This window comes from Nannobrachium achirus (assembly GCF_963921795.1).
Source record: "Nannobrachium achirus genome assembly, chromosome: 10".
In the NCBI taxonomy this organism is placed as follows: Eukaryota; Metazoa; Chordata; class Actinopteri; order Myctophiformes; family Myctophidae; genus Nannobrachium; species Nannobrachium achirus.
Window position 1 is genome coordinate 978,039 of NC_137819.1, and position 144,179 is coordinate 1,122,217.

Genomic DNA, 144,179 nt, shown 5'->3' on the forward strand with positions numbered 1-144,179 from the left:
CTTACCTTTGCGACGTTATAGTAGATAGACAGACAGACATTTATTTATTTATTTTTATTTTTTTGGGTTGTGCAATAGTGCACTTTGGTCTGCCAGGCAGCAGAGGGCGGCGTCATACGAGAATGAATGTGAATTGTCCTGCTATGTGTTGCCGTACATTCAGAGCAGTCACTGGCTACAGAGCCTTACAGCCAGAGGAAATCAACAAGGAAGTGAATTGTTCTCCGTTGATCTAACGCATAATGGATTTTTTACACCATCACCGCGGAAAATGTGTTTACAGTAGACGGCCGCGCGACCCCTCATCAGCTTACAGTCATCAGACGAACGAACCGAACGAGCGCCGTATTGGCGGAGAGGTCTTGCGCAATCGGGCGAACGTGAACGTTCGAAGCGGTGGGAGAGTTAATATTGATGACAATATTGGATCTCCATATATGGGCATAAAACATATGTTAAAAGTCAAGCAGGGCCATGGCGAGTTAGGGCCTGGGTTTGATGTCTGGGGATCCCCATATATGGGCATGAGGGGATACCCTAACAGGGCATCAAAAAGGTAGCACATCCAAAACTTTAAATCAGTGGAGAATAAAGTACTCACGTTTCCACTTTTTTATTGGCACAAACCAACAAGAACGCTTAAGCGTTTCGGCTATGAGCCTTCATCAGAGCGTTCTGGGTGTGTCTGTCAGCTCTGTTGTCTCTGATGATGAGGGGCTCCCTGCAAAAGGGGCTGGTGGTGAAGAGATCCCAGACCTCGATCTAGATTGAGGAGGCTGGTGTTACATGTGGAGTCAATTGAACCCATTATAACTAAACCTATCCATAACCCTAACGTCAGGATTATGAGCGGACCCCATAGAGTTGTCGTAGTCTCCTTTGCATTAATGCTATACTACACCCTAAACATTCAAGCACTGGGGATGAAGGAGATCTGGCTGCAGAATGGCACTAGGGGTGCACTATGGCACATGCTTCCACTGCATCAAGCAGTGTCTCATCTTGGAGCACCACTAGCCAAGACTGGAGATGACTGCATGAGCCAGGTGGGGACTAAGTATGCAGCTATGGCTTCTGACCGAGTATAGTACAATATCTTAAAAAACTTTGGAGAAGCAAAGACCTTGACAGAACATGGTAGCAGAGAAGTACAGTACAACTGCTGAGACCAACAGGGCACCTTCCTAGTGCATTTCTTGCCACCTGCATGCAACAGCCAAGGAATCCGAGGAAAGACTAGAACCAATGGAACATCGATGGATGGAAGGAACACTTTGACTTCAGTACACTCCCATGTCTGAAGCGTGACACTCGTCGATATGGTTGCTGGGCTGGTGGAATTCTGTGCATCATATTTTGCCATGGAACAATAGCAAATCCATCCTGTAAAAACACATCATACTAACTTGCATCATAATACACAATCACAATATGGTGCACTTTGAGGGAAATTATTATTTAATTTTGTGTGTGATTTTGTTATGTGATCTTATTTGTCACTTTTATTCATAAATAGCCTTGCTCATTTAAACACCCATTTTAAGTCCCCCTTTAAAGTTAAATGGGGGTGTGTACTTCTATTTATACTAGTATGTCTTTTGTTATAAACAAAACAAACTATTATGAAAAAAATAAAATTAAAGTGCTAGTAAAGACAAAATCGTCTTTGAAAAATGGCATTGATATTGATATTTCAAAGACAAGATGATCCTTAATGGTCAAAACAATACCAGAAATGAATTATACATTGAATTAGTTGATTTAGACCTACAGCACCTGTTTTTACTCCTAACAATGGCCAAGTTGTGGCCATGGTCTTCGGAATTACAAAATGACCTTGACCATGACCTTTCAAGGTCCAAATCACCCAAAATGGTCAAAACAATATCAGAAATGAATTCCCCGCACCCAAATTAGTCAGAATGAAGGTATTGCTTGTGCATATACACAAAAGTTGGATTTTCATTATAGCCGATGGCGGCCATATTTGATTTGGCCATTGCGCCATTCGTGCCACTATGGCGGACGAGCACCTCTGTGATTTTTCATGTCTAGGGACCCACTGACTCAGTTCAGGTGAGAAACTCCCCTCACACCAAATTGCGAACAGGAGTATAGGCCAGATACTGTATTAACTGGTCCCATCACAACATTTTCTCTCCTACACCGTGTCCCTCTCAGCTTTCCTATGGTCTGTCTCCTACACCGTCTCAGCTCGTAGCTTTCCTATTCCTACTGTCTGTCTCTCCTACACTTTCTCCCTACAAAACATTGCTATATATATTTGTGGGTCACAAACACATTTTTATGGGTCCCTTCCTTTTTTCCCCCTACATGTTGTTTTCAGTTATTTCAAAACATTTCCAAAAAACATTCCCCAAAAAAGTATTTTTTCCCCCCATGTATTTAAAACAACATTTTTGTTTCAATAATTTCATGAAGATTTTATAATTAAATTTGGCAGTTTATTTATTTTTTGGTTAAAAAAAAGGAGCACAGATCATGTAAATATAAGACAACATTTTTATAAAAAAAAAAAAACGAAACAAAAGAATCACAGTGGGATGTTGAAGACTCAAAACATTGAGACTGCCTCATCATCATCATCAAGTAGCCATTGAGCCCGATTGGTGCTTTGTGGAGAGCTTGGATGTCACAGGGGTGAAGTACCTGTCCACAACAACATGGAGTCTAGGCCAGGGGTCTTCAACAGGGGGCCTGGGACCCCTAGGGGGTCCTCAGAGTTACTACATGCCAGGGGGTCCTCCAAATCTTGTGTGATAGAAACTTTTTTCTTTAATATTAACCATTTGAACCCTAGTGTCCATATTCTGAGAACGTTTGCCAAAAAAGCTACAAGCTGCTTGTAGATCTGCTATTTTTGGCAGCAAGGTTTAGTATAGAGGGGAAAAAGAGCAGACTAAGTACAGAGTGAAAGGTCAAGTTTGTTAAGTGATGGTTCAAATGGTTAAATATCTGAAAATTGTCATGAATCCAAAATACACTGATGATTGTGCTGTCAAACAATGAAACTATATGGAATCTATGATAAGATTGTGGGGGTCCCTGCTTCATCTCTCTCTCAACTAAGGGGTCCTTGGCCTGAAAAGGTTGAAGACCCCTGGTCTAGGGGTTTGAATCCAACGCATCTGGTTTGGCTGCACGTCTGTACCAGTGTTTCTCAAACGTCTTTGTTTCGGGTCACCCCTGTAATTTACTTTTTCATCCACGGCATGCCTGAATTAGATTATTTTATAGACTAGACCAGGGGTCTTCAACGTTTTCGGGCCAAGGACCCCTTATAGTTGAGAGAGATGAAGCAGGGACCCCCACTACCTGTTCATAGATTCCACATAGTTTCATTGTTTGACAGCACAACCATCAGTGTATTTTGGATTCATGTCAATTTGTGTATTCAGATATTTAACCACTTGAACCGTCAATACTTAATAAACTTGACCTTTCACTCTGTACTTAGTCTGCTCTTTTTTCCCCACTACACCAAACCTCTTTGCCGAAAATAGCTGATCTACAAGCTCACAACGCCTCGCGCTAGATCTGCTATTTTTGTTCTCAGAATATGGACACTACGGTTCAAGTGGTTAATATAAAAAAGGACAAAAGTTTCTATCACTTAATGATTTGGAGGACCCCCTGTAGTAACTCTGGGGACCGCCTAGGGGTCCCGGACCCCCTGTTGAAGACCCCTGGACAAGAGGATCATTCATGTTGTCTCTAATGGGGATCCTTTGATAAACACAAACATATCACCTTAACATTTATGTCATATTATTACGGTACATAAATAAAATACGAAGGCTAAAACTCCCCTCCTATAGGATACAGCATGTCAATTCCACTTGAACCCCAGTATCCACATTCGCCAAAAACAGCCGATCCACAAGCTCACAACGTGTCGCAAACGCGACACATTGTGAACTTGTAGATCTGCTATTTTTGGCGTAAACATTCGGTGCAGGTCGAAAAAAAAAGGAACACACCAAATACAGTGCAACTCAGGTTCGTTTTTAGGGTTAAACTGAAGTGATGTTGTCGATCAACTCCAAAATGTCATCAAAGTATTCTGCATGGGGTACCTTCTGGAATTGCGTCAAGGCACCCTTGGGTGCCACAGCGCCCGCTTTGAAGAAGCCCTGGTCTATACGGAGCCAGGCGGGGGAGCGGAGGGCGATCTTTGTCACTGCACGCATTCCATTGGGCTGGCTGGGGGGCGGGGCCTGTCCGTGGAGGTGGTCAGTGTCGAGCAGGAGGAGTACAGGACGAAGGCGATATGTCCTCCCGGTGGGGGCTCCTCACTGGCAACGTGAACCAGCAGAGCAGGGGTCTTTAACGTTTTCAGGCCAAGGACCCCTTAGTTGAGAGAGAGATGAAGCAGGGACCCCCACAACCTTATCAGAGATTCCATAGTTTAATTGTTTGACAGCACGGTCATGTATTTTGGATTCATGTCAATTTGTGTTTTCAGATATTTAACCACTTGAACCGTCAATAGTTAATAAACTTGACCTTTCACTCTGTACTTAGTCTGCTCTTTTTCCCCTCTACAGCAAAACCTCTATTTTTTTACTTAAGTTCTCAGAATATGGACACAAGTGGGTCAAGTGGTTAATAATAAAAAAGAAGAAAGGTTTCTATCAAGATTTGGAGGACCCCCTGTAGTAACCCCTAGGGGTCCCGGACCCCCTGTTGTCAGGCTAGGTGGGTCTGCATCGTTTAAAGATTTTCATATTTGATATAGCCTGTTTCTGGAGAAGATTTAGTTAACCCATTTAGGCCTAGAATTATTGAATTGTTTAACTACCAAAAAATTGCAGATATACAACTGCGAGCTTGTAGATCTGCCATTTTTGAAAAAGTCGTGAAAATGTATGCAAATCTTTGAATATATGTATTTTTAAAGCATCTGCTATTTTTGGCTCAAGTTCTCCGAATATGGACGCTAGGGTTCAAGTGGTTAATATAAAAAAGGAGAAAAAAAGGTTTCTATCACTCAAAGATTTGAAGGACCCCCTGTAGTAACTCTGGGGACCCCCTAGGGGTCCTGGACCACCTGTTGAAGACCCCTGCCATGAACAATGAACCCAGGGGTATAGCGCCCGGTTAGCGGCACCGCAGCAGTGACATCAGACTTCGCCGGCGTTCCGCTGTCGCAATGACAATCAAACTACGATAAAAGACAACACAAAACTAAGAAAAGTCATTTCCTCCTCCAGTCACCACCACCACGTTTGTGCACCCTCTGCTGGCCGATGAGCGTAGTGCACGTAGTCACACAGGTAACAAAAATCTCCAACAAATATCAGGTAGAAAAAAAAAAGAAAAAGACAACAAAACAGTGAGCAGTCAAAGGTTCCTAAACACTGGCAAATAAATAGGAGGGGAGAAGGAGGGGAGGAGGGGTGTCGTTGGATCCTTTGTTTTTCAGTCTTTAGCCAGTGTGTTTGTGACGCTTTTCCTCAATCGTCCAGGAACTCATCGATGAACTCCACCACCTCCCCCTGTGGACGACACACACACACACACACACACACACACACACACACACACACACACACACACACACACACACACACACACACACACACACACACACACACACACACACACACACACACACACACACACACACACACACACACACACACACACAAAATGCATTACAGATTTGCGAGCCAATTATGCAACCAGTGACTGTGCACATTTCCCTTCCATCATCACTGATAAAGCTCAAAGTGCTTCATCATGGTAATGCCTTGACTGAAATCTTGGCGTCACGCTGCCATCGAGTGGCCAATTGCGGTAATGCGGCCTCTGAGCCAATGGAAGCAAGAGCTTTACCACAGTAAGCAGGGTAAAGCACAGACATATAAAGCTAGACGCCTCCTTCGGCTAGGGGGCGTATGCATTGAGCAACCAAGGGAATCTTCGTCGCTTCCGTGTTCATTGCTTCTGCGTGCGTCACACATACGGAAGACGGTAAGCCAATCAGAGGCAGGTAGGGGCTGGTCTTTACGTATGCAGCCTATAAGAACAGCTGAGCAGTGCAACATCGGAACTGGCTCTGTTGAATTGAATTGTGGTCCTTGGATAAGTCACGGAAAAGACACACTGTGATTGGCCAGTAGTCACTTTGACTGACAGCGTTCCCTTGGTTTTTTCAGGAAGTCCGGGCTAGAAATCGCTCCAATTAACTGCAGAGGCGAACGAGGCATCTAGCTTTTTATATCTGTGAGGTGATGCAACCGTATCGTATGCATAGAAAAAATAGTAATCTAGGACATGGGTCTTCAACAGGGGGTCCTCAGAGTTACTACAGGGGGTCCTCCAAATCTTTGAACGATAAATACTTTTTTTTCTCTTTTTTTATAATAACCACTTGAATGAGTCCATATTCTGAGACCTTTAGCCAAAAATAGCCGATCTACAAGCTCACAACGCCTCGCGCTGAGCTTGTAGATCTGCTATTTTTGGCAAAGAGCTTTGGTGTCGAGGGGAAAAAGAGCAGACTAAGTACAGAGTGAAAGTTCAAGTTAATAAACTTGACCTTTCATTATTGACGGTTCAAGTGGTTAAATATAGATCTGCTATTTTAGAATTTTGACCCGATTCTATAAATGTCTTTTGAATCCTTCTAAGGTTTTTTGAAAAACCTATGTTTCTATTTAAGTGGTTCTCAAACCTTTTCATGTGAAGGACCCCCAAAATTATATGTATTTGGCCACGGACCCCCCATCTCAAAATATTTAGTTCCAGGGACCACCCAGAAGCAAAATTTGAGTTACAAACGTTCGCTTTAAAAATACAGTACATAAATATATTCAAAGATTTCCACACATTTTCACGACTTTTTCCAAAAATAGCAGATCTACAAGCTCGCAGCGCGGCACTCGGTGCCGCGATGTGAGCTTGTAGATCTGCTATTTTTCAATAGCTACAGCATTCAATAATTCTAGGCCTAAACGGGTTAATGTCCTTAACTCCAGACAGAGCAGAGGTCATGAGAACAAACTGAGACTGTCACACTCTTACAGGAAGCAGGCAGCAGCACCGTTTAGATTCAGCTGATAACATGATAACATTCAGGAAGCATCTTGTGACATACACACCGAAATATTTCAACACGGATTTATAGGCCTGGGGCGGAATGGACATTTTGTTACCGTGATTACCGTCTTCCCATTTACCGCCGGTACTGCGGTAATTACCGCACCCCCGTATCTATTAATTAAGGTTCGGCGATAAGCCAAAATATTGCAATCATCTTCCCAAAAGTCGCCTCTCCACAGTGGAGAGGCGACACAGCCTGACTGCCCGAGTTATACTTCTCTGTACAGCACAGTCTGGCTTTCAAAGGAGCAGATCTACAAGCTCACAACACATCGCATCCGCGACGCGTTCTGAGCTTTTAGATCTGCACTGTCGGGTTACCATAGTAACGTAGGCTAGCTACTTGGGCTTTTCAGACACAAACAGCTGTGTGAACAAACCAGAAGAGGAAGGGTAGTCAGATCGTGTACAGTGATTCTGTAAACTCACGTCACGTCTCAACTCTCAAATCGCAGTGATTGAGTGCTGCTATATACAGGTTTTAGTTACAAGACTTGACAGAAAAGGTTATAAAATCGCCGACGCGCCGCTGGACGGGGCACAACGTGCGACGCGGTGGAAAAAGTAAAATAGTTTCATTTTCGGCTTTAGTCCACGCGGCCCGCGCTCCGCCAGTGATCCGTATGAATAAAAAAAGATATGCCACAACACAAGGTATGTATTAACATCCTTGTGTCGAGTGGATTACAGAGAAAGTTTATGCTACTCCGTCATAGAGTTGTGCTCCGTACTCTACTGTCCTGCACTGTGTGCAGGTCTGTTGAGTGACGTATGTGGCTTCCAACGTGTGGTACACGGCCCAGAGCAGAGCGGCATGGAGCGCATGCGGTCCTCGCTTCTCCCCCGTTTTAAAACTCGCTTGTTTTCCAATAAAAAATAGACCTTTTTTTTGTCTTTTTACCGCGGTAAGCACAATGACACCGCGGTAGACCTCGGTATACCGCGGTACGGCGGTACGGCGGTTACCGCCTCCAACCCTACACGGATACCAGGGCTGGGTATCGCCTATAACCTCACGATAGATAAGCATCACGATACAGAGGCCACGTTACGACATGTAGCTATAGCTATAGAGGGTATCTGCACATTTCTAGAGTGACAATTTAAGGACTTTTTAATACCTCTAAAATGTCAAATTAAACATTGGCCAAATTGTCAAATATTAGAGGCAGAAATTGTGAAAATAGCCGATCTACATGCTCACAGCGCCTTGAATACGAATAAAATATCAAAACATTTTTAGTCTTAAGCCTCGATCAGAGTCGGTACCGCGGTGGTAAGCTATCCACCGCGGTGTAGTGTGGTGTAGTCTTTTTGAGTCATAAAACTACAACGTTAATGCTCAAAAAGACTACACCGCACTATACCGCGGTGGATAGCTTACCACCGCGGTACCGACTAGTCTTTTGGGATTACCGTAGTCTTTTAGTCTTTGTCTTTTAGGATAGGTTTTTTAGGCTAAATATAACCACTGAACTACTGCCTGTTACTTGGTCAACATAAACCATACATAAAAGATGTATTTGGCTTTAATTTCATTGCAGTTACATACCAGTGTTAATTTGTACAACCATTAGTCTTAGGGCCGATTGCACCAAGAGGGATTAAATAAATCTTAGTTTAGGGTTAATCAAGGATTTGTTGATCTAGGATTCATTTTAATTTGAGTTGTGTTGCACCACTTACATTTAAGCATTGCTTAACAAATCTGTGATTAAACCCTTAACTTGTGATTAAAACTATAACCTCTGATTAATTCATGGATTAAATGTTTTTGAGTGTCCTCCATCTTGGATTTGCGATGTAAACAAACTGGAATAAACTATTCTCTTGAGCCTAATATAATTAGCGTTACTTTTTTATTTACTTCTGGGAGAATGTGGGCAGGTCTATGTTAAGACGGTCATAAGACGCTGACGCTCGCTAAAACAACAGATACACAAGCTCACAACGCGTCACTCCGTGGTGCGTAGTGGGGCACTGTGGTGGTGTTATAGATTTGCTCCCCTCGCACTACGTCGCTCATTCCTGGTTTCCCAAACAAGCAGAGAAGATTTTGCGGTGGCGGCGTGCACTTCTCACAGGAAGGAACCCCCTTTCATGTCAATGGCATGTTTACATTTAAACCACCTCACCTGCAGGTTTAATTAACACTGGCCTCTCGGTACGATACGATTATCTTCAAGGAATACAATGCGATTATTACCACATGGATCAATTGAGCACAGCCCCAACTGACACCTACCTCATCACAGCCCCAACTGACACCTAGGATCACGATTATGACATTTTACATGACGATTAACTGTCCCTCAAATAATTGCGATTAACGATCTAATTGCGTTTTTGTCGTTGACAATTACATTCCTGTTTGGCTTTTAGGCTTTGAAGTTGAACATGGTAACCTAAATATACAAAGAAATTCCTGACATATTTGACAACTTTATACTTAAAAAATAAAATTGATAGTGGAAATAGACAAATCTACAAGCTCACAGGAGCTTGTAGATCTGCTATTTCCACTATTTTCGAGTTTCTTTTTAAATATATGAACATTTGTCAACATGGAAACGATTATGCCGACTATGAAAAATAATCGCGATTATGTCAAATAATTGCGATTAGACGATTGCGTAATAATTGTGACAGGCCTACTGACACCTACCTCATCGTCGCTCACTAGGCGTTGTCTGGAGAACTCTAGCATCTCTAACTGCATGGTGGTCTGGTTGAAGTACCGCACTGCTTCCTGGAACGCCATTCATGTCCACAGAGAGGAGAGCACACAAGGACACACATATTATAGGTGCAGTTTAAGGTTACATTCATTCACAAAATCCTGTCATAGGTCTTCATGACACAATAAGCAATTCATGCCGTACTCTATACAGGGGTTTTCAAAATGGGTGACGGGGCACCCTGGGGTGACGGGGCACCCTGGGGTGCCGCGACGGCAGTCCAGGGGTGCCGCGAGATCATTTGATAATATTTGGAATTTATTTGGACACTTGAAAAAATATTTAGTATCATTTTAAACTTGAAGTACAAAGTTATTCTCAGCCATTTCTAACCAAAATGGCTATTATCTTATTGTTTTCCTCTCAATATAATCACTAAAATATCATCACTGTCAAGCAGAAACCTCTGTCGCACAAAACTAGTGAAAACAGCTGATCTACAAGCACACAACGCCTTGCGATGCGAGGCGTTGTTTTATAGATGATAAATACAAAACAAACGGTTTTGGACGTACAAGGTTTCCACCCGACAACGACGATATGCTATAAATAGGTGCTGGGAGTGAAAATTATATTAAAAAATTGAAAACATATTTATGGGGTGCCCTGAAACAAAAGTTTGTGAACCCCTGCTCAATGGGTATAAGTAATAGCCCCATATAGAACCTTCTGCTGCATACTGTTGTGCTCCGAGATGAGGTCCTACGGGAGTATCCCGTGCCTCCACGCCGAGGAATGCCTCCACGCCGAGGTTGTATCCAAAAAGTAACGGTAGTTCCACGCTCCCAGAGTATGATTTTCCATCCCACGGGACATAAAACATGCACTACGGCATGAAACAACCACTTAAATCGCTAGTTTTGTCTGTTTTCCCATGTTTTCCCATTCAACCGGAACTCCCAGTTCCCAGTTCCCAGTACTGCTTCTTAGACCTGATTTACACTGCCACCCAAATCTAGCCTGAATCAGATCTGTGTCACATCAAAAGTGGAATCCGATTTTTTTTTAAATAGTCTAAATGCAGACAGGTCACTTGCAGGTCACATGAAATCCGATTTTGAAAAACCACATCCAGAGGTGGTTTCAAATCCGATTCAAATCAGATTTCAGGACATCTGTCTCAGTCTGAAAGCAGTAACCACATCCACCCCATAGAGTTATACGCAAGTCACATGCAAGTCACATCAAACTGTCCAAATGTCACTTGCTGCGCGACCCAACCACGGTAACCAAAGCAGATTATGTCGCCGCAGGGCGGCTTTGGGCTGATGCTGTTAAAATCAGTCAGAACGCACAGATCCAATCTGGTCACTTGCAAATGCAGTGTGAAAAGTCGGGCCAAATGATCAGATTTGAGAACCAAATCGGTTTTGGGCTGGATTTGACTGCAGTGTAAATCCAGCCTTATTCTGCTACAAAGGGAAGGGAGCAGTACTGGCACCTGCCGCGGGGGGCTTTTCCAAATTTAATGAGACTAAATAAGCAATTTAAACCGTTTCCCAACGCCGTAGTGCATGTTTTATGTACCGTGGGATGGAAAATCCTACTCTGGGAGCACGGAACTACCTTTACTTTTTGGATACATTTTCTTGAAAAGGGTGATCTACCTCAGCGTGGAGGCATTCTACTCTAGCCCGGTGATATCCCTGTAGGACCTCATCTCGGAGCACAACAGTATGCAGCGGAGGGTGAGGTTCTATGGGGCTACCAAATAATTAAAAAAAAAATATAGTCTTCACTTATAATATCCCAGCTCTGAGATGGGATGTACAAGTGGTTGGTATTTAATAACCTTGGTCATAAAGGCTTCCTCTATGCTAATGTCAAAGGTGCAAGCTATCTCTAATACAGACACTTCTCTGAACATCATGTGGTGTATTGGCTGTGGAAGATTTAAAAATGTCTGGGTTATCACAGATATGTTTGTACACAGACTACAAACACAAACACACACACGTTTGTATCTGTGTTCCTGGAATTGTGGGGAACAAAACATGGCTAGGAAATTCTATCCATATTCACACACGACAGTCATTTTGATCTTATGTCAGACTCTGGGGGGGAGAAACCCCTCTGTAGTAAAAGGTGTGTCTAAAGCCCTTTTTCCACTGACATGGCCCAACACCACCCACTTGTGCCAGGTTTTCCACTACAAGGACCTGGGTAGAGAGGTGTGAAAGTGGTACAAACGGGGCCAAACAGGGCCAAACACTTCATAATGACTGATCACTCACTGACTTTTCATTTAGACCACCAGGATATAGTTGCAATACATGATAATAGATTATATTGTGTTATATTAATACATTCATACTTTATAGTGTATTACAATCACAGTTATAATCCATTAGAGTGTAATTTATAATTAGGATAGTTGTAATACAAATGTATATTGTGTTATAATCACAGTTAAAAGGGTCAATTTGTTTCTTACCAATAGGGATACTGGAATGGTGCGGTGTGGTGTTGTGTAGTGTGGTGCTAAGGCTGCAGTCATAAAGGGGCTTAACTGACCGCTCTGGGGAAGAAGTCTTGGTCCGTCAGTCCCCACTTCTCCCTGTGGAAGCGGTAGTACTGCACGTTGTTCTTCATCACCTCGTCGTTGGGGTCAAACAGCATGTAGCTGGCCACGCACGGCACGGCGTTCTTCAGGTCATCCACTGACGATCAGACACAAACCATGACAACATTGTCATTTATAAATGACGATTAGACACAAACCATGACAACATTGTCATTTATAAATGACGATTAGACACAAACCATGACAACATTGTCATTTATAAATGACGATTAGACACAAACCATGACAACATTGTCATTTATAAATGACGATTAGACACAAACCATGACAACATTGTCATTTATAAATGACGATTAGACACAAACCATGACAACATTGTCATTTATAAATGACGATTAGACACAAACCATGACAACATTGTCATTTATAAATGACGATCAGACACAAACCATGACAACATTGTCATTTATAAATGACGATCAGACACAAACCATGACAACATTGTCATTTATAAATGACGATCAGACACAAACCATGACAACATTGTCATTTATAAATGACGATCAGACACAAACCATGACAACATTGTCATTTATAAATGACGATCAGACACAAACCATGACAACATTGTCATTTATAAATGACGGGACCGTGCCAGTAGGGCTGTCACCATTATGACATTTTACATAACGATTGTTACCCAAATAATTGCGATTAACGATTTAACACATTGAATGCCCCTAGATGGCGCCAGAGTCATCCCCTCTGGCTGCCCAGGTCCACCACCATTCTATTGCACACGGCCCTGCTGCTGCGTCAGTGCATGCGTAATGACGTCACTTGGTCACATGACCGTAGTCAGGATGTTTAGTTCTTCCACCTAGTATGGGCCAGTGTAGGATTTAGCTATGGTTTGCCGATCTAATTTGGTCATGTGTCCAGCCACGCCCGGAGTTTTAGCCATAAAAAGAAACATCAGAGATAAAGGGCTTTAAAGATGGGGAAATGCATTGGAGTATATGGAGAAAAACGGCCGTGCGATGCTCTCAGCGTCCAATGGATACAATGGATGATTGGGCTACATCCCGGCGTAGCCCCGACCTTACGGTGAGATTTAATGTTGTTACTGTAAATACAGTAAACGCGGCAAATGCGTCGTGGTCCTCCAGCGACATCAAAGAGTTTGACGCGTGGGCAACCGCTGAGTTAATTGTTTTTTTGTCGTTGACAATCACATTTCTGTTTGGCTTTTAGGCTTTGAAGTTGCACATGGCAGATATGACACATAACCTAAATACCCAAAGAAATTAAGGACATATTTGACAATTTTACACTTTAAAAAGAACATTGATAGTGAAAATAGCCGATCTACAAGCTCACAACGCATCGCGACACGGGGGGGGGGGGGGTAGGGGTCCTCCGAAAAAAAAAATGTGTTTTTTTTTCTTTTTTTCAAAAAGATTTTTTTTGCCCCAAAAAATGTAGTAGCCATGATCGCAATCGCGAAATTCCATGTTTAACCCCCATACCAACCCCATCTTTCAAACATGGCAGCCATGTTTGTTTACATTTCAAGAAAACATAATGGCTGCTAGTTCATGAATGCCTGAACGGATTTCCATTCGGATTTTTTTGTGTGAAAGCTGTGAACAGTGTGCACACACGTGGTGCATGATCTAGGCATGGGCGTGCATGATCCGTGCACTATGAATTACATGGAAGTCAATGGAGAGGGAGGTGGTGTGGAACTTGGAAGCCATTTTGAAAAGACCATGAATGAGTTAATTTAATGATGAAATTTTAAAGTATTGCAATCCAAATAAAGTGATATTTGTGTTTAGTTACAGTACATTTTGTTTTATTATGGTAATAACATTGAGCTTCTGCTCTGCTGGCCGCACTGCATGTAGCTACTCTGAAAGCTTAGTGCAGTCTAAAGCCCGCCCACTCTATGTATCCGGTACTTTCCACACACATAGGCTACACACATGCACACACACACCTCACTTCTGTATCCGCTTTAGACCCTTCCAATGAGCCAATGAGGATACACAGTCAGATTATGCACGGGCCGGTCCGGAGGTGAGGTCACGGTGTGGTCAGGTGGACCGGAGGTGGAATTTTTGCGCGCGCACGAGGGCCTCTTTATTTCTCCTTGGCCAGGGGCCTCATGTCATATAAATCCGGGCCTGCGTATCTAGGTATTGAAAACCTCAAGGGGTGCGTCCATGACGTGTGTAGCATGCGACCACCTAAACTTATGATTTCCAATGCTAGCACTTTTGACTCACAGATGAAGTATATTAAAGTATATTGTAGATAGTGTATCAAGATGACAGATACAACTCATGGGAAACTTTATTAGAACACAAAAAAAATGCTATGGCCTCAGTAGTCAACCACTGAAATTATGATATTTCACGATGCCTCTCACCACTTTATCCATGGCGCTTTAGAGATATTGTGCACACATTCACACACACATTCATACAACAAGAATCAAGAATGAAACACAGGCGTGTGAGGACCAGTGGTGGAAAAAGTACTCACATTTTGTACTTACACTGTAGATGTACTCGTTACAAGAATTCAAAATGTACTTGAGTAAAACTATGAAAGTATTGGCATCAAAATGTAAAAGTACAAAGTGTTTGAAAATAGCAGATCTACAAGCTCACAACGCTGCTATTTTCAAATAGCCTAGTATAAAATAGGGCTAAAGTGGTTTAAAGTATGTTTTATAATATATTCATTTATATCTGTAAAGTAACTAAAGTTTTCAAATAAATGTAGTGCAGTAAAAGAACAATATTTGCCTCTGAGATGTAGTGGAGTAGAAGCAAACGTACTGAAAACTGGAAATACTCAAGTAAAGTACAAATACCTCAACATAAGTACAGTACTTAAGTAAATGTACTTAGTTACTTTACACTCACTTTTGTAATAGGCGAACTGCAGGTAGTGGTACATGGTGGCCACAAACTTCTCCACCACGAAGCCTCCCACCACCGGGGTCAGGTCACTCTCACACCTCACCTTCCTCTCCAGCACCTCGATGTAGTGGTCTGCAGCGCACGGGGGACACACAGAACATGGGATAAAGCTGCTTCAAATCTCATGACTGAAACCTTTTATGTTTATTAGAATCATGTTTAACCCATTTAGGCCTAGAAGTATTGAATGCTTTAGCTATTGAAAAATAGCAGATATACAAGCTCACAGCGCGGCACCGCGCTGTGAGCTTGTAGATCTGCTATTTTTGAAAAAGTCGTGAAAATGTGTGCAAATCTTTGAATATATGTATTTTCAAAGCGAACGTTTTGTAACTCAAATTTTGCTTCTGGGGGGTCCCTGGAACTAAATATGTTGAATGGGGGTCCGTGGCCAAATAAATATCAGTTTGGGGGTCCTTCACATGAAAAAGTTTGAGAACCACTGACATAGTAGTCTCTCAAGAACAGACTAACTGAGCTCCAGTTAAGTGAAAAGGACCTTTTCTTTGACGATGGCTGGTCAGATTGCAGACATAGAAACATAGGTTTTTCAAAAGACACTTATAGAATCGGGTCAAAATTCTAATTTTCACAATTTTTCAAAAATAGCAGACCTACAAGCTCGCAGCGCGGCACTCAGTGCCGCGCTGTGAGCTTGTATATCTGCTATTTTTCAATAGTTAAAGCATAAAATAATGATACACAATATAGTGTACCCGTTCTGAATGGGTTGAAATCTCATGACTGAAACGTTTTATGTTTATTAGAATCATGTTTAAGTAATCGTCATTCCAAACTAAACCTATGTTTCCTGCTGTTCTACATGCATGCAACCAGTTGAAGAAGTCGATTTAAACTTTGCTTTTATGAAAATCTCCCGAGACCATTAGGGTTTTTATGGAAGATGTTTCTGTACATGTATTCTATACGCAGTGATGTTGCTAGGTTTTCAATGTAAGAGAGGGGTCTTTTGGATGGGTCCCACGGACATTTTACGAGTCCCACATAGTCATTATAAAATGTGTCATTTTTGACCAAGTGCAGCATTTAACTCGTGTTTCATCTTATATGGTTATTATTATGGTTATATGGTTATATTCATGTAGAAAGTGTGTCTGAACTGTTTTAAACCTTTACCTTGTTTTATATTACACAATACATACAAATAAAATTAACGAAACAATCTAAACAGACAATTTAGGCTTGCTATTTTCTGTTGCCCAGCAGCAAGCTTCAACATTGGTGGCATTTTACACCACTATAACAACAATCACAGTTTATTTTTGGAGCTGTGTGGAACACAAGCTACCCTATACGTGGCCGTGTGTGTAGGTATGTTTGTGTGTGGGTGGGTGTGTGGGTGGGTCTGTATGTAGCCTCAAGAATGTGGTGTAGTACCTTTTATGGCCACACATGTTAAGGGAGGGGCGCTGTTTTCAACTGCAATACACACACACACACACACACACACACACACACACACACACACACACACACACACACACACACACACACACACACACACACACACACACACACACACACACACACACACACACACACACACACACACACACACACACACACACACACAGCTCCACTTCGAACAGAGGTTCGATTTTAATTTAAAGGACAACTTTAGTTTTTTACAACAAGGGTTCATATTTTAGATTGTAATTAAATAATATAAAAGATGAGTGTTAAAATTATTTAATTTACTTCTTTCTATTGTTTTAGTCTGTCTTATTTCAGTGGTTTGGGGCATGCGTACAAGTGGCTAAATATGTCATTTTACACAGAATAAGCCCATTCCCAAGATACAACGCAACCTTTAATGGTTGGATGTGACTTATGATGGCTAGAAGTGTTACTGTAAATAGCTATAAAGAAACTGCTGGCTTATTGTGTCTAAAAAGACATATTTAGCCACTTGTAGGCATGCCCCCATGCGCACGCATGCCCCACATTTTAGCACAGTAAACGCGATAAAACAATAGAACAAAGCAAATGAAAACATTTTAACACTCACTTTTTCTTTTCTCTAATTACAATCTATGAACCCTTGTTGTAAAAAAACAAAGTTGTCCTTTAAGGAGACTGCGCTAGTTTCAGCACTCAAGTCGGGAATCGAACCGGCAACGCCGCCAGGCATCCATGCCTATGTGGCAATGCCTAAGTGGTATGCACCTGGACCAGTAGGCCAGCGGGAGCTCCTCTACACAGATTTTAATTTTAATAACGTAGGGTAAAGTAGGATACCTTCCCCAATGAACAATGGTGGTGTCTGTGGACTTTTTAAATGTTTTTACCGCGACGTGGCGCAAATTATTTTTAACTTGGACTTGGACGTGAATGTGTATCTGGTGACGTGAATGCGTATCTGACGCAGGACAAGGACCACCCAACATCACTGTATACGTGTATTCTATTCTGCCAACACTCTTTAATCTTAAAATAACATAACCAAAAATAGCCGATTTACAAGCTCACGACACGTCACAGCGTGACGTGTCGTGAGCTTGTAGATTGGCTATTTTGGGTGTGCGACATGCTTCCATAGAAGACATGCTGGGTTCCATGGAATCCAAACGACTCAATCAGTCGTGACGACTGAGAACTTTACACCACGAGTTGATCTCAGAGAAGACTTGTTTTTATTCCATCTTTTAGTGGACAAAAAGATGGGGACAGCAGACAGACTGACCGGCGATAGACGGGTAGAAGTCTTTGAAGTCCTTGACGTCCCGTGCGCCCTCCGAAGCGGCCAGACATTCGTCGTAAACTTTGAAGAAGTCTCGCAGTGCCAGCTCCATGTCGGCCACCGAGGTGCGGTAGTTACCTCCGTTGTACGCCCGCACCGAGCGCACAAACAGAGTCTGGAACACAACAACAGAAAAGGTTAAAGTCGATAACCTTTTTTTCCCCTTTAAGGGCATTCACGAATAGTGGTTTTTAGTATTCGAACTATTCAACCTCAAAGTATTCGAATAGTCGAATATTCGAAAGGACTGGCCAAACTGTCAAAAAAAGCAAGAGGCAAACATTGTGAAAATATCCGATCTACATGCTCACAACGCCTCGCAACGCGAGGCGTTGTGAGCATGTAGATCGGCTATTTTCACAGTATTTATCTGTGGAACATACCTACAATTCACCGTTTGTCAGCCTTCTGATTGGTCCCTGAGACTCCCTGACTGGCCAACCAGAAAAAATCATTCACTTTTTGCTATCGGGGGTGGAGTTTGTGCAGTGGAGAATGTTGCTTTAGGCTTTCAACAACGGTCCGCTCTGCGCGACACGGCGTGCGTGCAGTACGGCCGCGCGAGGTGATAGCGATTTCGCTCATTATAATGAATAAGCTTCAACAGACTAGTTCACATGGACCTTATCAATGTAACTAAAGGCCACTTTTAACCAAACAGATTCGTGGCCGAATCGGCGGCGGATAGCGGCGGAAAGCGTCTGTTGCCGACGGGAGCTCATCGGTAGGTTTTCGGCAGCGGGTCGGGAACGCTATCGACCAGTATCGACGGAAAACTGGAAGACTGGACTTGCTCAGTTTTGTAGAGTCGCCCCCTGGACGTCGGTGAATTGTAGCGAGTTGTAATGGACCATTAGTTTGCTACTGCTGCAGCAAAACCAAGCCTAAATAAGCCAGAGACATTTTCCCGTTGCACATTTTAACTAAATAGCATATTCACAATCTCAACTCTCAATTTCCTATACTAATCAACTTCAAGGCAACGCTAGTAATAGTGATGTGTGTTGTTTTGGTGTGAGGAGAAGTAAACAGCGGACAGGAAGCATCTCCGCTTCTGCACCCCGGTTGCCAGATTCTGTGAGTTAAACAAGCGACCAGGTCTATGAAAACAAGGCCTAAAGAAGCATCCAGTTTCAACTATTGAGCTCTATTACATTAGCTATTTTCTAAAAGAATGTTGAAAGCAAGGCCAAATAAGAAACTGCAATTCAGAAACATGCCCAAACAAAAGTAACCCACAACTAGCAACATTATAGGAAAACAGGATCAAAGTCGCTTGTAACGAGCCGATATGGCAACACAGTGCGCATGCGCAAAACTGTACAGTAATTACAGTCGGCATACAGTCGGCTGGAAAATTCAATGTGCTTAGTTTTTTGCAGTTATTTGCAGTTCTTTGCAGTCTGTGAACAGTTTGAACAAGTCTCCTGTAGTATTTTCGGTGTGGAGGCACCTTAAGAGTTACGATTGGGTACATATATTTTAAATGGGCAGAATTACGAAAGCCAGCCTATTATGTGAGTAGAACTATAATCTGGTTGTCATTTTCCTACCCAAGATGCACTGCGCTTTCTCTTTCTATTACTCTCCTCTCTCTGATCCAGAGGATTAAACTAATTAAAACATATTTTCGGGGGAAAACTACTGTTTTGCTATGCAACTACTGTACTTTTTTCTCCCCTTTTTATTAATATCACGTAGATGTGTTTTTTTTTGGTACTTTATATAGCTGTAATGAGGCTATGAACAATATTTTTTCCCCATCCACTTCCACTATAAAAGAATCTGCAATGGTGATTCTGTCCCACTGGGATTAAACAATTAAAACATATATTATTGTAATGTAACTACTGTACCTTTGTCTTCCCTTTTTATTAATATCACCTAGATGTTTTTCCTTTGGTACTTTAAATTGCAATAACTAGAGGTTCGCGGCCCTTCGGGCCGCTCACATCTAGAGATCGCACCTGCTTCGCAGGCGCTCACAGCTACGTTGCAGCAGTGATCCACCCACATCCATCCATCCATCCATCCATCCATCCACACACACATCCATCTATCCATCCATCCATCCACATCCATCCATCCATCCATCCACATCCATCCATCCACATCCATCCATCCATCCATCCACATCCATCCATCCATCCATCCACATCCATCCATCCATGCATCCATCCATCCATCCACATACATGCATCCATCCACATCCATCCATCCATCCACATCCATCCATCCATCCATCCATCCCTGCATCCATCCATCCATCCACATCCATCCATCCATCCATCCATCCATATCTATCCATCCATCCATCCATCCATCCATCCACATCCATCCATCCATCCATCCATCCATCCATCCACATCCATCCACCCATCCACATCCATCCATCCGTCCATCCACATCCATCCATCCATCCACATCCATCCATCCATCCATTCACATCCATCCATCCATCCATCCATCCATCCATCCACATCCATCCATCCATCCATCCATCCATCCACTTACTGTACTGTACTTTACTGTACTCTACTGTACCTTACTGTACTGTACTGTACTTTACTGTACTCTACTGTACCTTACTGTACTGTACTTTAAAGTACTCTACTGTACCTTACTATACTGTACTTTAATGTACTCTACTGTACCTTACTATACCTTACTGTACTGTACTTTAATGCACTCTACTGTACTCTACTTTACCTTACTGTACTGTACTTTAATGTACTCTACTTTACCTTACTCTACTGTACCTTACTATACCTTACTGTACTGTACTTTAATGTACTCTACTGTACTCTACTTTACCTTACTGTACTGTACTTTAATGTACTCTACTGTACTCTACTTTACCTTACTGTACTGTACTTTAATGTACTCTACTGTACTCTACTTTACCTTACTGTACTTTGCTGTACTCTACTGTACTCTACTTTACCTTACTGTACTTTGCTGTACTCTACTGTACCTGACTGTACCGTATTGTACTGTACTTTGCTGTACTCTACTGTACCTGACTGTACCGTATTGTACTGTACTCTACTTTACCTTACTGTACTTTGCTTTACTCTACTGTACCTGACTGTACCGTATTGTACTGTACTTTGCTGTACTCTACTGTACCTTGCTGTACCGTATTGTACTGTACTTTGCTGTACTCTACTGTACCTTGCTGTACCGTATTGTACTGTACTTTGCTGTACTCTACTGTACTTTGCTGTACCGTATTGTACTGTACTATGCTGTACCTTGCTGTACTGTATCTTACTGTACTACCTTACTGTACTGTACTTTAATGTACTCTACTGTACCTAACTGTACTGTACTTTAATGTACTCTACTGTACCTTACTGTACTGTACTTTAATGTACTCTACTGTACCTTACTGTACTGTACTTTAATGTACTCTACTGTACCTTACTGTACTGTACTTTAATGTACTCTACTGTACCTTACTATACCTTACTGTACTTTAATGTACTCTACTGTACCTTACTGTACTGTACTTTAATGTACTCTACTGTACTCTACTTTACCTTACTGTACTGTACTTTAATGTACTCTACTGTACTCTACTTTACCTGACTGTACTTTGCTGTACTCTACTGTACTCTACTTTACCTTACTGTACTTTGCTGTACTCTACTGTACCTGACTGTACCGTATTGTATCTTACTTCTCTCTCTCTCTTCTCTCTCTCTCCTCTCTCTCTCTCTCTCTAACCCCCCCCTTCCCTCTTGAAACCCGATACGTTTGTGATGAGGATGACAAATTCACTCTACAGAGGATTGCGCAATAGGTATTGCGAAATAAGCATACAAACACAAACTGTACGGTAAATATGCATTTTGAAAAGATGACACTAAGTGGATTACCTTCAGCATAGCATGCAGTATATATTTCTGTAATAATGGTGACTTCAAACACGACCGAATGTGGGGAACCGCAGAACAAAATCTGTCTTTGGCCGTTGTGAGTTGGTGTTGCTGAGATGAGGCAATGAAAATACCCTCTCCCCCCATTCACTGCCACTATAAAAACAATCCGCCCAGGGTCATCTGTACCACCATAGTAACAGGGCAGAATGGGGCGGGATTTGCAAATGAGAGAATTACAAGTGCTTTTCAGGGTGGGGGTCCCCTGTTCAAATATGTTTATTTTGGGGGTCACAGCCTAAAAAGGCTTGAGAACCCCTGGTATAGAGCATTAACAAATTCATCCACCAGGGGCACTGTCAACTCATTCTTATGACTTCCTATCTAGCCAAGTTTCGGTGAACAAAGTCGAATAGTTACTTTGATATTTGAATATTCGAATATTTGGTGAATGCCCTACAAGGCACCCATGTTGAGAAACCATGCTTTAGTTTTACCTCGTAGGACTTGGTCTCCAGGTCTTTCAGGTGGTCTTCAGCTCCAGGCAGACTCTTGTAGTAGGCCATGTTCCTCTGCATCATCTCATCGTCTGGGTGTTTGAGCAGGAAGGTGTGGGCCGCGGACACCGCCTTGGCCAGGTTGTCAGACTGGATGGATGGACACACATTCACATTATTATTGAAGTGAATCCTAAAGAGGGATTTAAAAGGATGGTAAAACAGTATATAACAATTTTTCATGAGCATGGATACTTAGGGTCGATCCATACCGTTATAAGGAGCCTAACTAAGTTCGGTTCGGCCCTAGGCGAACCCAAATATGGTTCGCATCCCCCGGTTCGGGGGGGCGTCAACCTACTAAATTCGGCTCTACGGTGCTGACGAAATGTTGTGACCTCCCGACTTCATTTCGGTACTCAGCGGTGTCTGCTCATTCATTCAGCCCGGCTTCACGTTCATATTCTCGGCTGTGAATCCAAGGAAACAGCGGTCGTTGGGAGGGAGACACGCCGACTTCCAAATGCTTGTGTGGCCGTCTTTTGGGCATCGCAGAGCGGACACAAGTCAGCCTGGCTCTGGCTGGAGACGAAGAGTGGTGGACTGGGAGGCGCGCGCGCGACACACACACACACACACACACACACACACACACACACACACACACACACACACACACACACACACACACACACACACACACACACACACACACACACACACACACACACACACACACACACACACACACACACACACACACACACACACACACACACACACACACACACACACACACACACGCCTTTGCTGCGTGTATCGCTGCTAACGCGTCGCCGACCGTTTTAAAGAGAAAAGAAGAGCTTAAACACAACTTTGCTAATTGCTAGTGTTCCGTGTTGATATGTTTTCCTTTTCCACGACGAGTTGTGACTGCGTGATGACATGCATGCAGCAAGGGACTGAAGGGAGGCGGCACGTCTATAATGTGAGCTTGTAGATTAAATGTTTTTTGACAGAGCTCGAGCCGAGCGTTTGTGAGTGTGAGTGAGAGAGAAAAGACCCGCTGGTGCAGCTGCCTGCTGGAGCTGCTACTCACTGGACCTCCAGTCATTCAGTGTGCAGCGCGAGGGAAGGCAAATATGTATCCGCCATGCAATGCTCATTCATCGGCCACAAACGTCGTCATGCCACGGACCTCCAATATTTACAAGCGACTTGGGCACTAACCGTTAAGAAAGTATGGATGAAATCACCCCCGAACCTAAATAATTTCGGGTCGGGGCGTCCTCCCGAACCGAAATTAGTCGGCTCCTTATAACGGTATGAAACGACCCTTAGTCTGCTGTTGCATTGTCTGCTTTGTTTCAGCTTTGTTCTGGGCAACTTGCAATTCCCTCATCTGATCTATAATTAGATATTATTAATAATAAAAAATAAAATAAAATAAAAAACCCTATCATGAAATTTACAAGGAATACTGTGAATTAATTTTCAAAATTGTACTTCTTAACTTTTGTAAGTGAACTATTGTCTGTCTTGTCATATCTGTTGTATTGTATGCTGTATGTTGTTGTACATGATGTGTGTACTGTACTGTATGTGATGACGGACCCCAGGAAGAATAGCCATGCTTAGGCAAGTGCTAATGGGGATCCATAATAAATTAAAGTACATCATCGTCAATACAAGATGACATAACCAAACAGTACAAATGCAGCGGTATTAAAAGTGGGTTCGGGGACCCCCAGAGTCAGGGGCCCTTGAAGTGAGGGGGTTTGTTCCCCAGCAAAATTAGCAGCAGTTTAGTTTCACTGGAATTCACTTCACCTGAAATTCTTACAACCCTTACACAAAAAAAGGACACTTAAGGTGTCTACACACCAAACAGCCTACAGGAGACTACTTCTGACTGTACACAGACTGCAAAGAACTGCAAAGAACTGCAAAAAACTAAGCACTTTTATTTTTTCAGACGACGCCGACTGTAGTTACTGTATGGCAGTGGTGCCAGGTCTGCTCGTTATAAGCAACGTTGATCCTGTTTTCCTATAATGTTGCTAGTTGTGAGTTGCTTTTGTTTGGGCTTGTTTCTGAAGTGTAGTTGCTTATTTGGCCTTGCTTTCAACATTATTTTATAAAATAACTAATGTAATAGAGCTCAGAGGTGAAACTGGTCGCTGCTTTTGGGCTTATTTTCATAGACCTGGTCGCTTATTTCACTCACAGAATCTGGCAACCATACCGGAGCCACTGTGTGTTCTCCGTGCAGAGGAGAAGGGGGAAAAAAAGAACAACAACAACACGGGGAGCTGCTGCACTATTTACTAGCTTTGCTTTGGATCAGATTGGAATAGGAACTGAGAGTTGTGATATGGTTGTGAATATGGTATTTAGTAAAAATATGCGACGGGAAAATGTCTCTGGCTTATTTTGGCTTGGTTTTGCAACAGTAGCAAACTATTCTACAACTCCCTCAATCTTACCGACGGCCAGGGGCAACTGTACAAAACTGAGCAAGTCCAGTTTTCCAGTTTTCGGTCGATAACGTTCCCGACCCGCTGCCGAAAACCTGACGATGAGCTCCCGTTCGGCAAACGACGCTATCCGCCGCCTTCCGCCGCCGAATCGTCGCCGAATCTGTGCGGTTAAAAGTGGCCTTTAGACTATTAGATTACATCCTAAACATATTTTGATATCAGGGTTCATCATAGGACATCATTATTTGAAATGCAAATTAATACAAGGCCGAGTGAAATGTGGGGAAAACACTTGTTTTGTCCTCAAATGACCCTCAGAAACAACGTTGAAAGGACAGGACAGCACAGGCCCCCCATTATGCATCCGTGGCATGTGGGTGATGACGTCATATCCCAGCCATAAAGTTACATTACTGAACAGTGATATATGCTTATTGCTTGCGACCCCAATGGAAACAAGCCTTAGTGATTGCTTGGGTTTAAATCCTCTTAGCAGATCGTTTATTGAACTGTATTGTAGGCTACTTTACTGTGCTTTTTTTTCTGCAAACTGCCAATAAAGTATTCAATCAATCAAAAACCCTTGTTGTACACACATAATCCATGAGGCAACATTTTCCCCTCACAATAACATGCAGGGACGTGCAGAGAATGTTAAAGGCAGGGGCTGAAATCTCTAAAACGGCCTTTTGGTGAAAACATTGAAAATAGCAGACCTCCAAGCTCACAACGTTGTGAGCTTGGAGGTCGGCTATTTTTCGGTACATGATACCACACTGAACGAAGCATAATCACGTGTATACTGCAGATGTGGCGAAACGGCATGGATTTCTACAAAGAGAGGGCAATTCTTTCAACATAAGATGCTGCGTTCAAGTTCGGGAGAGTTTGGACAAGGCAATTATCTTGAATGCCGCCTTCAGGTAGGGCATTTGCATTTCTTTTCACCATAGTATAAACTGCATTCATGGTCTGGAGAGGGCACTTTTTACAGACAGCTAAAAAGGGCAGGGGTTCAAGCCCCCTTTGATGTCTATATGTGCACATGCCTGATAACATGCATGTATGCATAAACAATTGAACAACAGTGTGGTGTCTCCTCTAGCTCTCACTTTGAAGTAGGCGTACTGCAGGAAGCGGTATGGCTCTCGCCTCTCGAACTCCTCCACGGTGTCCCTGGAGGGCAGGCTCTGCCTGAAGGCGGGCAGCCCCCCCTTGCAGCGCTTCAGGCACTGGGCGCGCTTCATCACGTTGCCGAACACCCGCAGCTCCGGGAACTCCTGGAACCTTAAGTCAGAGAGAGATCGGGAGATAAGCGACCGCCAGGTCGCATACACAAAGGTAGAAGGCAATGGTGGCCAATCAGGAGGGAATATGGGAAATGGGACAGAACTATGTTGATGACTTGACTCTAGAGATACTGTGTACCGCGGCGCCTTGTGTGATTTTAGGGCAAAATATGTAGGAGCAGTGTCCAAAATGTGTTTTGCAAGAATCTGCCTCATGGTTGCGCTAGAAGAGGGCCATGGGTTTGGCAGCCAAGGAGTGTGTTTGTGCAAAGTTTGGCATGGATAGGGGCAACGGTGGCGGAGATATGAGTAGGGCAAAAGTGTGATGAGACGTGATGGACAGACAGAATGACTGACTGACAGCCGGTGGAGGTTTTGATAGTAACTGCAAATTGACGGTTGCAATTAATAAAATCTGTGAAAAATTCCTTACCAAGAAATGTCTTCACCAATGTGTTTGTAAAGGTGTCTACTCGTAACACATTTAACAACAAGTTTGAAATTCAAAATCCCTAGGAGAATTTTTGACAGCTGTTGAAAGTTGGGGTCCCATTCACTTACTATACACTATACAGGAAAAAAATACACCCCAAAAATCTGCTTTAAGTAGGATGCGAGGGGTCAAACTAGTTTTTTTTTCATGATTCTGAATCGATTGCAAGCATTTGTTTTGCACAAAAAACATTCATTGGGCTAAAAACTAAAATTGGGCAAAAAGTTTTGTGGGACCATTTTAAGCCCAAGGATTTTATTTATTTATTTTTTTGTGCAAAAAAAAAAAAATGCTTGCAATGGATTCAGAATCATTAAAAACCCATAGTTTGACCGATCACATGTGTTACAAGACACCTTTACAAACACACTGGTGAAGACATTTCTTGGTATTGGAATGTATTCTCCCAGACTCGACATTATTCCGACACTATTCCCTGACTACCTCGGTACCTCTGCTCGTCGTCCAGGCGCAGCGAGCTGCAGTTGAGGTTGCAGAAGGCCTCCGAGTCCCGCAGCAGGCGGTAGAGGCGCAGGGACACCTCCAGGTACTCCACTGTCTCCTTCCACTTCTCGCCGGTGTACTGGTCCAGCGCGTACTTGTAGGCCGAGTCCAGCGGCATCAGCTCGTGCCTGGGGAAGCTGCGGAAGCTGTACTTCTCGTACTGGCCGCGGGCCGGGCCGGGGAACAGGCAGAGGAACGTTAACAACCCCGCTATGGAGGAGAGGAACCGCCGAGGAGATGTTGTGGTGGTGGCCATCTTTCTTCTTCTCGCCGTGGTGGCTAAAGTTAGAAAGCTACGTCCCCAACTTTGTGTGCGCGTCAGTGGCTGGTGGTGGGTCTCTCTCCTAAGCACCGCCTCAACTTGCACCACGTATCCGGACACATCACACCCTGCCCCCGGCTCACTGGGCTGGGGAGGGTCGGTGAGGGTGGGTGGGTCTGGTGGTGCTACTGGAGCTGCTGCTCCTCCAGTGGCGTCAGTTCAGAAAAAGGTAAGGTATGGCAACATGACTGGTGTCTTGCACGCGCGCCTTCAAGACACCAGTCATGTTGCCATACCTTTGCAACAGGAATGACACATTTATTTTAAGAAGTTCTATTTTCCCCCCCAAAAAATGCTATGGTTTCTTGGGCTGGATATGGCACAGTTGTTCAAGTGCGGCTAAACTTGGCATAATATAGTAAACGTGCCACAACAAATTTTGCACCTGTGCAGCTGGCGGAACCTGGGAATATACACTATTCTGTCAAGATGGGGAGAATAAAAGAAGAATAAAGAATATAATATTCTATTTGTCTGTCATTCAATGTTATATGAGATACTTCAATGGTTTCCAGTGGAAATAAGCTTAGTCTTTTCATGGATCTCCTTTTAGTAGACCTTGTACCAGTGAACTGTACCGTCATGAAACTGTACCTTTTCCTATGCAAACTTCTAATAAAGTCTTCAATCAATCAAAACCTTGTTAAAGTGACCATTTTGTTAAATTTTGCATTTGTAGTTATTTTAATGTAATTTAACAACAGACAGATAGAAAAAGAGACATTCATGGATTTATATTTTAAAGTAACTTCTCCCCCCTGGACCCAGGCTATGGCAGCTGCATACCCCATGCCACACCCAATTGACGCCCCTGTGCTCCTCCCACTGAAATCACTGTTGTTCTACTGCTGGCTCCTGGATGATGGGATGAAGCTGCAGTGTCATGTTACACTGTTCTACTGCTGTCTGTCTGGATGGGATGAGCTCAGTCTCATGTAACATGATCATGTTACACTGGCTGGAAGTGGAAATGATTCACCAGTTGTAGACAGAACATAGAAGGTAGTTTGAGTCCCCCCCCTCCCCTGATATTAGGATATTGAATGATTGAAGTATTTATTAGAAGTTCTTGCATAGGAAAGGGTACAGTTTCATGACAATACAACTGTATTGTCATGAAACTGTACCCTTTCACTGATACAAGCCAAGGTCAACTAAAAAGAAACTCCGATAAGGCAAGGCTTGTTTCCATTGAGATCCTTCTCTTTAACTCATATAGGCTTAACATTGAATGGCAGACGAATAGAACACAGTAGCCTACTAAGTATGCAGCAGATATTTATTAAACGGTAGGCCTATTTGTTTTCTCCCATCTCAATAAATAGGCTACAATTGATTGATTGATTGATTGATTGAATACTTTATAATAAATTTGCATGGGGAAAAAAGTAGGCTATATATGTGACAGGACAGTTCACTGATAAGGTCTACTAAAAGGATAACGACAACGATAAATTGGGGTCCCTTCGTACTCAATTCATACAACATTGAATGACAGACAAAAATAACACAGTAGGCTACTATGCAACAAAAATATGATGAACGGTCGGAAATCAAAATTAAAATGTAATAATAATAATAAACTATCTGTTTTGTTATTCGCCAAATATAGCCTACTTGTTTAGTAGGTCTAATGTTTTTTTTTGTAATTTTCTTCAATCTTGACATCTTCCCTGACCTGGTGACTGCCTGCCTGGTGACTAGAGTGAAGCGTCATAACACCATAACCCCCTCCCATTGCCACGTAGGAGACATTCCTCCCTGGGAAATAGAGGGGACCCCCCTCCTCTCCTCAAAAGTTTGTATATTAAACTCTACTACTAAACACTAAACTAAAATTTTAAGATCCTAAAGTGCAGTGCTATGCCTTCCCCTTGAGTTAACACAAACTTTAAACAGTGAGGAAGGAATGCACCGCTCTGGGGCAAAAAAAAAAGAAGAAAAAAAAAAGTTTGTCCGGTTTTAGAGGCGGGGTCCAGAGGGATCTTTAGGACAGCCCTACGCTACTACACTACACACTGAAACCCCGAGTGATCGTTTAACCTTAACCCCGGAGAGCACCACCAAACGGAACCAAGCGGACCATTAAAAACGGGCTCCGACTCAGGATTTCGCAGTGTACGTTACCACGTTTACACATCCGAAACGCCGAAGTGCGCATGAGCAATACGTGGTGCGCAAAGAAGTGAAAGAAGTGATCCCCATTCAATCCGGACGGAGAGGAGATCTACCAGGGCCGGGGGAGAAGATCCAGAGGCAGAGCCAAGGAACCGATCAACCTAACCGGGCCATACAGACAGACTGAAGCAGTGCCTTAGTTCTTTTGACGTCAATAGGCTACAGTGCCAGAGTAATGAACATGTCTCCGTGCGTGCACGGCATCATGCATCTGCTGTATCTGTCGGTTCTGGTGGCGTTCTGCGCCTGCGACGCGCCCCCGGTCCCGTTAGACGACATCGTCATCGAGAAGACCTTCGTGCCGGAGCAGTGCGTGCGCGCGGTCCAGGTCGGCGACTACGTCAGGTACCACTACAACGGCGTGTTCCCCGACGGCAAGAAGTTCGACTCCAGGTGAGTTTTAACTTTAACTGTGATACTACTAGACTAGCGAGAACTTTGTGTTTTGACCCAGTCTGCACTGCAGGCTATGGCTGCTTCTGTTCTCGAGGAGGAGGGAGGGAGGGGGGGTTGAATGGGTCGGTCCTGACTCCTGAGTCCTGCGTGTGAGCCACGCAGGCAGCAGCAGCCACAAGAAGACCACAGCTCTGGTTCTGATAGCACTCTGGTTCTGATAGCACTCTGGTTCTGATAGCACTCTGGTTCTGAGGACACGCTACAAGGATAATGTTCTGGGGACGCCAGGTTCTAGTTCTGAAGACATGAAGGGATCCTGTTCTTAGCAGACTGGGCTCTGGTTCTGAAGACAGAGTTCTGGTACTGAGAACACTGATACCACTGTGGTTCTGAGGACACGCTACAGGGCTCTGGTTCTGGACACAAGGTTCTAGTTCTGAAGACTGACGGCCTAGAGAGACAGGGCTCTTGTTCTTAGCAGACTGGGCTCTGGTTCTGAAGACAAGAGTTGTTCTGGTTCTTGTCAGATGTCAATAGCTGAAGTACGTCTGATGTAACGACTTGCATAATGTCAAAATGATGGCCTAGCTACCTAGAATATGATGGCGAATCAAAAGTACTAAAGATACTCAAAGTGTGCAAATATACACGAAATGCATTCCAGAGACCAGTTGCCAGCCTCCCTCTCTTGGACACATTCATTGTAGGTTTAGTACACGGCTAAATGTAACGCCAATGAGAATATATACATAAATTAAATTCTTGCTGAGCATTTAGCAGCGTAACACCAGGTGGACAAGTAAACTGCATTGTATGGAATGAATGGAATACTTTAAATGTCTTCCTCACAAATAAACGTGTGTGTGTGTGTGTGTGTTCGTTCCAGCTACGACCGTGGCAGCACCTACAATGTGTATGTGGGCAAGAAGCAGCTGATCGAGGGAATGGACAAAGCCCTGGTGGGGATGTGTGTCAATGAGAGGAGACTGGTCAAGATCCCCCCACAGCTGGCCTATGGAAAAGAGGGCTATGGTAAGTGTGTGTGTGTGTGTGTGTGTGTGTGTGTGTGTGTGTGTGTGTGTGTGTGTGTGTGTGTGTGTGTGTGTGTGTTTGTTTTCTTGTGTCTGTGATGGTCTGTTTGCCACATAAAGACATCCTTGATTGGGTATTTTTTTAATACAAGTATCAAACAAACCTTTTATCAGAAAGTTTGACTGTCTACTCCTCCAGCCTTCTGCCTCGGAAGTGTCCATGAGCAAGGCACTTAACTCATTTACTGCCAAAATCGACAACGGGAGGGTTCCCTGCCAAGCTATTCTATGATTTTCGTAACTTTTAACGTGGTTCCTTTCAACGATGCGCGCACCATCGCGGTTCGTGACCGATAACAAAAGTCGGCACTCGAATCCATCGTACTGTTCCAGAGATAGCAGCAGTGTAGCTAGCAGTGTTTAAAATGTAAGGAAACGGACTGGAACATCAGTAATATCTCGGGTCGTGGCTTCTCACCTGAGAAGTACACGGCTGTGTCAAATGCAGAAAAGAACCTGAGCAACACACTGGTTGATCTCTTGTTATTTACTGGAACAGAGGACATATGAAACAGAAACAGAACCAGCTCTGGTGCAACGCACAACTCAGTGGAACAATGGTGTGTGTTTGTGCATGCAGGAAGAGAGAGGATGCTTGTCTTGTTGGAGCCTCATATTGGACTACAATACAATATGTACAGCCAGACAGGAAGTGGTCATATTGGACTACAATACAATATGTACAGCCAGACAGGAAGTGGTCATATTGGACTACAATACAATATGTTAGTCTCGTGTAGCCAGACAACTATTCCACAATCTCTGAATGCTATATAGAGTCTGGAACTACACCTCCTGAACGGTGAGTAATGGAAACTGGCATTTCCGTTACTGGCATTTCTTTTCTTTTCTTTTTTTTTTTGTCAGGTCGCAAGTTACTATGAAAACCTCCACCGGCTGTCTGTCAGTCGGTCCCTCCGTCTGTCAGTCACGTCACACTTTTGGCCCTACTCTTATGTCCGGCACCGTTTCCCCTATCCATGCCAAACTTTACACACACTCCTTGGCTGGCAAACCACAACCTCCGCCCCTGATTTCTCACATGATGCCCCTCTTCTAGCGCCACCATAAGGTTGCTAAGGCCAATTTGTGTATACATGCCGATTAGGGAGTCTTACTGGTTTCTGCTAAGCAGCAAGCTAAATAGGATTTGATGATTTTTATTTATATTAGGATAAATGTGAGCGATGTGAGACGGAAATGGAAGTGAGGAGGAAGTTTCACTTCCCCTTTAAGAATGATGAGTACCCTGTTAAGCTTCCTCCTCACTTCCGTGTCCGTCTCACATCGTGCACATTTATCCTAATATAAATACAAATCATCTAAGCATATTTAGCTTGCTGCTTAGCAAGCTAAATATCTGCTGATCCCGATCACAGCGTCAAATCCATAAATTCTTCTATCTATTGTGTTACTGTGACAGCATTTATATATTTAATGATTCTTCTTACAAAACATTGACGTTGTAGGCTATATTAAGTTTAAACATTAGGACATTGCAGGCTGAGGTCTTAGTGAGGGGAAGTTAGCCGAGTGTTGGACCAATCTGGGGACTAAATGCTTTCCAATAGCTTTCTTCACAAATGTGTTCATAAAGGTGTCTACTATCACCTCTGAACTTTGTCAAACTCAACTCCCTTGACAAACATTTTGGGAGCCAATCAAAGTTGGGGGTATCCCGAGGGCCTGGGATTAAAGGGGGAAAACAATTAAAAATGGCCAATATGAGCGTATGAGGTGTGTAATTCACCGTTTGTCAGCCTTCTGATTGGTCCCTGAGACTCCCTGACTGGCCAACCAGAAAAATACATTCACTTTTTGCAAGCGGGGGTGGAGTTCTGCAGTCGGAGAAAGTGGGAGCCGTCTTTCACCGGCTGTCCGCACTGCGGAGCACGGCCAGGCCGCTCGCGACCATAGCGTTTGCGATCATTGTAATGAATAAGCTTCAACAGACTAGTTCACATGGACCTTATCAATGGTCTAACTTGTTACGTTTGGGTACATATATTTTAAATGGGCAGAATTACGAAAAGCCAGCCTATTATGTGAGGAGAACATGGAGGAGAACAGATTATAGTTCTCCTCTTCCTACCCAAGATGCAATGCGCGATTTCTATTCTCTCTCTGATCCAGAGGATTAAACTAATTAAAACATATATTTTCGGGGGAAAATTACTGTTTTGCTATGTAATTACTGTACCTTTTTCTTCCCTTTTTATTAATATCACGTAGATGTGTTTTTTTTGGTACTTTATATAGCTGTAATGAGGCTATGAAGGAAAAAAAAAATCCCATCCACTTCCACTATAAAAGAATCTGCAATAGTGATTCTGTCCCACTGGGATTAAACAAATTAAAACATATATTTTCGGGGAAACCCCCTGTTTTGCAATGTAACTACTGTACCTTTGTCTTCCCTTTTTATTAATATCACCTAGATGTTTTTCCTTTGGTACTTTATATAGCTGTAATGAGGCTATGAAAAATTAAAAAATACCATTCACTGCCACTATAAAAACAATCTGCCCAGGGAAAATGTCCCAGCCTAGTAACAGGGCAGAATGGGGCGGGATTTGCAAACTAGTGAATTAGGGTGTTTTTGGGCTGCTGAATCCAATTCAACCATTAGTTTTCAGTTAAAATTACTCATTGGCCATAAAATAGGCCACACATACTTTTGTGTGTCCATGAGACATTATAATAATACAATATATATAATAATATATATAATAATACAAAAATGGTTTGGTGAGAAAGGGTTTGAATTCCATGAAAACTATCAGGTGGGTAAGCACACAGACACACAGGATAACATGATGCAATCTGACAAGGAACACTCAAACACAGGGGTGACATGATTGGCTAAGCCTTAGCCAATTAGGCCTATTTTATGGCCAAGGAGTCATTTTAACTGAAAACTAATAGTTGGAATGGATTCAGCAGCCCAGAAATACCCTAATTACAGCCCTCGGGATACCCCCAACTTTGATTGGCTCCCACAAAGTTTGTCAAGGGAGTTGGGTTTGACAAAGTTCAGAGGTGACAGTAGACACCTTTATGAACACATCTGTGAAGAAAGCTATTGGAAAGCATTTAGTTCCCAGATTGGTCCACCACTCTGCTAACTTTCCCTCACTATCTTTTAGTATCCTATTCAACTTCTAGGAGTCTTGGATAAAGGCGCTTTATAAATGCACCGTTCACCATTTACAAAGCAACATGCGACTGGGGAGAAGTCATCAAGTGTCATCATGAGGATGCACAGCACGCTTCATTTGGAATCGCACTGCACTTCTAGGTGGACTCGCTCGTTTCTATTAACCATGACGGAGGCGCGCCGTCTCAGGCGACCTTGATCACAGAATCCATATATGGCCAAAACAGCCCATATCTGTTTGGCTGGTTGGCAGACAGGGATCTATCTCCATGTATGGGCATAAAAGGTTATGATGTCAGATGTCAAACATCATAGGACTTTCACATAACAAATAACTTTGGGCTCTCACATCATATCTCCATATACAGTGCATGGATCTCCATATATGGGTACCAGGGGACTCCATATATGGGTAACTGGTCCGATCACTGGCCCTTTTGGGCGAGGTCGCATGTCGCCCGGAGGCTTCTAGTATGTGTATTAGCATGTCTACAGGATACTGTAGACATGTAGACATACTGTAGAATTGTCGTGTGTGTGTGTGTGTGTGTGTGTGTGTGTGTGTGTGTGTGTGTGTGTGTGTGTGTGTGTGTGTGTGTGTGTGTGTGTGTGTGTGTGTGTGTGTGTGTGTGTGTGTGTGTGTGTGTGTGTGTGTGTGTGTGTGTGTGTGTGTGTGTGTGTGTGTGTGTGTGTGTGTGTGTGTGTGTGTGTGTGTGTGTGTGTGTGTGTGTGTGTGTGTGTGTGAGATAATTGGAGAAGACAAGAAAGGTTAAGGCTTGTGCAGACAGGTACAAGCTTTTTTTCCCTGCTATACTATGACAGAGAGAAAAGAAGGAACACAATGTGAAGGAAGAAAAGAGGACAGGAGGAGGCTCATTGAGTGTGTAGGGGTTCAGAGCACTGCCAGCTCACCAGTGTAGTCAGGGTTTAATCACTGCCCTCTTCCTCTTCTCTCTTCTCTCCGAGCCGCTGTTCAGTTCAAGACACAATTTCAATTCAATTCACAAGGAGCTTTATTGGCATGAGAAAACCAGTGGTGGAAAAAGTACTCAGACTTAAGTAAAAGTATCAATACTGCAATATAGACATACTCTGTTACAAGTATTGGGATCAAGATATACTTAAAGTACTTAAAGTACCAAATTAAGTACAACATGTTTGAAAATAGCAGATCTGCATCACACCCTTACAGATCGTCTATTTTCAAATAGCCACTGTATAAAATAGGGCAAAAGTGGATTAAAGTCTGTTTTATAATATAATCATTTATATCTGCAAAGTAACGAGTAACTAAAGTTTTCAAATAATTGTAGTGGAGTGAAATTAGCCTCTGAGATGAAGTGGAGTAGAAGTAAAAGTACTGAAAACTGGAACTAATCAAGTAAAGTGCAAATACCTCAAAACTGTACTTAATTACAGTACTTGTAAATGTACTTAGTTACTTTTACACCACTGGAGTGTCAAAATATAATGACATCTATGGTTTGTAGTTCCATTGGCTAACCTTCTTTTATCACAACAAATCTTGCTGCTGTTCACATGCACTTGGCCTGTTGGTAGATGCCAGAGTCTACCTCGCATGAGTGCACGATAGGGCATTCACCAAATATTCGAATATTCGAATATGAAAGTCACTATTTGACGTTGTTCACCGAAGTCGAATATTCGCTTTTTTATTATTATTGTTTTCTCTTTAAAATATATATTTAGTTTATAAAGCTTGGCAAGATAGGACGTCATAAGAATGAATTTGATAATGCTCTCTATACCAGGGGTTCTCAAACCTTGTTAGGCCGTGACCCCCAAAATGAACACTTTTGAACTGAGACCCCCACCCTGACAAGCACTTGGAATTGTAGGTATTAAATTTAATGCGACTCGGTTCCGCAGATAAAGTAGATTAATTCGAATACTAAAATTCACTATTCGTGAATGCCCTAAGGCATGGTTAAATGAACAATGACAAAATAAATACATTATTTTGCGGGACTACTGTGTGGCGTAGATCAGTGGTTCTACAGTCAGTGGGACTACTGTGTGGCGTAGATCAGTGGTTCTCAACCTTTTCAGGCTGTAATCATATTAGAACTGCATGGGGACCCCTCGCCCTGATAAGCACGTGGAATAGGTGTTGAGGCATTCAATTTAGTTTGACTCGGTTAGCGTTGCGAGGCATTGTGAGCTTTTCACAATCTTTGCCTCTTTCTTATTATATTATTTGGCCAAGGTTTGGCCAAGTTTTGTCCAATTTTTACTGTATAGTTTGTTGATTACTTTTGATGAAGTATTAATGGTCTTTTTTCATTTCATTTATTTATTTTTCCATTAATTCTATTTTCACTTTACTGTCAGTGGCTCAGGGGTAGAGTGGCTGAGGGGCCGGTAAAGCGGTTCGATCCTGGGCTCCCCAGAGTTAAGTGTCAAAGTGTCCTTGAGCAAGACTCTGAACCACTAACTGCTCCCGATGAGCAGGTTGGTGCCTTGCATGGTTTACTCTGCCATCGGTGTATGAATGTGGTGTGTGAATGTAGTGCACAATCATTGCAAAGCGCTTTGTATAAAAAGCGCAATATATAAATGCACCATTTATTTACCATTTATCTGGGGACCACCCCGAATTGGCCCAAAATCAAATGGCAGGACCGCCCTGGGTTGAGAACCACTGGCATAGATGAGAAACCGCTGTCCGGGTTTAGAGGGTATCCAGTAACATAATTATGATTTGTTTTGATCTTCATTCCATAATATTGTTTAAAAATCATTCTACATAATTGTTTTTCCTTTCCTTTTAATGTCTGTGTGAACCCAGGGGTCTGGTGAGGGGCTTAAGAAACGGCCTGAGATGTTTTTTGCAACCACAGGGGGCCGCCAGAGCAGAGGAAGAGACTTACTATTGCTAGCAGGCAAACTATAGACCAATTATTTGTTTACAAACATTGAGACTGAATGCACAGCTGACGGTATCATGTAATCAATTCCTAACAGATCCCCAAACCTGTTGTTTTGGGGAGCACTGGTTATTCAACCTCCTCTTGTGTGCTAGTGAGGTGCTCCCATGGGAGCGCCCTTATCGAGACATATATACTTCATTGCGCAACGGTGTTCCACGTCAAGAGTAGCTGATATACAAACTCACATCGCGTCACCCATGCAACCCTTCTGAGCTTGGAGGTCTGCGGCTCTGCGCGCGACACCGTCGCAGGACGGAGCATAATTAGGCTTCATGGACTGCAGCTGGGCGAGCAGTAGACGCTCTGGTGATCCAGTGGATCGGGTGGGTGATCATGAGGAGCGCTCCCTCTGTTCTGATGACGGTGAATAGAGGTGGGGTTTGAAGGACAACTGTTTTGAATCGCTATTATTGTTTACAATCAACAGAAACTAAGGATTATATATTTCAAGAGTGAGAATTTACAGTAAAAATCCTAAGCATTCTTCCTCCACACTGGGAGAAAAACGGCATCTGAAAGTTTGATGGAATGCATTTTTAAACACGAGTGCCATCCATTGCATCCTATGAACGGTGGGGTTCATTTGGTGCCGACCGGCGTGCGCATACTGGTTTATATCAATGTGACGTGGACCATTAAGGCATCTATAGACCAATTATTTGTTTACAAACATTGAGACTGAATGCACAGCTGACTGTATCATGTAATCAATTCCCAACAGATCCCCAAACCTGTTGTTTTGGGGAGCACTGGTTATTCAACCTCCTCTTGTGTGCTAGTGAGGTGCTCCCATGGGTGCGCCCTTATCGAGACATATATACTTCATTGCGCAACGGTGTTCCACGTCAAGAGTAGCTGATATACAAACTCACATCGCGTCACCAATGCAACCCTTCTGAGCTTGGAGGTCTGCGGCTCTGCGCGCAACACCGTCGCAGGACGGAGCATAATTAGGCTTCATGGACTGCAGCTGGGCGAGCAGTAGACGCTCTGGTGATCCAGTGGGGTGGGTGATCATGAGGAGCGCTCCCTCTGTTCTGATGACGGTGAATAGAGGTGGGGTTTGAAGGACAACTGTTTTGAATCGGTATTATTGTTTACAATCAACAGAAACTAAGGATTATATATTTCAAGAGTGAGAATTTACAGTAAAAATCCTAAGCATTCTTCCTCCACACTGGGAGAAAAACGGCATCTGAAAGTTTGATGGAATGCATTTTTAAACACGAGTGCCATCCATTGCACCCTATGAACGGTGGGGTTCATTTGGTGCCGACCGGCGTGCGCAATCTGCGCATACTGGTTTATATGAATGTGACGTGGACCATTAAGGCATCTATAGGGTATATGAGTACATTATTGATCACTGATGGACAGTCTGTACTGAAAAGATACACTTCTGTAAGTTATTGTGGGACTTTGTTAGAACTGTTTGCCCGTGCATAGTGATACAATGCAATGTATCTTGGCTCAAAAGCTAAAAAAAAAAAAAAAATCAAACCTCGTTCGAAGTGGAGCGGTGAATTTAAGCAGTTCCAGGTCTATGTTTTAGATTCTATGTGTTCTAGATATCTGAATTCTGTGTCTTAGATCTATATAACGCAGTATGTTGCAGTATCCCATCAGCCTCCATGCATCCGGGCGGAGGGGAACTCAATTCGATCGAAATGTTGTGTAACTGCTGTGCGCATGTGTGTGTGTGTGTGTGTGTGTGTGTGTGTGTGTGTGTGTGTGTGTGTGTGTTTGTGTGTGTGTGTGTATGTGTGTGTGGGTGGTAAAATCGCGCATGTGCAGATCCTCTTCAAACTGGACTGGACAGACTCGTACTAGTGAGGACAGACACACTCGTACTAGTGAGGACAGACACACATTACTGCCTATAGCGGAGCTGCTGTGTTACACACACCGCTCCAAAAAAAAGAGGTGTTCCCAAACTTTTTTTGTCTCAGGGCACCCCATAAATATTTATTTTTTTAATCCGAGGCACCCCTACATTATAATTTTCACTCCCAGCACCTTATATTTATAGCATATCGTCGTTGTCAGGTGGAAACCTTGTGTGTCCAAAACCGTTCGTTTTGTATTTATCCTCTTTAAAATGTACTAAACTAGTGAAAACACCAGATCTAAAGCAGTGTTGTGTGCTTATAGATCGTCTGTTTTCTCTAGATTTGTGCGACTGTCTTGTATGATGAAGCAGGGCTTTGCTTTACCAAAAAACGTACACATTTGAAACTTGGAGATACGAGGTTTCTGCCCGACAGTGCCGATATTTTAGTGATTATGTTGTGAGGAAAACGTTGAGATAATAGCCATTTTGGTTAGAACTGACTGAAAATAACTTTGTACTTAAAGTTTAAAATTATACTAAATATTTTTTCAAGTGTCTAAATAAATTCCAAATAATTATCAAGTTATCTCTCGGCACCCCTGGACTGCCGTCGCGGCACCCCAGGGTGCCCCGTCACCCACTTTGAAAACCCCTGTTCTAGAGGTGTTAAAGAGGTGGTGCCATGATTCCCCCCCCCCTATAAAACATGATTATCAGGTATTATGATTATACTAGGAGGAAGATTTTTCCAAAAAAGTATACAGAAAGAGTTAAAATTGGGTTTTTATGTGGCCACACCCCCAGTTCATTACGTATGCATGGATGGCATGGTGGGTGGTGACCCAGCTGATATAGCCACACCCCACAGTGTTGGGTGAATGGTAAATAGGGGAGGAGTTGATACTGTGACATACTTAGTATCTGTGTTTTTTAACTGACACTTTTCACCACAAGGTGGCAGCCTCCAAGAGAAACCAAACACATACTAAGAGAATACATCATTTCTAAAAAAAGAAAACACACCAGGGGGTCTAATGAAGTACTTTCAACCGCCTAGACACATGAAAAACAGAAAAAGTACAAAACTATGGCACCACCTCTTTAACGATTCATCGAAAATATGAATTTTGCACTCATTTTCCGTTTCGAACAGGAATGTTCCTTTTGGTAAAATCTGGAAAAAACGCTGATTATCAGTCAATCGATTAATCGATCGATAGGGTTATCAACCGTCAATTAACGAATGAATTAGGGCTGTCATGATTATGACATTTTACATGACAATTAATTGTCCCTCAAGTAATTGCGATTAACGATTTAATTGTATTTTTGTCATTGACAGTCACATTTCTGTTTGGCTTTTAGGCTTTGAAGTTGCACATGGTAGATATGACACATAACCTATACAAAGAAATTACTGAATACTGACATGTTTGACAACTTTATACACACCCGGGTGAACTGAGCCGTGGTCGTGGAGGCTGCGCAACAGTAGTGTGTGTGTGTGTGTGTGTGTGTGTGTGTGTGTGTGTGTGTGTGTGTGTGTGTGTGTGTGTGTGTGTGTGTGTGTGTGTGTGTGTGTGTGTGTGTGTGTGTGTGTGTGTGTGTGTGTGTGTGTGTGTGTGTGTGTGTGTGTGTGTGTGTGTGTGTGTGTGTGCGCGCGTGTGTGCACGTGCGTGCTCAGGTTAGACTCAACAGCACCCTCTCTGGTCACCCAATAGTACTCAGGCTACATACATGCGCGCGTGCGTGCTCGCTCAGGTTAGACTCAACAGCACCTCAACAGCACCCTCTCTGGTCACCCAATAGTACTCAGGCTACATACATGCGTGCGTGCGTGCTCGCTCAGGTTAGACTCAACAGCACCTCAACAGCACCCTCTCTGGTCACCCAATAGTACTCAGGCTACATACACACATACACGGATACATGGATACATACACGGATACATACATGGATACACACACGGCCATGCTATGGAGCAGTCTACCACTGTTCAAAAAGAACATTGGTAGTGGAAATAGCAGATCTACAAGCTCACAACGCGTCGCATTGCGACGCGCTGTGAGCTTGTAGATCTGCTATTTCCACATTTAAAAAAAAATATATTAACCTTTTTCAATATGACGATTATGACAATAATAATAATTGCGATTATGTCAAATAATTGTGATTAGACAATTATGTAATAATTGTGACGGGTCCTTTCTCAGGTGACCTCATTCCTGCCGACTCCGTCCTGCATTTTGACGTCCTGCTGTTGGACGTGTGGAACCCGGAGGACGGGGTGCAGTCCAACACCTACTACACCCCCCCTCTGTGCGTCAGGAAGGTGGAGGTGTCCGACTACGTCCGCTACCACTACAACGGAACGCTGCTGGACGGGACGCTGTTTGACTCCAGGTGAGATGAGGGTCTGGGATCCTTTAGGGCAGGGGTCTTCAAGGTTTTCAGGCCAAATAAATAATAATATAATGTAAATAATAAACAATATTATTATAGGGGTCTTCAACGTTTTCAGGCCAAGGACCCCATAGTTGAGAGAGATGAAGCAGGGACCCCCACAACCTTTTCATAGATTCCATATAGTTTCATTGTTTGACACCCTATGTTTCTATGTCAGCAATCTGGCTTAGCCATCGTCAAAGAAAAGGTCCTTTTCACTTAACTGGAGCTTAGTTCGTCTGTTCTTGAGAGACTACTATGTCAGTGGTTCTCAAACTTTTGCATGTGTAGGCCCCCCAAAATGATATTTATTTGGCCACGGACCCCCATCTCAAAATATCTAGTTCCAGGGACCACCCAGAAGCAAAATTTTGAGTTACAAACGTTCGCTTTGAAAATACATATATTCAAAGATTGTGCACACATTTTCACGACTTTTTCCGAAAATAGCAGATCTACAAGCTCGCAGCGGTGCCGCGCTGTGAGCTTGTATATCTGCTATTTTTTAATAGTTAAAGCATCCAATAATTTTAGGCCTAAATATTAAAGCAATACACCTTATGTCCCACTGAAACAGCACTGCGATAGATGCTCTTTGGGGAGCCTCTAAGACGCACCGACCAGCAGTACATGTCAATAACCAACTGCAATTTGGAAGGATATAATTCTCCTGTACTGCAACAGATGGAGTGTTGTTGTACACTGAAGATCACCTAACTATATTGGAGAGCGACACAAATGTCACGCAAAGCTTGGCCAATCCGTGAAGCTAATGGTTTGGGTTTGGCCACTCAGGGAAGCTGATGTATGTTGATTTAATTAAACCCCCTCCCCCTATGAAGAAGTGTGTATCCTGGTACCCAGGGCGGCTAGGGCCCAGAATTTGGTGTGACACCCCTGCCAAAAGGTGCTACCTGATATAAATAGCAAGTTGCTTATCATGGTTAAGGATGGGACCATATGAACATTTCATATCACTATTATTACTGTGACCAAAGAAATCGCGATTTACGATTATTATCGCGATAATCAAAGTATCCCCAACATCCGTTATCCTGGGGCGAAAAATGTGACGAAAAATAGCAGGTCTAAAAGCTCACAATCGGCTATTTTTTGGCAAAAAGATTTAGTAGCGAGTGGAAAAAAGGAAAAAAAATATGTATATTTTAAGTACGTTTTACCAATAGAGGGTTTAAATGGTATTGGATATGCAGCTCGGCAAATAAAAGATGGTTTGATCCCAGTGCATGACGGAGGACGATTTCACGATAAAGTAAATCTCCATGATACGATTATCCTTAGTGTTTTTTTATCACGTTAAGCGATATTATCGCTTATCGTGCCATATTATCGCTTATCGTGCCATTCCTAATCATGGTGGAGATTTAACATGTGAACGCACCTCATTCTCTTCTAGTCACACCCGCCTGCGTACCTACGACACCTACGTTGGCATCGGGTGGCTGATCGCTGGCATGGACAAGGGGCTGCTGGGAATGTGTGTGGGAGAGCGACGCATCATCACCATGCCTCCGTCCATGGGCTACGGCGAGAACGGAGACGGTGAGTTCACCCCCACATCTTATTGCTTCTTATTGTTTGTAACACATTTAGATAATACGCATTAGTGCGTATTATTATTTTATGCTTTAAAGCTATACTATGTAACTTTTTTAACTCATTCGTAGTTTACGGCCGTAAAGCCCGTTAATTTCTCTATGTCTTTCACTGCCGGCTTCTCCGAGTCCTACCTGTTAACGTGGGCGCTCGTCCAGTTCCCATCGTGCGTGATCGGACACTGCTCGTGTGTTCGCGTATTCCATCAGCTTCTCAAATCCGTTGAAACTTTTTCAATTGATCAATAAGTTCTCCATCTGTAAGCCGCGGAGTGTAGACAGTAAGCTGGGCCAAAATTAGAGTTCTCAAATTCGGCCCGAACCCGACCCTACCCGACCCGACGTTATCGGGCCGAGCCGGGCCCAAAAATTATAATAATTAGCCGGGCCGGGCTCCGGGCTCCGTCACTCAAGCAACAGAGAACAGGCGCATATCGCTCTCTGCCTGTCTTCAGCGCAGCACTGAAACCTGCCTAAGTTCCTAACCAATGGACCAAGGATAATCGGTGACGCATACGGAAGTATAGTCTATCAGTCTCATAGAGCAGTCTGGTTGTTGTGATGACGTCACAATCGAAACCTTTGGATATACGGAAGTCTGTCACAGGCAGCGAGTCAGCGTTAGCTCTGTGTGATCGAGCGGCTACGATGAAAGTTTGGAGCTGCATGTTAAATTAAAAGGCAGCAGGCAGTTTTACAAGTTTGTAATAAGTTATAAATCCAAGAAAAGTACATTCAAAGCGGAACCAACCTGGATATTATTGACAAGGACTTAAGAGGATTGTATTAACAACAACATCAACATGACCAACCTAAAGCACCATACGTTGACATCCTCTTACCTTAGAGACGATCATCTCGGCTGGTAAGATATTATTAATTCCATTATGCTTTCTGGTTAATCAAGTGTCCTTTGCTGCTGCTGTGTGCATTTATATTAAAGGGTTTACAGCCGCAGCGCGCCGCTTATTACGTGCCTAAGTTGTATATGTTTAAGCATGGTGATCAGGTGGTGTCGCGCACTAAACAACAGATCTGCAAGCCCAGAATGCAAGCCAGATGAACACGTTTTGGGTTTATAGATCTGCCGAGCCTGCGTTTGATGCGTGACCGTTGAAAGGACGAAACATAAATCACGCAGGCAGCGACAACGGCAGGGAGAGAGAGGATGAGAGCTGTATGATTGAGATTGACTGTTGACAACAACAGGGATTTAACGTTAGCACATTTTGTGCAGAACCTTGCATGTTTCATGAACAATTTAACATGTGAAGTTGCCATTTCGCCAACTATTATATGTCCGTTCTCTCACTGTTGTAATTTGAGGCACTGGCGCTGCCAGCTGCCTACTGGCGACGTTTTTTTTTCTCTCTCTCTCTCTCTCTCTCTCTCTCTCTCTCTCTCTCGGGCTTTCGGGTTTTCGGGCCGAAAATGATGATAATTGTTAGGGTCGGGCCGGGCTTCGGGTCGGCCCACTCGGGCCCAGTTAGGGCCGGGCCTTAATTTTCAGGCCCGTTGAGAACTCTAGCTAGTCCCCCCAGGAATCCGCGATTCCGCGATCACGGAAATTTTCGCGGAAATCGAAGCCCTCCGCGGATATCAGAGCCTCCCGCGGATATCATAGCAGTCCGCAGAATAGCACAAACGAGGTGCAGAATATTACATTTTACATGTAGTTTTCTTCCCGGCCGCTAGATGTCGCGGTGATATAGACGGACAAGACTCACAGCCTAGCCGGTCCTCGTTGCCGGATACGGAAACGGAAATGGCTTTGTTTGCCGTGGCATGTATTCATGTGCTGTGTCTCGTGTGTGGTGACGATACCAGAGCGGATGGTGCTGATTTTTTATGGAACTAGGCACATCGTCTGACTGTTTGACTCACAGTGAGAAAGACGCACATGGAGTAATGGAGCGATTTCTCCGACCTCCGGCTACGATGCCGGGTCCAAGCCCTCAGAGTGAGCAGGGATATGTTATGCTGAAAGAGCTAAATCATACACAGAATTACAGGAGGAGAATAAAGTTCTTGATTACCGCCGCAACTCAACAATCAAAGACCACTTGGCTGCTTTCATCAGAAGAAAAAACAAGCAACGCCCGCAGACACAGTCTTAAAAAGACAAAAAGCCATCACAACAACCACAATCGCCAGCAAAACCGTGGCTGCAGAGGAACGAGAGAAGGTATGCTATCGTTTTAGTAATGTATTCTTGACTTGTGCTCCAGTGGTTTTCAACCGGTGGTCCTTAAGAGTTGGTAACCAAATGAACGCTATATATTTAACTCTGAGAGGGTAAAATGAAACCCATAAGCGTCCATTTGGTTTAATTACGGGTCCATTTGTTTTCATTTTACGCTCTCAAGAGTTAAATTGTTGTTAAACATCTGCATTCATTAATTTACAATAGCCTAAGTACACAATTAGATAATGTATAAGAGTTGTTTTATCAACGTGTTGCCTGTTTATCTCTTCTATCTATGGCACCAACATCAAACAATACAGCATAGAATTGTGAACAAAATGTTATCCAAACAATAACAAAATATTCTATGTTTTGGGTCTGAGTGAGAAGCTAAATGTCATTAAATAATGAATAAATATTGGACCTTGATATGAAAAAAGTATGAATTAGTCAAGGTAGATAAATAAATCATTTTAGTTTAGCTCCAATGTATAATCATTTAACTCATTGAGTGCCAGCCTATCACCACTAGAGGGCGCCCAGTGACCAGAGAATAATAGAGATATGCTGGTAATGCATGCCCAAGCCCTGGAGCCATGACTTGCCTGAACACTTTCCTTTGTGCATGTACAGGAAGAGGATGAAGTTAGCTTGAAGTTAGCTATTGGCTACCAAGCATTTTAGAAGCCTTATTTTCGTCAACTTAGCCATGATTAAACCTTGCACACCTCATGCATGGGAAAAAAACAGAGAAGAATGAGCTCTAAAAAATCCAATGCAATCCTGGATTGCATTGGAGTGGATTTGTGCAGTTTGTTCACAGCTTTCAAACAAAAAAATCCGATTGGAAATCCGTTCAGGCATTCTTGAGATAATCGCCATTATGTTTTACATGTAATGTAAACAAAAATGGCTGCCCTGTATGTTAGATGGGGTTGTATGGGGGTGGAACATGCAAAATCGCGATTGAAATCATGTTCACCAGATTTGATGGGGTCAAAAATGGGGTTTTTTTTTTTTTTTTTTTTTAAAGCCGAACTTGTTCGGGATCGGCACTCTACGATACGCTAATAAAGCCGAACTAGTTAGGGATTGGCACTCAAAGAGTTAATTGTACTATTTGAAAAAAGTATCTATCAAAATGTGTACAATCAATGTATTGTGTTTTGTATTCTGTTTTGGTGGTACATCAACAAACACACCACTGTCCAGGTCTGATGAGAAGTTTCTTGCAAAACAGAGTAGTGAATGGGGGAGGGAGCCATCCCTGGCCATACACAACTGCAAGAGAGGTAAGAGAGGTTCCCTTTCTTGATGTACCTTGCTCTTTACTGTACTCTGTTCTTGTTTTTATTTTATTTTTTCTCTGTAACTTTGTAAATAACCTTACACTGCTGCAACTGAATTTCCCCCTTGGGATAATAAAGGTCTCTCTCTCTCTCTCTCTCTCTCTCTCTCTGATTCAGAAGGATGCTGCGTGCTCAACATAATGGTGTCTCCGCTCATCAATGATGAATCTGGTGAAATCTGCAGCTATCTGGTTGACACTGTTTTCTTAGACAAATGCAATCATTCAACAGTGGCAAATGCGGCAGTCAATGCTCTAAATGACTTTGGAGTGAAACAAGAGGATGTGATTTCTGTCTGCCCTCAAATCCCTGTTTCCCAATTCCATCCACGGGACATGCCTGGCACATATAAATAAATCTTCCCAAGAGGGACAAAGAGAATATTGATGTTGATTATTTGATAACCACAATGTTTCACAGTGTTTTGGTATTGCAATTCATTTCATAAGTTCATTTCTACTTCATTATTACATAAAAAATTATGTTTGCTTCATAACTGGTAATTTTACGTAGTTTTTTAATGCCCGCGGAATATTAACTTTCAAGCCGCGGAATCAAGAATTGCTCTCCGCAGAATCAGGATTGTTCACCGCGGAATCAGAACTTTTTCTCCGCGGATTCCTGGGTGGACTATCTAGCCAAAATAGAGGACGGACTTCCGGTTCAGGGACTCCAATGTTAAAGTAGTCCGCTCAATAATGTGTCCGTGTAGAAACCGATCACGGAGCATTAGTTCCGGCCTATTTTAGTTGCGCTTCGATAAAAAAATGTTTTTTAATTAATTTTTATTACATTTACGGGCTCTACGGGCATGGCAGAGAAGGGGTACAAAGGGGTATTTTGATGGCAGAGTTTGTGTTAATAAAACAAATCTTAAAATTGTCCTAATTATTAAATCTCTAAAGTTTTAGAACACCCACTCTGTTCATTTCAGCTCCCAAAGCCTTTTCTTTATATGTGTTCTAGTGACCGGGGCTGTTTTTCCCGTCAAAATTACGTCATATGCATCATTCTGTACACGTGTCTCCCTACCGGCCAATCAAAGCCCAGATCATACACTGCCGAGCTCTTCAGGAAATACACTGCAGTGTTTACAATGGGCTAGGAGTCTAGCATGTATCTCCCCAACCGAGGCTCGTAGAGGGACACGAAAGACCTCTATGGATAGGTCTCGGCGAGGCGAGGCGGACGCGGTGGTCTGAAGGCCCGGTCCGCGGCGAAAAACTTCCGAAAAACGTCCGAAAAAAGCAGACGTGACCGCGGTTTGCTATAACGCTACTGACCACTAGTTGAGCAACTTACACAGTATAGCTTTAACTTAATAAAAATAGCATATCTACAAGTTCACAGCACGGCACTTTTGTAGATCTGCTTTTTTTAATTTTTGTATCTTGAACATTTGAATTTTGACGTGATTCTGTCTTCTAAGTCCTAAGGTTTAAAAAAAAAAAAAAAAAAAAAACACATGTTTCTATGTCAAGGACCCCTAGAATTATATGTATTTGGCCACTGAACCCCATCTCAAAATAATTTTGTATCAGGGACCCCCCAGAAGCAAATATTTCAGTTACAAATGTTCACCAGATATTCAAATATTTGCACACATTTTCACGAAATTTTCACGAAAATAGCAGATCTACCAGCGAGCTTGTAGATCTGCTATTTTTCAATAGTTAAAGCAATCAATAATTCTGGATTAAATCTCTCAATGGTTTGGCTCCCTCCTGTGTTTCTGCCATGCATACGTGCCTACCAGAACCCTTGGCTTAGATGTAAGCAATTTACCCCGAGTGAGAGGACATTATGCTCTGATAATGTCCTGTGTTAGGGTGTTATCGGACGAGGCAAAGCCGAGTCCGATAACACCCTAACACAGGACATTATCAGAGCATAATGTCCGACCCCGAGTGGTAAATAGCTTTTCTACCACTTTTTCCCTTATACATGAAAGAAAACACAGTTGTAACTTGCAAGGATCTTAAGTTACAATCATTATTGCCTATAAAACTTCCGCGAGACAGCAGATAGTTCCACCAACAACATCTTCTACTCACCAACAGATGGCGCCAACTCCATACTAATCCATGCGTCTAGCTTACAGCTAAGCTAACGTCAGTTAGAAGTACCGTTCCAGCCGTAAATAGAGGCTGTTCGCTTCCAGAAAGGCATAGGTTCAGAGAAAAGGGGCTTTAAAGTTGGCGGATTGCATTGGATCCAAATAAATCGGCGACTATAGCATGCACGTTAGTGAACATAGGACCGTTGCCACGGTCATTTGTTGGTTGGGGGAAAGGTGTTCCGACTACCTCCTGAAGTCCCCGGATGTACACTGAGGCTCATTGATCTCGGACAAGTCCTCACAAAACTTTGCGGCAGTAGTTCTCTCATAACCTCCGGAATTTAGCCAATCAGAATCCAGTATTTTAACACGTGACTCGAAAAAGTGGTAGAACATCTGACACAGGTCCCCTCACTGCACGCGGGTGGCATTATAAATCGGGTTATGGTGCTTTCAGTCACTATGGTCCCGCTCTGTGGAATTCTATAGCAGCTGATCTAAGGTCTGTTACAACAGTGTCTTCTTTTAAAAGCAAACTAAAGACGTACCTACCTAATATTCTCACAAGCTTGCATTTTCTTGTAAGCACATTGAGTCTGCGCTTGTCGTATGAAATGTGCTATATAAATATATGTGACTTGACTTCTTCACACGTTAAGCTGTATACATGACTTTAGCTGAAGTCATATTTTCAGGCAAATGTTATACTTTATTGTACAGTGGTGTCGTGTGGCAAAAATAGCTGATCCAGCCTACTCTTAGATCTGATGTTTTGTGTTTTGAATTTGTTTTGACATAATGACATGCCCAACATAGAATTGGGTAAGCCCAGGCTGAAAGTCTATATATAGTTTGCCACTGTATTGGGAAATGAGAGCCCACAATGTACTGATATAGCAAATTAAGATTATTTGTAACCCAAAATAGTGAAAATAGCAGATCTGCAAGCTCACAACGTGTCGCTTTGCGCCGCATTGTGAGCTTGTAGATTGCTACTTTCACTACTTATTATAATTTTTTATTTATGGAATTTCTTAGATGTGTTTGTTTGTTATATAAATGTATGAAATTACGAAATTCTTTTAATTTTTTGGAGGTGAAAATCCTTTTAAACATTTTTAAAATAAATATAAAAATATTTATTTTTATTTAGGAAAAGGATTTTTACTCATGTTTTGACCCATAAAAATTGGTCCGTGAGTGACCCACAATTGGGTCCCAACCCACTGTTTGGGAACTAGGGCATTAACGACTTGAGTTTTTTGCAAGTCGACTCGACTCAGTAAAAAGTCGACTTTATCGTTTGATGACGTCATCACATCACACACGACCCCCCAATTATTTTGGGGGGTCCCCAGATGATTAACTTAATGTGCAACATTGTTTTCTCACTCAACTGTAAACAAACCAACCAACATAAAGTTTAAGTATATAGAGCATACATGGGCAACTGGCGGCCCGGGGGCCACATGCGGCCCCCATCTTCACTTAATGCGGCCCGCAGGGTAATATTGGAGTACTGATATATTATTGATTTCAGCTGCTACAATTCCAAATATGGAAAAAATTTCCGTCTTTAATTACTTCAGTCTATATTAGTAGCTAAATGACTAGTATTACAATGTTATTGAATTTTTTTATGTCCAATGTATTTGTATTTAAGTTCATAAAGTTAACATAAGAAAATATAAATATATTTTATATATATTGTATATACTGTACTTACTGATTGTATAGACCTACTGTTTTCTTTTTCTTTCTTTTTTTCTTTACATGTCTACTGCATAGTACTGTGTTCTATTTGTCTGTCATTCAATGTTATATGAGATACTTAAATGGTTTCCTGTTGAAATAAGCTTAGTCTTTTCATGGATCTCCTTTTAGTAGACCTTGTACCAGTGAACTGTACCGTCATGAATCTGTACATTTTCCTATGCAAACTTCTAATAAAGCCTTCAATCAATCAATATTTGGAATTTTAAAACAGAAGAAAAAAAAAGTTACTTTTCGGGATTTCAATTCAAAAATAGCAGACGCGTTTTGAGCTTGTAGATCGGCTATTTTTGCTATGTGTATGCATTGTGGCCCTCTGGAGTGAGTGTGAAAATATAGTGGCCCTCTCCATCATCAAAGTTGCCCACCCCTGATATAGAGGGTAGCTTCACATTTCTAAAGTGCCAATTTAAGGACTTTTTAATACCTCTAAAATGACAAATTAAACATTGTCCAAATTGTCAAATATATAGAGGCAGAAGTTGTGAAAATAGCCAATCTACATGCTCACAACGCCTCAATAGCCAATCTACATGCTCACAACGCCTCGCGACGCGAGGCGTTGTGAGCATGTAGATCTGCTATTTTCACAATAGAACCATGTGATACCAAATGTAGCACTGTAATATTGGATCATTCCGTCCTTGACAATAAGCAATCCTACTGTTTGAATGCTGTACGCACACATGGAGCAAAAATAATGATAGAAAAAAATACAAAAGATATTTATTTTTTTCAACTTCTTTCGACTTTCGACTTTCTCTGGTGGGAGTCGACTTGTGTAATGAAGTCGACTATTGGGAACCAATGCTCTCCTGGTTATTCCTCTTATCCTTGGTGTGTGTGTGTGTGTGTGTGTGTGTGTGTGTGTGTGTGTGTGTGTGTGTGTGTGTGTGTGTGTGTGTGTGTGTGTGTGTGTGTGTGTGTGTGTGTGTGTGTGTGTGTGTGTGTGTGTGTGTGTGTGTGTGTGTGTGTGTGTGTGTGTGTGTGTGTGTGTGTGTGTGTGTGTGTGTGCGCCCGTGCAGGAAGTGACATCCCGGGCCAGGCGTCTCTGGTGTTTGACGTGGTGCTGCTGGACCTCCACAACCCCAGAGACAGCATCACGGTGACCAACCAGCAGGTCCCACAGCCCTGCACCAGGAAGACCGTGGAAGGAGACTTTGTGCGTTACCACTACAACGGATCACTGCTCGATGGAACCTTCTTCGACTCCAGGTGTGTGTGTGTGTGTGTGTGTGTGTGTGTGTGTGTATATGCAGGGTTGTTAGGGTTACTTTTAAAAAGGAATCCCCTACAGTTACAAGTTACTTGCAAAGAAAATGTAGTCAGTAACATAATCTGATTATCACAATTTAAAAAGTAACTACTAGTTACTTTCAGTTACTTTTGGATTACTGTTTAGCAAAACTCTCGAATTAAATAAAACAAGTTTTACCGTTGATAACTAGACAAGAATATTGAGCCAATGAAATTAGGAAAAGGACAACAGAATCTTACTTAAGCGAAGTGTCAGTACTTTACGCTGATTCGACTTGATTATTTTATTGTTTGGCGCTATAACTTATTTGTAAAATTGATGAGGGCAAGGGGAGAATGTAATCCAGCATGTAACCCCCATCATTCAGATCCGTTACTGTAATCCAGATTACACATTTTAAAATGTAACCTGAGACTTTACAAGTTACCTGTTTTTTGTAATCTGATTACGTAATCCCGTTACATGTAATCCGTTACTTAACAACCCATATGTTAAACCCATTTAGACCGGGTACACATTATTGTGTATTATTATTTTACGCTTTAACTATTGAAAAATAGCAGATCTACAAGCTCGCGAGCTTGTAGATCTGCTATTTTTGAAGAAATCTGGAACATTTGAATTTTGACCTGATTCAGTATCTTTTGAATCCTTCTAAGGTATTTTGAAAAACCTGTGTTTCTATGTCAGTGGTTCTCAAACCTTTTCATGTGAAGGACCCCCAAAATGATATGCATTTGGCCACGGACCCCCCATCTCAAAATATCTAGTTCCAGGGACCCCCCAGAAGCAAAATTTGAGTTACAAATGTTCGCTTTAAAAATACATAGCCTACCGATATATTCAAAGATTTGCACACATTTTCACAACTTTTTTAAAAATAGCAGATCTACAAGCTCGCAGCTGTGAGCTTGTATATCTGCTATTTTTCAATAGTTAAAGCATTCAATAATCCTAGGCCCTAAATGAATTGAATGAGTTCTTATAGGAGACATAAGTATATTTCGTTGTACAACGGTGTCACACAAAACTAGTGAAAGTAGCCGATGCACAACTTGTTGACACAACTGAACTGTTATCTAGTCCTTTTAGCGTTGAAAAGACATGTTTGTCATAATAACGCATTGTGTTTCCACACTATATTGAACTTCACTGATCGTTATCCACTGTATTATTGTGTGCCTGCCCTGCTGTTACTCGCTTTGTCCACAGGGTGGCAGCAGGTCACTCGCATAAACCAACAGGGAGTGAATGGAGATCGGGACCCTTTCTTTATTGTCTGATGATGATGCAATCTATTTATTTATTTATAGATACCCTGTGTGTGACCGTTTTTTCTTTGCTGCAGCTGCAGTTAGAGAACTGAAACTTTTCAAAATGCCCAGAGTCAAGCCTTCTCAACGTTACTGTGTGAGAGGCCAGTTTATTCCAAATGTAAAACCATGGAATTCCAGTTCCTGTTTATTATGGTGTCAGAGTCAGTGTTGGGCAGTTCTCTCTCATTACTAAGTAATATATTACTGTCTGTAATATATATTGTTACCTCCCCAGTAAAGAGATTACAATTGCCAAAAACAGTAATTATAATCGTTTTTAATCCAGGTAACTGATTTTAACTTAATTTTAACCTATTACTCTTCAAGACGTATGTTGCTTAACACTGTTCAGAGCTGACAACATTCTTTGTTGAGACCATTATCATTTACCTCAGTGGTTCTCAACCTGTGGGTCCCCAAATTATTTTGGGTCCCCAGATGATTAACTTAATGTGCAACATTGTTTTCTCACTCAACTGTAAACAAACCAACATAAAGTTTAAGTGTATAGAGGGTATCTGCACATTCCTAAAGTGACAATTTAAGGACTTTTTAATACCTCTAAAATGACAAATTAAACATTGGCCAAATTGTCAAGTATTAGAGGCAGAAATTGCGAAAATAGCCAATCTACATGCTCACAACGCCTCACAACACGAGTAATGCCTCAACTCTTAGTGCTCGTCAGGGTGCGGGGGGTCCCCAGTTCAAATATGATTATTTTGAGGGGTCCTTGAGGGGGTTCCACGTGGTCCTCAGCTTAATGGAGAGTTGGTAACCAAATGGACGCTTATAGATCTTTTTGGTTTAACCCATTCAGCTCGGGTACACATTATTGTGTATCATTATTTTATGCTTTAACTATTGAAAAATAGCAGATATACAAGCTCACAGCGCGGCACCGAGTGCCGTGCTGCGAGCTTGTAGATCTGCTATTTTTGAATCGTGAAAATTAGAATTTTGACCCGATTCTATAAGTGTCTTTTGAATCCTTCTAAGATTTTTTGAAAAACCTAAGTTTCTATGTCAGCAATCGGCCAGCCATCGTCAAAGAAAAGGTCCTTTTCACTTAAATGGAGCTCAGTTAGTCTGTTCTCGAGAGACTACTATGTCAGTGGTTCTCAAACCTTTTCATGTCAAGGACCCCCAAAATGATATGCATTTGGCCACGGACCCGCATCTCAAAATATCTAGTTCCAGGGACCACCCAGAAGCAAAAGGTGAGTTACAAACGTTCGCTTTGAAAATACATATATTCAAAGATTTGCACACATTTTCACGACTTTTTCAAAAATAGCAGATCTACAAGCTCGCAGCGCGCTGTGAGCTTGTATATCTGCTATTTTTCACTGGTTAAAGCATTCAATAATTCTAGGCCTAAATGGGTTAATTTTACGCTCTCAAGAGTTCAATTATTGTTAAACATCTGCATTACTCAATTTACCATAGGTCTACAAGGGGACTGCCCCATCGGTCGAACTCCCGTTGGGTCGAACAGCGTCGGCAGGTTAGATAATGACCCGCGAGCGTCCGCAGGTTAGATAACCGCGTCACGGTTACTGAGGTTAGGTTTAGGGTTAGGGTTAGGCATAGTTTTACTGAGGTTAGGATTAGGGTTTGGGTTAGAGTTTGGTGGTCGATCCAAAGGGTGTTCGACCTAATGACATGTTTTTTTTCTTTTTTTTTTTGATCAACGTTTGCCTGTTATCTCTCCTATCCCTCAATACAGCATGGAATTGTGGACAAAATATTACGAAATATTCCAAAATATTCCAAAGTTTTGGATAAATCTCATCAAATGATGGTTCCGTGCCTCAAATGCTGAATAAATAATGGACCTTTAATATGAATTGAAAACGATTGAACACCACTGCTGTAAACCTTTAGGGCCGATTCATACTCCACTTTTAGATCCGAATTTATTTTTCGGTTCGGTTTGGTTCGGGGAGTCACAACATCTCGGTGGCACTGAAAGGCAGAACAAATGACGGTGCTCAGTTCTCAGAATATGGCCACTAGGGTTCAAGTGGTGAATATAATAAAGGAGGGAAAAAAAGCTTCTATCGCAAAGATTTGGAGGACCCCCTGTGGTAACTCTGAGGACCCCCTAGGGGTCCCGGACCCCCTGTTGAAGACCCATGTTTTAGTGCCCTGAATGTTCTCTCTCGTCGTGTGCACCCCTCCCATCCCCCCCTCCCTCACATTCTGAGGTTTCTGGCAGGCTTCAGGGTCACCCAGCTGCCAGATAAGGCTTAGAGGGGGCTAGAGGGGGCTTTAGCCTCCCTGGTGAAGGCTAAGCACCCCCACACACCCAATTGTGATGAAAAATATTTAAGGAACAAATAAATTAAATATATATGAATATGTGAAAGACAATTGACTGACTTCTATGTAAACCATACTATAAAACCGTACTTTTTTACTCCAGCCCTATTTGATCACCTACAGTACTTATATTTGGAGCTGAAAACTGCCAATGATCTGGTCTGTTCAGTTATCAATACTCTAAGCCAGAGAATCGCGTTTGTCGTATTAGTAGTATTCATTATTGTTTGTTACCAAAATTCATTGGCCCCTGTTCTAAAAAAGCCAGCTCCCCCATAGCCCCCCCACCAGGGACGTGCTGGGCCCCTGATTCAGCCCGGGAAAAAGAGTTGGAGAGGCCTTCATTGCGTGCTATAGAGAGAGATCTCTCTCTATAGCGCTGCTGATACTCAAAGATTTGCCATTTCAGATCATGACAAGTGACAAGCCAGTGGGCCAATTACTGTACATGAGTTATATTTCGTCGTTGTCGGGTGGACCTTGTATGTCCAGAACCGTTTGTTTTGTATTTATCATTTTAAAAATGATTTAAACTAGTGAAAACAGCCGATCTACAAGCACACAACGCCTCGCACCGCGAGGCGTTGTGTGCTTGTAGATTTGCTGTTTTTACTACTTTTGTGCAACGGCCTTATATGATGAAGCAGGGCTTTGCTTTGCGAAAAAATGTATACATTTGAAACTTGGAGATACGAGGTTTCTGCCCGACAGTGACGATTTACTTTGTTGGCCGCCCAGCCCCCAAAATGGAACGAAGGCTGACATTTTATTTTTATTTTTTTCCTAATGGCCGGCCTGGTCCCGAACGGCCGGGAGTGAACCGGCCGTTCGGGAGATGTCCCGCTTTTCCCAATGGCCAGCACGTCCCTGCCCCCCACTGCCCCAGTCACAATTCTCTGGAGCCGCCGCTGACAGCCAGACAGCTGATATCAGGGCCCTATCACCATCTCACACTGAGGTTACATCACAGCTTCCCGTTGGGCCAGTAAACAAGTCGTTTTTTAAGAGCAGATGTAATTGCGATTAACGATTTAATTGTGTATTTGTCGTTGACAATTACGTTTCTGTTTGGCTTTTAGGCTTTGAAGTTGCACATGGCAATCATGACACATAACTTAAATATTCAAAGAAATTACAGACATATTTGACAACTTTGTACTTAAGAAAGAACATTGATAGTGGAAATAGCAGATATACAAGCTTTGATAGTGGATAGTGGAAGCTTTGATAGTGGAAATAGCAGATCTACAAGCTCAACGCGTCGCATCGTGACGCATTGAATCTGCTATTTCCACTACATTACTACAGTGTTTGAAACTATATTAACATTTCTCAACATGGAAACGATTTGACTATGCAAAATAATTGCGATTACCTCAAATAATTACAATTAGACGATTATGTAATAATTGTGACAGCCCTACTTGCTGGTACTATTATTGCGACCGTAGGTCGCAAGTTTAGTATATGAACGGCCACAGCTTGCCCCTATGTATCACTGTCGGTCTGTCACGCCTGACACTGTGGTTCTATGGGTTTGTCGCTCTGACATCATGCTCTGACGTCACTGTGATGTCACACTAACATAATCTGTAACCCCAGTTAAAATAGGATCATTTTGGGGGTCGCGGCCTGAACAGGTTGAGAACCACTGCTATGGACGAGACAACAGCGTATAACTGACATTTGCTAATAAGCATGTTTGTTCATTTCACAGCTACTCTCGTAACCGCACCTACGACACGTACGTGGGGCGGGGCTACGTGATCGCCGGCATGGACGAAGGTCTGATCGGGGTCTGCATGGGAGAGAGACGCACCATCACCATCCCCCCCCACCTGGGATACGGAGAGGAGGGCACAGGTGTGTGTGTGTGTGGCCAAGATTTATCTACCTTGCAGAGCAGTGTTGATTTTGTCGACTAAAACTATGACGAAAAATGTTTGTCGACTGCGTTTTTTTCACTGACGAAAACTAAATAAAAACTACGCTGTGGTGACTAAAACTAAGACTAAATATATTGACACTTTCGTCAACAAAATAAAAACTAGACTAAAACGTTAGGGAGGGACTAGTGGAGGAGAAAGTAATTTTATGTTTGGTTGCTCTCAGGTGTTGCTTGCTGAAAATAGCATATCTAAAAGCTCACAACGCGTCGCGCTGTGACACGTTGTGCGCTTGTAGATCGGCTATTTTCAGCATGCAACCAAGAGTCAAGTCAGTCATTACGATGCCATCAAGGCCTGCCAAAATACATTTCAGTTGACTAAATCAACTGTAGATTTAGTCGCCTAAAATCTTATATTTAGTCGACTAAAATTAGACTAAAACTAAAACTTTTCAGGTGACTAAATTATGACTAAAACTAAATGCCATTTTATTCAAAAGACTATGACTAAAACTAAATCAAAATTTGCTGTCAAAAACAACACTGAGCCCTCATGTGTTTCTTTTGTTGTTACTTTTTAGCCTAGTTTTTCTTCACAATGTTAAGAATGTAATTTAGATAGCATGTTATTTAAACACTGTAGCACACACACACACACACTAACCCAGGGGTCTTCAACGTTTTCAGGCCAAGGACCCCTTAGTTGAGAGAGAGATGAAGCAGGGACCCCCACAACCTGTTCATAGATTCCACATAGTTTCATTGTTTGACAGCAACAATCATCAGTGTATTTTGGATTCATGTCGATTTGTGTTTTCAGATATTTAACCACTCGAACTGTCAATACTTAATAAACTTGACCTTTCACTCTGTACTTAGTCTGCTCTTTTTTCCCCTCTACACCAAAGCTCTTTGCCGAAGATAGCCGATCTGCAAGCTCACAACGCCTCGTGCTGCGAGGCGTTGTAAGCTTGTAGATCTGCTATTTTTGGCTAAAGTTCTCCGAATATTGACACTAGGGTTCAAGTGGTTCCGGACCCCTTGTTGAAGACAGATCTACAAGCTTGCAGTGCGGCACTCTGTGCCGCGCTGTGAGCTTGTATATCTGCAATTTTTCAATAGCTAAAGTATAAAATAATTAAGGCCCCTCCACCTTGGGCCCTGGTAACTCAGTCCCACTGTGTGCTGTGGATGAAAAAGCTATTTACAGGGGTGACCTGAGACAAAAAAGGTTTAGGAACCACTGGCTCTAGTCTATTGAAAAAAACATTACTTTATGTTCTTTTTTTTTTTTTTTTTCGCTAGGCACGAAGATCCCGGGTTCGGCCGTGCTGGTGTTTGACGTTCACATCATCGACTTCCACAACCCTTCGGACAGCGCGGTGACCGTCACCACGCACAAACCCGAGCCCTGCGACAAACTGACCAAGAAAGGAGACTTCATCAAGTACCACTACAACGCAACACTGATGGACGGCTCGCCCATCGACTCCACGTGAGTGTGAAGCCCTATGAATTCAGCAGCTTGTCCACAGCTCTGCGATAGATGCAGTTTGAATCTGACATCATCGTGTTTCGGGCACACACAGCTGCACGCACACCAGTGGCGTCAGTTCAGCAAAAGCTAGGGTATGGCAAAGATGGGAGTCCTCATGGAAAAGAAGCATTACATTTTGTATAACACAGTTCTATTGTGAAAATAGCCGATCTACATGCTCACAACGCCTCGCAGCGCGAGGCGAGAAATGAGTTTTGTCAGTTTTTTACACAGGTTTCTACAGTTTCTTGGGCTGGATATGGCAGCCTGGAATGGTTGTTCAAGTGCAGCTAAACTTGGCATGTTAGTAAATGTGCCACAATTAACAATAATGCATTGCACCTGTGCTGCTGACCTGCGGAACCTGGGAATATACCATTCTGTCCAGGAGAATACAAGTGTGGAGAATTATAATACCTTGTTAAAGTGATCATGTTGTAAAATGTTGCATTTGTAGTTATTTTACTGTAATTTAACAACATATTTACATATTTACAAGTAACTTTTATTCCCTCCTGGACCCCCTGCCATACCCAATTGACACCCCTGACGCACACGCAGCAGCAGACAGCGGCCACAATGTTGTTAAAGTGTTCCTCGTGTCGTCGTCAGGTTATCTTGGTCGGATGCGCTAGCATAGTCTAGGTAGGATAACTAGTTTGTGTCATGGAGGATGAAAGTTTGTTTCCAAAGCCACGTACAACCGCACCGCTGTGGTACGTGCGGTTTTAATCCCAACGATAAAGGAGAGTAATGTGGAGGAAGTGATCTGTACACTTTGCCATAAAAAAAGGTGCCAGTCAGAAGTGCTGCTAATACAACAAATCTACAGATCCACCACCCACAACAACAGCGGCCAGTCCAACAGCAGCTGGTCTAGCCTGTCAATGCGACGCGTTCTGAGCTTGTAGATCTGCTATTTTCAGAGCGCAACATCCGAGCGCAACTGGGTTGATCTCTTTTCCACTAGTCCCTCCATAACATGAGTCTTTCTTGATGTTCAAAAAGCAATTAAATTGCTCTTTTTCTTTCATTAAGGAGTACAGTATGTGGATTATCAAAGCTTATTACCCGGCTTGGTTGAATGCTTGATTCTGATTGGTCAAGTGCTGAAATCAGCGGTGAATTATGAGCGTATAATGACCGCTCCGCTCTATAATTCACCGCTGCCTAATCAAAGGCTCAGAGCAGCTGCTGTATTCAGGCTGCACTGCGTGGATTTCGTGCCGTATCCAACATGTCAGCCATGTAAACAAACACACAGCGACATTTACAACCAAACGTTGCTCTGAAGAATGTCTTTAAAAACATTTGAGGCGAGAAATAGACAACGCAGTAACAGAAATGGATTCTATTTGATCAGCACTATCCTTGTTTTCCAAGGCGACCGTGTTGCGCTCGGGGGGACGCACTTTCAGCCGTCTGTAAACAAGGAAACACTTTGTTTTGATTTTAGTTTTGAGTCAAATTATTAATTTTATGTATTAGCCGGGTAATAAGTGCTATAAGGTCTTGCTGCTTGGTCATTATGGCTTATATGGACACTTCAGGCTGATAATTCCCGTCGTGTCCATATAAGCCATAATGACCGCGCAGCAAGACCTTATCGCATACTCATACTATCATAGTGGTATACACATAATGAAGGGGGAAAAATAGACAATATATTCGTCAATCGCGATTATTTTGTATGACAATCGTCTCCAGAAATTCCTAATCGTGACAGCCCTACACTTGTCCAAAGGACATGTACATTTCCCATGCACAAAAGTCACTTGTCCGGATAAAAATTTGACATTTCAACATTTCATTTATTTTTCAGTTTTCTTATTTGACAAATAAATAAGAGCAAGACACCCACTTGGCTCCCTCCACTCCATAGTATGGTCAGTCCATAGTCTGCATACAGCACAAAGATGCTTGGAGTGTCACAGAAAAAGTGAAACATGTTTCATGTTTCATAGGTTCAGTTACAAATACAATCATAGTTAAAGGGATATTCCACTTTCAACAGGGAAACACCTTATGTGCTTTTCTCCACATACACACCCATTGTAACTTCAAACTCCATTTTAACCATGATAGATTCATTAAAAACACCCATTATTTTTTCTGGTGACCCATATTACCCTCCTAATACGTGAGCAGGCAGTGTTTTTTCGATACATTTCTTCATTATTTGGGAAAATTGAAAAAATGAAATACAAAACTTAATTATTAAAAACAAATGAAAAAAGTTCTCAAAAAAACACGGCCTGCTCACGTAGTATGAGTCACCAGAAATAATGGGTGTTTTTAATGAATCTATCATGGTTAAAATGAAGTTTGAAGTTACAATGGGTGTGTGTGTGGGGAGAGGCCCTGGACCTGGAGGGCCTGCCTGGTAACATGTACATCAAATATCTAATCTAAATATTGAATCAAGCAAATTAAAAACTGTTCAGGGTGTTCATAAAAGCCTGATTAGATGATAAAATTACCAAAAGTTTTTTTTTAAAGTGAAATATCCCTTTAGTCATATTAATCATAGTTGGTCTGCACTGAGAGAGACAGGGGCCTTGAACTGTCTCACTGCCTCATATAAAACATTTCCTCCCTTTTTGGGTATTTACATCCATGTCCATTGATTTTTTTTTCATGGTCTCTTCTTAAGGATACAGCAGACAGACACTTGACTCATTTTCACTGGAGTTTTTTTCTGTTTGTTTGTGGAATGTGTGTGGGAGAGCCTACTTTCACCACAGGTGAAACCACCGCCATGCTGGCACAGTTCCCGTATCGTTGTTGTCGGCTGGAAACCTTGTATCTCCAAGTTTCAAATTTGTACGTTCTTTCACAAAGTAAAGCCCTGCTTGATCGTACAAGGCCGTCGCGCAAAAGTAGTGAAAACAGCCGATCTACAAGCACACAACGCCTCGTGCGAGGCGTTGTGTGCTAGTAGATCAGCTGTTTTCACTAGTTTAAATCATTTTTGAAATGATAAATGCAAAACGAACGGTTTTGGACATACAAGGTTTTCACCCGACAACGACGATATGTTACACTGACCCAGAGTAACACCCACAGTCTCTCATTCACCAGCAGCCTGTAAAACTCACTGATACTGTTTGGGTCATTAAATATAAGGTTCTGGGCCCTGGGTACAAGGATTCACTTCAATTATTTTGTGCTTTAACTATTGAACAATAGCTGATCTACAAGCTCGCAGCGTGGCACCGAGTGCCACTCTGTGAGCTTGTAGATCTGCTATTTTTGAAAAATCTTGAACATTTCTTTGAATAAAAGTCTTTGAATATTTCAAATCCTTCTAAGTAAAAAAAACACAAAAAAACTATGTTTCTATGTCAGTGGTGCTCAAACTTTTTCATGTTAAGGACCCCTAAAATGATATTTATTTGGCCACGGACCCCCATCTCAAAATATTTAGTTCCAAGGAAGTCAGGGACCCCCCCAGAAGCAAAATTTGAGTTGCACATTTTCGCTTAAAAAATACATCTATTCAAAGATTTGCACATATTTTTACGACTTTTCAAAAATAGTAGATCTACAAGCTCGCAGCATGCGCTGTGAGCTTGTATATCGGCTATTTTTCAATAGCTAAATAATTGAGGCCCCTCCACCTTGGGCCCTAGTAAGTCTCAATCCCACTTTCCCCCCCCTTGTGACGCCCCTGCCCACAGTCTCTCGTTCACCAGCAGCCTATAAAATTCACTTATGGGTCATTTAAAGGAGTAGTTCCCAAAATGACATTCTTTTGAACGATTACTCACACCATGGAGACTTGAGTTCAATAGTATTTTTTTTGTATTCGTCACAAGACACATTCCTAAGACAAAAAAAATATTCTAGTAAATTTACCCCAAATGCATTTGGGTCCCCATCCGGAATCAATGGGGGTAAATTTATTGTAATCAAATTATTGTCTTAGGAATGCAACAAAAAACTACAGTAATTATTGAACTCAAGTCTCCATGGCGTGAGTAAACAATAACAGAAAAGTCATTTTGGGGGTGAACTACTCCTTTAATATTAGTAAGGTTCCCATGCCATGCAATGACCTGTGCCCCTATGCAGGCTTGGGGATCATAAACGTAGGACAGGACAGTCTCTCATTCACCACTGTCCTATAAAACCCATTGAAACATTCATGGCATGTTAAACATTAGCAGAATCATCCTTTGATGTTTGAGCCGCGGTGCGGCAGCGAGGTGTGGCATTCTATGACTGTTCATTTCCAGGTCAAGTGGAGGTGACACTCACTTCTAGTGCACAGCAATAACTGCACTTCCACATGACCTACTGTATGCTTTGTTTGTTTGTGTGTTCATGTGAAAGTCAACCTCAGGGTGCTCGTTAAACCCATTCAGAACGGGTACACATTGCACATTATTATTTTATGCTTTAACTATTGAAAAATAGCAGATATACAAGCTCACAGCGAGCTTGTAGATCTGCTATTTTTGAAAAATCGTGAAAATTTGAATTTTGACCCGATTCTATTGTGTCTTTGAATCCTTCTACGATTTTTTGAAAACCTATGTTTCTATGTCAGCAATCTGGCCAGCCATCGTCAAAGAAAAGGTCCTTTTCACTTAACTGGAGCTCAGTCAGTCTGTTCTTGAGAGACTACTATGTCAGTGCAGCGACAGCGAGATAAAATGAACCGGTTTAAAAATAGGTTTTAACCTGCATTAGATTATTTTTCTTTTGCCACTAAGGGGCGACTAAGAGTCGCATAACCGACATCGTTGACCTATCGAAACCCGTGACCAATCGAAACCTGTTTATGCAATCACCACAGACCGCAAGGCAAGTCACTTATTTCCGGCTCATCACCTATAACTGTGTAACTGTGTGAACTGACACTGGGCGTCTATTTTGACACCAGCCAATGAATTATTCAACAGGGCCAACGGGCCATTGTTGAAGTTGATTGACGCAGGCACCTGTCAATCATTCTCACTTCATGGATTATCCATTCGGACAGAAATGCGTCATCACGCATTACGTTTCTGTTTAGGGGCTGGACTTAAAGCTGTAATTGGTTTTCATTATAATACCCAAAACTCGAATTTTTACACTTTTTTTGGCATCCAGTGTTGGGGTATGGCCATATTATCACTACAGATATGCTCTAAACGTGTGAAAAACATGTTTTTAACCCATTTAGGCCTAGAATTATTGAATGCTTTAACCAGTGAAAAATAGCAGATCTACAAGCTCACAGCGCGGCACCGAGTGCCGCACTGCGAGCTTGTAGATCTGCATATCTTTTATGCTCTACGTTTAGAGCATATCTGTAGTGATAATATGGCCATACCCCAACACTGGATGCCAAAAACATTCGAGTTTTGGGTATTATAATGAAACCAATTACAGCCAAGTCCAGCCCCTAAACAGAAACGTGAAAATTTGTGCAAATCTTTGAATATATGTATTTTCAAAGCAAACGTTTGTAACTCAAATTTTGCTTCTGGGTGGTCCCTGGAACTAAATATTTTGAGATGCGGGTCCGTGGCCAAATACATATCATTTTGGGGGTCCTTCACATGAAAAGATATGAGAACCACTGACATAGCAGTCTCTCAAGAACAGACTAACTGAGCTCCAGTTAACGGCCGGGCTACACCAAGCCGTTTTGCGCGCGTCAGTGCGTATGCGTGTGTATGCGGGTCGTGCACGCTTTGGATAGATCCAATGTACAGTATATTAATTCAGCCGGCTACACCAGGTGTACGGATAGCGCGAACCACGGATACTAGTGATGCGCGGGTCAGGTTTTTTTCATAACCCGCACGACCCACAGCCCGCACGAAACGTAACCCGCCCGCGCCCGCCCCGCAGAACAATATACAAATCAACGAATCCGCCCGCCCCGCAACCCGCATTTAAAAAAAAGATGGTATATCATCTCCAGAATAGCTCATCTGTATACGGCTCTTCTAAGTACCCAACGTCGCTTTACAGAAAGGTTTACAGTAGCACAATATTGTCATGGGCTAAATAAACAAACGTGTTGTTCAAATTGGGGTTTAGCCTAAAAGACATTCATTCAAAGACGTTCATTCTCTCTGGGGCATCGTCGGGGAAGAATGGCGTTTCAGGTTTTATGTCAATCATATTTATACAGCGCAGACAGCAAAAGACGGACAATATTACATTCTGTTGGTTATTGATTCACCAGATTGGAGAGATGGGATCATGGGAGCGACTTGAGGTGGGCGCATGGTGATTTTCCGATGGCCTTAAAGTCCGAGTGACTTAAAGTCCGAAAGGCTGTTCAATTTAGTAGCCTATATGAGAGCGGAGACACACAGGAGGAGGAGAGAAAGAGGAGGAGAGGCGGCTGACTTTGGATGCGCAGCATGTGATGTTTAAGATGTTAAACTTGGTCTCACACATCACACATAGGCCTATGAGTGATTACTTTGTTTGATTTGAAAGCATGATGGATAATAAAGACCTGGATGTTACCTCTTATTGTGTGATCCAGGATGAATGCAGTCAATTTGAAGAAATAATAATCCAGCATGGACAATAAGAAAGCACTGGCCTACGTTTTCATTCACTTTGTCACTCCTTCCACAGATGAGTCAGGTTGTTTCGTTTTACAGATGTTTATTTAACAGCACCCAAACACCGTCAAACTGTCAAACACAAATAAGTATAATCAGGACAAAATAAACACTAAACAACTCAAAACGTAGAAAGAAAATACATTGAATCACATAGAAATCAAGTTACCTCTCTGGCTGCATGTAACTTGTGCGAAAGGAATGAAGGTCCAAGAATCCCCAATACAACAACAAACACTAACAAACAAACTGAAAGAAAACAATACAATCCATCAATTAAACTCATAACAAATAAATATACAACTTAAATATGAACTTGAAAAGGTATACATGTTGGCATTCAAACAACGAACCTGTCAGCTGCACCATGCTGAGACCAAACAATTCATGCCTCCATTCACCAGGAGGGCATGACAAAGACTGAGGAGTGAGCTGCCATTGACTGACAGTTGCCATATATGGTCATGGACAGGAAGTGACATGGAAAACACAAATGCAACATCCTAATGCTCTTGGAAATGAAATACAAATATAAAATAAAGTAAATAACAAAAATTACAATAAATGGCTGCAGTCACACTCCCACCAAATCAACCTTGATTTCTTGTAATACCTTGATACCTTATAAATGAAATTCATACATCAAATAATTCATACATAGAAAAGGTGACCTTGACATGATTTACTTCCAGCAATACAATTCCTTTGACATTTCTTATTCTTTTACCTTAAATTAAATTCACATAACATTTCAAACAAAACAAAATAGTTTTGGCCATGTCCTTCTGTGCAGTAAAACATTTTCTTTAATGTCTCTCAAAAGACTGCATCGCATCGTTTACATTGGACATGAGTCACATAAAGACTATTTGAGTCACATCATAAATACTTTAACCTTCCCAACTCTTCTGTCAGGGCTAGGATAAACTTCTTAACCCTTTGCAATCATTTTCCAGCGATTCCTTGGAGTTTCCTTCTTGTAAGAAAACAATGTCTTTGACTTAATTTTCCTTTGTCACTTTGCTTTATCCTTAAGTCCTTATGTATTGATTTCTTTGCATAACTTGACTTCCAACTTTACTTTGAATGAATCCTCTTTGCCATCTTAAACATGTACAGCTCCGCTTCCTTTCTTTGCTCAATACTTGTGGCTTAACGTTAAAGTGTAAGACCCTTGAAGACTTGTGGCTTCACCTTAACGTACAAGACCCTTGAACTTTTGAGCATGACACTTAGACAAATAGCACTTTTCCAATCAGAGAATTGTAGGCGGTCCAACAATGTCCTTCCTTCTTTGCCTGTACCTTATGTACCTTGGGCCTTGTGAAGTTCGGAGCTACAATGACCTCCCACCATGGTCTCTTTAAGGTAGCCATCTTTCCTCAAGTCTAGGCCAATCAACAATTTGAAGCTATAAGCTGATCTATCATAAGGCTTCTTGATCTGAAGGATTCAAAACTTGAAGTGCCACTGCTTCGGATCAATACTTTTAACTTGTACTTTTAACAAAGGCATGGAATTATCAAGCATCATTATTTAGAAATTTTAACTTCTTAACTTTACTCAGTCCAAAAATATCATTTTGACATCCAACAACAACTTTAGTCTATCCACCATTCTTAACAAGATTAATCGAGCCAATTCCTGAGCATACCACTGATCTTAAGAGAAACAAATGCTATCCCCAAAACAAATGAGCAATGGACGTCTCCATAGGTGTTAACTCTGTATGCTCTGAGGCAAGTACATTTCCAAACCAGTTACCGGTACACTGGTGTCTGTGAAGTTGTGAATCTCAATACTGATAGGACAGTGAAATCTTTACAGGAATATAGCAGAGATTGATCTTAAAATGGACAGAATCTTAAACTCTACAGGACTCCCACTCCCACCAAGGAGTTAGTGAGCTCTGGATACAATGATCGTTCAAGGATGTGGACACTTGGGGAGCAAGCAAAGACATGTTTGATTTCATAAACTTAGTCAAGAAAGATCTTGAGATCATTGCATCTTCTTCAACTCTTTCAAACTGAGACTTTAGCTTGATTACATCATCTGGCAAAATCATTGCCTGGATTCGATTCTTGCAAACATAGTGAATTTCACTCTTAAGCTTAACTTTTGGCTTTGATTCTGGTGTCACTCTTATTCCAATGGCATCTCCATAATGCTCACTGGGTTCACTTATGCTCCATCCAAAATTGCTTATGTGCACCCAAGGCTTACTTTCTTCAAACATAAGTGGGCAATCATAGCCAATCAAAAGAGTCTTTTCACATTCATGGTAGGGTACAATATGGGTTGAAAGTTGCTGCACTTTGACAGGTTCTGCAGAGGCATTTAAATTGTCTGACACATTTCAAGAACGAACCCATCACTTTGAGTGTCAAGCATGGCATTGGCATATACATTTTCAACATGTTCTGGAGTTGATACACAACCAGGTACGACTGAGGACATTTCCTCCACTGTAGGAACATTTTCCTTTTCAATCAAGGGGTGGAATGAAGCCTCCCAAACATTAGCCTTTAGAGGTTCTTCCAAGAAAGGGGTAGGCTCTGGTAGCACTTTAACCAGGGTTGAGGCGTCATCTTCAGCTACACTTACAACCTCTAGTGGTGGTGGTGAGCACTGCTGGTTCACACTTTGTGCTGAGACATCTTGAGGTTGCTCAGTTCCATCACACACCTGTAGGTTAGCTTGAACTGCGGTTAGCCTCTTTAGCTGCTCCTGCTGGGCCATGATGCTGGTCTGAGTGGCTGTGAGCTCAGCAGTGTTAGGCTCCTGTGGTTGAGTTTCATTTGTGAATGGCAGAGATACACTGCAAGTATTGGTGGTATCAAAAACTGAATATACTTCAGGCCATTCTTCCTCTTCTCCCATTTCTTGAATCAGGGCTTGTGCCTTTTGAACAACATGTGTTGTGACTTTATTGCACTTATCAATCTTGTGACACAGTATCAGACACAGGTCGCTTGTTGGCATTTCAAATTTCTGATACTCGTCATAAATTCCATTTAGTTCCTCAAAGTGCCTTTGAACAGCCTTCATGTCCTCTCTCAAATATTCAAGTGGACCGTGGTTAATGACACCCTTCTTTGCTCTTCTAACTTGGATTTTCCAGTGTTCATAGGCACATTCAAAAGTGTAGAATAATCCTTGTACTTTCTTAGTTTGCCAATCCGTATCCATTTCTGTTACAGCATTTTTAAACACTTTAGTGGTTTCTGTTGGTTGCAATGATTCCATAGCCATGACTGGTTCTAGTGTGTGCTTGTTCTTTGGTTTGTGCTGGTTCTGGTTCTTTTGTCTGGTGGCTTTTTAGATGTCTTGTTCCTTCAATTACTTGTGACATCTTTTAAGCCACACCTTTGACCATAACTTGACCATAACACTTGAACCCATAAAACCACAACTTAAATACCATATAAAACCATTTCCAACAGCCACATTAACTTCGATTCTGGCATTTAATTAAACCAAAAAACACCATATTCAAACACTTGCTCAAACCCTTTGTATCACCATGAATAAACGAAAATCCTTTGTTCACTCAATGACTCATTTGCATATGAACAATGCAATGTTCTTCTTCTTTAGAATGTCTCTTTAATGTCTCTTCATAGCACCTTTACTTTAGGTAGTACACAGTTCCCTTTGTGTAGTGGGTACTAACCTGTGTGCTTCTTGTCGACAACGAAAACAGCATGTCTTTTTGGTGGCTGACAAGCAATGTGAAGTTGTTTGTTTGGGGGGAGGGGGAGGGCATGAAGAAGTCCCTGCCTGGCTGCAGTGTCCACCGATGAGCAGTGCTAGCAACGGCCGCTTGGTGCCGGTTCGGCTGGGCTGCTCCGCTGCTGTCTGGTAGACCCTCTCAGCGTAGGTTGGCCTTGGACTGCCGTAGTATGCAGAGTTTTGACTGTCACTCCTTCCACAGATGAGTCAGGTTGTTTCGTTTTACAGATGTTTATTTAACAGCACCCAAACACCGTCAAACTGTCAAACACAAATAAGTATAATCAGGACAAAATAAACACTAAACAACTCAAAACGTAGAAAGAAAATACATTGAATCACATAGAAATCAAGTTACCTCTCTGGCTGCATGTAACTTGTGCGAAAGGAATGAAGGTCCAAGAATCCCCAATACAACAACAAACACTAACAAACAAACTGAAAGAAAACAATACAATCCATCAATTAAACTCATAACAAATAAATATACAACTTAAATATGAACTTGAAAAGGTATACATGTTGGCATTCAAACAACGAACCTGTCAGCTGCACCATGCTGAGACCAAACAATTCATGCCTCCATTCACCAGGAGGGCATGACAAAGACTGAGGAGTGAGCTGCCATTGACTGACAGTTGCCATATATGGTCATGGACAGGAAGTGACATGGAAAACACAAATGCAACATCCTAATGCTCTTGGAAATGAAATACAAATATAAAATAAAGTAAATAACAAAAATTACAATAAATGGCTGCAGTCACACACTTCTTGGCTGAAAATCTATTCTATATAGCCTATATGTCATTTTATAACCTAGTTTAAACTAAGGGAGGCGGGAGCTGCTCGACTCTTTTCAGACGAGCGCTGACACAATTGAGTGCGAGAGCTTAATTGAAATGACCTACATAATATATGCGCAGTGAACTGGAATTATATAATTAATTATTTGGGAGCAGGTGTGTAAAGATTCTAATCTATAAACATCTCAAATAGCTTTTATACTTTTTTTAATTCTCGAGGCGAGCGTGGTTGGTTCATTCAGTCAAAAAATCCGTCTCACTTGCGAAAGTTGTGTTTCAAATCGTATCCGTTGACTGGCTGGTTATAGTCTATAACTTACCCGACACAAAGTATTTAGCTATAAACGGACTTGTGTGGATGACAGAGACACATACGGTAAGTGAAATCCTGCTGAATTGTTTGTGCATTCTTCTGCTGTGCTCACGTTGTGTCAAATGTTGGCAAAATGCGGTTCGCGGGCCCAACAGGAGCGGAATTGGGACGGTCCTCGCACCAAGGAGCGGAGGAGAAACCTCGCTCCTCTCTGGCGCATTTTAAAACATGCTCGCTCGCTCATGCTCGTATTCAAACATTATATTCTTATTCTTATAGGACTACTCTTATTAAGAATAAAAGGCAAATAAGAACAGGTGATTATTCTTATTTATTTTTTGCACATGAGAGTGGTGATAACCCGCCCGCCCGCCGCCCGCCAATATTGAGTCTCAAACCTTGACCCACCCACCCGCACGCGGGCGGGTTGGCGGGCGGGTGGGGGCACCGGGTCGGCCCGCGCATCACTAACGGATACGCATTCCCTAAAAATAGGATTGGTTCTATTTTTTAAGCACGCGTATGCGTTTTTTACACAGACTATCTGGTCTTCCTCACACATACTCCCTCCTTGGTGTAGCCTGGAGCGTTTACGCATACGCGAGCGTCTTCACGGACAGTACGCGCGTATGCGCGCATTTTTTGGTGTAGTCCGGCCGTAAGTGAAAAGGACATTTTCTTTGACGATGGCTAGCCAGATTGCTGACATAGAAACATTGTTTTTTCAAAAAACCTTAGAAGGATTCAAAAGACACTTATAGAATCGGGTCAAAATTCTAATTTTCACAAATTTTCAAAAATAGTTAAAGCATAAAATAATAATACACAATAATGTGTACCCGTTCTAAATAGGTTAATTTCACTGGGACTTTAAATAATTCTGCGCCTAAATGGCTTGATGTTTTATTAACCCCAAATGGCTCCGCTCCCCCCTCTCTCTCTCTCTCTGTGTGAAGACATAACTATGGGAAGACGTACAACATTGTGCTGGGAGCCAACCAGGTGGTTCCAGGCATGGAGGAGGGGCTGAAGGACATGTGTGTTGGAGAGAAGAGACACCTGGTCATCCCCCCTCACCTGGGCTATGGGGAGAGAGGAGTCAGTGAGTTGATGCACGCGTACACACACACACACACACACACACACACACACACACACACACACACACACACACACACACACACACACACACACACGTGTTATGCTTTTATTTTATTCATGCCTCCTCTTTCTTTTCTTTTTTTTTTTTTTACTTTTTTTTGCATGTAATTGCATCTTAACACTTTGACTGCCAGACCCCCCCACCCCCCTCCCCCGGCCAATGCCACCATCAAGGCCCATTCATTTCTGCCCCCATTCCAGAGAATAAATTGAAAATGATGCGATGTGAATATCGGAACAAAAATGGGAGATTTGGTAAAAGAGGATTTTTTTTTTTACTAAAAAAATTTTGGAGTGATTTCGGTGAGCGGTTTTGGAGATAGGTGCTCGAGAGTGCACACTGCGCAAACCAGTCAATAACCTCAGAAATCTAGATTCTGAGATATTTGAGTTCAAAGAAAAAAAACTTTAGGAAGCCATAGCAACAAATTGGTAAATGGTAACGGAACACAAGTACCCTTGACAGAAAGAATAGCATGCATACTTTCATTTTATGCAAAGAAAGTGAAAAAAATATTGTACCATCGTCTAGTTTCAAGGGGGCAAAGTGAAAAAGTATGAAATGACTCAGAAGGTGGAAATTGCCTTACATTTTGATAGAACTATGCACTGTGAATTCACTGTGTTTTTACCTGGTCTAAAAGGTCAGGAAGACAAAAAGTCAGAAAAGCGATGTCAACCTTTTATTTTATGGCAACATCGAACCCTAACCCTGGTGAGTACCTCACACATCCAGCATGAACATATTTATGTTCAACAATATTTACAAATATTTTCCCAAAAAAAAATCACAAATATGACTTCACAAAAATAAAATATAACTGGATAAAAGTAAAATAAAATAAATGTGCAGCAAGTAAAGAATAAATAAAATAATATAAAAGTCAAAATAAAGTACTGTATTCTCAAAAAAGGCATTCAACAAGCCAACATTCAGGAGTCAAAGGCACCACAAATCAAGGTCAAAGATGGTACTGTGTGTGTGTGTGTGTGTGTGTGTGTGTGTGTGTGTGTGTGTGTGTGTGTGTGTGTGTGTGTGTGTGTGTGTGTGTGTGCGCGTGCGTGCGTGCGTGCGTGCGTGTACCTCAAAATGGCCTGGTACCTGTTCCTTGCCATTGTTCTGGGAAAGTACAGCGTCGGCATGGCAATGTTTTTTGACCAGTGCATGGCTCTCCGGCTTGTGAACGATAGCTGTGAGGAAGAGAAGTCCCAGAAAGTTCTTCAGCTCCCCTAGAGTGACATTGGTCCAGGCAGCGAACCTACAGTGTGTATGACCTATGCCTGACTCCTCCGCTCTCGCTATCTCCGCCATCATACTGTCCTCTGCGTTGTCATTGGTCTGGTTGCAGATCGGGCTCCCATCCTTCCTCCATCCAGTCAGACTCCACGGGCCCTGTATATGATAGAAATAAATAAAAAATACTAAATGATCGTGCTTCTGTATAATTTGTATGTTCTTTAGCAAAGGCTGTCGCACAAAAGTAGTGAAAACAGCAGATCTACAAGCACACAACGCCTCGCGGTGCGAGGCGTTGTGTGCTTGTAGACACACACACACACACACACACACACACACACACACACACACACACACACACACACAGATTGTATTACTAAACTATCTATCTAGGTATACACACACAATAAAAACTAAACTATAAAGAAATGTATTCTTACTGGAAGAAGTTGGAGGAACTTCATACACCACAAACCATGGATTGACATCTAGACCTACTGCACATACAGTATGAAACAGAGCTGATACCTTTATGTACTATGAGGAAAATAATGCTGCTATTTGTACCCTGTATATATATAAAATGACACAATGCGACATAGCTCTGTTTGAACAATGCTGTACCCCCTCCAAATGTATATTTTCAACTGTTTTTTTTATTGTATTTGTGATACTTGCTTTGGCAATGTAAACGTATGTTTTCTCATGCCAATAAAGCTCCTTTGAATTGAATTGTATATTACCAAATGCACCCCACGTGGAAAAAAAACAATAGCAGGTCAGGCTTATTGATTGATTGAAGAATGTATTACAAGCTTGCATTAGAAAGAAGTAGACCTACAGATTCATGGCTCATTTCCACAGGAACACACTTTATGCATCTCATACAGTGGTGTGTGTTCTAGACTTTTTTTGAGGGCATACGATCAGCTACTATTCGGGCTAATCCTACCTGCCCCTGCCTTTTATTTTCCGACAGCAGACGCCGTATACGTGCGTTACAGGTAGAACTCAGCACTGAGCTCATATAACATTGAAAGACAGACGTAAAGAACAAAGTGAATCGTAGACAACATAAACTTTGTAACGCTTACCGGGTTCGCAGTGCATCCTACAGGGCGCGGGGAGAAACGGCAGCAATCGGTGCTTTGCCTTCTGGCCGCCAGATCCAAAATCGAGGCCGTGGATCCTACCAGCCGAGGCCTTCGATGAACCGATCGCCAGTTAGGAGCTCTTCTCGCCGCCAGATCCAAAATCGAGGCAGTGGATGTAGCAGCAGAGGCCCTCGCTAGTCGCTGATGAACCGATCGTGGAAGAGCGCCGGCCACCGCCGTTGACTGCGGGCTTGGTGTCCAGAGTCAGACTGTTCACGGGGCATGGCGCGGGGGGGTGTCGCTCTCCATTCCGACATGTCGCCACTCCGCTGACCCGGCGCGGGGAGAGACCACGGGATGCGGGGCATGATTCTATGATTTTATAACTAAATTCTCTGCTGCTTCTGATTCTCGCTCTTTCTCTCCCTCTGATTGCTGTGTGTCCGGTTACGTAAAGTCACTCTTGTTGTTTGTATAATGGGCCTCTAGAGTAGACCCTTGTGTCTGGGGGGAACCGGCCAATCAGCATGCTTGAATTTGGTAACATGAGCGTGTGATGTCATGCAGGGGCGTCAATTGGGTATGGCAGGGGTATGCAGCTGCCATACCTTGACAGGGGGAAATAATAAAAATGTACTTTTCATCGTGCCTGTTGCTAAGGTATGGCAACATGACTGGTGTCTTCACCAGACACCAGTCATGTTGCCATACCTTAGCTTGTTCTGAACTGACGCCACTGAATTGTCATGCATGACAACCGTCCCATCGTCCAAAAGGGCTGTATCTTGGTTACCGCATAGATCCAACACTGTACTACTGTAATATGAAAAAAAAGGGTCGGGCGGTATATACCTCCTAACTTTTTAATTGGCAAGATTGCGCAGGAAGTGGCGGGCGGTATATACCTCCCGTGGCAGTCAAACTGTTAATGTTGTTTTTAATATACTTCTTTTTCTAACTAGATATATTTTTTTGGGGCTGTTATGCCTTTATTGATAGGACAGTAGACTGACAGTTGGTATCGGGACTCGAACCCGAAAAGAGCGAGCCCTAAATGACCATAACAGGTCTGTAACTCTGAGAGTGTACAAATGGAACCAAATGGACCCCTAAGAGGTCATAAATATTCTGAACCATACCTGGAGACTGACATTTAGTGGGTCTTGTGCTCTCAAAATAAGAACATTATAATCAATACAAAATCTAGAATTTTACCACGGACAATGGCAAGTTTTTCCACAGACAAATGTGTCTGTCCGGACATATTGAGGACCCCTGCTCAAACGGTTGTGTGTGTGCGTGTGTGTGTGTGCGTGTGCGTGTGCGCGTGCGCGTGTGTGCGTGTGCGTGTGTGTGTGTGTGTGTGTGTGTGTGTGTGGTGCAGCTGATGAGGTCCCTGGCAGTGCGGTGCTGGTGTTTGACATAGAGCTGGTGGAGATGGAGGAGGGCCTTCCCGACGGCTACATGTTCATCTGGAACGACGACGTCTCCCCAGACCTCTTCACCGAGATGGACAAGGACAGCAACCTGCAGGTGGAGCCCTCTGAGGTACGACACCGGTACTACACGTCGTCACAGTGTGTAGGGATGGGACGATATAAAATGTCATATAACGATGATTGTGACAAAAGAAATCGCGATTTACGATATTGGCGCGATAATCAAACTCCATTATTCTGGGGCGGAACATTTGCCTGAAATTAGCTGATCTACAAGCTCACAATGCGATCGGCTATTTTTAGGGCAAAGACATTTGATAGAGTGAAAAAACTACTCTATCAAGTATGTATATTATAAGTACCTTTTACCAATTATAGAAGGTTTAAAGGGTACTGAATACGCAGCTCAGCAAATAAAAGGTGAATTGATCCCAGTGCATGACAGAGAACAATATCACGCTAAATTAAATATCCACGATACGATTATCGTGAGTGTTTTTTATCACGATGTGTGTGATGGCTGTGCATCCCAGAAACTGTTCCTTTGTTTTGTTTTCTGCCTTTCCCATCTCATCTGTTCCACCTTGTCTTTTGCGGTAAAATCTGCAAACTTAACGAATTCAGTGGCTAACAGTTGACTTCCACACAATCTTCATAAATTAGTAGGGGTGTAACGATACATTTTAACAGCGATACGATACGCATCACGTTACATGGTTAACGATACGATACATGGACGATATTGGTTCATTCATGGCGATACGATTCGATTCAATGATTTAAAATCGATATAGTAACTATTTAGCATTTTTTTTTATCTGTGAAAAGTGTGGATAGTGCAGGTTTTTAAGGGAAACATGTATTATTATGGATATAAATAAGTAAACACAGTGATTATCTGGCAAATACATGGACATTGCATTTGAACACATATGGACAAACCTGCACCTTGACATGAACCCAGAGATTTCACACATTTATCGATAGACCAGTGTAGCTATATGGAAAGGAAAAATAATTAAACCTCTCCTTTTAATTTTTTCTTCTTAAAAATGCTAAATACAATGCACAAGTAGATGCAATCGATTATTTGCACTGCCGATTCAATTAGATACAAAGTCAAATGATACCATTTGATTTTAGCTGTTTTCATTTCGATATACTATGATTTTTTTATTTTCTTTTTTGATTAAAAACGATATTTCGATGCAGTTACTACATCGTTACACCCCTATAAATTAACCATCTTTGCCCATGTCCTCTGCCTGGGGACGCGCACCTGGCTCCAGTTTCCAGAGCTGGTCAGAGCTGACGTCTGTATTGTTGACATTTCCAACTGTAGGTGATTTGCATGTCCCTTTTGCCCTCTGTTGTTGGGGTCATGTTGGAACCAATGTGCAGACAGAGGGCTGTGGTCAGAGCCTATAGTCCTGTATTGGCCACTGGATGCACTATGGCTGCCATTTGTCTTTGTCACATTTACATTGTGTGCTCATTACATTTACATCTTGTGCTAACCCTAACCCGTCTTTCATGACGTAGTTGTCAGGTGAAAACCTTGTATGTCCAAAAACGTTGGTTTTGCATTTATCATTTAAAAGATTATTTAAACTAGTGAAAACAGCCGATCTACAAGCACACACCGTTGTGTGCTTGTAGATCTGCTGTTTTCACTACTTTTGTGCGACGGCCTTGTACGATGAAGCAGGGCTTTACTTTGCGAAAGAACGTACACATTTGAAACTTGGAGATGCGAGGTTTCCACCCGACAAAGACGACGAGTACTTTCATACACATTGCTTTTTAGTAACTATATGGGCAAAACACTAAATAAAAATGTTCCTTTCCTATCTCACTTCTCCTATCTTGCTTGTCCAATCTCATCTTTCCCATTCCGTTAAAGGAGTAGTTCACCCCCAAAATGACCCCTATCGATTACTCACGCCAAGGAGACTTGAGTTCAATAATATTTTTTCGTTTTTTGTCGCATTCCTAAGACAAAAAATGTATTATAGTAAATGGATTCACTTAATAAACTTGACTTTTCACTCTGTGCTTTCACTCTCCTCTACACCAAACCTCTTTGCCCGAAAATAGCCGATCTACAAGCTCATGACGCCTTGCGCAGATCTGCTATTCTTGGCTAAAGTTCTCAGAATATGGACGCTAGTGTTCAAGTGGTTAATATAAAAAAATCACACCTGTGTGAACTGAGCGGTGGTCGTGGAGGCTACGCAACAGCACTACTGTGTGTGTGTGTGTGTGTGTGTGTGTGTGTGTGTGTGTGTGTGTGTGTGTGTGTGTGTGTGTGTGTGTGTGTGTGTGTGTGTGTGTGTGTGTGTGTGTGTGTGTGTGTGTGTGTGAGAGAGAGTGTGCGTGCGTGTGAGAGAGAGAGAGTGTGTGTAGGCCTATTGCAGTTGATGCTCAGGCTAGACTCAGCAGCACCCTCTCTGGCCACCAGTGGTATTCAGGCTACATACACTACTACATACACGGATACACACACGGCCATGCTATGGAGCGGTCTACCACCGCTCAAAAAGGAGAAAAAAAAGAGCTTCTATCACACAAAGATTTGGAGGACCCCCCTAGGGGTCCCGGACCCCCTGTTGAAGACCCTCGCCCTAAATCCACAGGGTTCCCACAGTCATGAAATTCCTGGAAATATTTTGAAATTAGAAAAAGATTTTTCCAGTACTGGAAAAGTTTTGGAATTGATCAAGGGTCCTGGAAGGTCCTGGAAAAAATAGCTATGCATTGTCTTTGGTTATTGATTTTGTTAATACCTCTGAAATGACAAATTAAACATTGGCCAAATTGTCAAATTTAGAAATTGTGAAAATAGCAGATCTACATGCTCGTTGCGAGGCGTTGTGAGCATGTAGATCGGCTATTTTCACAATAAAACCGTGTTATACAAAACTTCTCAACTCTTAGTGCTCGTCAGGGTGCCGGGGTCCCCAGTTCAATTATGATTATTTGGGGGGTCTGCGGCCTGAAAAGGTTGAGAACCACTGGCATACACTACCTGTCTTTGGGCACTGTGCATAGGAGAAAGCCACTCGTCATTGAGCTGAATTATTGTTATACAGTCCTGGAAAATCGGGTTAAATATTCTGGAAAGGTTTTGGAAATGAATTGGTAAAGATGTGTGGGAACCCTAAATCCAGCTTCTCTCTCCTTCCTTCCCTTCCCCCCACAGTTCACCGACTACATCCTGCGGCAGGTGAACGAGGGCAAAGGGCGCCTGGCGCCGGGCTTCGACCCGTACCGCATCATCGACAACATGTTCTCCAACCAGGACCGCAACCAGGACGGCAAGATCACGGAGGACGAGTTCAAGCTGAAGGCGGACGAGGTGGCCGACCACGACGAGCTATGATGACGGCCCTGAACCGTCCAGAGAGAGAGAGAGAGAGAGATCTGTCTCAGGTCCACACCGGTGGGGAGCGGAGGGGGAGGGTTGGGGGGGGACGAATTAAATGTGGGGGGGCGGGGGGGAGGGGTTAAAGGGCAACTTTGTTCATATTGTCGTTGTCGGGTGGAAACCTTGTATGTCCAAAACCGTTCCGTTTTGCATTTATCATTTTAACAATGATTTAACCTAGTGAAAACAGCCGATCTACAAGCACACAACGCCTCGCACCGCGAGGCGTTGTGTGCTTGTAGATCGGCTGTTTTCGCTACTTTTGTGCGCCGGCTTTGTACGATGAAGCGGGGCTTTGCTTTGCGAAAGAACGTACAAATTCTAAACTTGGAGATGCGAGGTTTCCGCCCGCCAACGGCGATATTTTAGATCGTAATTAGAGAAAAGAAAAGTTGTGCGTTGAGATGTTTTCATTTACTTTGTTCTGTCGTTTTAGCACGTTTAGCGATTTTGAACTCAGTGGATGGGGGCAGGCGTAAAGTGGCTAAGTGGGACTGAGTTACCAGGGCCTTAATTATTTTATACTTCAGCTATTGAAAAATAGCAGATACACAAGCTCACAGTGCCGCGCTGCGAGCTTGTAGTTCTGCTATTTTTGAAAAAGTCGTGAAAATGTGTGCAAATCTTACATTTGTAATTCAAGTTTTGCTTTTGGGGGGTCCCTGGGACTAAATATGTTGAGATGGGAATCCATGGCCAAACACATATCATTTTGGAGGTCCTTCGCATGAAAAGGTTTGAGCACCACTGACATAGAAACAAACAGAAGGATTTGAAATATTCAAAGACTTGCACAAATGTTCACGATTTTTCAAAAATAGCAGATCTACAAGCTTAGATCTGCGAGCTTGTAGATGAGCTATTTTTCAATAGTTAAAGCACACAATAATTATGTGAATCCTTGTACCCAGGGCCCAGAATTTGGTGTGCCACCCCTGGACGTGTGCATTTTATGAAGGCATCTTCAACCAGAGGTACGTGACACCATCGGTGGAGGTGTCCCGTGACGAAAAGAATAATAATTTGTTGTTTTGACGTCACTTTCGTCGCTTTCGTCTTGTTGGTCGACACTTGTCGCTCAGAGCATAAGTTGGTCTTCAAGTGTTAAAGCTAATGTTTTACCACTGAAATGATCCAGGGTAAAACATGGTTTCAATAGGGTCTCTAATCCTGAGTATTACATTTGATTCAACCCGGGTCTGTCGGTCTCCTGGGGTTTCCCAGTTGGATGAATGGGTCTGCAACGGCCCAGGGGTCCGGACTTAGTCCTTTGACAAGTCATGTAAAAAAGTTGTTACCTTCGTGAGAGGGTTAAATTACTCCTCAGGATTTAGCCGTGTATGAACGTGTGTCGAGGTTGAGTCGTTACAAGTTCGTTGTTACAAGTTGATGGGGAAAATGCCTAATTTAAGGACAATGTGGTTGACGCGGTTCCGTTTTCTCTTTTATGTCCTCTCACATCCCTCACAGTCCTTTTCTGTATTTTTTCTTTTTTACGTTTTGTCGTCGTTGTGGATTTTCTATATTGAATGTGATTTATTTGGTTTAAAAAAGAAAAAAAGGAAAGAAAAAAAAAAGAATTGAGCCAAGAGCACTCGGCACACAGAGGCCAGGAAAATAAAGATGATGTGGTTGCATGACATCCAGGTAGATTCTATTGGAGAATACAGGGGAGAAGGTGGGATTTTTGGTCCCACCCTAATTTACATTACATAATAAGACAAAATAATAAATTTTCATTAGACAGAAACAAACAGTTATACTGTTCTAATTGGAAATTGAACAAGGGCTTGAACACACTGCCCAAGTTTTTGAGCCGATTGTGCTGTCGCCGACCATTTTTGGCGCTCGCCGACAAAAACGCTGATCTGCCGCAAGATCGGGCTGCTCGCCGAGGTTTTGCTCGTTTTGTGTGAAAAGTACTGCGAGAAGATCTGGCCGCTATTCTAGCGCTCGGCGATTGCTTCCCGAGCGTTTCGAGATATCTAGCAATTGATATTTGGCTCTGTCACAAAATACTGTATGAAAGAGGTTTCCCACCCTGAGAAGATCTTTGTTAAATGATTAGAACATAATGTAGGGACGTAAGGTATAACTGTGTTTGTTTCTGTCTAATGAAAACATATTATTTCTAATTACAAGCACATTATTTCTTATTATGGCTTTATTCTGTCTTATTCTGTACTGTAAATTAGGGTCTGACCGATTTTTTTCAGCCCACAGACGGCTGCACTGGAGACAACCTTTTTTTTTTTTTTTTTTTTTTCAGAATCTTTTTCTTTTCTTTTTTTAACCCTAAAGAACCAAAGAATAAACCCATTCCATTCTCTGAACAAACCAGTGCCTTGTTGTAACACCTGAGTGGTGTGCCAGTGTTGCACAACCGCAAACTGCCGATCTATGAGCTCACGATGCGTTGCAAGCTTGCAGATATTCCCGGTTGCACACCACTGCGTGTGAATCAAGCTTTACTCATTGATGATGCACTCCGTAGATCACCTTCTTTTATTTTTCTTGATGATAATGATAATCGTGCTTCCACTTCTCTGGGTTCACGCAAAACTTCCAGGTATGACATTTTACATGACGAGTAATTGTCACTCAAATAATTGCGATTAACGATTTAATTGTGTATTTGTCGTTGACGATTACATTTCTGTTTGGCTTGTTGGCTTTGAAGTTGCACATGGCAGTTATGACACATAACCTAAATATATAAAGAAATGACTGACATATTTGACAACTTTATACTTCAATTATACTATCAAGAACATTGATAGTGGAAATCAACGTGTCGCGATGAGACTCATCGTGAGCTTGTAGATCTGCTATTTCCACTACTTTTTGAAAGTGTTTGAAATGATATTAACATTTCTCAACATGGAGTCGATTATGACGATTATGCAAAATAATTGCGATTACCTCAAATAATTGCGATTATAAGATTATGTAATAATTGTGACAGCCCTACTCTTGGGTCTGAATTTGCGCTTGATGCCTCACGTATTTTATTTGAGCAGCAAGTACAAACAGGACAAGCTTGATCAGCGAACATGAACTCCGCTGAACGCGATCTTGTCATCTGTATTAGTAATACACACATGTCATCATGTCATCTGTATTAGTAATATACATCATGTCATCTGTATTAGTAATACACACATGTCATCATGTCATCTGTATTAGTAATACACATCATGTCATCTGTATTAGTAATACACACATGTCATCATGTCATCTGTATTAGTAATACACATCATGTCATCTGTATTAGTAATACACACATGTCATCATGTCATCTGTATTAGTAATACACACATGTCATCATGTCATCTGTATTAGTAATACACACATGTCATCATGTCATCTGTATTAGTAATACACACATGCCATCATGTCATCTGTATTAGTAATACACACATGTCATCATGTCATCTGTATTAGTAATACACACATGTATTAGTAATACACACATGTATTAGTAATACACACATGCCAGGGTAAGATTTCATTACGTCTGTGGATTACAGGAGAGGCTTCGCATCAGTGTCATGTCCGATTTGAACCACTTAACCATTGTTTTATACTTTGGCTTTTCAAAAATAGCAGATATACAAGCTTGTAGATCTGCTGTTTTTGTAAAATCATGACAATTGGGGCAAGTCTTTGACTATATTGACCAGATGTTATAAATGTCTTCTAAATCTATAAAGTATTATTATTTTGGAAAAACTCAATATGTTGTTCCAGAAGCAAAGATTTGGGTTCAAAATGTTCACTTTAAAAACATCAATTTTTTCAAAGATTTGCACACATTTTCAAAGTAGCAGATCTACAAGCTCGCAGCGCTTTGAGCTTGTATACAGCGATTGTATTGTAATAGCTGAGGCTTAAAATAATGGTTGAAGCCGTTAAAGTCCAACTCGACACAGGTGCGTTCCAGATGTCACCTGTAAGACCACAGCAAATTACTCTGAAATGTCCCTGGATCCTGAAATGTTACTGTTGTTATTCGGTTTTGTATTAATCTTGATTTGTCTGTTCCGTTCTCAAGTTTATTATTGACTTTTTGTCTTGTAAAAACTTAGCTTATGACTCTTGTTGCATCCATGTTTCTTTTTCATTGGGGGGGGGGGGGGGGGGGGGGGGGTGTGTGTGTGTGTGTGTGTGTGTGTGTGTGTGTGTGTGTGTGTGTGTGTGTGTGTGTGTGTGTGTGTGTGTGTGTGTGTGTGTGTGTGTGTGTGTGTGTGTGTGTGTGTGTGTGTGTGTGTGTGTGTGTGTGTGCCAGAAAGAACTGAGATCCTATGTGTTGTTTTGGTTTGAATTGTTTCATGCACAGGAATAGTGATGCTGATGTTGGTGCAATGATTTAATTTGAATAAAAGGTCCACTCCTAAACACACCTTCTGCTGTCACTGCATCCGTTTCTCTTTCAAGCAATCACATCTAGTTGAAATAAAACCCATTCACAAAATATGTCAAGACAATTCCAGTTGCTGTTTACAAGACAATATAAGATCATAAGTGAAATATTGAAGTCTAAGATATTAATTGTAAATTCTAACACAGGGGTCTTCAACAGGGGGTCCAGGACCCCTTGGGGGTCCTCAATGTTACAACAAATTTTCCTCTAGCATCCATATTCTGATACTTTAGCCAAAAATAGCAGATCTACAAGCTCGTTGTGAGCTTGTAGATCGTCTATTTTCGGCAAAGAGGTTTGGTGTAGAGGGGAAAAAAGCACCGTAGCACAGAGTGAAAGGTCAAGTGTATTAAGTATTGACGTTTCAAGTGGTTAAATATCTGAATACACACATTGACATGAATCCAAAATACACTAATGATTGTGCTGTCTGTCTGTCTGTCTGTCTGTCTGTCTGTCTGTCTGTCTGTCTGTCTGTCTGTCTGTCTGTCTGTCTGTCTGATTGATTGAAGACTATTAGATAGGAAAAGGTACAGTTTCATGACGGTACAGTTCACTGGTACAAGGTCTACTAAAAGGAGATCCATGAAAAGACTAAGCTTATTTCCACAGGAAACCATTTAAGTATCTCATATAACATTGAATGACAGACGAATAGAACACAGTACTATGCAGTAGATATGTAAAGGAAAAAAAATGATAGAACAAAAAAAGAAAACAGTAAGTCTAAACAAACAGTAAGTATATACAAAGAAGGGGCAGGGGAGGGTAGGGTTGGGCTAGGTTAGTTTTTTTTACCAGTTGCGAACGGCTGCTGCCTGTAAGTGTTTTTTCAGGGCAATTTTAAAGGATGCTAGTGATCCACACTCCTTTATGGCCTTCGGTAAGGCTTTCCACATTTTGGTGGTATAGCAGAAAAACGAGTTTGAATCTATGAAAAGGTTGTGGGGCTCTAAAGCAAAAAAATGTCTTGATAGGCTGTATTGCGTGGCTGGTATCGTTCGGTTTCGTTCCCGCCCCATGGGCACTACATAAACTTTGCTTCATTAGAAAGATCTATTGATAGTAAGTAAGAAACAAAAAGTTCTCCGTAATACAGTATCTGACTTAAAGTCCTGTTCGCAATTTGGTGTTAGGGGAGTTTCTCACCTGAACTGAGTCAGTGGGTCCCTAGACATGAATAATCACAGAGGTGCTCGTCCGCCATAGTGCCAGGAATGGCGCAATGGCCAAATCAAATATGGCCACCAATCGGCTATGATGAAAATCTAACTTTTCTGTTTCTGGGTGTATATGCACGTGTAATACCTCCATTTGGACTAATTGGGGTGTGAGGAATTCATTTCTGATATTGTTTTGACCATTTTGGGTGATTTGGACCTCAAAAGGTCATGGTCAAGGTCATTTTGCTATTCCGAAGACCGTGGGCCATAACTTGGCCATTGTTAGGAGTAAAAACAGGTGCAGTAGGTCTAAATCAACTAATGCTGACATGTATAATTCATTTCTGACATTGTTTTGACCATTAAGGATCATCTTGTCTTTGAAATATCAATTTCAATGCCATTTTTCAAAAACGATTGTGTTCATTACTTGCACTTTTATAGTATTTTTTGTAAGTTTGTTACTATTTTATATTACGTTTGTTTTGTTTATAACAAAAGACATACTAGTGAGAAATACAACAAGTAAACATCCACATTTAACTTTAAAGGGGGGTTTTAAATGGGTGTTTAAATGAGCAAATAAGACTATTTATGAATAAAAGTGACAAATAAAATCACACAACAAAAGCACACACAAAATTAAATAACAATTTCCCTCAAAGTGCACCATATTGTGATTGTGTGCATCCAAGTTAGTATGATGTGTTTTTACAGGATGTATTTGCCATTGTTCCATGGCAAAATATGATGCACCGATATCCATCAGCAAGGCAGCCATATCCTCGAGAGTCGAAGTGTTCCTTGCATCCATCCATGTTCCATTGGTTCTAGTCTTTCCTCAGGTTCCTTGGCTGTTGCAAGCAGGTGGCAAGACATGCACTAGAAAGGTGCCTTGTTGGTCTCAGCAGTTGTACTTCTCTGCTACCAATGCTGTGTCTTGTTCTGTCAAGGTCTTTGCCTCTCCAAAGTTTGTTAGATATTGTATTCGGTCAGAAGCCATAGCTGCATGCTTAGTCCCCCACCTGGCCCATGCAGTCATCTCCAGTTTCCAAGGCATATGTCCCCTGATCACTGTCTTGGCTAGTGGTGCTCCAAGATGAGAGACTGCTTGATGCTGTAGAAGCATGTGCCGCTGCACACCTAGTGCCATACTGCTACCAGATCTACTTAATCCCCAGTGCTTGGAAGTATCACTACGACAACTCTCTGGGGTCCACTCATAATCCTGGCGACCCATTATTCCCTCAATTAGGTAAGGGTTATGGGTAGGTTTAGTTATAATAGGGCCAGTTGACTCCACATGTACCAGCAGTTTGGTGACAGCCTCTCCAATCTAGTTCAAACTTTGGGATCTCTTCACCTCCAGCCCCTTTTGCAGGGAGCCACTCATCATCATCAGAGATAACAGAGTCGAAAGACGCACCCATCCCTCATCAACTTTACAAATTCTGGGTGTCTGAGGAGAACAAACAGCTCTCCAGCTGTGTGTTCGGAATATGGTGTCCATTCAAGCTTGTGGCGATGTAGGTAGAACAGCTGCCTTGGAATCTGAAGGTTCCAGGGTCGATTTCTGGCTCCTCCTGCTTATTTGTCGAAGTGTCCTTAAGCAAGACACTGAACCCCTAACTGCTCCCGATGAGCACCTTGCATGGTTTCATGGTGTGAATGTATGTGTGAATGTGTTTGTTGGGCGAATGTGAAATAGATTGTACAGCGCTTTGGAGAAGAGCGCTATATACTGTAAATGCAGTCCATTTACCATTATCAGCTCTGTTGTCTCTGTTGATGATGTCGCTAGTGGAGAAGAGATCCCAGACATCTTGAATAGGATTGAGGAGGCTGACACCTGGTGCATGTACAGCCTCCATTATAACTAAGCCTATCCCTAACCTTCACTAACCTAACTATGAGCGGACCCCAGAGAGTTGTAGTCTCCTTCACATTACTGCTATACTACACCCCATATTTCCAAGCACTGGGGATGAAGGAGATCTGGCAGCAGTATGGCACTAAACTGCATCAAGCAGTCTCATCTTGGAGCACCACTAGCCAAGACAGTGATCAAAGCACATATGCCTTGGAGACAGGAGATGACTGCATGGGCCAGGTGAGGATTAAACATGTAGTTATGGCTTCTGACCAAGTACAATATCTAACAAACTTTGGAGAGTCAAAGACCTTGACAGAACAAGACACAGCATTGGTAGCAGAGAAGTACAACTGCTGAGACCAACAAGGCACCTTTCTAGCGCATTTCTTGCCACCTGCTTGCAACAGCCAAGGAACCTGAGGAAAGACTAGAACCAATGGAACATGGAACAGGGCATGACATAAAGGCTTGTCCTGTTGTCTGTGACAAGTGCCCATACTATGGAGTGGAGGGAGAAAGGGGGGTCAAGTGACTTTTGTCCCCGGACAAGTGAATGGGAAATATACTTGTCCAAAGGACAACTGCCTCAAAAAGTCAATGTCAAGCTCTGATGGATGGAAGGAGGACTTTGACTTTAGTACACTCCTGCCATGTCTGAAGCAAGACACCCGAAACTGATGAAGTTCTGTGCATCATATTTTGCCATGGAACAATGACAAATCCATCCTGTAAAAACACCTCATACTAACTTGCATGCACACAATCACAATATGGTGCACTTTGAGGGAAATTGTTATTTAATTTTGTGTGTTATTTTGTTGTGTAATTTTATTTGTCACTTTTATTTGTAAATAGTCTTATTTGCTCATTTAAACACTCATTTAAAACCCCCCTTTAAAGTTAAATGTGGGTGTTTAGTTGTTGTATTTCTCACTAGTATGTTTTTTGTTCTAAACAAAACAAACTTACTATAAAATAGTAACAAACTTACAAAAAATACTATAAAAGTGCAAGTAATGAACAAAATCGTTTTTGAAAAATGGCATTGACATTGATATTTCAAAGACAAGATGATCCTTAATGGTCAAAACAATGTCAGAAATGAATTATACATGTCAGCATTAGTTGATTTAGACCTACTGCACCTGTTTTTACTCCTAACAATGGCCAAGTTATGGCCCACGGTCTTCGGAATAGCAAAATGACCTTGACCATGACCTTTTGAGGTCCAAATCACCCAAAATGGTCAAAACAATATCAGAAATGAATTCCCCACACCACAATTAGTCCAAATGGAGGTATTACACGTGCATATACACCCAGAAACAGAAAAGTTAGATTTTCATCATAGGCGATTGGTGGCCATATTTGATTTGGCCATTGCGCCATTCCTGGCACTATGGCGGACGAGCACCTCTGTGATTATTCATGTCTAGGGACCCACTGACTCAGTTCAGGTGAGAAACTCCCCTAACACCAAATTGCGAACAGGACTTTAAGTCAGATACTGGATTACCGCATGTCACTTGCACAATCTTTGTCACCAACCAGAAATGTGTTTAATGGGAATAACAAAAAAAACGAAAATCTTGTGCTGCTGTTTTTGCTTGTAAAATTTGCTATATTGATTTTGGCAACACAAAATCTTTCTCAAATGTCATAAATACATCTACCTAACATCTGAAACAAGTATTGGTGCCTTAGTATACTCATATGCAAATTTAGATCATGTAATGTAGCAAATTTGTTGAAGGAAACGCTTCAATGTAAGTGATTGTCAGTGACTGTAATTTTGTTATAATGACAAGTAACTTGGTGTCTATTTCATGGTTTCACATCAAGAGAAACACAATGGAATACTTATCTTCATGATTGGGTGTGTCTGGATCTTTAATTTACATATTTCCAAGATGGACGCCACCCGAAAATGAGCTTTGCTATGACTTTTACAATGACAGCTGGCTGTTATGACAAAAGCAATAGGAACACATTTTGGTCAGTTTTACCTCAGATTCTATCAAGAGTTGTGGCGATGATTGCGGAGAAAAATCAGAGAAAACGTACATACAGCTAAAGGTATCTTAAAGATGACATTTTTAATTCATCACATTGCTGAACCACCTAATCCCAAGTGTTTCTTGTCAGCAAGCAAAGACAGACAGAAGTCCAGGTCTCCTGAGCACTGGGAAGTTGGAGATTCTAGAGACTCCATCAGATGGCTTGGCTGAAGACCTTTTACTTGTGTGGCACCTACTGTAGGTAGAATAGCTTCCAACATCACAGTTGCCAAATTCTCCTCCAGATACAGAAGCTGGTTTACCTGGCTTTTCAGCATTCTGTGTAAACTTTCACCCACAGGCTAGCATTATTGGCTACCTTCCACTCATCCCAGCATCGCCAACTGATCCTTCTGTCCTCAGAAAAGAGATGAAACGACTCTTCACTACATAAGTACACCATTATCACGAAAATGAGTTTGGCAATGTAGTCCTGTTGCTGGGAGGCTTCCACCAAGCTCACAACTACTGAACATGAAGGCTATTTGCAAGATTATCAGGGATGCAGGGGCAGATGATCTGCTTGTTGCAGCTGTCAAGAAGATGTTTGTTGAAAAGACATAATACTACCAAACTTTACATGCCCTCAAAGTCCTGTTTGAAAAAGAGATAACTGGCAGAAGTTAGAAATGACAAGGCATCCAGAGATGGCAGTCTCTATCAGAGTCCAGGGTGAAGAGCTATTCACTTCACCGTGGTGTAGTTTTCTAGCTATCACCTAAAAATACATAACAAAGCCTAGGTGATAGCTAGGAAACTACAACGAGGTGAAGTGAATAGCTCTTCACCCTGGACTCTGTTAGAGCCTTTAGGAGATCAGCTGCTGCTTTTCAGGAATCGTTCAATGGGCAATCAACTGCAGTCCTCTGGGCAAACTTCCTGGAGTGTCAGATATTCTCCAAAGGTTTATCTACTACGAGCGGGAAGGTGACTGGACAGGACATCTCTGTGAATCAGCAAGAATGCTACCCTACCTCACTTTAGTAGGCCACTACAAGTACGGGCAGCAATCTTTACCTTTGTATTTGCCTTAGATGAAGGAATGACCGGAAACAGCTTCAGAGGTACATGAAGCACTGATGGCAGGTGTATTTGTTGGCTGACGAGCAGATGGCAGCCACAACAGTAGTGTTTCTTTTGATATGCTACTGGAACAGACATATAATGCTGATGCCATGGAAGCAAGCGTTCTGGATGGCATTACACTCAGCCCTGTCTCTGCAGAGCTCAAGTCTATGCTCCACCTCCACCCCTCCAACCCACACCATGTCAGCAGTGGACACTAACCCATCTACAGTGACCACATCATCCTTGCTCAACATATCTACAGGACAATGTGCTGATTCCACAGTCAAGTGTTTTGCATGTTGTTCACTATAGTTGAAGACAAGCAAACCTGTTCAGTATGTCTGCAAGACTGTCTTGTACTGATTTATTTCAGTGCCAGAACAGGTTGGAAACGGAGTGCCAGAACTGTGAGAATGTTTCAAAAGAAACAAGCTTTATGGGATGATGACTCTGATTAAGCAAGGGTCATTCATCACCATGCTGGCTTTTGGTGGAGATTTATGTCGAAATATCTTTTTTGCCACGGACATACTAAATGAGTGGACAATAATATCTACCAGAAACACATAGAAGAGCAAGCCCTGAATTACCATAACATGTGTGTAACTCTGAGATCCATTTGGTTCCATTTGTACAATCTCAGAGTTAAGGGCGTACTAGTACTGGTTGGACTCCTAATATGCCAAAATGTCACAATGTCATAGATATTTTGAAGAAAACCTGTCGACTTCGAATTCATTAATTGGGTCTTATGATCAAAAACAAGACATTCAAATATATAAAATCAGCCACTGACACATTTTGTCCGTAGTACAGACATATTGATGACCCCTGGATGAACGTGATAGGGATGAGTAATATACGCACCATGTCAGCATGTAAAATTAGCTAAATAATTGTTTTATTTCAAGATTTGCTTATGCAATACATACAGAGAGAGGGCGAGATCATTTAGCGACCTACAACCGGGTCGCGACGTGGTCGGTAGTTTTCAGCGACCGGGTCGCTAAATCGACCGACTGGGACGGTAAAACCACCGACCGGGACGCTAGAACCACCGACCGGGACGCTAAAACCACCGACCGGGACGCTAAAACACCGACCGGGTCGCTAAATCGACCGACCGGGACGCTAAAACCACCGACCGGGACGCTAAAACCACCGACCGGGTCGCTAATTCCACCGACCGGGACGCTAATTCCACCAACCGGGACGCTAATCCAGCGACCGGGTAGGTAAATCCACCGACCGGTGGTCGCTTCCACCGACCACCGGGCTACTAACCCTAACCCTAACCCTAAACCTAACCTCAGTAACCTTACCTCAGTTAGGCTAACCTGCCACGCAACCTCCCGACCGGGTCGCTAAATCACCGACCGCGTCGCTAAATCACCGACCGCGCCGCTAAAGCGAGCGACCGGGTCGCTAAATCGACCGACTGGGGCGCAAAATCTTCCGACCGGGTCACTAGATGTACCAACCGGGTCGCTAAATCTACCGACCTAAAACTGCAGGCAGGTCGGTAGATTTAGCGACCGGGTCGGTCGATTTAGCGGCGCGGTCGGTGATTTAGCGACCCGGTCGCTCGATTTAGCGACCCGGTCGCTGAAAACTACCGACCACGTCGCGACCCGGTTGTAGGTCGCTAAATGATCTCGCTCCTACTGTACATACATGTGGGAGGAAAAAGCTTAACATTTGCTGTATTTTGTCACAGCACAGCCTTACGTTTACTTATGCTGCCAACATTTGTATGCGTTTTTCTTTTGGTTGGGGGGTAGTCTCGCGTAGCCAGACAACTATTCCACAATCTCCGAATGCTATATAGAGTCTGGAACGGCAGCTCCCGAACGGCGAGTATCGGAAGTAGCCAGTTCTGCACTGAACTGTAGTCCCATTGGAAACATAACAGAAACACAATAGCTCAGACAAAGTCATTCGAGCGGCCTATTCTTGTTATGGGTGTATAGTTTAAGAAAACGTTCGAAAACATCATGGAGGTATAACACCAACAACACCAGAGAAAGACGAAATAACGCCCTCAGAAATATTGAAAGGAGACATACCGCTTCCAGTAGGACATGTTATTTCTACTGCACCAAGGGAGCGGTTGCATCACATCCGCTTTATCTCGCACTCATCGTTTCTATTTCCGTTTGCACAGTTGGCTGTGAGATTTGTTATGTATGAGACATACGCTTTTAGCAAAATTTACTAAGTGTATGTTTCATTTTGCTGGGTGCCAATCACATACTGTACATTGAGGCGTTTTCTTCAACGAATTTGCTATATTTCACTATCTAAATTCACATATGAGAATACAAAGGCACCAATACTTGTTTCAGATGTTAAGTAGATGTATTTATGACATTTGAGAAAGATTTTGTGTTGCCAAAATCAATATAGTACATTTTACAAGCAAAAACAGCAGCACAAGATTTTTGTTTTTTTGTTATTCACTTTTATATACAATTCTGGCTGGTGACAAAAGTCGTGCAGGTTTCGTGCGGAGAACTTTTAACCCAAAGTCCACAGGGGTATTGTCTATGCAAAAATGCATTGAATGAGTAGTGCCCAGACGTGGGAACGAAATTCATTTTCTAAGCACTTTTCCTTATAACGCAATACGGCCTATGATAGAAGAGCAGACAAATACAATTGTTATCAGTTTAATTCAAAATTTATTTTTCTTAACGGTACAGAATTGTAGCTATAGTACAGTGCAGCATAACCTAAGTCAGTCCAAGAAATAAAATAAAAGAACACTCCTTCATTTGAGGTTCATATATCTGCTAACTGTCGGGCCGAAACCTCCTAACTCCAAAATGTTCATTTTCAGGAAAATGAGCTCAAGTTGAGTTAGGAGGTTTTGTCCCAAGCACTTTTTACTACTTTCCATTGGTTCAATATTATTTTAACCAACACTCAGATGTAAAGGGTGTTCAATACCCTGATTTATGCCAAAAAATCTAAAAACGCAAAAAATGGAGTTAAGAGGTTTTGGCCAGACAGTGACGATATCCAAACAAACACTAAACACCCACACCCCCACCCACTCAGTTTCCAAGGAAAACAAGTAAACTGTAACATTAATTGCATTAATCACAAAACCAGTTAAACAACAAATGAGAATCATGAGCAGTCAACTCACTTCAGTGATGCATCAAACCATTGTTTGTGATGAGACTCCAGTACAGAGGGGTTATTGCTGCTGCTGCTACTGACAATCACTAGAAGGACAGGCACTCAGGCAGTATACATATATTACTGTCTAATAGCTGCTAATGAGCAGTGAGTGAGAACAGGTGAGACAGGACAGGTGAGACCTGCCCACTGTATCAAGACATCAAAGACACATACTTCCCACAGATTACACACATCCAAAGCGGGTTTGAAAACCTGTCCAACAACGACAAAAAAACTCCCTACTGGGAGAAATACAACAATGTGAGAACACAGCAGCAAGATTTTGGCAACAAACAGTAATGAATAATACTAATACGACAAATGTGATTCTCTCGTTTAGGGTATTGATAACTGAACAGACCAGATCATTGGCAGATGTCAGCTCCAAATCTGTGGACTGTAGGTGATCTGATAGGATTTTTGTGAGGCTGAAGACGCTTTCCAGCATAGTGACTTGCAGAACAAACTGTCCATATAGTATGGTTTACATAGACGTCAGTCAGTTGTCTGTCGCATATTCATATATATTTTGTTTATTAATTCATACATATTTTTCATCACAATTGTGTTCGTGGGGAGGGGGGGCTTAGGGCCGTCCCTGCATTTTAAATCTAAGGCTTTTTTTAATATATTTTTTATGGGTGACAATGTGAATATTAAATAGCCTAGTGAGTGAGTGTGACAGTAAACAGTGGTGTAAAGTAACTTACTCAAGTACTACTGCACTTATGTACTACAATTATTTTAAAACTTTAGTTACTAGTTACTTTGTAGATTTAGTCAGTTATACAAATCATAGCTCACAATACGTCACATTGTGAGCTTGTAGATCTGCTATTTTCAAAAGATTTTTTTGACATTTTCTACATTTGAAAACTTATGATCTGCACAATAAGTACTTTCTACTTTTGGTACTTTTAAGTACATTTTGATACCAATACCTTTGTTCTTTTACTAAAGTACATTTTGAATTCCAGACTTTTATTTGTATGTTTCTACATACATTGCAGTAATGATACTTTTATTTAAGTAAAGAAATGTAGTACTTTTCCCACTGACAGCAGAAAAGCCTCCTTCATGCCCCTCCTAGATGGGTGGGGCTTACAGGTAGGCCTAATGAGCAGGGACGTGCAGAGAATGTTAGAGAGGCAGGGGCTGACATTTCTAAAAAGGCCTTTTTGTGAAAATATTGAAAATAGCAGACCTCCAAGCTCACAACGCGTCGCGGCGCGACGCTTTGGAGGGCATTTGCATTTCTTTCACCATAGTAAAAAACTGCATTCGTGGTCTGGAGAGGGCACTTTTTACAGACAGATAAAAGGGCAGGTGCTCAAGCCCCCTTTGATGTCTATGTGTGCACGTGCCTGCTAATGAGGCGCACCTGAGCAGGTCTTTAAAAGCCTGGCCAGGGTGTCCTCAGTTAGTGGAAGCATGTTTGAAGTATGTTTGTAGTGTTGTCCCTCCAGCATTATCTACAATTGGATGCATCATTAAAGTAAGTGGTGGAACTTATGCTGTTTTCCTTTTTAAGTCGTGAATGAGTATTCTGCTTTCTGAGATAAGAGTGTTGCCTTTTGATTGTTTTCTTTGCTTAAATAGCTTATTAATCGTTGTAGACAGTCAGCCAGGTTAAACAGAGGACAATACAAATGTTTTCACCAACTTTACACCCCTGATTCTCATGCTTTTAGTGGCGTGCCATGTAGGAGCATGTGACGCATGCCAGCAAACAGAGCGACGGCTTTTTACACAGATCCTTCTGAAGTGGAATGCTTGACTATTGGATATGGATGAGGGTGACCAGCGTGTTGGAGAGAAACCCAGGTGAGGAGCATAGCAGAGGAGCTGCGGTGCCATGGCATTGGTCCCACATGTCATTGTTCCTATCCCACTAGTCCCAATCTGGTGATGTTAACCTGGTGAATAATACTATGCCTAAACCTAACCTCAGTAAAATGATGCCTAAACCTAACCCAAACCTTAACCCTAACCTCAGTAAAACTATGCCTAAACCTAACCCTAACTAAATTGGGACTAATGAGATGTAGGTGCCATGGCATTGGTCCGACATCTCATGGTGGGGCGGCATGGCTCAGGGGTAGAGAAACCGTTATTAGAGCACGAAGGGTTCCCGAAGGGTTCCCAGTTCGAATCCGGGCTCCCCCTGAGTTAATGTCGAAGGGTCCTTGGGCAAGACTCTGAACCCCTAGTTGCTCCCGGTGAGTAGGTTGGTGCCTTGCATGGTTTCCTCCGCCACCGGTGTATGAATGTGTGCGTGAATGGGTGAATGTAATGCACAATCTCTGTAAAGCGCTTTGGAAAAAAGCGCTATATAAATGCACCATTTACCATTTACCATTTAGGACTCATGGGCTGTCCCCGGAGCTGCACCCTCTCGCCTCTTTCCCAACAGCCATATTGGACAGAAATTGGACCTCTTCCTTACTTACTTACACAGTTTGTTTACTTTGTTACCAATGATACTAATGAAGGCTCTTGTTCCATTAAATGTTTCACAGTGGTTCTCAAACCTTTTCATTTAAAGGACCCTTGTAACTCCTTGTCAGTCAGGTTTATAGAGGGTATGTGCATGAATTTAACGTTGTTTAATGCAATCAGATTTGTTTGGATAATGGGCGGTCAAGGCCAGAAAGTATTTTTTTGCCACATAGCAGTGTTCCACACCATAACATCCGGGTATGATGATGATGCCATGCTCATACCCGCTGGCACCTCCTCCACTCCAGGTGGCGCCTCCCTCCAGCACCTCCTCACACAGTATTGTGACCTTTTGACCCCTAATCTGCTCCTCATGGGGGCAGCTGAATGCCTCCCTTCACCATAGGCCTACTTAAAGCTGTGTCTCAAGTCCTTAAATTGGATCCTTTTTTCCTACACTTCTTTCCTATTTCCTTGTATGTTAGTCCCGCCCACTGGGAGTTGGCCTATCACCTGTGATGTTGTCATCAGAAATGGCCAATGGGATGTCTCCTCTTCTCTATTTCCTCAATGGGAGGGACTAACATACATGCAAGGAAATAGGAAATAGGATTTGATTTAAGGACTTGAGACGCAGCTCTTGTCCTTCACCAGACCTGTTTCAAGACGGGACTCTCTCTTTCTTTGGTGTTTCGCCCAGGTGGCTGTGGCTGTTGTATGTCTAATCAACCTAAAAATAGACCTCACCTAACCTCAAAACCACACCCACCTGGGCAAAAGATCAGGGAACAAGGTAGTCCAGTTTCAAGATGCTATCCCTCCTGGCTATTATAGTCCTGAATTATTTTCATCCAAGGTTAAGTTATATTGGTTAAATACATCTAATGTGTTACTGTATATCCAGTGGTGTGATATTGATTTTAGAAGTGTGGGTCCTCTAAATTCATGACGTCATGCCCGCATGCTGTTTTTATTGTTAATTAGTGTGCATATGAGGCGTGCGTGCGTGCAGCAAAATAAGTGTGGGCTCACCGAGCCCACGGCATCTCACCCCTGTGTATATCTGTGGCGTGGCTGTAGTTAAACTCCTCCACCTGCCTAGTCACAGGTGGGTGGAGTCAAAGGTATAATGGGTGGAGCATACCAGTAGGCCTGAACATACTGCGGTACTAGTCTGGGATCACTTCACTTTTCGGGTTTGTAACCGGTCTGGAGCGGAAACCACAAAACGTCATGTTGTAGTACTCAAGGACTACAATTTCGCCGGAAATATCCACCGGAAACAGTTTTAACCCAAAATAATTCCCCTGCGCTCAAGGACATACTTTTAGGGCCTACCTAATAAACTCCTCGATGCGGAGTAGTTTTGCTTTTGAAAAATTTGTTTGGTATATGCATGTTTTAGTCCAACTTTTAGCGACCGGCAAGACCACACTAGGCTACTGGAGCATTTTAATAGGGATTGGGGAAACAAACGGTGGGAACCAAATCAAAGCGACGCCGCTTCTTCTAGTGGTTTCCGCGCTTTAGGCGGAAACCAAACGGTCTGTTGTGAACGAACACCAGGCTCTCTCCCGGGAGAAAGCCTGGCAGGCGAGGTTACTGCGGTACAGCTGAGTTTTTTGGAGCAGGTCTTTAAAAGGTCTGGCTAGTGTTTACTTTAAACTTACTTTACTCTGGGGGCTGGGCAGCCAACAAAGTAAATCGTCACTGAAAACCTCGTATCTCCAAGTTTCAAATTTGTAAATCTTTTTGCAAAGCAAAGCCCTGCTTCATCATACAAGGCCGTCGCATAAAAGTAGTGTAAACAGCCGGTCTGTTTTCACAAATTTAAATCCTTTTTTAAATGATAAATACAAAGCAAACGGTTTTAGACATACAAGGTTTCCACCCGACAACGACAAAATATAACTCATGTAAATGGCCCACTGGCTTGTCACTAGTCATGAGCTGAAATGGCAAATCTTTGAGTAGCAGCAGCGCGCTCTATAGCGCACAATGAGGGCCTCTACAACCCTTTTTCCCAGGCTGAATCAGGGGCCCAGCACGTCCCTGCCCTCTGCTTGTTTGACCTTTTGCCTGCCAGTGGAAAGTGGATTATTGTCTTCTCTTGTGGATTTGTTTTCCTGACTTGGACTGCTCCTTGGTTTTGACCCTTTGCCTGCTTGTTTGAGTGCCCTAACCCCTCCTGATTTTAATCAATGCCTTGTTTGGGGCATCTGGGTGGCACAGTGGTAAAATCCCTGCCCACCACCTTGAAGACTTGAGTTTGGATTCCTCCAGAGTGCTGCTGATCTATCCTGGCACCCCCATGAAACAGCAGGCCCCCCACATGGAGAAAAGATTGAGGAACAGGCCAAGTAGGCAAATGCGTGTTCCCAGAGGGCTCATTTAAGACGGTCAGAATGGCCATGGGTTCCACTTCCAATAGTCTCCTCTGCTCACGAATGGCTAAATGCTTTGTTCAGCTGTCCTTCCTGGTTGCCTACAGGCCCCTCTATGAACCAACTCTATACTGGTTGTTGATGGCAAAGGTGGGTCATGACAATAAGGCCTAGCTCGTATAGCCCCCACAGTTAGTTAGTACAGCCATGAACCAGCGACAACAGGGATTTGACTGTTTAATCAGGCTCAGCCCTATTACTGGTTGTGCGTTCTGGCGAGTGAGAGTCCCGGGGGGGGGGGGGGGGTGTGTGTGTGTGTGTGTGTGTGTGTGTGTGTGTGTGTGTGTGTGTGTGTGTGTGTGTGTGTGTGTGTGTGTGTGTGTGTGTGTGTGTGTGTGTGTGTGTGTGTGTGTGTGTGTGTGTGTGTGTGTGTGTGTGTGTGTGTGTGTGTGTGTGTGTGTGTGTACATTCGACACGTGCGTACTGCGTAGCTTGGCTGTGGTGCCAGGAGGAGGGCCTGTTAGGTCACATTTGAGATGTATTTTGCAGTTTCGGTTTACAGTTTGCAAGTTGAAGGAACGCCTAGGGATCTGTTGCATATCATCCATTTATCTATACTGTACTTATGTCTTTTATAGCGGGAACAAAGGGCAATTATATCTCTGGCTAGTAGGAATAGTTGTAATATTCCAGAGGTTTGACCCACATCCCAGTATCTGTACATTATTGCAGGGAAAGTAGGTTTACGCCTACTTAATCACTCTTAAGCTACAACATGGTTCTCTTCCGTTTGTTTTCTTTAGGTTATTCTCTGCAGCTTATGTGCCTGTTGTCCTTCCTTCCTGAGACAACCGCAATGTGACACTTCACGCTTGCTTGAAAATGGGTAATTCGGCTGAATGCCAAGTCAAGACTGATCACATTGCATGATGTCCTTCCTTTTCTACAGCAAGAGTTATTTTGACAGGTTAAACGGTTGTGGTCAGTGAGGAGGAGGACGACTGGTTTCAGTTCAGCTTCCTTAAAACACAACTGGCTCACCCTGAATTAGAATGTCGTTCGCCTCATGGCATGATTGCCAAAGTCTCACTTTTTTTTTGTCAGATAACAGGTTCATTTGGTTCCATTTGTATGGGTCAATTTAGAGTAAATGTACAAAAGTATCGGTATCAAAATTTAAGCTATAAAGTACCAAAAGTAAAAGTAGGCTACTCATTGTGCAGAAATTGCAGAATGTACACAGATCTTTTGAACAAGCTCACAATCAATGTGTTGTATGAGCTGCTATTTTCAAATGGCCGAAATGTATATGGCTGAAGTTTTTTTTTAAATGTTTTGTAGTAATGATGATCTAAAGTAACTACAATTTTAACTAAAGTTTTCAAATAAATGTGGTGGAGTAAATGTATCCTATTTGGATCCAAGATGTAGTGGATTAGAAGTAAAAGTATTGGAAATGTAGTATTGGAAATGCACGAGTAAAGTACAAATAGTTCAAGTGCAGTACTTAATTAAATGTACTTTACACCACTTGTGTGTGTGTGTTGCATCTATGTCATGTTGGAGATGATGTGTCATCATCTCTAACGCACGTGAGACAGCGTTATCTGTGATCTGCTGCGCCAGCAGGCTTTCCTTCCCCAATACCTGCACAAAGCCTGGCTGCTTTCCATTGGACAGTACGGTTTCCATTCAGCGCTCTGATCCGGTCTAGAGCCCGTTTACTGCATCCGGTACTTTGCACACACGCGCACACTCGTCTATGCGCACACATACATGCACGCAGCGTTTCCGGATCAGCCCTCCTAGACCCAGACTGGATCGGCAAGCTATGCAAAGCGAGCTGCTCCCAGACGAGTCGGAGTTTCCCTGAAACTTGACGGTCGTATCTCTCACGACCGTCATGGATCCACCTCAACCGAGTGAGGAACAGTATTGCCAATTTGCCACGTAAGTCTAAACAAACGTTCAGATTCCAACCGCAAAGTGCTTACTGAAGGCTCATGGACGTTACACGATGTTACGCTCAAGCAGAATTGCCCATATTTTCCGTATTGTTTAATTATAAGAAGCATTTTAATTTTATTTTTAATCCGATCGGCGGCCCTTTCTCGGATCTTTCAACTACGCGACCCCATCGGTTGGGAGGTGTACTGCACTCGGATACATTGAAACCTTTTTAGAAGCTGGCGCCCGGATTTGATTTAAATGTATTCTTATTAAACAATACGGAAGATGCGGTTCATTTTGCTTGAGCCTACCATATTGTGACATCCGTAAATTTTCATTAAGCACTTTAGTTTTTAAATCTGTAAGTTTGTGTAGACGTACGTGGCAAATTGGCTAAACCGCTCAACAACAGGCGGAGGTGGATCCATGACGATCTTCATGTTTCAGGGCTAGGGGTGTGATCAGGACATTCTCCCTGTGAGTCACACTATCACTATCACTCAGTCAGAAACCATCACGGCAGCAACAACTTTAGATGAAATTCCAAGAGTCTTCAGCGGTAAGCAGCACAACGGCAGTCTTTTGTCTTTCACTTATTTATAGTACTTCATTTAAACTCTAGCTTGACTCATTGATCGTCTATGCATGTGTGTGTTTTTTTAAGCGAATCGTAGTAGCGTTGTGATCGATTCGTTTTGGAACAAACAACAACAACAGTCAACAACAGGTAACACCTAGCTTAAAGTTAACGCAGTGTTCTCAAACTTTTTCATGTCAAGGACCCCCACATTGACACTTATTAGCCTGCGGACCCTCCCCCTCCATTTGAAAAGGGATGCCATGCCATGCCATGCCAGGGACCCCCATAAGAAGATGTTTAAGCTAGCAGTGATTCCTGCAACCGTTTTAAAGGAGTAGTTCACCCCCAAAAGGACTTTTTTCTATTGATTACTCACCAGGGTTGTCAACATTGGACTGTCAGAATCCAGGAGATTTATTTTTGGGGGGTGCACGGAACTCCCCAACCGGGGTCTGGGGGGTCCTCTCCCCAAAACTTATGAATAGATATATTTTCCTGTGTTCTGTTGAATTTTGTGCATGTTTGATACATTTATCAGGCTTACTTTACTAGCATGTGTACAATTTCAGCCTAATATGCCAAATGTAGGAGTACAGATCTGATGACAGAAGCAAAAGGACATCTTTAATAATGATTTCTCATCTTTAAGTCATTACTTAAGTGAATATCTGTATGATCTTTCTTGCATGTATTGCCCCCACCCCTAAAGCGGGGGGTCTGGGGGTCCTCCCCCAGAAAATTTTTAACAAAGTAGATGTAATTTCCTGTGTTCTGGTGAATTTTGGGAGTTTGATACAAAATCCAGGAGAAATCCAGGATATTTGCCAATCCAGGAGACTCCCAGGAGAGGGGTTCAAAATCCAGGAGACTCCTGGGAGATCCAGGAGAGTTGACAAGCCTGATTACTCATGCCATGGAGACTTGTTCAATAATATATATTTTTTTTTGTATTTGTTGCATTAATTAATGGTTTTCTGTGGAAATAAGCTTAGTCTTTTCCAGGATCTCCTTTTAGTAGACCTTGTCCCAGTGAACTGTACCGTCATGAAACGGTACCTTTTTCTATGCAAACTTCTAATAAAGTCTTCAATCAAATCAAAGCATTCCTAAAGACAATCATTTTATTACAATTAATGTACCCCCATTGATTCTGGATGGGGACGCAAAATGTATTCGGGTCCCCATTCGGAATTCAATGGGGGTACATTTAACAAAATATGATTTAATTCAAGTCTCCAATCAATGGGGAAAAAAAGTCATTTTGGGGGTGAACTACTCCTTTAATTTCAAGGACCCCCAGTTTGACATGCATTAGGGCTACGGTACGGACCCCCATTTAATGGCATTTCTATCTCTGGGACCTCAATTTGTATTGTAAAATCAATGTTAATTTAACTCAGAGTGTACAAATGGACCGGTATTTGTACACTCTCAGAGTTACATATTGTACTGTATATATTTCTACACTCTATCTACCAGGGGTTGACACTAAAGGCCGTATCAGAGTGTACGGTGGAGAGCTATCCACCGGTGGAGAGCTTTCCACCGCAAGTCAGAAAATAAGTGCAGGACATCATAGTCACGGGGCCCACGGGCCCCCCCCCCCCCCCGTGTGTGTGTGTGTGTGTGTGCGTGTGTGTGTGTGTGTCTGGTCTGGCATGAACAACAGCGCCCCTCCCTTAACATGTGTGGTCAAAAAAGGTACTGACAGGCTACAGACAGACACGGAGACATACCCACACACACGGCCACGTATAGGAGCGTTGTGACCACCGCTCAAAAACAGAGAGATGTGTCGGTACTCGCGGTGTAAAGCTCTCCACCGCGAGGAATGACGTAACGTTGTAGTTTCATGACTCAAAAAGACTCGAAAAGACTACACCGCGGTGTAAAGCCTTCCACCGCCCAGGCGACTATGATGTCGGCTTAAAGGTCTCAGAGGCACTTGCCCATTGGGCAAGTACAGATCATGTTCTACTTGCCCAAAGGTCATGCCCACTTGCCCGAACTCATCCATTAAAAAATATAAAAATTACTCTTCAATTTAACACGTCTTTTTTGAGCGGTGGTCACACCGTCTCCATAGCGTGGCCGTGTGTGTAGGTATGTTTGTTTGTTTGTTTGTATGTATGTGGGTTTGTATGTGGGTCTGTATGTAGCCTCAAGCCTGTGGTGTAGTACCTTTTCTTAAGGGAGGGGCGCTGTTGTTCAGGCCAGGCCCCACACACACACACACACACACACACACACACACACACACACACACACACACACACACACACACACACACACACACACACACACACACACACACGGGCGGGGGGGAACCACCGCTCAGTTCACACGGGTGTGATTTTACTTTCTGGGGCTGTGTGATAAAAAATAGGTATGGGTTCACACTTGTTATTTTACATTTTTAATTGTAGCAACAGTAAAAACAGCACATTATAGGTAAACAGGGCTCTTATTTTACATTCCACAGACCAGAAGGCAGAGCACTCTGGCCACGTTCAGGTGTTTAGACTTTAGACAGATATCTGGTGTTGTGTTTATAGACGGTTGTTGCGTTCCCTCTCAAATGAGCACTTGCCCGGTCGGGCAACCTGAAAGCAAACTCCACCTGCCCGAGAGTTTTATTTACCTGCCGGGGGCAGGTGGGCAAGCCTTAGTGTCAATGCCTGTCTACTGCATAGTACTGTGTTCTATCCGTCTGTCATTCAATGTTATATGATATGCTTAAGTGGTTTCCTGTGTAAATAAGCCAAGTGCTTTCTAGGATCTCCTTTTAGTTGACCTTGTACCAATGAACTGTACCGTCATGAAACTGTACCTTTTTCTACGCAAACTTCCTAACTAACCCCCTGAAACTGCTCAAGGACCCTGGGGGTCTCAGACTTTGAACTCTGGCATAATTTGCTGTAAATACGGGGATGATATAGAATTGTTATTGAATTATTAGATGTCATCTCCACAGTGATGAGATCATATTGCTGGCATTGCGTTAAATTAGTTAGTTAGTTTCAACCTTCATATTGGTGCACCGTGTTTTGCACATGTCATGTCAGGATTAAATGCAATGCTAGCTGTAGATCTGCAAGGAGTCTTTTGAAAATAGCAGATCAACAAGCTCACAATGCGTTGCAAATGGCTGAAATTATATAGGGCTGAAGTTGTTGAGCGGTGGTCACACCGTCTCCATAGCGTGGCCGTGTGTGTATCCGTGTGTGTCTGTCTGTCTGTAGCCTGAAGTACCTTTTTTGACCACACATGTTAAGGGAGGGGCGCTGTTGTTCAGGCCACTGAGGCCAGGCACACTCACACACATTCACATTCACACTCACATTAACGCACACACACACACGCACGCACGCACGCGCGTGCGTGCGTGCGTGCGTGCGTGCGTGCGTGCGTGCGTGTGTGTGTGTGTGTGTGTGTGTGTGTGTGCGTGCGTGCAGCCTCCACCGCTCAGTTCACACGAGTGTGATTTTTAATGACAGTATTTGGATCGGATGTGTAGAAGTAAAGTACAAATACCTCAAAGTTGTACTTAATTTACTTGGTTACTTTGGACCACTGGTAAATTTAGACGGGTCTAAACCTATAATCTTTTGATAAAAGGGTGTACCAAACTTTTCTTTTTTTCCCGCAGAATCCATTTCTGCCATGTACATTTTTGTATTGTGCATAATTAGCATATTGACTCAAATATGCTAATTATCTCATTAACTATGCATGATACAAAAATGTACATGACAGAAATGGATTCTGCGGGAAAAAAATACAATAGTCAACTGAGAAAAGTTTGGTACACCCTTTTATCAAAAGATTATAGTATTAGACCTGTCTAATGAACGATATAGAATTATTAGATTGTCATGTAGCCACAAAATGAGATCATATTGCGTTGAATGTGTATTAATATTCACTTTCAACCTTCATATTGGTGCACCATACTTTTTGCATTGTCATTCAATTGAAGTGGAATAGTGGATGGAGGCGTCCACACCACAATCATAAAGCAGTCATAATTGATGCGAACAACGACATATCTTTTTATCGCGTCCTGTGGTTCTGAAACCTTTCATTTCAAGGATCAACCATTATATTGTGGGTTGGCTTAACACAATTATCGAAACGAAGTGGATAAAAGCGCCAAACTTTTTTTGAGGCTTCTTTAGGACCTAACGATGGATTTTTAGCCTTGGGTACCAAACTTTATTTAGAAAATTACCCATAGAATTATCCATATCAAGTTGGGCTCCCATCGACTTTCTATACAAGAGGAAAATACCCAGAAAAAAAATCTGCTTTAACCCTTTCCAAGCCACGGGGAGCCCCTTAATATTAAAACCGTACTATATCGGACTTCCTAGGGGGGGAGGGGCAGCCAATCGTCTTTTCCCGTACTTTCCCGTATTTACCGAAGTAAATGATTTTCATCCGAAAATCGGCGATCGTCTAACCTTCCCTAGTCACCACTCGTGCATTGATAGCTCATGGCTGGTCTGACATGAACAGAAGTGACTCTCATGGCGTTCCTTCTTCAGCCTTCCTTCCTCCCACCCACTTGTTGTTTGGACGTTAGCACTAGCAGAGCTGGAGTGCTAGGTGCTAGGCTATCCAAAGTGGACACATCGACTGTTCAGTCACTCCTGGACTATATGCATGGATCGTTATGCGCGCGGATCGCGCACGCGAAACGCACGGGGAGATCGATGCTCGGCCAAAACCACCACTCTATCCCAACGGAGATCGAGAAAATCACGGTGAGCTAATGACCTGGGAAAAAAAAAAAAGAAAAAACAACGGCGCTGTCCAAGAAGGAGGGGTGGCGGGCTCATGTTTATAAACATAATATTATGTCTCAGATCACAATACAATAATAGAAATTTCACGGCTAATCTACCAACAACCATTCTATTTCGGACGGCAAAGTGTTAAGTAGGATTTGAGGGGTCTAACTAGGGGTTTGTCATGATTCTGAATCCATTGCAAGCATTTGTTTTGCACAAAAAACATTCCGTGGGCTAGAAATGGCCCCACAAAATGATGGTTTAGTGATGCGTCATCACTTTTCACAGTTTCTTGGGTGTTTTTTGGGGGCCATTTCTAGCCAAGGAAAGTTTTTTTTTTTGTGCAAAACAAATGCTTGCAATGGATTCAGAATCATGACAAACCCCTAGTTAGACCCCTCACATCCTACTTAAAGCAGATTTTTTTTCTGGGTATTTTCCTCCTGTATAGAAAGTCGATGGGAGCCCAACTTGATATGGATAATTCTATGGGTAATTTTCAAAATAAAGATTGGTACCCAAGGCTAAATCCATCGTTGGGTCCTAAAGAAGCCTCAAAAAAGGTTTGGCGCTTTTATCAGCTTCGTTTCGATAATGTCAATTACCAGGGTTAAGCAACCACACTAATAACCATATAAAATAAAACATTCTGGCAGGTTGAGTTTGCTTTCAGGTTGCCCAACCTGAGAGGCAGTGAGAAGGGATGCAACCTTCTATAAACCACAACCTGAACATGGCCAGAGCACTCTCTGGTCTTTCTGGTCTGTGGAATGTTTTCAATGTTGCTACTGGACAATTTACTTTTTCGGGCAAGTGCCTCTGAGACCTTTGTGTCAACCCCTGCACAAGTGTACAAATGGACCACACAGACAAATGTGTCTGTGGCAAAGACTCGGTCTTGCCCGTGGCAAGTTTTAGATTTACACAAAATGTATAAGACCCAATACTGAATGTTACTTATTTGCTACTATGTATGGTACAGTACTTGTTGTAAGACTCCCTAAATTGGGAGATAAGCGACCGTCAGGTTGCATATACAAACTTTAGAAGGCAATGGTACCCAATCAGGAGGGAATATGGGAAATGGGACAGATCCATGTTGATGACATGACTGTAAAGATACTGTGTACCGCTATCTGTAGGAGTGGTGTCCAAAAATGTGTTTTGCAAGAATCGGCCTCATGGTGGCGCTAGAAGAGGGCCATGTGAGAAATGAGGTGTGGAGATTGTGGTTTGGCAGCCAAGGAGTGTGTCTGTACAAAGTTTGGCATGTACCAGTTATGGTCATGTATATGTATATGTAACTTATTCTTTTACAAAAACATCCACCAGAAGCCAGCATGGCGTTGACCATGGGTCTTTCTTTTCCCACTTATAATTCACGTAACCTGTCAGTTCAGGGCAGGCGTTTGAACCTCTGCTGTGTGTGTGTGTGTGTGTGTGTGTGTGTGTGTGTGTGTGTGTGTGTGTGTGTGTGTGTGTGTGTGTGTGTGTGTGTGTGTGTGTGTGTGTGTGTGTGTGTGTGTGTGTGTGTGTGTGTGTGTGTGTGTGTGTGTGTGTGTGTGTGTGTGTGTGTGTGTGTGTGTGTGTGTGTGTGTGTGTGTGTGTGTGTGTGTGTGTGTGTGTGTGTGTGTGTGGACAGCGTTAAGGAAAGGGCTCGTTGCTGAACCACAACAAGATTGGAATGGACTCCAGCCAAACGCCCTGGCCCAAGCTGCACACCCCCAGGCCCAACCTGCCGACTCGCAGGCCCGCCCTGCTGCCGACTCCCCGGTCCGCGCTGAGCCAGCTAGCTGGCTTCCGATGGATCCCGCAGCTGGAAACGCGGCCCTGTGGCAGTACCTCAACAGCTCTGAAAGAAGAGAGCCCGTCATTGGTCAGCATACATACTCTCCTCATTTTTGTGTTTTTCTTAAGGGCTAGTTCACCCACAAATCGAGATTTGAATTCCTAAGCTGATAGTTGACAGTGGTTCCCTATGGCAGTGGTTCTCAACCTGTGGGTGGGGACCCCCCCAGATTATTTTTCCCCAGATGATTAACCTAATGTTGAACATTGTTTTCTCACTCAACAGTAAACAAACCAACATTTAGTTTAAGTGTATAGAGCAGGGGTTCCCAAACCTTTTTGGCTCGGGGCACCCCTATAAAATTGTTTTTCATCCGAGGCACCCCTACATTATATTCATAATTTTCACTCCCTGCACCTTATATTTATAGCATATTTTAGCGATTGTTGTTTGTTTTTGCGAGGAAAACAAGATAATAGCCATTTTGGTTAGAACTGACTGAAAATAACCTTGTACTTCAAGTTAAAAATTATACTAAATATAGTTTTATAGTTTTATTATTTCGCGGCACCCCTGGACTGCCATCGCGGCACCCCAGGGTGCCCCATCACCCACTTTGGAAACCCCTGGTATAGAGGGTTTATGCACATTTCTAAAGTGACAATGTAAGGACTTTTTAATACCTCTAAAATTACAAATAAAACATTGACCAAATTGTCAAATATTAGAGGCATAAATTGATCTACATGCTCACAACGCCTCGCGTTGCAAGGCGTTGTGAGCATGTAGATCAGCTATTTTCACAATAGAACCGTGTTATACAAAATGTAATGCCTCCACTCTTAGTGCTCATCAGGATGGGGGTCCCCAGTTAAATTATGATTATTTAGGGGGTCACAGCCTGAAAAGGTTGAGAACCACTGCCCTATGGAGACACAAAGGAGACTCTTTGCGTCTCCAATAGGAAACAAAAAAGTCATTTTGGGGGTGAACTATCCCTTTAATGTTTTTTTGTCTTGAAATCTTTTTATGAGATTGTGAGATGTTCCCCTCAAGTCAAAGTATATTATGGTGCAATGTTGTGTGAGTAGTCGGGGGCCTTAGGGAGATGGAATGGTAATTTCACGCTAATCAGTCTAAAAGTGCAGAATTTGGCACAGATGTAGCTCAGGGCATGCACTAATGATTTAGCTCGGGCGCCCGAGTTTGCGACCTTCGGGGTCGCAGCAGCAGCCAAATCAAGTTGGGCTCCCATCGACTTTCTATACAGGAGGAAAATACCCCCCAAAAAACTTTTTTTTCTGGGTATTTAAAACTCATTTACTGCTATTTTAAGACCCTTCTAATGGTTCACACCGCCAGGATTTTGCCTACCTTTAACGTGGGTGCTTGTGCGTATCCATTGCGCGATGGTTCACCGATTGCGTTCACAATACGATCCAGTCATGGTAAGCAACAACACTACAGCCTTCCATTGCCCAAAGCGAAAGCGACTGAGCGCCACGTGGATGTTGCGTAACATTGAAGCGGATGGCATTTCGGCAGACAGGACACAGGCGTCGTTGTCCCGCCCCCCATTTCCGGTCGGGAATATCCGGATCCGGTTTTTGTGAATAGGAACCGCAAATAGGGAATGAATGACGGGGAATCGGCGATCATACATTAATTGTTTTATAGTTATTACAGTACTTTTATAACTCGTCATAGGCAGAGGGGACCCATTTATATAACTCATCATACTAGTCATAGGCAGTATGTGAGGGGTCTAACTAGGGGTTTGTCATGATGCTGAATCCATTGCAGGCATTTGTTTTGCACAAAAAAAACATTCCTTGGACTAAAAATTGCCCCAGAAAACGATGGTTTAGTGATGAAAAGTGATGGAAAGTGATGAGTCATCACTTTTCACAGTTTTGTGGGCGTTTTCTGGGGCCATTTCTAGCGTTGAACATGTTCTCCCTTGGTTCTCCACACCGGGGGAAATGGATGTGCTGTGTGGCAGCGCACCACATCCAGTTGGGGTTACCGAATGGCGCTTTACGTGCGTCGATAACGCGACGCGACGCAGCCGTTCGCGTTCAGTGTGTGTTCCCCTTATAGTCTCCGACTAGAGATCCTTTTAAAGATGTGGAGCAAATTGATGACTCTAGGTGTCCTTGACGTTAAACATTTTAGGAGACATTTTTAGGTATTTTTCATGGTTCTTCAACAGGGGGGTCCTCAAGAGTTACTACAGGGGTCCGCCAAATCGCGTCGCGCTCAGTGTGTGTTCCCCTTATGGTCTCCGACTAGAGATCCTTTTAAAGATGTGGAGCAAATTGATGACTCTAGGTGTCCTTGACGTTAAACATTTTAGGAGACATCTTTAGGTATTTTTCATGGTTCTTCAACAGGGGGGTCCTCAAGAGTTACTACAGGGGGTCCACCAAATCTTTGTGTGATGGGGAACTTACTAGCCTAGTTCCAGACCCTGAATCGCTAGCCACACCCCTTTAAATTTTTATTTTGGCGATTCAGGGGTCTAGAATTCCTCTCATTGAAGATGCCTTCCTCGTTCGAAAATCCGTATGGCGAATCAGCGTCGTGAATCAGCGTCTTGTGATCAGCGTGGGTGGGGATTTCCCAGAACTCATGTGCTTTTCCAAGTAAACCAGCGCCGCCGCCGAACCGTACCGCGCATCGCGGTAAAATGTGGTAAATTGCGGTAAAATGCGATCGTATCGATCTCACTGTGAAACTCCAGTAGCAGGCATGTTATGTTGTGTTTGATTACTAGTTCGTAGTGCTCCTATTCTGCCTGTTTCTTTGGTTAGCAAGTAGCACTAGCAAGCAACAGGCTAGCCACTAGCCAGCCACATAACAACACTACGTCATGTGTTGGTCAGACGGTGAACCGTCATGCAAGCTGTGTGTGAACTGATAGATCAGATAATTGTTGAACAATGAATTCTATAAATTAGGCTTCTGTCAGTAGCGAATCCGTTCGGCCTGAGAATACGGTCGCGGTCCTGAGACTGACGTCTGTCTGACGGATGACGTGGCATATTGTGATTGGCTTTGGGGTTTTCTTTCTCAAAACTTTATTGAATGGTCGGTAACAGACAGACAACAAAGAGCGTCTTGATGGCTGTTGATAACAGTGAAGACTTTTGTTGTTACATACTTCTATATGTCATAGCTTTTGTGTATGAGTAATTATAAGTGTGAATCAAACTTAATTGCGACCGTAAGGTCGCAGTTTAGTATGAAAACCTCCACCGGCCGTCCGTCGGTCACACGTGCGGTCGACCGCACGTCACACGTGCGGTCGACGTGTGATGAGGTCACGATGAGTCATCTATGCCCAAATATAGATTTCTAGGTCAGATGGCCCATAGAGTTTGTGATGTCAAACCTAGCAACCCAATATAAACAAACCTGATGTCAGACCTGAAGTATCCTTTTATACCCATATATGGAGATACAGAGATCTCCATATATGGGCATATTAGAAAGCCCATATATGGGCATATACGGATGACATCAGGGATATCCATATATGGGCATAAAGGGGACAAGGGCTTACAGTTAAGAGATCTCCATATATGGGCATATCAGAAAGCCCATATATGTTCATATACTGATGACATCAGGAATATCCATATATGGGCATAAAAGGGACAAGGACTTACAGTTAAGAGATCTCCATATATGGGCATAAAGGGACAAGGACTGTTACAGTAGATATAGAGATGTCCATATATGGGCATAAATGAACAAGGACTGACAAACACTGAGATCTCCATATAACCTATGGGAATATAAGGGACGAGGACTGTCAGCTTGTAGACCTATTTTCTAAATATTGTTGTACATTAAAAACTTGAAATGGGTCGTTCTGCATAGTACTTGGGATTTGTTGATGTAAATGTTCACATAGAGTGTAATAATTGGTAAAACAAACTTTTGGCCTATTTGTGGAGATAAGCGACCAACGGTCGCTTATCTCCCGATTAGGGAGTCTTACTGGTAAGAGTATACACGTCTGTCTGTGTCCCCTTTGTGCCCATATAGAGATCTCTGTATCTGTCTGTCTGTCTAGTCTACCTGTCCCTTTTATGCCCATATACTGTATGGAGGTCCCTGATGTCATTATATCCTATATCTTGGCATGCCCATATATGGGCATATTGGTTGGATCTGTGGTTCTATACAACTGCATAACCGAACAGCTCGGCGGCGGCCACCGCACATTGCTACATTGTCCGAAGGCGAACAAAAATATGTTTTATTGCGACCGTCAGGGAGCAGTTTACTATGAAAACCTCCACCGGCCGTCCGTCGGTCGGTCGGTCGGTCGGTCGGTCACACGTCACACGTCACACCTTTGCCCTGCTCATATCTCCGCATCAGTATATAGGGCTTGTTTGTTTATTGTATGACATCACGCCACATCATCAGCTGTGGACTCTGTGATGTCATCGTATCGCATCAGTATATAGGGCTTGTTTGTTTATTGTATGACATCACGCCACATCATCAGCTGTGGACTCTGTGATGTCATCGTATCTCCATATATGGCCATCTCCGTATATGGAGATATAAGTCGTCCATGCCCAAGTATGGGCTGGTGAGGTCAGACTTTGTGTGATGCGTAGGTTATCTCCATATATGGAGATTCAACATTCCAGGCAATGCTCTCTTCCCTGGTGAGAATTGCCCCTTTATATAGGGCTTGTTTGTGTATTGTATGACATCACGCCACATCATCAGCTGTGGACTCTGTGATGTCATCGTATCTCCATATATGGCCATCTCCGTATATGGAGATATAAGTCGTCCATGCCCAAGTATGGGCTGGTGAGGTCAGACTTTGTGTGATGCGTAGGTTATCTCCATATATGGAGATTCAACATTCCAGGTGTAACTATGGCTACCCGTATGACGTGAGAGGTGGAGGTTGTGATATTTGTGGAGATAAGCGACCAACGGTCGCTTATCTCCCGATTAGGGAGTCTTACTGGTAGTTTTATACCAGATACAGTAAAATGCTAAAACAGGGCTCTGCTGCATATGGAATTATTGGGAAAATAGTGGTTGTCGCCCAAAAATATTAAAGCTACTCATTTGAAAAGGCTATCATGTTTCATAGTACATTTGTTTTCTGTAATAAGGATAAATGCTGATATTTATTATTAAGAACAGTTATGTTTCATTAAGAACAGTTATTCTTCACTGCATTACTTATTTGTAATGTTAAGCTGTTGTTACCATTATCCTTCGTGAGTCTGTATTTTCAAGAGCCTACAATAAACGTACACAAAGAGGTGACGTATTTCGCAAAAATGAGGACTTCTCTCGGGAGGCAGCAATGTGCCTCTAGTCTAGTCTGCCGGAAACCATGAAAGAAGAAGCGACGTCATTGACAAGCTCAGGACCCCGACCGTATTCTCAGGCCGAATGTATTCGCTACTGACACCTGCTCAAGATGTAAATGGTGCTCGGGTGGCTCAGTGGTAAAGAATCTGCCTATCTCAGCGGAGTCTAGGGGTTGGAATCCACCACGGTTAGGGATGGGCGGTGTGACGTTTGTCCGATATATAAACCAGTAAGACTCCCTAATCGGGAGATAAGCGACCGTAGGTGGACGAATAGGTACCGGCCCCGGCTCTCCCGGACGCTCCTAGGCCGAGTTAGGGCATTTTATGTGAGCTGCAGTGGAGGGGGTCCTCCACTGGGGGCACCACCACTTTTGCATCCGTTCTGGAGCACCAGGAGTGGGTGGTCCCCAGGAATTCCCCGTGAGCAGCCCCGTTGGGGTGGTCATTTGGTCATTTTTGCACATTTGGTCATTTTTTACATATGGGGGTCCCCCAGGGACCTGGGGGTCCTTGGGGCTCGGGGGGTCCTTGGAGGTTGCAGTTTGGCAGGCAAGGAGTGTGTGTGCAAAATCTGGCATGGATCGGGTCAACCGTTGCGGAGATATGAGCAGGGAAAAAGTGTGACGTGTGACCACATTTGGTCATTTTTTACATCTGGGGGTCCCCCAGGGACCTGGGGGTCCCTGGGGTTCCGGGGGTCCTTGGAGGTTGTAGTTTGGCAGGTAAGGAGTGTGTGTGCAAAATGTGGCATGGATCGGGGCAACGGTTGTGGAGATATGAGCAGGGCAAAAGTGTGACGTGTGACGTGTGACGGACTCACTCACTCACAGACAGCCTGTGGAGGTTTTTGCGACCGTAAGGTCGCAGTTTAGTTACTATAGAAAGCTGCTCGAGGTGTCCGTCCGTCCGTCCGTCCGTCCGTCACACACATCACACGTCACACTTTTGCCCTGCTCATATCTCCGCAACCGTTGCCCCGATCCATGCCAGATTTTGCACACACACTCCTTACCTGCCAAACTACAACCTCCAAGGACCCCCGGAGCTCCAGGGACCCCCAGCTCCCTCGGGGACCCCCAAGTGTAAAAAATGAGCACATGTGCAAAAATTACCAAATGACCACCCCAACGGGGCTGCTCACGGGGCATTCCCGGGGACCACCCACTCCTGGTGCTCCAGAACGGATGCAAAAGTGGTGGCGCCCCCAGTGGAGGACCCCCTGCCACTGCAGCTCACATAAAATGCCGTAACTCGGGTTAGGAGCGACCGGGAGAGCCGGGGCCGGTACCTATTCGTCCGCCTTGGCGGCGCGGAGACCCCACCCCTCATTTCTCACATGGCCCTCTAGCGCCACCATGAGGCCGATTCAGATTTTGCCCTAAAATCACGAAAATCACTACACAGTATGTCTACACTCATGTCATCAACATGCTCAGGAAGATTTTGGAAAAACACATTTTTGCTCTATTTGTGGAGATAAGTGACCTACGGTCGCTTATCTCCCGATTAGGGAGTCTTACTGGTATGAAAACCTCCACCGGCCGTCCGTCCGTCCGTCCGTCCGTCCGTCCGTCACACACGTCACATCTTTGCCCTGCTCAATGTATACGTGTAACGCCTGATACTGAGGTGATGTGTCACTGTGACATCACAGATACTGAGGTGATGTGTCACTGTGACATCACAGGTGAGATCGCAGTGATGTCAGATACTCAGAGCAGGGATCTCCATATTTAGGCATAAACAGGTGACATCACAGTGATGTCAGATACTCAGAGCAGGTATCTCCATATATGGGCATAAAATGGATTCTGTTAGGGATCTCCATACTGTATATGGGCATAAAAGGGATTAGTGATGTCAGATACTCAGAGCAGGGATCTCCATATATGGGCATAAAAGGGATTAGTGATGTCAGATACTCAGAGCAGGGATCTCCATATATGGGCATAAAAGGGATTCAGATGGAGATTCAACTTCAATGAGTAACAATGGCAAACTGTCAACTGCCCGTATGTCTTGATAATTGGTAAAACAAACTTTTGGCCTATTTGTGGCTTATCATCACATCCAACCATCTTAAGATACTCAGCTAGTGGGGAATGCTCTCTTCCCTGGTTGCGACCGTAAGGGAGCAGTTTACTATGAAAACCTCCACCGGCCGTCCATCCGTCACACGTCACACGTCACACCTTTGCCCTGCTCATATCTCCGCATCAGTATGACATCACACCACATGTGTACACAAACCTTTGTGTACGTTGCTGTGGCAACAGTCTGTTGTTGCTGGTTTGTTAGTGTACGTTAGCAACCACCTTAGCAACCATGGTTTTACCCTAGCAACCAACTGTTTACCCTAGCAACCAACTGTTTACCATAGCAACCATGTTTTTTTACCCTAGCAACCAACTGTTTACCATAGCAACCAGATAGGGATCTCCATATATGGGCATAAACAGGTGACATCACACTGATGTCAGATACTCAGAGCAGGGATTTCTCCATAATATATGGGCATAAAAGGGATTCTGTTAGGGATCTCCATATATGGGCATAAAAGGGATTCTGTTAGGGATCTCCATATATGGGCATACAAGGGATTCTGTTAGGGATCTCCATATATGGGCATAAAAGGGATTCTGTTAGGGATCTCCATATATGGGCATAAAAGGGATTCTGTTAGGGATCTCCATATATGGGCATAAGGGATTCTGTTTGGGATCTCCATATATGGGCATAAAAGGGATTCTGTTAGGGATCTCCATATATGGGCATAAAAGGGATTCTGTTAGGGATCTCCATATATGGGCATAAAAGTGATTCTGTTAGCTGTTAGTGATCTCCATATATGGGCATAAAAGGGATGCTGTTAGGGATCTCCATATATGGGCATAAAAGGGATTCTGTTAGGGATCTCCATATATGGGCATGAAAGGGATTCTGTTAGGGATCTCCATATATGGGCATAAAAGGGATTGTATCCCAGATGATGCCCTGTTAGGAGATCCACACTAACAGAATCCATATATGGTCCTACCGACAGCTGCTATAAGCCAACCCTGGCGATAAGGTCTGAGTCGAAGAAATGCTTCTTTCCTGGCAAGAATTGCCCCTTTATACTGTAGGGCTCGTTTGTGTATTGTATGACATCACGCCACATCATCGGCTGAGGACTGTGTGATGTCATCATATCTCCATATATGGAGACATAAGTTGCTCATGCCCAAATATGGGCTGGTGAGGTCAGACTTAGTGTGATGCGTAGGTTATCTCCATATATGGAGATTCAACTTCAATGAGTAACCATGGCAAACTGTCAACTGCCCGTATGTCTTGATAATTGGTAAAACAAACTTTTGGCCTATTTGTGGAGATAAGCGACCAACGGTCGCTTATCTCCCGATTAGGGAGTCTTACTGGTGGTAGTAAATGCGACCTACGGTCGCAATAACTGCTGTTCTAACCGATACAAACCGATGTCCATTATGATCTCATTCTGTATTGATTTTATATATATATATATATTTTCAATTATTTCCATTCTGAAAAAGGCATAAACACTGAATTAGAAAACGCAATGCCTCTTTATTCCAAAACTAGTGATGCACCGTTATTGAATTATTAAAAATGTTGACCCTTTTTGAAAGCTTCCCCAGAAAACACTGATATAATCTGCAGCCTTCATCACAAGAGGCTTTTTTAATTGTATTTTTCCACAAAGGTCGGTCTGCCAATTCTCATGGCATTGATTCCACTGAAGTGGTTTGCCATCTAAAACCTGGCTTTGTCGTACAGTATGCAGTATTGATGCAATCCTCAACCTTTTCAGGCTGTGACCCCCAAAAGAATCCTATTTTTAACTGGGGATCCCCCCCCTCCCCCCTGACGAGCATAACAAGTTGAGGAATTACATATTGTATAACACGGTTATATTGTGAAAATAGCCGATGTTGTGAGCATGTAGATCTGCTATTTTCACACTTTCTGCCTCTAATATTTGACCATTTTGGCCAATATTTAATTTGACATTTTAGAGGTGTTAAAAAGTCACTTTAGAAATGTGCAGATACCCTCTATACACTTAAACTTTATGTTGGTTTGTTTACTGTTGAGAGAGAAAACAAAGCTGCACATAAAGTTGATCATCTGGGGACCCCCCAAAATAATTTGGGGGGTCCCGAACCACAGGTTGAGAACCACTGCATTAATGCATGCATGCCCCCACAAATGCCCTATTCACGGCCCGCCCACTCAGCAAATTTCTCAGCAACTTCCTGGTGCTGACGTCAGTTTAGAAGGGGAAACTATAACAGAAATAGCTGGACTTAAAGCCAACAAATCATTATTTCGAACGGTAAAAGTAAATTATAATGCTTTGTGCCTTTTACTATCTTGTGTTCTTGATCATGCTAGCCGTATTTTATACTGTACTATTCGGAAATGGCATTAAATTTGCGATTTCTGTGTAAACTCTATGGGCTTTCTATGGGTTTTCCCCTTCAAAACTTGACTTCAGCACCAGGGGGATGCTGAGTGGGTGGGCCGTGAATAGGGCCAATCACAGCAAACCTGGCAGGTAAGCTGATGCTGCTAGCTAGGCATGTCACAGCTCACCATGGCAGATGAGCAACAACTTTCCCTTTCCTTCCCAAACTGCACACCTAGCAGATAACATGGCCACACCTGAACTTATGGCTGTCCTTTGTGTGGATTCAGATAACGTCTGATTAGGGATGGGACAACATGAAAATGTCATATCACGATTATTGTGACAAAATAAATCACGATTTACTATATTATCACGATAATCAAAATCCATTATCCTGGGGCGGAACATTTGCCAAAAAACAGCCGATCTACAAGCTCACAACGCGACGCGTTGTGAGCTTGTAGATCGGCTGTTTTTGGCAAAGACATGTGAGTTTGTAGATCGGCTGTTTTTAGGCAAAGACATTTGATAGAGTGAAAAAAACGTGTACGTATATTATAAGTACCTTTTACATACGGGGTTTAAGTGGTCCGGATAAGCAGCTCGGCAAATAAAAGGTGAATTGATCCCAGTGCAGGGCAGAGGACGATTTCACGATAAATTAAATCTCCACGATACGATTATCATGAGTGTTTTTTATCACGATAATCGTCCCATCCCTACGTGTGATGAGCATTCACTGTCATCATCCACTTTCCTGTTGTGTTCAGTATGTCGGTTCTCAGAGTGGAGTCCGGGGACCCCCAGGGGTCCTCGAGTGGGTCCCAGGGGGTCCTCAGATAAATGATGGATAGCCAAATGGACATTTAAGTGGCTATAACTCTTGACATTACATTTGGTTCAGGTGGTCCGTGGTCTAATGTGTGGGTTCTCAAAGTGGGGTACGGGGACCCCCAGGAGCCCTCTATACATCAGCTATTATATATATATATATATATATATATTATATATATATATATATATATATATATATTTTTTTTTTGGGCCCGGGTGAGCCGGGCCCAAAAAATATAATAATTAGTCGGGCCGGGCCTCGGGCTCCGTCACTCAAGCAACAGAGAACAGGCTCATATCGCTGTCTGCCTGTCTGCAGTGCAGCACTGAAGCCTGCCTAAGTTCCTAACCAATGGATAATTGGTGACGCATACGGAAGTATAGTCTATCAGTCTCATAGAGCAGTCTGGTTGTTGTGATGATATCACAATTGAAACCTTTGGATATACGGAAATTCTGCCACAGCAGCGAGTCACCGTTAGCTCTGTGTGGAGCGGCTACGATGAAAGTTTCGAGCTGCATGTTAAATTAAAAGGCAGCAGGCAGTTTCACAAGTTTGTAATAAGTTATAAATCCAAGAAAAGTACATTCAAAGCGGAACCAACCCGGATATATTGACAAGGACTTAAGAGGATTGTATTACAACAACATCAACATGATCAACCTAAAAGCACCATACGTTGACAGCCTTACCTTATAGAGACGATCATCTCGTCTGGTAAGATATTATTAATTCCATTATGCTTTCTGGTTAATCAAGTGTCCTTTGCTGCTGTGTGCATTTAAAGGGTTTACAGCCGCAGCGCGCCGCTTATTACATATGCCTGAGTTGTGTATGTTTAAGCATGGTGGTCAGGTGGTGTAGCGCACTAAACATAACAGATCTGCAAGCCCAGAATGCAAGCCAGATGAACACGTTTTGGGTTTATAGATCTGCCGAGCCAGCTGCCTGTGTTTAATGCGTGACCGTTGAAAGGACGAAACATAAATCACGCAGGCAGCGACAACAGCAGGGAGAGAGAGGATGAGAGCTGTATGATTGAGATTGACTGTTCACAACAACAGGGATTTAACGTTGGCCCATTTGTGCAGAACCTTGCATGTTTCATGAACAATTTAGCACGTGAAGTTGCCATTTCGCCAACTATTATATGTCCATTCTCTCACTGTTGTAATTTGAGTTGCTGCCTACTGCCGACATTTCTTTTTTTTTTCTCTATCTCTCGGGTTTTCGGGCCGAAAATGACGATAATTGTTAGGGTCGGGCCGTGCTTCGGGCCGGCCCACTCGGGCCCAGTTAGGGCCGGGCCTTAATTTTCAGGCCTGTTGTGTTGAGAACTCTACCATGAATGCCGTTTTCACTAAGGTGAAAGAAATGCAAATTCCCTCTTTCCATGCCATACCTGAAGGCAGCATTCAAGAGACTTGCCTTGTCCAAACTCTCCTGAACTTGAATGCATCTTATGTTGAAAGTTTAGTTTAGTTTTTGTGTGGTATCAAGACAATTGTGAGCTTGGAGGTCTGCTATTTTCGATATTTTCACAAAAAGGCACTTTTAGAAATTTCAGCCCCTGCCTCTCTAGCGTGATTGTGGATCCCACTGGGAAAGATGGATAACCACGCCCCGGACTCATTTTTGAAGCTTGTGATTGGCTGAACCGGAGGTAGGGAGCGCTCCATTGTAGTCACTTGGACCACGCAGAGGTGCACCAAAACCTAAACCTATCCTTAACACTAACCCTAACCTTAACCTTAACCCTAAACCTAACCTCAGTAAAACAAACGCTGGTGAATGCTAACGTGAGTAGCTAACCTGCCGACGCTGGTGAAAACGAGCGCTCTCTACCGTTTCCATCCATCTTTCCCAGTGGGATCCCTAATCAGGCGGCCTCTCTAACATTCTCTGCACGTCCCTGCTCAACACTGACCTGTCCACCTCTGTGACCGTGTGACTCTGTGTCGTCCAGGTCTGAGCATGATGACTGAGTACCGCTGGCCGGACCACCACGTCCGCAATTGTTTCTGTTGTCACTGCTGTATGGATTACCTCCTCAGTGCCAATTACATGTGTCACCTCATATCTGCTAGTCACCGCTACAACTACATAGTGAGTATATTAGCCCATTCAGGCCTAGAATTATTGAATGCTTTAACTATTGAAAAATAGCAGATCTACAAGCTCACAGTGCTGCGAGCTTGTAGATCTGCTAGTTTTTGAAAAGTCATGAAAATGTGTGTGAAGATCTTTGAAAATACGTTTGTAATTCAAATTTTGCTTATGAGGGGTCCCTGGAACTAAATATTTTGAGATGGGGCCAAATACATATCATTTTGGGGGTCCTTGACATGACAACGTTTGAGTACCACTGACATAGAAACATTTTTTTTCTTCAAAAAACCTTAAAAGGATTCAAAAGACTCTTATCCACAACTTTCAACATCCCATCGTGCATTGCGCAGAAGGCGAGCGGCATTTCCGGCGTCACAGCCGAGTGTGATCTACAAGCTCACAACGGTTGCATCTGCGACGCAACGTGAGCTTGTATGTCTGCTGTTAACCGGAAGTGTCCCGCAGATAATGCTACAGTAAAGTCTTGCGGAAACAGGTGGATAGAATCGGGTCAAAATTCCAATTTGCAAGATATTTCAAAAATAGCAGATCTACAAGCTTGTGAGATTGTAAAATCTGCTATTTTTCAATAGTTAAAGCATAAAATAATAATGCGTTACCCGGTCTAAATGGCTTAATGATCTGCTATAGTCACCGCTACAACTACTGTACATAGTGAGTATTCATTCTTGTCGTTGCATCTGATCTACAAGCTCACAACAATTTCTTCGCAACGCAAACGCTCCAGTGGACTTCATCATGAAGTCTTTCTTTGAGCTTTATTTTAGTTTGATCCTTTTTACTGAGATGTACCGTACACATATGTTGACTGAATAAAGAAGTCAATCTAAATGTTATGCAATGCATGTCAAGTAGAGACATGCTTCTTGCTGATAGTTAATGAAGAGATTAATGTTGAAGTGTCAAGTAACGGTGTCAAGCTTGCTATGTGTTGAAATCAAACCGCAGATGCAGCTTTCTCTCTCTCTTTGCTATGTGGTCTTAAGTGGCATGTGGTAGGACTACGTCACACACACACAAAAAAATATTTCCTGTTTTTCTTTCCTTTTCAGTATGCCATTTTGTTGAGAATGCTATACAGTATAGTAGTTTTCAGGATGCGATCGTCACGCAATCTTTAATCTTTTAGTATATATAATTACTTAGCAATTCAACTTTTATTTTATCGGTCTCAGGAACTATACGATATCATCAGCATCAACAACATCAGCATTGGGACTGACAAACGGTATGGGGTTACTTCACTGCATTGTGTTACTACTGCTTTCTGCACAAAACGGGGAACTCTCAAACAGAAAACCAGTTCCTCATTGTGTCTCCGGAGGTTGATTTGTGTCCACTTTTTGCAAGTGTGTTTGAGTGAACTAACAAGAAGGGCGTCTGCTATGGTAACTTGTGACCGATTCCAACGGAGCGGTGACTTTTCTATCGTTTGTCTGTTTCGCAGAAAATGGTGTATCCTCACTTGGTCAACGACTGGCCAGCCAGAGCGCATCCCAACGGGCGCCCCGGGGTGCTGCGAGCCCTGGCCCAAGAGGTGGAGGGAGAGGAAGGATGGGGGAGATTGAGGGTAATTTTCTTTCCTTCTTTCCGTTAGATTTTTAACCACTTTAACCATTATTTTATGCTTTAACTATTGAAAAATAGCAGATATACAAGCTCGCAGCTCTGCGAGCTTGTAGATCTGCTATTTTTGAAAAGTCGTGAAAATGTGTGCAAGTCTTTGGATATCTTTGACCCGACTTCTAAAATCCTTCCTCTTAATCAGTGGTTCTCAAACTTTTTCATGTCAGGGACCCCCAAAATTACATTTATTTGGCCGTGGACCCCCATCTCAAAATATGTTGTTCCAGGGACCCCTCAGAAGCAGAGATTTGAGTTACAAAAGTTTGCTTTGAAAAATATATATATAGAAAAATATGCACACATTTTTCACGATTTTTCAAAAATAGCAGATCTACAAGCTTTTCAGACCTAAGAGCTGAGAGACGGCCAGGGAGCCCCACTACATATTTTATTAAACCGTGTTGCAGATTGAACTTTTTCAGAGATGCTTGGATTCATGCTAACGTGTATTTCCAGATAGTTAGCCAATGGTCAAGTTGACTAAATATTGAGGATTTAAAAAGGTTCTGTACTTGGTCTGCTCCCCCCCCCCCCCCCCCACACACACAAACTCTCCAAAAATAGACGATCTAATATTCCCCATCACACAAAGATTTGGTGGACCCCCTGTAGTAACTCTTGAGGACCCCTTAGGGCAGGGGTGCCCAAAAGGTAGATCGTGATCTACCAGTAGATCACCAAGGGTGTGCAGATAGACCACATGACATACCCCTAAAAATATATGATTAAAATATAAAAATTAATATGTCAATATGACATCAAGAAGGGCCTGTCAGCTCCCTTCATGGCTTCTAAAGTAGGCAAACCTCCAATGCAACACTTTGTTCAAGAGTCAGTAGCATTACAAAGAACCCCAAAACCTACAGTACCACTTCCATACAGAATGGGATGAAGACATTTCCCCTTGTATTTCCCATTTATTTCCCCCTTACAGTAAGTGTGTTTGTCTAAAATGTAACACCAGTGCTGCTATTCCAAAGCCCCCCTGAGGCCCTAAGCTAAAATATTTTGGATGGGTAGATCATGTTGAGCTTTAAAAGTAGATCTCACGTCCAGAAAGTGTGGGCACCCCTGCCTTAGGGGTCCCAGACCCCCTGTTGACTTAACCCATGAAGACCTGAAAAATACCTAAAAATGTCTTCTAAAATCCTGTTTTTCTTTATCTGTGGTGCTCAAAGGTTTTGGACACCTAGATTTATATGTAATTGACCTCTCCCTTTTGGGGGTGAAACTTTAACCTCTATTTTATGAACATTTTAACAAAACGGTGGAAAAAATAGCCAATCTACAAGCTCACAGTGGGTTGTTGAGAAACGGTCTCTCTCTCTCTCTCTCTCGAAAATGTTGAAGTAGACGATTTCTCAAGACTGGACAGAGAACCCCCTCCCCAAAATCATGTCAGAGGTTACATTTGGATGTCACCATACTGCAGTGTTGATTTCGTCGACTAAAACTATGACGAAAAATGTTTGTCGACTGTGTCACTGACGAAAACTAAATAAAAACTAAACAAAAACTAAGCTGTGGTGACTAAAACTAAGTCTAAATATATTGACAATTTCGTCGACAAAATAAAAACTAGACTAACACCTTAGGGAGGGACTAGCGGAGTAGAGAGTCATTTTATGTTTGGTTGCTCTCAGGTGTTAAGTGCTGAAAATAGCCGATCTACAAGCTCACAATGCGTTGTGAGCTTGTAGATCTGCTATTTTCAGCACACAACCAAGTGTAAAATCAGTCATTACTATGCCAACAAGGCCTGCCAAAATACATTTTTGTCGACTAAATCAACTGTAGATTTAGTCGCCTAAAATCTCATGATATTTAGTCAACTAAAATGAGACTAAAACTAAAACTTTTCAGGTGACTAAATTATGACTAAAACTTAAATGACATTTTATTCAAAAGACTATGACTAAAACTAAATCAAAATATGCTGTCAAAAACAACCCTGCCATACTGTAGCTACACAGGTGTACAGAGTATCTGCTTGACCACTCAAGGTTCCTCCTGGAAGACATTCTTAACCATTCTTTGCCTCGTCCAGTCGACTCCTATGAAACGACAAGAACGGGTACACATTATTGTGTATTATTTTTTTCATGCTTTAACTATTAAAAAATAGCAGATCTACAAGCTCACAGCGCGGCACCGAGTGCTGCGCTGCGAGCTTGTAGATCTGCTATTTTTGAAAAATCGTAAAAAATCGAATTTTGACCCGATTCTATAAGTGTCTTTTGAATCCTTCTAAGATTTTTTGAAAAATCCATGATTTTTTGAAAACCCTATGTTTCTATGTCAGCAATCTGGCTAGCCATCGTCAAAGAAAAGGTCCTTTTCACTCAACTGGAGCTCAGTCTGTTCTTGAGAGACTAGTGGTGTCAGTGGTGCTCAAACTTTTTCATGTCAAGGCCACGGACCCCCATCTCAAAATATTTAGTTCCAGGGACCACCCAGAAGCAAAATTTGAGTTAGAAACGTTCGCTTTGAAAATACATATATTCAAAGATTTGCACACATTTTCACGACTTTTTCAAAAATAGCAGATCTACAAGCTCGCAGCCGCCCTGTGAGCTTGTATATCTGCTATTTTTCACTGGTTAAAGCATTCAATAATTCTAGGCCTAAAAATGGGTAATACCATCATGTGAGAATTCATTTGTTACGGACATGGGTAATCTGAGGCGCCCTTCTTTGTCCTTTGTTCAGGGTTGACCGCAGGTGAGGTGGTCTCAGAAACATCATTGCATTATCATTTTGCAACAAAGTAATGTTGGGTCACTTGTGTGATTTGATGTGTGTGTTCAGTTGGCAGTGGTGGAACAAGTACTCACATTTTCTACTTAAGTAAAAGTATCAATACTGTATTGTAGAAGTACTCTGTTACAAGTAGAAGTCCAGGAATTCAAAATGTACTTGAGTAAAGTATTGGCCTCAAAATGTACTTAAAGTACTAAAAGTAAAAGTACAAAATGTTTGAAAATAGCAGATCTATAAGCTCACAACACGTTGTGAGCTTGAAGATCGGCTATTTTAAAATAGGTATAAAATAGGGCTAAAGTGGTTTATGTATGTTTTAACATATTATCATTTATATCAGCAAAGTAACTAGTAACTATAGTTTTCAAATAAATGTAGTGGAGTAAAAGTACAATATTTGGATCCCAGATGTAGTGGAGTAGAAGTGAAAGTATTGGAAATTGGAAATACTCAAGTAAATTACAAATGCCTCAAAACTCTACTTAAGTACAATACTTAGGTAAAAGTACTTAGTTACTTTACACCACTGTCAGTGGTCTGTTTGGGGACTGCCAGGGAGGGGCGTGTCACTTGCACAGTGTAGCTTGCAGTGCCAGTTCCCAGAATGCACTTGCTGTGCAAGGTTCCAGGGGCCCAGCTTGGACTTGCAACATAACTCAAAGACAAGAAGCAGATTATTATTTTAATTTGAACCATAATTGTCATTGTCATTTATTTAGAATATTTATTTGTAGAATATGTGTTGACAGCCCTACCTTGTATAGCTGGGGGATTCCTGTCAACCTGTCGGGTGTCGCTCTCCATTCCGACATGTCGCCACTCCCAAATTGACTTCTTATTGTCGGAGTGGCGACACTTCCATAGGGGTTAAGTTTAGGGTAAGGGTTAGAGATAGGGTTGGTGTCGGAATGGAGACACGTCGGAAAGGAGACATGTGTGAGTGGCGGGGTGTAACCCAACCTGTCAATGTATTAACCCATTTAGGCCTGAACACATTATGACGCAATATTTTATGCTTTAACTATTGAAAAATAGCAGATATACAAGCTCACAGCGCGGCACCGAGTGCCGCGCTGCGAGCTTGTAGATCTGCTATTTTTGAAAAATTGTGAAAATTTGAATTTTGACCCGATTCTATAAGTGTCTTTTGAATCCTAAGATTGTTTGAAAAACCTATATTTCTATGTCGGCAATCTGGCAAGCCATCGTCAAAGAAAATGTCCTTTTCACTCAACTGGAGCTCAGTTAGTCTGTTCTTGAGAGACTGCTATGTTAGTGGTTCTCAAACCTTTTCATGTGAAGGACCCCCAAAATGACATGTATTTGGCCACGGACCCCCATCTCAAAATATTTAGTTCCAGGGACCACCCAGAAGCAAAATCTGAGTTCGCTTTGAAAATACATATATTCAAAGATTTGCACACATTTTCACGACTTTTTCAAAAATAGCAGATCTACAAGCTCGCAGCGCGGCACTCGGTGCCGCGCTGTGAGCTTGTATATCTGCTATTTTTCACTGGTTAAAGCATTCAATCATTTCTAGGCCTAAATGGGTTAAGTGGCAGGCAACAAGTGGCTCGTGGGCCAGAATTGCCCCATTGCTTCATTGACCAAATACAAAATCTCCTCCCATCTTGTGAAATGCTTTCATGCCATGGTGAGACTGAATGACAAGTAAATTCCGGGTCCTTGAGGCGGTTCCAGGGGGTCCCCAGATAAACGATGGATAGTTGTGAACCAAAGCGACCCCTTGAGCTGTAACTCTTGAATATACGGGTCCATTTGGTTCCATGTGTACACTCGGTTGTGGTGGTCGGTGGTCTAATGCAGGGGTTCTCAAAGTAGGGTCCAGGGACCCCCAGGGGCTCTAATCTAATACTTCAGGTATCTTCAAAATTCTTGACATTTTGAAAATGTTCGAATATTTTGGACATTTTTAACAACACAAAGTCCTTGGCACAGTCTTCTCAGATGGGGGTCCACGGCTGAATACACGTTCATTTAGGGGTCATAAACGATACAGTTTCTCTCTTTATCTAAGAAGAACAGACCTTGGGACTGTTTGTCTCGTGATAAAATGTTCTTAACATTTTAATGAACTACGCGTCCTCTTAAGTGCAACATTCAAGGATATGGCCTGGCTGTCTGCACAAATGTATTACAAAGCATTTTATGTCTCCACTTGTAACATTTGATTACACACACGGTTCAGTCAGTATTTCTTTTTTTCTTTTCCAACATAATATGCTAGGTGTAGGTAAAGCAAAAAAAGGAGGGTGCCTTGTATGGCCACAAATCACCATGGCAATAGCGATTATCGTCCAACCCTAATATACACATGTAAAAATATATGTAAACACATACTGTGCATTGCACACAAAGTTTCTCTTTCTCTCTCTCACTCACTCACTGGGAGTCCGCAACATGCTGTCAGGCTACCTTGTACCCTAGGTGTCCGGACCATCCCATTTAGGCCTAGAATTATTGAATGCTTTAACCAGTGAAAAATAGCAGATATACAAGCTCACAGCGCGGCACCGAGTGCCGCGCCGCGAGCTTGTAGATCTGCTATTTTTGAAAAAGTCTGGAAAATTTGTGCAAATCTTTGAATATGTATTTTCAAAGCGAACGTTTGTAACTCAAATTTTGCTTCTGGGGGGTCCCTGGAACTAGATATTTTGAGATGGGGGTCCGTGGCCAAATAAATATCATTTTGGGGGTCCTTCAAATGAAAAGGTTTGAGAACTGACATAGTAATCTCTCAAGAACAGACTAACTGAGCTCCAGTTAAGTGAAAAGGACCTTTTCTTTGACGATGGCTAGCCAGATTGCTGACATAGAAACATTATGGTTTTTCAAAAAATCTTAGGATTCAAAAGACACTTTTAGAATCGGGTCAAAATTCAATTTTCCAAGATTTTTCAAAAATAGCAGATCTACATCCATCCATCCATCCATCTTCAACCGCTTATCCGGAATCGGGTCGCGGGGGTAACGGTTCCAACTGAGACCTCCAGATTTCCTTATCCCGAGCAACTTCCTCAACCTCCTCAGGGAGTATACCGAGGCGTTCCCAAGCCAGTTTGGAGATATAATCCCTCCATCTGGTCTTTGGTCTGCCACGGGGTCTCCTCCCAGTGGGACGTGCATCGAGGACCTTCCTAGGAAGGCGCTCGGGAGGCATCCGTACTAGATGCCCGAACCACCTAAGCTGACTCCTTTCCAAGTGTAGGAGCAGCGGTTCTACTCCAAGTCTCTCTCGGGTGACTGAGCTTCTCACCCTATCTCTAAGGGAGATACCAGCCACCCGTCTGAGGAAACCCATTTCGGCCGCTTGCACCCGCGACCTTATACTTTCGGTCATGACCCACACTTCATGACCATAGGTGAGAGTAGGAACAAAGATTGCTCGGTAGACAGAGAGCTTTGCCTTCCAGCTCAACTCTTTTTTTCTTCACCACAGTGCGATTTAGCGACTGCAAAACCGCTCCTGCTGCTCCGATTCTCCGGCTGATCTCCTTCTCCGTCTTCCCCTTTCTCTCATTCGTGAACAAGACCCTGAGATACTTAAACTCCTTCACCTGGAGTAAAGCCTCATTCCCTACTTGGACTGCACAATCCATCGGTTTCCTGCTGAGAACCATGGCCTCAGATTTAGAGATGCTGATCCTCATTCCGGCCGCTGTACACTCGGCTGCGAACCGATCCAGTGAGAGCTGAAGGTCTCGGACCGATGGTGCCATCAGGACCACGTCATCCGCAAAAAGCAGTGAAGCAACCCTTAGCTCACCGAGCCTTATACCTTCTCCACCACCACTTCGCCTCGAGATCCTGTCCATGAATATCACAAACAGGATCTACATATCTGCTATTTTTCATAGTTAAAGCATAAAATAATAATACACTATAATGTGTACCCATTCTAAATGGGTTAAGGCCAGCGGTCCGGGCCCATTATGGATATTTAAAAGTAGGAGTCATGAGTACAGTACCTTCTACCACCTCAACGTGTGTTTTGTGTTCGTAAGATGTAACAATACAAATGTGTATTGTCTATATACTGTATATATATTACTTGCAAGTAAAACCACCAAATAATTTAGAACCACTTGGACCAGTGGCCTCCTAATATGTCATAGTAAATTAGTGTCATACATATTCTGAAAAAAAAATCTGGAGACTTGACCAGTGGCGTCAGTTCAGAAAAAGCAAAGGTATGGCAACATGACTGGTGTCTTACCTTAGCAAAAGGCATGATACATTTATTTTAAGAAGTACATTCTATTTCCCCCCCTGTTTCTATGGTTTCTTGGGCTGGATATGGCAGCCTGGAACGGTTGTTTAAGTGCAGCTAAACTTGGCATGTTAGTAAACGTGCCACAATTAACAATAATGCATTGCATCTGTGCAGCTGACTTGTGGAACCTGGGAATATACCATTTTGTCAAGATGGGGAGAATACAAGTGTGGAGAATATAATTATAATACCTTTAAAGTGACCATTTTGTTAAATGTTGCATTTGTAGTTATTTTAATGTAATTTAACAACATAATAATCAGCACAGATAGACAAAGAGACATTCATGGAATTATATTTTAAAGTAACTTTTATTTTCCCCCCCTGGACCCAGGGTATGGCAGCTGCTGCTGCATACCCCTGCCATACCCAATTGACACCCCTGGACTCGACATTCAGTAATTAAAAAAAAAAAAAAAAAAAAAAAAAACAATGCTCTAATTGGTGCGTAGCCATTTGAAAGTTGTTAAAAAGCAGTCAGTTGCATAACATTGTGTGATATGTCTTAAAGGTGACGGAGATGAAGAAGCCATCCACAAGCCAGCCCCAGAACGCTACTGCCAAATCCCCTTTGAAAGCGCGCGGCCTGTTTACCTTCAAGTTCAAAACCACGGCTGTTGATCTTAAAACGCAAGAAGACCACGAAAGGAATATCATATCCAAGTCTGTGGCTGAATTAACTGAGCTCTCCAAATCTACTGGTCTGGCTACCTCCAGTGCAACTCCAACCATGTTCAAATCCACCGCTACCATCTCCAAACCTACCATGCCTACGACCGCCTCTAAACCGAGTGCAACTCCAGCTCAGGAAGCTCTCTGGGAGATTCTGGAAGCTCCCTTCGAAGCTGGAGCTGATTCTAAAGCTTCGGGTAAAGCAGCCACCATCTCCAGTGCAACGTACGCCATCTCCAATGTTACTGGAGCCAAGTCACACCTGACCGAGACTACCTGCTGTGCAACTCCAACCATCTCAAGAACCACGGCCAACTCCAAACCCACGGCACACATGCCCGTTTTAACTCCACCCATGTTCAAATCCACAACCATCTCCGAATGTGCTACATCTACAACCACCTTGAAAACAAGTACAACAGTCTGCCATTCCGCTATACTCATGCCCAAAGCAGCCACCATCTCTAGTGCAACATCCGCCATCTCCAATTCTACTGGAGCCAAGTCATACCTGACCCAGACTACCTCCAACGCAACCAAAATCATCTCAACCATCTCCGAATGTACTACATCTTCAACCACCTCGAAAACAAGTACAACAGTCTGCCATTCCGCTATACTAATGCCCAAGCCTACTGCGACCTTCCCCAATACAGCTCCATTCAGCTCCAAATCCATCGCAACCATCTCCAAATCTACAGGAGCTGCTGCATCTAAAGCTACAAGCACTCCAGGTGAAGCAAGTGCAACAGTCTGCCATGCCGTTACACTCCTGCCCAAGCCTACTACGACCCTCTCAAACACAACTCCAGACATCTCCAAACCCTCTTCATCCACAACCACCTCTAAACAAGGTGCAACGTCGAACTTCTCTGAAGCTCTCTGGGAAGATCTCTGGGCAGGGTTTGAGGCTGCCCTCGAAGCTCCGTGCAGTGCAGGCAAAGCTGTCACCACTCAGACTGTCACAGGGTCCTGTGATACCGTGGCTTCCCCCCAAAACAATGTCGCCTCCAACGGTACCGAAACCCCATGGAAAATGTCAACCAAACACAAAGAGACATCTGTGACTGCCACTAAAACCCACACGACCTCGACTATCTGTCAGACCACTAAAGCTGGCTCCATGACCTGCCGTGTGCAGACTGCAGGGGACGACGCAACGCAGAAGAGATGCAAACCGTTCATACTTCCCTCACCGGCCACAGCCATGTCACCCGCATCTGCCCATGAGAGCAGCCCTGCACAGATGTCAGAATCCACCAGGCGAGTCGATTCCAAGACGACCGGACCTGCAGTCGGTCAGTATCGGTGTTGTTTTTGACAGCAAATTTTGAATTTTGAATGAAATCTCATTTAGTTTTAGTCACAGTTTAGTCTCCTGAAAATTTTTAGTTTTAGTCTAATTTTAGTCGACTAAATATCATGAGATTTTAGTTGACTAAATCTACAGTTGATTTAGTCGACTAAAATGTATTTTGGCAGGCCTTGATGGCATCGTAATGACTGATTTTACACTTGGTTGCGTGCTGAAAATGGCAGATCTACAAGCTCACAACGCGTCGCAGCGCAACACCTGAGAGCAACCAAAAATTAAATGACTCTCTTCTCCACTATTCCCTCCCTAGTTTTTATTTTGTTGACGAAATTGTCAATATATTTAGTCTTAGTTTTAGTCATTACAGCTTGGTTTTTATTTAGTTTTCATCAGTGAAAAAAAAAACGCAGTCGACAAACATTTTTCGTCATAGTTTTAGTCGACGAAATCAACACTGGTCAGTATTAGTAATTTTTAAATTGTTCTCCTAGTAATTCTTCTCGCTGTTCCACTAATCGGAAACCCTGTGTGCTGCTTTTGCTTCTGGACCTTTTGTTTTTGCAGGTTTGAACTTCCTAGTTCGCGTCATGTACGATAAAAGGCTTGCAATCTACTGTCAACTGTGCGAGGTCAAGGTGGACCGAAAGGACCACAGGTTCGGCTTCCGACATCGATCAAAATACGTGGTGAGTGATTTTAAAACGTCAATTTGTTGTGTACAGTTTTAGGAAACAGGTTGGTTTTCACCATGTTAACTGTATGTTTTGAATGATGTACATTTAGAGGTTCAAGCGACCAGACATCCTGCCCTCAGATCTATCAGCCATGTCAGAAACGGAGCTCCAGACGATGGTCACTGACTTGGTCAAGAAGGAAACGATTAAGAGCAAGACACAGGTGACTCTCAAGGGTCTTTTTTTCCCTCAACTTTCCCTGATTTATGTTTATTATGAATACAAAAAAAAACGTTCTATCTATACTGACATGAAAATGTTTTTCTTTGCATCAACAAAAATCGCACCGGTGCATAGGGCACAATTATTACATAATCGTCTAATCGCAATTATTTGACATAATCGCGATTATTTTTCATAATCGTCATAATCGTTTCCATGTTGAAAAATGTGCATATTGTTTTTTTAAAGTAAAAAAATAGTGGAAATAGCAGATCTACAAGCTCACAACGCGTCGCATCGCGACGCGTTGTGAGCTTGTAGATCGGCTATTTCCACTATCAATGTTCTTTTTTAAGTATAAAGTTGTCAAATATGTCAGTCATTTCTTTGTATATTTAGGTTATGTGTCAAATCTGCCATGTGCAACATCAAAGCCTACAAGCCAAACAGAAATGTAAAAAACACAATTAAATCGTTAATCGCAATTATTTGAGCGACAATTAATCGTCATGTAAAATGTCATATCGTGACGGCCCTACCGGTGCATGGTATCAAACACGACATACGTGCATATCTTCTTGGTTCGTTCTGTCAGTGACATCAGCTGTGGTGATGACCAGGGCAGGAATGTCATGATGGCCATGAAGGCCATGGCCACCGTTGCCCCTCAGTGTGGCCTTAATGCCCCAGCTGACTGTATCACTTTCTCTTCTGTCTCTTTCTTATCAATAATGAGTCGGTAGACACAGGAATTACGTGTCTCTTTCTTGTCATGTAGACACCAGTGTCTTTTGTTTAGATTCTGAAGTCTTAACTCCCCTGAGTCCCCATCTTTAAAGGTATATTCAGTGATTGTATTTCATTCAAATAAAAATATAATTGGTACATTTTCCATTCATTCTCCTCACTAGAATGTGTGCTGACCATATAAGGACTTCCACCATGGCCCGTGTGCATAGCTAGATTCCGTTTTCAGAGGTGGCCAGCCAGTCCTCGACCAATCAGGGTAGAGCATGGCCGTAGTTATGTTATGATGTTTAGTTATGATGGTGGTCAAAATAAGAGTTTTGAGCACCACAGTCGCTCTGAATCAAGAACGTCTGCTAAATGCCTAGATTGTAAACTACTGAACTCTTAAAATGCCACAGTCTTGTAGTAAATCAGTATCATATCCTGAAGCTGGAGAAGTAGGCCTACCGATATTCAGTGATTGGGTCTAATGATCAAAACGAGAACATTATAATGGTGCAAAAAATCTATACAAATCTAAACATTTCCACGCTGTAAGACCCCCGGCCACTTTCATTATCACTGAATACACCTTTAAACCAGTCCAGTGACTTTTTATTGGTCCAGGGCTGAGCATGGATCAGATTGTAAATACCATCATTTATCTTATCATCCCTAATCCTTAAATTCAAAACATTCTTTCAATGGACTAAAATCTTGTTTTATTTTATGGCCTTCCTGCCCTGGCATTTGGCCTTTGTGCCCTCAAAAAATAAATGGACAACACCAAAGGCCGAGTGGCCTTGCCCCTAAAATGACGAAATTCCAGGCCTGGTGATGACGGTCTCTGCATACTTTCTATGGCGTTACGGGCATTATGCTCTGAATCGTTGGTGCCGCATACATAGGGACACATCCATAGGGACCTACACATTAAGTCAAACGAAGGAGCGGGTTGCACTGATCAAATATCATCTAAATGTCATTGTACAGAAATTGTTTCATAGTGGTGATATTGAAACCTACTGTTGCACTGGTCACTCATTCAACTTTGTATTGTGATATACTTTTAAGTGAATTGAACTATAGTTAAATTAAATGAGTGTGCTTGTTTGTCTGGGGACACCTTGGAACTCCCTCAAGGGCCCCTGGAGGTCACCAGACGCCACTGAAAACAACCAACTCTACTACACAGTCACGACACACACACACACACACACACACACACACACACACACACGCGTACACAACTCCTGCGAGACCGACATTGATGGTCACATTGCCTTGTTTTTTCTTTTCTTTGCACAGATGGTGACCATGAATAGTGAGAGAGAATATGAAGAGCTGACTAAAGCACAAGTACCAGAAGGTAAAAACCCCTTTGCACTTGATTTTATTTTTTATTTTTTTTAAACAAGTTGGCGAACAGCCCCTTCTGGTGTTAAAAAAGGAAATTGAACCGGAACATAGGAAATGACATCATCTAAAAGTGAGATCCAGATCTTTCCCCCGTCTGTTTTCTTTTTCCGCGGAAACGCCCATAACTCTGCTCCTTGCAGTGCTAGGAAGAGAAAGACACGCCGTTTCAACTCGACATAACTTGAGAACTCACCTTTTTCCCCACGAAAGAACATAAATAACGCCCGGCGTGGGGGTTGGTCGTACTGGAGATACATATTCTACTGACTACTTGAATAGGGAAAAAACAACGTCGCGCCGCCGTAGCATAGATTCAGTAAAAATTGGGGGGGCTGTAAATAGGGATGGGTACCGAAATTCGGTACCGGGACAGAACCGATAAGAACATGACGGTTCCTGGGTACCCAACAAATATATGTAATTTCGGTACTGCCTATCGGTTCCTAGATGTGATGCGCTTAAAAAAAAAGCACAAACAGCACAAATTGCACAATCCAAGAATCGGGCATACACCGTCTCTATTTGGACATCCTTATCCCCTGTGGGGAGAAAAACAAACTGTTTCAGTTTTGGTAGAGGAGACTAACCTGACTTTCGTCAGATGGTGGCAGTAGTGCGCAGGCTACCGCTCTACTTTACCATCTGAGCTCTCTCGGTGGGAGTTGATAACGCTCGTAAAGCCCCGGGCCGGACCAATCAGCGGCAGCTACGGGCGGGCTCTGAGCGGCTCTGAGCCAATAGAGTCTGATTGCAGACCACGTGGATGCAGACAGGCCAATATGAGTGGTTGGAGTTGGCACTCCCAGACTGTGACAGAGAGACGGCCACATCCAATCACCAGCTAAAGAAATTCAAAAAATGGCCCGCCCCTTACATCGAGTCTGCCCGAGAGAGCCCAGATGTAAGGCAGAGCGTTACGCACTGCTGCAACTATCTGGCGCAGTCAGGTTAAGAGGAGACAGGTTTTCCTCCAATCAGGATAGAGTGGGGCCTTCCTCCAATCATGGTCGAGTGGGGGCTGGCCTTATGCGCACCAAGGCCCGCCCACACTTGATGATGATTGGAGGAAGGCCCCCGCCTGTCACCTACACGAAAACTGAAACTTAAATTGAATAACCTTAACTATACTAATCTTGCAGTGACAGCGACGTTTTTTTGCACAAAGCTGTGGTTTTTAATGTGTTTGGTCTTTCTCCTTCAGCCCTGGCTAAAATAAAAGCCATCCTGAGACAGCAGAGAGAGTCCCAGGATTCACCTTCACATCACCCTGATGGTAAATGTACCAACCATCCTCACTGTTTCCAAACATATCAGCTGAATTCAGCTTGGCACGTATTTAGACAACAGGCAAACCACTAGAAGGCTTCTCAGAGGCTGAAATTTAACCCCAAGTAAAACGATGTTCCACTTGTCCAAAATGGTACAAATATATAACTACTTTGGAAAGCAACAATTCATAGTAAAAGAGAAGATTTAATGGCAAAAATGTGTTTTTCGTGTTATCTGTTTTTAATCCATCGTCGTTTATTTGCATTCATCCACCAACTATCACTTCCGTCCCTTCCCTCCATCCATAGGTAATAAACCAGATCCTTTGGCCACTGACTCACAGTCGTCACTGAAACACACCTTACCCCCTGACACCCAGTTAAACAGTCCACTCAAACAGGCCCAGCCAGTGGCATCTCGGGACCCCCGGTTGCAGCCAGGGGTTTCTCGGGACCCCAGGTTGCAGCCAGGGGCCCTTCGGAATGCAGGGACACAACCAGTGGCCTATCTGGTCTCGAGGCCACAGCCAGTGGCCCCATGGGACACAATGACACAGCCAATGGCCCCTGGAAATGCCAGAACACATCCTGTTGCTCCTCCGGATGCCACAACACAACAAGTGGCCCCTCTGAACTCTAGAACACAGGCAATGGCTCCTCCGGACAGAAGAACAGAATCTGGGGCTCCTCTACACCCCAACATACAGCCAGGGGCCCGTCTACACCCCAAGACACTGCCTGTGGTGCCTCAGAACAACAGGACAGAACCAGTGGCCACTCTAGACTCGAGGACACAACCAGAGGCCCCTCTGGACCCCAAGCTACAGCCGGGGGCTCCTCTGCACTTTAAGACACAGCCAGGGGCCCCTCTACTCCCCAAGCAACAGCCAGGGGCCCCTGAGTACCCCAGGCCACAGCCAGGAGCCCCTCTGGACCCCAAGCTACAGCCAGGGGCTCCTCTGCACTTTAAGACACAGCCAGGGGCCCCTCTACTGCCCAAGACACAGCTAGCACAGCCAGGGGTCCCTCTGCACTTTAAGACACAGCCAGGCCCCCCCCTGCACCACAACACACAGCCAGTACAGCCAGGGGCCCCACTGGACCCCAAGACACAGTCAGGGGCCCCTTTACACTCTAAGACACAGGCCCCTCTGGACTTGATTACACAGCCGGTGACTCCTCAGGATGCCACAACAAAGGCAGTGTCTCCCCCAGACCGCAGCACACCGCCAGCGGCTCCTCCAGAAGCCAGTAAGCCACAGCCAGAGTTCCTTCTGTACGCCAAGCAACAGCCAGGGGCCCCCCTGCAACCCAACACACAGCCAGTACAGCCAGGGGCCCCTCTGGGCTCCAAGCTGCGGCCAGGGGCCCCCCTGCACCCCAACACACAACCAGGGCCTCCACTGGACCCCAAGCCACTGCCAGGGGCCCCTCTACACCCCAAGACAAAGCTAGCACATCCAGGGGCCCCTCCACAGCCAGGGGCCCCTATGCACCCCAGCACACAGCCCGTACAGCCAGGGGCCCCTCTGAACCCCAAAACACAGCCAGGGGCCCCTCTGAACCCCAAAACACAGCCAGGGGCCCCTCCACATCCCGAGACACAGCCAGCCCAGCCAGGGCCCCCACTGGACCCCAAGACACAATCAGGGGCCCCTCTACACTCCAAGACACAGCCAGGGGCCCCTTTACACCCCAAGATACAGGCCCCTCTGGACTTGAGGACACAGCCAGTGACTCCTCAGGATGCCACATCAAAGGCAGTGTCTCCCCCGGACCGCAGCACACCGCCAGCGGACCGCAGCACACCGCCAGCGGACCGCAGCACACCGCCAGCGGACCGCAGCACACCGCCAGTGGACCGCAGCACACCGCCAGCGGACCGCAGCACACCGCCAGCGGACCGCAGCACACCGCCAGCGGACCGCAGCACACCGCCAGCGGACCGCAGCACACCGCCAGCGGCTCCTCCAGAAGCCAATAAGCCACCAGTGGTCCCTCAGCACTCTGTCACGGAGCAAGGCGGTCCTCAGGATTCCAGGGAATGGCGGCACTCTCCTGAGGACCCTGGTACAAAGCAGAAGGTTCCCCAGGTAGGCATTTTAAATTATTACATGATCGTCTTATCGCAATTATTTGACATAATCGCAATATTTTGTCATTGTCATAATCATTTCCATGTTAAAAAAATGTCATATATTTTCATATATTTTGTTTATATAAAAATAGTGGTAATAGCAGATCTACAAGCTCACAACGCGCTGCGTTGCGACATGTTGTGAGCTTGTAGATCGGCTATTTCCACTATCAATGTTCTTTTTCTTTTAAAGGGATCTTTCACTTTCAAAAACTGTTTTGGTACATTTTATCTTCTGATCAGGCTTTTGTGAACACCCTGGAGAGATTGTAATTTGCTTGATTGAGTATTTAGATATTTGATATTAATTTTATCAGACACGCCCCCTTCTATACAAACCCATTGTAATTTCAAACTGTATTTTATGATAGATTCATCAAAAACCTTTTTTTTTCTTCTTTCTGGTGACTCCTACTGAATCAAGCAAATTAAAATCTCTCCAGGGTGTTCACAAAAGCCTGATTAGACGATAAAATGGACCAAATGTTTTTTTTTTAAAGTGAAAAAAAGTTGTCAAATATGTCAGTCATTTCTTTGTATATATAGGTTATGTGTCATAGCTGCCATGTGCAACTTCAAAGTCTACAAGCCAAACAGAAATGTAAATTGTCAGCGACAAAAACACAATTAAATCATTAATCACAATCATTTGAGTGATAATTAATCGCCACGTAAAATGACTATCTCCAGGACCCTGGTACAAAGCAACAGGCTCCTCTGGATTCTGACACACCAGCCATGGCTCCTCAGTGCTCTGGTACAAGTCAGAAAGCAGCTCAACACCCTGGTATACAACCACAGAACCCTGAACAGAGGGAGGGAAGAAGGATAAAACCAGAGCAAACAGAGAAGCCACTGGATTATAGATGGACTTTCTTAGACCTGCAACCAGTAGTGCACCAAAGCAGCTCAGCAGGTATGTGTGGATTTGAAAATACCTGTTTTATCCATTTCATTTCATGTTTTACTGACAGTGTTGTTTTTGACAGCACATTTTGATTTAGTTTTAGTCATTTTGATTAAAATGTCATTTAGTTTTAGTCATAATTTAGTCACCTGAAAAGTTTTAGTTTTAGTCTAATTTTAGTGGACTAAATATCAGAGATTTTAGGCGACTAAATCTACAGTTGATTTAGTCAACTAAAATGTATTTTGGCAGGCCTTGATGGCATCGTAATGACTGATTTTACACTTGATTGCGTGCTGAAAATAGCAGATCTACACAACGTGTCGCACGCAACACCTAAGAGCAACCAAACATCAAATGACTCTCTTCAGCACTAGTCCCTCCCTAACGTTTTAGTCTAGTTTTTATTTTGTTGACGAAATTGGCAATATATTAGTCTTAGTTTCAGTCATCGCAGCTTAGTTTTTATTTCGTTTTCGTCAGTGAAAAAAACAGTCGACAAACATTTTTCGCCATAGTTTTAGTGGACGAAATCAACACTGCTCTGTAGGTTTGTATTCATTGGTTGATTTGAATGTCTCTCACAGTTAAAAGCCGGGTGTCCTATTACCTCACAGTGAAGCTGTCGGAAGCGGAGAGAAAGCAAGTCGTAGGTGAGTTTGTGCTGGGTGCGAGCTCTATACGGGAGCCTATGTCTTTTGAGTGGATCGTCGTGAGTGGACAGGGATTATTCTAATCCCTTGGCATTCTATGATTTTTCAAAGGTTGGTGAAAATCTCTCCGAAAGGGGAACAGCATAAGTCGGAAAACAATGACCGGGTTTCCCAAAGCGATTTTAGCCCTTCGTAGCTCACGCATGGTCGTAGAGACAAAGCCCTGACCGTCATGTTCCTGGGTTTGCATGGGTTCGGGCAGAGCGACTTATTTAGCCCCCTACAACTACACCATCATTCAGATTTCACAAACAAAGTGCTTAATGAAGTCTCACACCTGTCTAAATACGGTACGGCTTTCTATAACTAGAAATACTGTTCCTACGAAACAGTGTGGGCTCACTCGTGACTATTATTCTGCAGCGTGCTGACTGTCATATGAAGCTCAACCAATACTCCAGCTAACACCACTCCCAGATTTCTTCCACCAATGGACCAATCCCCAATCACATACACACCCATTGTAACAGTTACAATGGGTGTGTATGTGATTGGGGATTGGTCCATTGCACCTCATTGGCTAACGGAACACGATATGCGGCGGAAATAATGATGAAACCATAGTATTTTTGCCTTTGAACTGTCTGCGGCGGAACTCACTATATAAATGAGGATAACATAGTGTTCTCGCCTTTAAGGCGAGCCCACAATTACCGGTATCCTCCGTGTTCTTTAATAAGAAGCCTTTCTATCCGATCATTTTCGGTTTTCCCCATGTATTTCCGGACCCATTTTTGCAAGGCCACGCCCACATCTCAGTTTCCATAGATCGGGGTTGGTGCGCATGGGGAAAATTCGGAAATACGTACAAGGAAACACAGAAAATGATCGGATAAAAAGGCTTATTAACTCATACCCTGCCAAACCCGAGGAACCCGAGAATTTCGCGATGTCCCTCCCTGCCACGCCCGAGGAACCCGAGAATTTCCGCCATTTTGAAAAAAAAAATGTTTTTTCAAAAAAAAAAATTTTTCAAAAAATGTTTTGGGACCCCAAAAACGTTAGTAGGCATGATAGCGATCGCGAAATTGCTTGTTTAACCCCCATACAACCCCCATACAACTCAGGTAGCAGACCTCCAAGCTCACAACAGTGTAAAACATAATGGCTGCTATCTCATGAATGCCTGAACGGATTTCCATTCGGATTTTTTTGTTTGAAAGCTGTGAGCAATGTGGACACACGTGGTGCATTATCTAGGCATGGGTGTGCATGATCCGTGCACTATGAATTACATGGAAGTCTATGGAGACGAATGGCAGTTAAAGAGTACGAAGGTATTGTTAAATGGCAGCATATGAGTTAAAGAACACGGAGGATACGGGTAATTATAAAATAAAATACCGGGGCGCGTGCATTGTGCGTGGGGGCCTCGGCGTGTGTGATGGGCGCATGTACGAACGTTAACGTTGAGATGATAATATCCATCAGCGTGGCTTGATGCGGGCGCGATGCGTAAACAACATCCACCAGGAAATGTGCGTGTCACGGCCGCTAAGCCTTATGGGTAATGTAGTGTTTTTGCTAATACGGCCAGGCAAATCTGAATATTTCATATATATCTCAGATTTTCAGATATCCACATAGAAAAATATCTAGGTCCACACGACAAAGATATCTAGGTCTAAAATAATCTGAGTCCCCAGACCTCCACTTATTGGGCTACAAATGGCCCCAGAAAACGATGGTTTAGTGAGTTTTCTGGGGACATTTGTAGCCCAAGGAATGTTTTTTTTGTGCAAAACAAATGTTTGCAAATGGATTCAGCATCATGACAAACCCCTAGTTGGACCCCTCACATCCTACTTAAATACCCAGGTATTTTCCTCCTGTATAGAAAGTCGATGGGAGCCCAACTTGATTTGGCCGCTGTGGCGACCCCGAAGGTCGCCGACTCGGGCGCCCTAGCTAAATCATTAGAGCATGCCCTGGGCTACATCTGTGCAGAATTTGGCGCTTTTAGATTGATTCACACGAAAAAACCCTAAGACCTCCGACTAAAAGGAATTCCCTGACAAACCTACGTGGAAAGCAGTGGTGGAAAGCAACTTAAAGATGGGGTGCCATGATTTTCCACTCTATAAAACATGATTATCTACTATTATGATTATACTAGGAGGAAGAATTTTTCCAAAAAGAAGTATACAGAAAGAGTTCAAATGATGTCTTTATGTGGCCACACCCACCAGTTCATTGGTATGCGTGGTTGTCATGGTGGGTGGTGACCCAGCTGAAGTTAGCCACACCCACATGTATTGGGTAAATGGTAATTAGGGGAGGGGTTGATTCTATGATGTAATAAGTATGGGTGTTTTTGGAACGGCACGTCTGACCCAGCAGGTGGCATCCTCCAGCTAAAAACCCAAATAAAAAGAGAATGCATAATTGCTCATAACAACCACACCAGGGAGTCTAATGAAGTACTGTCAACCTCCTAGACACATGAAAACCAGAAAAAGTACAAAACTATGGCACCACCTCTTTAAGTATATCCGGTAAGATCATGGCATTGCCGGCTTATACTAAAGCAATAAGCCACAAGAGGCGAGTGGTTACCGGGGTAGTATACAACGGCTGAGAGGCGTTGGGAAACACAAGGCGTCAGCCGAGTGTTTCCGACCCTCTCAGCTTTCCAATATTAAAGAAAAAAGTACACTTCTCCGCCACCAGGAAGAGACATTTCCTTGTTTACCAGCCAGGCAGCCACATCCCAGGAACGGAAGCCAGTGTGTGTTTATAAAGTCACGTCATTCTTTTTGCCAAAGAATAGGGAAACAACACTTATGTGTTAGATCAGCCACATCCCAGGAACGGAAGCCAGTGTGTGTTTATAAAGTCATGTCATTCTTTTTGCCAAAGAATAGGGAAACAACACTTATGTGTTAGATCAGTCTCATGTTAAGAACGATAATCGCTCCATACACATGTTTATTTTCATCCAGATTTAGCTGCTTTGTGGGTGAACATCACATCAAAAACGCTAGCATAGCAACCTAAACTAACAGCCGAGTATGTGCCTGGAGAATAGAAGCGCTTTTCGCCTTTACAAGCCCCGCCCGGAGCCATTCAGTCACTGTCCTATGCATGCGGGCGGTGCTTAGAAGCACCCGCACGGCAGGATTTGAGAGAAAATCAAACGCTCGCTTCTCTACTTCAGCCTCACGGCACTGTGGAAAGAAATAACACACCTGGCTTTGATATAAACTGATTCAAGGTGGTGGTTATAGTCTCAGATACCACGGCAACCAGCCAATCAGAATCAAGGAATGGAACTAGCCGTTTTAGAAAATTAATTTAATCCTGGCAGTAAATGAGTTGACTGTGTGTGGGGAAATGTACATCTACAAGCAGACCTAATAGCCAAATTCCAGTACTGAAATGTCAATCCTTTCGGCTCCTCCAAAAGCAAAACAAGCTTTGGGATGTTAACGAACTCTGGGTGAGGAGATGAGCAGGGCTGTGACGATGATGACATTTTACATGACAATTACATTCCTGTTTGGCTTGTAGGCTTTGAAGTTGCACATGGCAGATATGACACGTAACCTAAATATACAAAGAAATTAAGAACATGTTTCACAACTTAACACTTTTAAAAAGAACATTGATAGTGGAAATAGCCGATCTACAAGCCATCGCGGCGCGTTGTGAGCTTGTAGATCTGCTTTTTCCACTATTTTTTAAATGTTTGCACAGATATAAACATCTTTCAACATGTAAACGATTATGACGATTATCACAGAATAATTAAGACTATGTCAAATAATTGCAATTAGACGATTATGTAATAATTGTGACAGCCCTAGAGATGAGGAGGCTGAAATGTAGTTCTCTCACGGAATCCCCAGGTCTGAGCTCGGTGCTGGAGTGTCTGTGTGGAGAAAACACCACTGACACCGAGAGACTCTTCCCATTCTACATGTGTCGTAGCTGCCAAGAGACTGTTCAACTCAAACACATCTGTGGACACATCATCAGCACTGATCACCAGCTCAAGTATATGGTCAGTGGACTCTCTATAATCTACTTCTCACATAGATTATGATTATGTATTTATTTTACTAAAAGCAAACTGAGGAATTCTTGTAATTCATGAAAACTATAGTGTGGCAACCGCATTATAGTTCTTGATTGGGGATGGGCAATTAATCGGCCATCACATCGTTATCGGCCGATGTTGGCCTTAAAATGCAATATATTTGTTTCAGACGATATTTTAGATTATAATAATAGTATTGATTCCCCCCCCCCTTTTTTGCCTCAAAAATGCTTTTGTGATGATGAAGGCTGCATATTATCAGTGTTTTCTAGGGAAGTTTTAAAAGAATGTTGGGACATTTTTTACTAAAAATACTATATACAGTCATGCACATTAGTGCAATGGAAACACTAAGCGAATACGTTTTGAACTAAAATACATTGACCTTGCATGATATGGATTTGGCTGAAGGGAGCTCTATACCAACTAGTTGGTGTTGTGTTCCCAACTACTGTACCTCGCATTGGATTTTTATTTTACTGCGCTGTTGACTGCACTGTGCAAGCTGGCCTCGTCCGTCACACCACCCAAGTATATCACAGCAGCTTGCACTCTGTTGAATTGATTGATTGATTGATTGATTGATTGATTGATTGATTGAAGACTTAATTAGAAGTTTGCATAAAAAAAGGTACAGTTAGTTTCATGATACAGTTCACTGGTACAAGGTCAACTAAAAGGAGATCCTAGAAAAGACTAAGCTTATTTCCATAGGAAACCATTGAAGTATCTCATATAACATTGAATGACAGACGGATAGAACACAGTACTATGCAGTAGATATAGTAAAAAAAATATACAGTAGGTAAATGCAAAGAAGAGTCAGGGGAGGCTGGGCTAGGTTTGTTATTGCCAGTTGCGAACGGCTGCCGCCTGTAAGTGGTTTTTCAGGGCGATTTTTAAAGGATGCAAGGGAACCACACTCCTTTAAGGCCTTCGGTAGGGCGTTCCACATTTTGGTGGCATAGCAGAAGAACGAGTTTGACCCTTTGTTTGAGTTGACTTTGGGTTGAACGTGGCACTGCCTCTGGTGTTGTAATTGTGGACGTCCTTAACGTTTATAAAGTATTTTGCCAGGTACATGGGTAAGAACCGGTTTGAAATGTCTCATGAATGTTTTTTTTGTGTTCTAGTCGAAGAACCCCGATTTATTGGCGGTCTGGAATGAGAGGATGGAAGTCATTAAGGCTGCTATGGACAGAGTCACCCAACGGGAGCAGGATCCATTGTATGGAATGGACGCTGAGGTAACCGCTTTGATGCTGCATGTTCCATGACGTTGACCTCTGCTGTGGGTTCACCGTTGGAACTATACAGGTTCTATACAGGGAACTATACCGGTCCAATTTAAAAATGTCCCTGAAATCAGTAGAAGCAAGTAGGGCTGTCACAATTATTACATAATCGTCTAATCGCAATTATTTTGCATAATCGTTTCCATGTTGAGAAAAGTTAATATAGTTTCAAACACTTTGAAATGGCAGATCTACAAATAGCAGATCTACAAGCTCACAACGCGTCGCGACACGTTGTGAGCTTGTAGATCGGCCATTTCCACTATCAATGTTCTTTTTTTTAAGTATAAAATTGTCACATGTCAGTAATTTCTTTGTATATTTAGGTTACCGGTATGTGTCATATCTACCATGTGCAACTTCAACCCTAAAAGCCAAACAGAAATGTGATTGTCAACGACAAATACACAATGAAATCGTTAATCGCAATTATTTGAGTGACAATGAATTGTCATGTATAATGTCATAATCGTGACAGCCCTAGAAGCAAGACAAAAGTTTTCTCTCAGTATTTTCTGCTAAAATGACTGTTAACTAATTCAAGTGATGGTCTCTTTAAAGGAGTAGTTCACCACTTTTCAACTTGTCTTCATATAATAGGTCCTCACTAATGTTCATAATAAAATAGCAAACATTTTTTCTATTCAGTCTGGGTCTCATAGGAGAGCTGTCAAATCCTTCCTACCAGTGACATCATCGTTTGACAAAAAAAAAAGTAATAATATTTTTGAAAAAAATAAAAGATTTGTATTATCACGAGAACAATGGCTTCCACTTTAACATTGCAACTTTTTCAGGAATAGAAAGCCTGCAGTTTCTATTAACTTGCATTTCCCATTGATGATGTCACCGGAAGGAAGGATTTGACCCACCCACAGCTCTCCTATGAGACCCA

The 144,179-nt window shown here is 42.8% G+C and overlaps 2 protein-coding genes across 2 annotated transcripts; one reads left to right on the forward strand and one right to left on the reverse strand.

The window, feature by feature from the left end:
- Nucleotides 1-2,499: 2,499 nt before the first annotated feature.
- On the reverse strand, nucleotides 2,500-27,599 carry crtap (cartilage associated protein). Its single transcript, XM_080735690.1, has 8 exons — nucleotides 27,237-27,599; nucleotides 26,115-26,289; nucleotides 22,523-22,672; nucleotides 18,088-18,259; nucleotides 15,327-15,455; nucleotides 12,381-12,526; nucleotides 9,794-9,877; nucleotides 2,500-5,519 (listed from the first exon to the last, which is right to left on the reverse strand). The coding sequence occupies exons 1-8, from the start codon at nucleotides 27,542-27,544 to the stop codon at nucleotides 5,478-5,480; spliced, it is 1,206 nt and encodes a 401-aa protein (XP_080591816.1). The 5' UTR covers nucleotides 27,545-27,599; the 3' UTR covers nucleotides 2,500-5,477.
- A 2,206-nt stretch (nucleotides 27,600-29,805) lies between these two features.
- On the forward strand, nucleotides 29,806-78,769 carry fkbp9 (FKBP prolyl isomerase 9). Its single transcript, XM_080735683.1, has 10 exons — nucleotides 29,806-30,181; nucleotides 31,071-31,216; nucleotides 41,428-41,617; nucleotides 43,077-43,222; nucleotides 51,667-51,856; nucleotides 57,258-57,403; nucleotides 58,734-58,923; nucleotides 71,351-71,496; nucleotides 75,271-75,434; nucleotides 78,528-78,769. The coding sequence occupies exons 1-10, from the start codon at nucleotides 29,964-29,966 to the stop codon at nucleotides 78,705-78,707; spliced, it is 1,716 nt and encodes a 571-aa protein (XP_080591809.1). The 5' UTR covers nucleotides 29,806-29,963; the 3' UTR covers nucleotides 78,708-78,769.
- Nucleotides 78,770-144,179: the final 65,410 nt, after the last annotated feature.

Excerpts from the sequence above, each read along its gene's own strand:
- crtap (XM_080735690.1), bottom strand. The coding sequence starts at position 27,544 with ATGGCCACCACCACAACATCTCCTCGGCGGTTCCTCTCCTCCATAGCG. Across the intron at positions 26,290-27,236 it reads CGCCTGGACGACGAGCAGAG|GTTCCAGGAGTTCCCGGAGC; the intron begins GTACCGAGGTAG and ends CTCTGACTTAAG. Across the intron at positions 9,878-12,380 it reads AAGACTTCTTCCCCAGAGCG|GAAGCAGTGCGGTACTTCAA; the intron begins GTCAGTTAAGCC and ends ATGGCGTTCCAG.
- fkbp9 (XM_080735683.1), top strand. The coding sequence starts at position 29,964 with ATGAACATGTCTCCGTGCGTGCACGGCATCATGCATCTGCTGTATCTG. Across the intron at positions 43,223-51,666 it reads CTACGGCGAGAACGGAGACG|GAAGTGACATCCCGGGCCAG; the intron begins GTGAGTTCACCC and ends GCGCCCGTGCAG. Across the intron at positions 51,857-57,257 it reads GGAACCTTCTTCGACTCCAG|CTACTCTCGTAACCGCACCT; the intron begins GTGTGTGTGTGT and ends TTCATTTCACAG.